We start from the raw sequence: 134,648 nt of genomic DNA, 5'->3' as shown, positions 1-134,648 counted from the left end.
TTCTGCTCAGTTTTTCTTCCATTAGAATCTTAGTTGCGAGAACATTTCAATCAGACTTCCCCTCTATAAAAACCACAACATGCTGTGTTACAGGAAAAGTGTTAATCTTCGCAATGAATACTATACAACAATAAATGTAAAGGAATGAATACTATACATTAATATATTTAAGTCTTTTTACCTTTTGCTGAGGCCACTCCAAAACATACCGCGCTTCTCTGCTGTCGAAACCTGAAAATGGATTTTATCTTGTCAGAATAAATTTTAAAAAATGCATAGCAACGAATTTTCATGTTACCTTTAGGTTTTTGAACTTTAGGATGACATTTTCTCGCAATGTCTCTGGCTTGGGGTCCATAGTTACGGCCATTATCCTGGAGTTGACATACCTATGAAGAAATTGTATTCGGATATGGATCAGAAACAAGGAAGAAAAATTACATACTTTTGGTAGATTCAAGCCAATTTTTCATGAAGGTGGAACGGCCAGAGACAAGCAGGCTGTCTTCCAACCTCATTTAGGGTGTTTGGAAAGTTTCTGAGTTCAGTTTAGCTGAACATAGATCTTATGTGTTTCCGTGTTATGTGTCTTTGGGGGTAAACGACATGGAGTAATATGAAAATAACGTCACCTTTGGTTGTACGTTTCACTCCTGATGGCTTGATCTATCAGAAGTAGGTTATGCAGATCCTTGTACACAAACACAACTAGCAATGTTCCTTAAAACCCCCAAGAATCAACAAAAAAAGTTATCAAACAACAACATTAACAAAAAACCACAAAATTGAAATTTTTTACAGGCTCTGAGGTGTGTGTGAATGATTAAAAAATATAGACTATGTAAACTAAGGAAGCCCATTTACCTGAGGCTTTATTTCAATTCATAAATTTCGATTGGAACCAAAATTTGAAGAAAACAGGGGTTTATTAATTTCCGGAGTGTTTTTTAATTTCCAGAGAGCGAATTTTACGATTATTTGGCTTAAAAGTCCTTTAAGTAAGACTATTAATCGCAAGTGGCATTTCTTGCGATTAATAGTCTGAAAGCGTCTTCTACCAAGATTAATAATCGTGGTAAGTACGAATATTAATCGCGTACAAACTCATTAATAGTCGTGTTTGACTGGCTTTTAGACTTAATAGTCGTACATCGCACGGTTAATAATCGCATCTGACAGCAAATGTCCTTATTTATCGCGAGGAAACGTACTCTTCTCCAAAGAAAGTTCAAGCTCAACCTTTTTTTGAACGGCCGCCATTACGACCAAAAATTCAGAATTCAGTATTTCTTCGCACATGGCTTTTTAGGCAATAAATGTCACATATTTGAAGTTTTCTCGGGTTCAAGTTCTCAGTGAACTTCATTTCTGTTCAAAAAATGCGTTAACCAACAAAGTTTTCTTTGTTTTTCACTCTTCCACGAAGTACAGCTCGGGCTGACTGTGTTGTAAGAAACGCAATTAGCATTTCTTCTCAATGATAATGTACACAAATACGTTAATTTTCGACAGGTTCGAATAAATTGAAGTTTAACCGAGAAAAAAATACAAACAAACAGCCAAGTAAGTCAAAGTACGTCAAATTCTTCCCAATAACAGCTTTTTGTGAAGCTGGACGTAAGTTCACGAGCAAGCGACAGATGAAAACGGCGGCGGTGAAGGGTGCCAAAGGTGGAATATGATAAAATTCTTTCATGGTTTGATAACTTGCATCCCCTTGCACTAGTAGTCTTGGATATGCAGAATTGGAAATTGTCAGGCTTAACCCTTTTAAAGAAAAAAAGAAGCAATGTGTCACAGATATCCTTTCCCCATTTTGCTTTGGAGATACGTAATCCAAACAAAAAAACGCGTTGCAGTTAGTTGAGCGAAACAGACAGAGAAATATTTGAGTCGCGGCTAAATTTCTCCACGCTGCCGGACTCTTTCCAAAACTAGTGTGTTTCCGAAGTGGGTTTTTCGAGGGCAATAGGAGTGCAAAAACCTTTTTCGATTTTTTTTGTGAAAACGTATTTTAGAGTTTGCAATGTCACGCCGACTCGGTAAGATGTTTATTTGGTGATGGCGTTATTTATTTAACAGCAAAATGTAATCGTTTTTACCCGAAACCGATTGCAGGCAACAACAAAAAACGGCTTCTCTTCATTTCTTTAAAAAAATAGCTGCTACACTCTTTCATTCAAAAAATTTCAAACCTGATAAAAACATCTGACGACAGTGCGTGACTGTCGACTCATTTCATCGATGCTTTGTTTTGATACGAATTATTTAGATCTAAGCACATAATGGGTTTTCATGATTTCCGAAACTTCTTTCGTTCGATTAGTATATTCCTGAGAGGTAAACTAAAGGAATGTACAAGAACAAATATGGGTTCTCATTGAAAGTGTTTCTGATCCGCGGTCAAAATTCAATATGCAGGAATTCGAAGCCTACGTCACGCACCACTCCGATAAAAAAAAATCTGTTGGGAATATAAATAAAAAGTTTTCTCTCTCTTTCAGCCTTAACATTTTTCACAGAGATTTTGAGAGTATTCTTTTATTTATTTGCCATGGCCTAAAAAAGAAAACTCTTCGACTTCCTCTTTCCTACCGCGGAAATCCGATTTTCGCGGGAAAAAAGCTTTTCAGCTGGCAATTGTTTGCGAAGACAAGCTTTCTTTTTAAGGTCGATTTCTTATTATCATCTGTAACTTTGCACACCGCTTGAAGTGATGTGATTATTATTCTACAGTGCATTTTAGAAACCATCATTCATCGTGGCTCTTTCATTTAATAATTTTTTGTAGCTCTCTCAGTTTCAGAGGAGTTTGAGTCTGGCTGCAATTACTGGAAAACAGACTAAGTGGAATTATCCCTACTAGTTATATCATATAGTTTCGTACCTTTGTTTTACAGTGGTCTCTCATGGAGCGGTTATGAGCACTACAGGTAGATTTTACCAGCAATCTCGCGCAACGCTTCTTCTTCCGATTTTTGTCAAACAAACCCACTTTCAGTTAATAGCCTCAGTAATAACCAGTAATCTGCCAACTGATGAATCGCCAAGATCCCATTTCTATGTTTAAATTGTCCTTCGTGCACACTTTTACGCCCCTACAATCCTGCGTCCTCTGCAATCGTTAGTGTGGATGGGAGACCTTGCAGATCGAACACGTCGCCAGAACAGAGAGCGTCCATGGTGACCAATAGCAATGCTTGCTGTCAAAGCTTGACCAATCACAGAAAAGTAAGCAAAACTTTTCAAAGACCAACAAAAATACTTCTAAAGACATGTAGGGGAAAGTTGGAATGAAATTGTTTAACAGTTCAACCCTTTAAAGACAAAGCTGATTATATTACAGTAACCCAATTAAAATATTCGGCATCGTCTATGGTCAGAATACTGATCGACACTTACTTCCATACACCAATCCACTACATGTCACGTGGAGTGACTTACGGGTAATAAGCGTGAACGAAGAGTATCGTCCATCGCCCCTCATATTTTAGACACGATTAAGGTAGGAAGCAAAATGCACTCTGTGATTGGTCAAGGTTTGACAGCAAGTTTTTCAATTAATCACCATAGAAGCTCTTTCTTTTGACAATGTGTTCGATCTCTAAGGTGTCTTTACCACATTCATGATTATGGAGACAGTAGGGACGTAAAATTGTGGTCGAAGATAATTGAAATGGTGATGGGGATACATGAGTTGACGGATTGCTGATTTTTATCGAGGCGATCGACGGAAAACGGAAGGGGCGTTGCAGATTTAATTCGCGAGATAGCTGGTGAAATCTACACGTGGTTGTTCATAAGTACTGCTCCAGAGACTAGTGAAAAACAAAGGTACGAAGTTATACAATAATATTAAAGATAAATCTGACCCTTACAGACAATTGTCAGCTGAAAAGCTTTTTAACTTTTTCCCGCGAAAACATGATTTTCGCGCGGTTAGGAAAGAGCCAACTTGAAGAGTCAATTTGGTTATTGCGATGAACTGAAAGAATACTCTCAAAATCTCTGTGACTGTTTCTAGTATGTGTAGTCTCAAACTTATCAATTAACGAAGTTTCGAAAACATGATAACCCATGCGACATTATGTGCTCTAATCTAAATAATTCGAATCTAAATAATTCGTATCTAAACAATCGTAGCGATGAATTGAGTCGATGGTCACGCACTATTGTCAGATATTTTTATTAATTTTTAACTTTATTGAATGAAAGAGTAAAGCTATTTTTTTAAAGAAATGAAGGAAAGCCGTTCTTGTTGTTGCCTGCAATCAGTTGCGGGTAAAAAACGACTATATTTTGCCGTTAAATAAATATCGCCATCACAAAACAAACATCTTACCGAATGGGCGTGACATTGCAAACTCTAAAATACGTTTTCACAAAAAAAATCGCGAATGGTTTTTCCATTCCGTTAGATTATTCTCCCTATTGCCCTTGAAGAATCCATTTCGGAAACGCACTAGTCTTGGAAAGAGTCTGGCAGCGTGGAGAAATTTGGCCGCGACTCAAAAATTTCTCTCTCCTTCGCCAACATAAATGCAATGCATTTTTTTCTAGGATTACGTATCTTCAAAACAAAACGGGGAAAGGATATCAATTAAACATTGGCTTTTTCTTCCTTTCAAAGGATTAAGCCTAGCAATTTCCAATTCTGCTTTTCCAAGACTACTAGTGCAAGGGAATGCAAGTTATCAAAGCATGAAAAAATTTTACCATATTCCATCTTTGGCACTCTTCACCGCTGCCGTTTTCATCTGTCGCTCGCTCGCAAACTTACGTCCAGCTTCACAAGAAGCTGTAATTGGGAAGAATTTGACGTACTTCGACTTACTTGGCTGTTTGTTTGTATTTTTTCTCGGTTAAACTTCAATTTATTCGAACCTGTCGAAAATTAACGTATTTGTGTACATTATCGTCGAGAAGAAATGCTAATTACGTCTCTCACAACACCGTAAGCCCGCGCTGTACTTCGTGGAAGAGTGAAAAACAAAGAAAACTTTGTTGGTTAACGCATTTTTTGAACAGAAATGAAGTTCACTGAGAACTTGAACCCGAGAAAACTTCAAATATGTGACATTTATTGCCTAAAAAGCCATGTGCGAAGAAATACTGAATTCTGAATTTTTGGTCGTAATGGCGGCCGTTCAAAAAAAGGTTGAGCTTGAACTTTCTTTGGAGAAGAGTACGTTTCCTCGCGATAAATAAGGACATTTGCTGTCAGATGCGATTATTAACCGTGCGATGTACGACTATTAAGTCTAAAAGCCAGTCAAACACGACTATTAATGAGTTTGTACGCGATTAATAGTCGTACTTACCACGATTATTATTCGTGATAGAAGACGCTTTCAGACTATTAATCGCTAGAAATGCCATTTGCGATTAATAGTCTTACTTTAAGGACTTTTGAGCTAAATAATCGTAAAATTCGCACTCCGGAAATTAAAAAACACTCCGGAAATTAATAAACCCCTGTTAGAAGCGTTTTGTGGTGTACACAAATATTTCATAATCTTATTGGATGGACGTGTATTGTTTGTATCTTATTTGCCTTCAACGACTACTCGACGACTTCAAACATTTTACAACGTTTTTTCAATGTAAAACTGATGAGAAAGCGAGTAGTATTAGACGGACTAAAAATTTTCAAAACTCAATTCGTTCCTGGAGAACTATAGAGTTCTTTAGGGAGTTTTTAAGAGTACGGTTAAAAATCTTGCATTTATATGCATCGCAGACGATCGGCCAACTTTTAGCTCAGTGTATAGTATGAAGTAAGCGGAGAGTATTTGTAGGATTCGACAGTTTCAGTTAGTAAAGTGTTACTCACGAATCTGTTATTCAAGAAAAGTTTCAATAAACAGAGCAAGACTAAGGGTTTTACAATTTTGAAGGAATCTTTTTTTCTCTTGTTGATTGTTCAAGAACTACTTTTATTACCTTCTCCATCGCGAAAAATCAAAGTATCAAACAAATTAAAATAACAGATGAAGCGATGACATCAACAATAACGTTTCTAAATAGTTGAGTTCTACCTGAGTTCTTACAATATCTAGGAAATTAGACAACTCACTCGGTCAGTCAGCAAATCAGTAAGTAACAGAGGAATAGACTTTGAAAATAAACAGGATTCAAGGCCACAAGCTCACCCATTTTTGAGGAAAAAATCCTTTTTGAAGGTTTCATTCCACTCAGGTATCGTTTGCTATTATTAAGAGCAAATTTCTCGACGGCCTCTGCCACCTTAAAGATGGATTTTTTCAGAGTTTTAACCTCTTCTATATCGGCCTTGTTTTTTGTGACGTTCTTGATTTTGAAGGTGAAATCTTCAAACAACAGCTACCGCTTCCCACAATCACATAAAATATTTCCAGGGCATCAACCAGCCAGTCTCATATATACAATTTATAGTAAAAATGCGGGAAAAGACTAGCAGGAGGCCTCCAATTGTGTCCAGGGTATTCATTGGCTAAAGAACTCTTTAGAGAGCCTGGATTATTTTTTAAGCCTTAGCATTTTCACCTCATATGACCTAATGGTGGTTTTTCCTTAAAGGTCAGATATTTACTTTTTATGGTTTAAAGACATATATCTAAATTAAAAAGCCTTCAAGTGCTGAAATTAAATACCTGTATGGAACTCTTTCTTGTATTATTTATTCCGCCAAATTTTGAAACATACTCCTTTGCCTGGAACAAAAAATAATGTATGTCACATTTGTAAACAGAGAAGATCCTGAAAAGCGACATGCATAAAAACGGTAAATGACTATTTTCGAAAACATACCAGTTGCTGAACTGGCGATGGAAACGGCGGTGGGGATGGCGATGGCGAGGTTTAGGCGAACCTAATAAGCACGTGATGAATCTTTAAAGAAAAATGTTGATCAAGACCACATCATACAAAAAAATTGCCTTAGCATTACACTGTAAGGGGAAAAATGCGGACGGAGAGCGGAGTAACAAAATGGCAGCCACGATTGATCAAAACTCTTAAATGTACTCGATGATCTTTTATTGGCTATACAGAACACTCTTTTTGTTTTCTCTGCATTATTTTCGTCTTTCGCACACGTCTTGTATGATCAATGCTCTGATAGGGATGTAAGACGTAAATACTAGTAAATGAAATAACAATGCAATAACACGATACTGGTACACATTTTGCCCACTTTTTGTTTTTTCAACTCGACCCTACGGGGCTTGGAAAATGCCACGCAAATCGCAAAATATCCGCGCGTATTTATTGTTAAATCACTGAATAAGACCTATTCATCGCTTATTTTATCTTGAACTGTTTCCGGTGAATTTCCGGCCTCATTTAAGATTTTTGGTTTAACCTTGATCGTCTTGCTGGAAAAAGGTTTAATTCAGCGCTTTTATTTGAATAATTTGATGGATTTGATAATTAAGGCATAGCTAGAGAAAATGATTACGAGGTTCCTTGTCCAGGCCTTGAAATATGTCAATTTCGAGAGTATGTTTTGAAAAGGCAGCATCCATCTGGTCTTCTGATGTAATGACCACTAACAATTTCTTCGCATGAATTAAAGTTTATAGTTTAAAAAAGAAGGGGTTCATGTTTTCACTCAATCAAAACAAAACGCATAACGCAAAGCGAAACTTGAATCGTTTAGCAATTATAACAACCTTAGTGGAAAGTGAGTGAAAACGTGACTCCAGCCTTCTAGCATAATTAGTTTTCGTGTAACAACGGGTTTTTTTCTCGCCGGAACACTCTCTGGATGTTTGATATATAAGGAATGGGTCACACTTGGGAAAATTTTTCCAAATTGTCTTTACTTTGCGGTTGAAACCTGCCGTCGAGGGACATTTCTAAGTACGACCCTAACTTTTTTTAATTGAAAAAAGCTTAATTGCTAATTGTCGAAAATATCAAAAGTATTGCAGTGCCTGGGTGGGGCAGGCAGATCTTAAAGAAGAGTCTCGTTGAACAAGAGAAATCACAGTGGTGACTGTCAACGCTTGTAAGTGAACCTTGGAAATACGCGGGAACTTTCTGGATCTTCGCACTTAAGATATGAATGGGCGGTCAATAATAAGCGGGGAGGAGGGGGGGGGGGGGTTTACGGGAGTGAAGACTATGCCTGTCCGATGACATTTTTATTTTGCAAAACTCCGGTTACAGCTCCAGCTGTCAACCACAAGCCAAATGTGTCATTTCACATGTTGTTCTTACGGAAAAATGCGAAAACTGACAAACTCTGTAAATGATAAGTTATTAATTTTCATTCCGCTTTCGAAGAAGCACTCGTGTCTTAAGGAATTTAAGAGCGACGGTCAGGAAATATCGACCATTGAGTGGCAAGAGTTGAAAAATGAATTTCGCTTATTTTCTGACTATAAAAAGCTACTAAGAATAGAAGAAATTCAATGCATTTCTTTTTCTTCCGGAGTGCTTTAATTCTGAGAAAACTGAGAAAAACTAATTTGACCCGCGACGATCCCGAAAGGTCCCGCAAGCGAGTGTGAAATTGATATTTTAAACTGACTTTTGGTCTTCAAGGAAAAACGATTCAAAGGATCATGACACCGAATTTTGATAGAGTGAGTGCCGTACTTTCCCAGAAACTATATGACTTATCTTTATTGTTGTTCATAAATAGCAAACAACGCGCAGGAAAGTGTTGTATTTTCAAACGTGAAAAATCCCGCAAATACCTCCTTAATTCAAATGTTTTTTTCACTATGTGATATAATTCAGATTTTCCTTTTAACTATGTCATTAGAGGGATTTAAGGTTTTCCTAGATAATATGTTGGAATCAGCATGGGTTTTCTTTACAGCGCCTCACGCGAAGGTTTTGAAATGACAGTAATTCATTCAATTTTTTTACAACGGCTGAGTAAACAATTCTTGTTGCGTGACCGTAACGTCAAGCGGAGCTTTTACACAGCAGGCCGGAATATACACGAAAGCGTACTGAAAACGATTCTGGTGTGAGCTTTTCGTCCTTTTTTATTGAAAAAAAAAGCTAATCGGCCAAAGAGAGGTTATTTTTTCTCATTGTTAAGGTGGAAGTTTTCCTTTTCAGTGTAAGATGTTTTCCCTGATAAATATCAGGATGTAATTTGATTAGCTCTCGGCTAACCTGTTTAAGTCTTCCTTGTCAATAACTGACGTAGAAACCGAAATCGAACTTATTTTGGGAAGAGTATCTACATCCTTTTCTTCGGAGTTAGACCTTTCGGAATTAACGATTTGTCCCCGGCACCGCTCATCCCTTGGTATTGGGTGGCGTCGAGGATCGAATCTGTGCTGAGTTCCTCCGCCAATCTCGAAGCACGGCGGACAAGCCCAAAAAACGCAAAGGCGGAAAGAGGACTTGGCAAAAGTGCTTGTTATTTGATATGGAGAAACTGGGAATTTTTATTCCAGTTGGTTCAGGTATGTATACATCATTTTTCATCTTTTTCAACCAAACAGACCAGCTCTAAAATGGCGGTCCAATCTGACACTTCAATTAAAGCACTTTGTAGGCACTTTTCTTTTTTTTGTTGTTTTGACTTTTTCAATAATTAAGTAGCCGTGACGGTCGCAAATTCAATAGCCTTTGTTTATTTACGTGTTTCTTTTCCTTTCATTATTCTAACATTTTATATTAGTGATTGTAGCAGCAAAAAGGTAAATTTAGAAGCCTTCACCAGACTCCTAAAATTACAGCTTTTTAAAGCAGATTCCCCGATGGCTTATAGATAGTTACAGGGAGACTCAGCCCCTAAAGGGTACCTTTATCAGGCTTCAGGTATATCAAAGGGTAGGGAATTGAAGAGTTGAAGTATAGGAAAGGGCAGGAAAATCTATCATTTAAGTGTTTTAAAACAGGTTCCCTTACTTGTGTAAATTAAGACCGTAGTTGTTCAGACTAGTGATTATATCGTATCAGCAAAAACCTGCATTTTCCATCGATTCACTCAACAGGTATTTGTCGCAACTGCCGGGTTAATCTTGACATGCAGAAAGTAGGGGAGCTGCCCACAAAGCTTCCGGAGACCAAGAACCTTTCCTACGAGGAAACTGAGACCATTGAGACTTCTGTAAGTTCTGAACTGGGACTCAATGGAAATAGTGTTATTAACAGTGGCACCAAACAAGGCCCGCGAGGCAAAAAAGATAAAAAAAAAAAAAAATGGATAGGGACCTTATCATCACAAAATCTGCATGAGCGGGCCCCGTTTCCTTACTGCCTTTCCTTGAAATGTAACGAATAGGGATAGAGAGCACAAATTAACCGATTTCGTAGACCTCACGCTGTGTGCTGGTATCCAAGAAAACAATGCCATATGCTTATTTTGTGCCTTCTACGTCAGTTTTTCCTGAGTTCCGCAGATAATGAAGAGGTTTAATAACCCGTGCATTTTATGTCGCCCTTGCGTCTGCACACAGTTGAAATTTATTTAGCAGATTTTCTATTTTTATTCTCACCAAAATCTGAGAACTTGAAGCAGTGGCAACAAGTTAAAGACCACGTAGTCCGCGATGGTAAGCTGAGGCCAAATTGTTCTTTTAAGAATAAAGGGTTCATTTAAAAGAAACTGCATTTTTGCTTCCACTTGCCCCCACCTACACACATGCATCCCTCCACCTTATACCGCCAGGGATACGAGTTCATGTGATTTTCTCAAGGTTAAGGATACGGTGAATAACGCCCAGAAAAACGTTTCGGGTTTCCAATATACCACTCCGGGTTCCTTTACTACTCGCTTTAAAGTTCGTACTTATTTGTCATAATGAAAGGTATTTTATGTAATAAATTAGGCACTTTTTATCATAAATGAAGGCAGCAAAAAAGGTTTTATTTTTAGTCCATAATAAAGGCAACAAATATCAGGAGGGATTATTGATCTTTGTCTAAGTTTTGGTTAACTTTGATAATTATGTACCCAATTAATTTTTTTTAATACAGTTTACGTTATATTTATTTTGCGTCCTTGTCTAGGGCGTGATGTGTAACCTTCCAATTGCTGCAAGTACTCCTTCTTCGGTGGTAGCACATGACTTACTAGAGCAAGAAACGTCATTATATTTACTATCAACCCTCTTAGAAGAAACCGAGACAAGCACTACAGGAATGAAGTCAGAAGAACCTATTGACCACCTTAGCGCAAAGCCAAGCAAGCGGTTTCAGCTGTTCTTGGTGAAATAGCGCCTAACGACCTAGATCTTCTCTGGGAATCTATTATGTCCTCAAAACAAAATGAAACTGGAAATCACACTTGTTCTAGTGGTTTGGATAAAGAATTGATGTACACGCTGGCAAACTGCTACAAAAATGCAAACGAAAGGGATTCTCGCAGGCAGATATTGTCCATAATGGCTGATAAGGTTAGCTTGGCAACAATTCAACAGTGAATCCCAGGCCTGACAAGTTATCGGTTTAAGGTCACCAGGCAGCATGATGCAGTCCATGGCAGTGGAAAACTGGTGCCTACCAATGCACAAACGAAGTTATTCATACCTGAAGCAAAATTAGTGCATTTCCTAGACTTTATCACAAGCTCCCATGTAATTCAAGATCTTCCATTCGGAGTCAAGACAATAACATTGTCAACTAACGAGGTCGTCCAAGTTCCAAATGTGGTACGGAACATGATACCGGAACGAATCGTTTGCCAGTACCAAAAATATTCTGCCGAGCATGATTTCACACCCATGAGTCGCAGTACACTGCTAAGAATTGTGCATGTTTGTTCCACTTCGACTCGCAAGTCATTGCAAGGGTTAGATTACGTAAGCTGTTCTGGTGTGCAGGCATTTGAAGATCTTGTGAACGTTGTGCATCAGCTCGGGGAAAACGGAATGGGTCTTACATGGGCAAAAACACAAAAGGAAGCTTTAAAGGAGGCAAAGCGGTACCTCAAGACTGATTTCAAGGTAAAGTAAGAAAGTGAAAAAGGGAAATAACTTTGTTGCGCGCCTGGCGTAGGTGTATTATGAATGTTACTCGACTGCCTACTACATGAGAGTGCTCTCTAATTGGTTACTGCTCGCGTCTAGGTAGGTGAATAAGGGTGGATTCCCACTGTCGCGTAAATTTCACGTGCATACACACGTAGCTTTTAGGCGCGTAATTTAAATAGATAGATATTTAAATGTTTGAAAGGTCGCACGTAAACGTAAAAGTTGAGCGAGGTTTAGCTTTTACGTTTACTCGTGGCATTCCATACGTTCTTCTATTTTATTCACACCCTTAACCCTATTTAGACCGGGAAAGGTTAGAAGCCCCCTTTGCTTAAAAGTTGATTAATTTCGAAACCACTCAAGCTTTGAGCACCAAACCCAGCGACTTTTCCTAAAAATCATCTGGGGACATTTTAAAGTCGTCGTGACTTGTACGTCAGCATTGACGTTACCATGGCAACCGAGTTTTGAGAGCCATATTTTCCAAAACTTGCTGTTTTACTCATTCAATTATACCCTTACACCGTTCTCGTACGCCGTCAAGAAATGCATTGTTAATATTGTGATTCCGTGACTGATCGACTCCCCAATATCACGTTTAGTCACGAAACAAAGAGTTTGGCGTTTCAAAATGGCCAAAACTCACCCAGTTTGCCTTTTCTATCTCACTCTTTAAGTAGAAACGCAACTTTGCAACTGTAAAACCTACAAGGATTAAGAAAAATGAGTATTTGGGGATCAAATATCCACTTTCATGGATTTCGAAACTGGAAGTGTTTACACAATTACTGCCGACCCACCATGAAAATCCCTTAACTTCGATACCGCCTTATAGAGATTTCCTTCAATAACCCAAGCTAATTCCCAGGTATGTTTTAGATGTATGTCTAAATGTGGGATTTAACTAGAATGAAGTCAATTTGGAGTTATACCACATGTGCAACATTGCCGTCGAAAATCAATAACAAAACGGAGTTTTTGTTATCCATAAAACCTATTCCTCATTTTTGAATAATTTCTGCTCGGTGAGAGTCGCTTTTGCTCTAAAAGAATCTTCTAGTAAAAGAAGCACAGTGATTCTGTTGAAATAAAGTGTCCAAATTCCTTCGTGCGACTTTGTTTGCGAACGAGAGGCAAGTTGATGTATGCAAATTTCACGTAAATAATTAGCCAATTTTGTGACTCCGACCACAAAAACCGATATTCTAATTTTTCTAAAAAATAAAAAGCTTTTGGCGGGAACAATCCACATCAGGTATCTTATCTACCTAAAAGCTACTTATGGACAAAAAACGAAAGAAAGCGATTTTTCAACTCTTGCCACGAAATTAAGATTTTGGTCGATATTTCCTGACCGTCGCTCTTAACATGTCTCGCGCATTAAAATCGGAACAAAGAGAAGCAATTTTTACACTGGTTCTGGAAAAAATGAGGAACGGCAGTAGGCGTAGTCTCTTTGGTCTCGTCACGCAACACGCTCTCTCTCTAACGGGGAATAGTGGGCGTCGTGAGACGAGACTAAACAACAGCTGCGACAACAGTGGGCGTGGCACGGATACATTTTATTTCTGCTTAGGGGTTTTTAGTCAATAGAGACAATAGACCAAAAAATACCTGTGTGAGTTCAGATAAATTAGTTTTTTTTCCTTTCTCTTAAGGTGAAGTAATGCGATATTTTCGTTACTTCAGAAGTTATGCTCTTTTTCTGTTACAAAACTGATAGTGTTAGGAACAAAAAGTTTACAATCTTAACCCTCCCAGCCAAAATAATGACTCTTGCATGCTACGCATGCCTATGTTTATCTTCTTGGTAAGCAGAATATCAATCAATTCCAACTCATTATTGACCATTTTTTCAAACAAGAAAAAGTATCTACGACCCCTGGTGACATATGAGAACTGAGGTAACCCTTACTAACCTCGTTACAGAGTAATGGTTGCTAGGTCGATCGAAATGCCCGCCATATCCGAATTAGATACAAGATGGTCAGTTTATTATGTTCACTGCACATTCTGCATTGCACTGAAATTAGCCCCTACAACTTTACAGTTCAAACGATCGGATATTAAAATAGAATATAATAAACATAAAATTGATTTCCATATGCGAAGAACAAACAAGTCTTTTATATTTGTTTTAGAATATAAGAAAACTAATTACCCTAGTTTGCTTTCCATGTCAATTAGGTTTCATCAATCACTTTGATAAAGTACTTCTACTGTAGTATAACACCTTAACCCTTTAACTCCTTAGATCTCATTAGTAATTCTCCTTACTGTCTACCATACAGTTCTTATGATGTTATTTTGGAGAATTTGGTATTGGATTAACATATAATCCCTTAATTGATAGTTTTCTTTATTCTCATCACTTGTCTGCTTGATATTTTATTGATATTGTAAGGAGAAATTCTGTCTTGGTCACTCATGGGAGTTAAAGGGAACAAACATCAATATCCATACTCTCTAGACTCTTCACTATGAAATTCCTGTGGTACTGATGAGGAGAATTCATGTTGTAATCAGAGCCTCTTGAGTTGGGAATCTTTTCTTTTATTCCCATGTTGTCAATGAATGATTCAGCAATATTACTGGAGAGAGAACTTACATGCTGACTACCCTTGGGGCTGATAGGGTTAATTGAGCAGAGAGAACCAAATTGGTCTTTTGTTTCACATGTAAGCCATGCTGTGTTCCCCATTTACCAGGACATTTGTACAAAACATGGTCCAAAATTAACATAAACATCACTTATTTCAAAGCCAAGAGTAGTATTCCATATTAGCGTAATAATTCAATTAAGTATTGGCATTTTAGAGTTCTGAGAACTGTACTTGATAATTAAAAAACAAACTCACAGTCTGATTAAATTGGTTTTCATAAACAAAGTAATAGCTGGCCCACCTGGTTGTAACATAAAGAAAACCCAGAGAAAACCCAACCAGTCTGTTGTCAGTTGTCAGACAGGCAAAAAATGGGTAGAACAGGATCCTGTGTACAAGAACAGTGACAATATTCTGAAAAATTAATAAAAACAGAGGAATTTTTTTTCTGCTTGCTCACATTGAGTGCTGGACTGCTGTGCAGGTAAAGGGGGTAAGTTTCTCAAGAAACTGTGGTGCTGCATCAATGGGAGAGTATGACAGGGTAATTTAGTATTGTTGACTGAGTTAATAATGTAAATTGGCCACTGTGTATAGTTTAAAAGCTGACGTTTTAACCGCAATAGCCCTTCATCAAAGCAATTGGAGGAATTGCGGTTTGTGTGTGTATTTATATGCAGAAAATGGAGCTATGCTATTGGTGGGAATATGGTGACAAGAAAACAAGAATAAATTAGTTAAATGAAAAGCATTTGTTGATACCGTGGGGCTTAAGAGTACCTATTTGAAAGATAATTTTTGTTCTGGAGTTTTGTAGCCCTCCAAACTGCCTAGATGTAGAGAAAGGCCCCAAGGTGCCATATGCTGCCCAGAATGATTAGAGAGATTAAAGTATCTAGCCACTGGTTTGGATGTGTCCTTGTCATTTCTTCTTACGTCACGAAGGTGTTACAGCTGTGTTGGTAGTTGAGGGTTCAAGCCCCAGACCACAACAACAATTAGGGTCTTAAAATAAATGAGGAGAATGTGCTGCCTTAGATACAACATCTGCAAATGGTTAGACGTTCTAGTATTTTGGCCAAGGATGATAAACCACAGGCCCCATACTCTCCTACATCTTCTCTGTACTGGTTATAAGCAGGGGACATTAACCCTTTAACTCCCAGAAACGATTAAAATGTAACTTCTCCCAATAATATCCTTACATTATCCAACAAACAGGCAATGAAAATACTCAAACTAATCAGGTAGAGGATGTTTTCTTGATCTAACAGAAAAGTTCTCATAACTGATGAATATGCAAATGTGCAGCAGCAAGAAGGGAGAATTAATTTATAATCAGATCTTGAGAGTTAAAGAATAAAAGAATTCACAGACTTCAACAAAGAGTAATAAATGTGGCTCCCAGTGTGGTCATCTGGCCTTGTTATCATTTATAGAGGCCCACATTTCAACCTGCTTTTAAAAGCCCAAGTGAGCCAGCCTGTCTAAATATTCCAAATAAATAAATAAATAACTCAATATCAAGTTCGCACCCATCTCACAAATGGAGGCTAGGTGCCCAAGGGGCCCATGAGCTGCACCTACAGTCACACCCCAAGGTGCTAGAACACCCAACTGGCCTACCCAATGCTAAAGTGGCAGCTTGCAGAAATAGACCCCACAAAAGAAACCCTGCAGTTAGGTTTGAGGGGAGGAAAGACCAAGAAATGCTATCTTCAAGGACAAGAATCCCATGCTATAGAACAGCAAACACAACACAGGCACATGGTGGAACAATGCGTGCACTGATAAGGTATACCACTAAATGAGGATGGCCCCGGGGCCCTAACATCCACAGCAGTACTGCTGCAAACTCTGCAGAATGCAACAAATGCTACACGGATACTAACAACTGCCTAAGACACAAACCAAATGCCTGAAAACACTGCTAACCATACATGTATTTGCTCCTAGTCATTTAAACTGTACTTTAAATTCCATATAACTTTGTTAAAATTTGTTCATAAACTAATACTGGCCCATGGCAACTGATTTGACCTATAGCTACTAGAGTCTCTAATTAAAAATGATTTTAACAGTGAGAGAAAAAAAGCAAAAAAAATCAAATAAACACTCAATTTGTTCAAAATCAGGTTGGCATGGTATAACCACTTACCCTGCACCTATCCAGCTGGGTCAGGCATTTGAAAAATTCCATTTTTTGGTTGTAAAAACATATTCAGGCATGTGCTGGAAGTGGCTCCAAACATAACAGCAACGATGAATCTGTTGCCAAAACCCCTTACAAAATCAAATGGTCTGAAAGGAAACCACACATACATTGGTAAAACAGTAGCACCCAAATAGCTCACTGAAAAATACACTCCCATTAAACCCATTCAATAAAGGAATGTCTCATATTATTGTACTGTGTTTACATTCTGACTGAAATGGCACAATTTCCTGATAGATCAGGGGTGGGGGAGTTTTTAGGTCAATTTTTGCTGCGTATATATACCGCTGGCCTCTCAGAAAACCTGCCCCATCATAGTCTACCCTGTGGCCAATTATACACCTCATCTGCTAAGTGAGTCACTTTACGGGAAGTGTTATATTTGTGATCCCATCTACCCATGTGTTTCTGGCCTCTCAGAATACCTGCCCCATTATAGTCTACCCTGTGGCCAATTATACACCTCATCTGCTAAGTGAGTCACTTTACGGGAAGTGTTATATTTGTGATCCCATCTACCCATGTGTTGCTGGCCTCTCAGAATACCTGCCCCATCATAGTCTATTCTGTGGCCAACTATATACACCATCTGCTGAGTCACTTTACCAGAAATGTAATTTTTGTGGTCCCAACTTAGTCAATTTCTGTTTATAGATACATGTATCTAGCTACTACCAAGTCTTTTAAGTAGATCATGATCCTAAAATGAAGTGACACATTTGTTTACGTGAATTAAGAACACTTTACTTTTCACCTTCAGTGCATTAACATTCTGGTACATTTCAATCTAATTTGAACCTTCCTATTTGTAAATCCTTACTTTGATGTATGAAAATTCTCCAAATCATGAAAATGTGTTAGTCTCCACTTTAGTAACTCTATTGAAAATGAAACCCCATTATAGCAGAGCAAGTCATGAACATGCCACCCAAACTAGCAGTATTTACTAGCAGTATTTACAGTATTACAAGAAGCAACTTTTTCGAAAAAAAGTACATGTAGCTTGGTGTCACTTAAACTTAGGTACAACTACTTAAAAGTACACATTATGATCAGACTATATGTTGCTGACCTTCAATATAAGCCTTGACCTTTTTGCTCAATTAATCAATTCTTTACTCGCATCAGCAAACCAGGATATCCATCGCAGTTTTGAAGTCCAGATTTTACCCTTTGCTTGACAGAGGCCAGTGTAAAAATGATGAAAAGCTTAAAAATAGCAATACATGTAACAATTATTATCAGTCATGCAAGCATGAAATTACAGATGAAGTTTTAGCAAAACAGTATCACCTTTCAAACTTTCTGACTTAAAACAGGAGGGAGAGTGGCACTTATTCCAGAAGGGGTGCTATTGGAAGGAGGGCGCTAAATCAAATAATTGCGACATGTAAACAATTTTGTCATCATTATTTGATGAAAGTTACTCCGATATTTCACTTATAGCTGGAGGAAGACAGCCAAGATCAAACAGACTCTCTTTGATAAATGTGGGGCACCCAAATTGATAATTTTCGAGATTGAAAATGCATTAACATGGCTCAAAAAACAAAATTACAAAGACATCTTTGGATGAAAATAAATTAGTTATATTATTAGTGTTCAAGAAGAAAAAAAGGTGTTACAGAACATTAAAAATTCATGCTGGAATGGAAAATTAAAAAGTTAATACATGATAATGCAGACAAAGGCAGGATCAAGCTGTCTGACACAGACACCCCAGCTTTCAGCCTACATTCCTCTCACTTTCAGTCCCAAACTCAAGTGTGATGTGAGAAAGACAACAGCGTTTTATTTCCAGAAAAATTAAAAAGAAAATAAAAAATAAAAAATTAAAAGAATTCCTCACAAATTTAGAGGAAATAACTAAACAAGACCTACTGTAATTTAAGATACGGAACAGAACGAAAAGGAAGATCTGTATATTTAGAAAGAGAGATTTTCGATTTGCAAAGCAAGAATCCGTGTAGAACTCCATTGTACGGAAGGATAAGAGGGTCTATTAGAAACCTCAAAGCCGTTTGCAAAAATTATCCACAACCGCAAAACCTCCAAAAAAAATTCGACCAGAACCGACAACCGCATGCAAAACAGTCAAAACCGATAATTGTTCACATCACAGTTCGCAAAACCCTAATCGATCCGATACGGTGTTGACATGTGGAGCATACGGAGGTTTCGCGGCTATTCGAGATCAGTGGGGGCGCATAATGGCCACTTGGATCGAAGAGAAAACGGAATCCAAATAGGACAGTCCGAAAACTTCATTGAAAACCAAATCCGAAGCCCATTAGACAGGTATTTTAGTCAAAAACCGAAAACCACATGCTAAAGAACGGAAAATCCGCAAACTGCAACGAACACCCAATCCGAAAAACCGACATTCTTTAGCACAAAAACCAATCTTAAAAAGATATAGAAAATCCCAATGTCCCTTTAAAGATGAACCAGTCAGTTCAGTCCACAAATCCCACAAATGATAACAGAACAACCATTATTATTACTGAAACCTCAAAGAAAACCTTTTTGTATTATTATCTTCCAATCAGAAACATGCTGCAAAGCAACTTTAGTAAGGAGATATTTTTCAGGAAAGGTACGTCATGTCACGCAATCGAATTAATATTTATCGACTACGAACATGGATGCTTAGCATCTTGTAAATTGCACAATAACTTTTTGCAAATTTCATGCTGCGAATTTGAATATTTTTCAATGAACAAACCATATACCTCGAGGAGACGACAGCGCAACGAAAGAACCAAATCGCAGAACGAGCTTGCATGAATCTACAGCGCATTCATGAAAATATCGACACCACAACAGAGTACGTACCCCTGAGAAGTGTTCTCCGAGGATCTATTTGCCATTTTCCAAGCAATCCATTGAGGCAATTGCACGTGGTTCAACCTCCCTCGACTGAAAGCTCCTTTCATATGAGGAACTCTATTTGGTTCCGTGAATTTGAATTAGATTATGGTTATCTTATTAATGTCTGTCTCAGAAAATTAGCGGAAGAGAAATAGCAGGAGTCTGGAAGCTAGCTAGGTTGGTGACCGCTGACTGAAGTATCGAGGATTTTCAAAGATGGCGGAGAAATGTAGGAGAGTAATGTGAACGTGTCACTATACTAAAATGGTTCGTGAGTCCTTTTAGTTCTCAGCGGCAGTCTTTTAACCGGTGTTTTAATTGTAATTACATATTTTTTACAGGATACTCGATCGTTCTTTAGCTCTGCTGGAAAGACAGCGAAACAAGGCGCTTCGAAAGTAGAAAATAAGCGCGGCAAAGTTTCTACTGCCAAGTCATTATCGAAACATGATGTAGGAAAGAGCCGAACGAAAAGCAAGGTAAGTAATGGATTATGTAGCATTTGAGAGAGAAATTTATTTGTGTCATCAGGGAATTCGACTTCAGAGGTGACGGAGAAAAGATCTGCCCATATCACAGCCCCTGTCTGACTGAATCGATCATCATGTGTATCTATGTACTCTGCGATTCACATTCCTATCTATCTTCTCCTGGGGATGGGGGGGGGGGGGGGGGACACCTTATTTCGCTAAAATTGGTATTTATTGCCATGCATGGTAGAATTTCCTTTGTCATGAATCTTTAATTTTGCACATGGTAGATAATTTTACAACATGTTTTAACTAAGAGTTTCATCCCACTACATATATCTAACCCAAGGTATCTTTCTGGACTGGAATGTGAGAAATGGTGTGTTAATGTGTGTTAACTAACTTTGTAGGTATAATTTTCAATGGTCTGTCAGAGTATGTCAGGGTAGCTGAGTGAGGCTGATAAGTTACTATGTTTTGCCTTTTTTTTTTTTCCCTAAACAGGGTTGTAACAGGGTTGCCTGAAAACAAAAACCAAAAGAAAATCAGAAGAGGAAGAAGAAAGGAAAAAACATTATTGACTCAGGTAATGTTTAGGATGAACACAAACAGTTTCAAAAGGAACAGATGTTGAGACTCTACACAAACTATTACACCTCTGTTTTTGTTTTAATGGTGTACTGTGCTGTACAGTGTCCTTGTCAATTCTGAATGTAATTTGCATTATTACAGAAACAGCCTCCTGGTGAGCTCAATTGGTTAGAGCACTGGACTATTGTGCAGGAGGTCGAGGGTTCAAGCCCAGACTGGACCAACACTCAAGGTCTTAAAATAACTGAGGAGAATGTGCTACCTTTCTATAATGTCAAGGAATGGAGAGACATTCTAGTCTTCTTGGATAAGGATGAATAAACCGTAGGTCCCGTCTCCTGCTTCTATTAATTAGTTAATTTGGTTAGGCAGGGGATGTTAAAGAACCCACTCACAAGATTACTGTGATGTAGTCTGGCCTGTTTACTGGGAATTGAGGGGGGGGGGGGGGGTCTGGCCTTGTCATTGTTAATGTGGGATCCACTGTAATTGGCTAAATCTGTGGTGGTCTCCCTGCCTGAGATAATTAGGGGAAGCTAAATAAATAAATTAGGGTGTAAAAAGATTCACATATTTACATGTATACATACAACATCTCAATGATGTCCTGACCCTATTTCTAAATTAATCTTACATCTCTGTTAGATTCTGATGAAGATCCTCTTCCTCCAAAAATCAGTTATGTGATTTTTTTCTTGAATTTTGTTCCCTTTCATACAGCTGTAGTTAATCCTTTAACTCCCAGAAGTGATTAACATGAAACCTCTCTTTATGATGTCTACACATTCAGCAAACAGGTAATGAAAATATTTAAACTTATCAAATGAAGTAGAAGCTGCTATCTTGATCTAGTGCCAAGTTCTCATGACTAATTTAGAAGGAGACGTATAGCAGCTAGAGGGGAGAAATAACAATCAGATCTTAGGAGTTAAAGGGTTAAACTTTTGGACCCTAATATCACCACTGAATCAAGAGTCAAGGAAATGATCACTAACTATAAAAGCTCTTGCTTATTTTAAAAAATTCTCCTTGTAATTGCCTCAGAAAATGCTTAGGGAACAGTATGGAGAATATACATACTGATGTCAGGGTGTATTCAGAACCTGGTTCTCTTTTATTCATGTCTCTTTTAGAAAAGCCACATCAGTAAAGAAGGAGGAGAGTTCAAAAGCTATGAAAAGTAGAATATTGACCAATCAGCTTGGACTCAGGTAAAGAAATTATGTCTAATTATTGAGGGTACCTATACTTTTTACGAGAAGTAAATATTTTTTGTTTGCAGGGGAATCATTATTTCAATTTTTTTTCATGAATTTTGATTAAAGATGACATAATCCTTCCATTTCCATCTGAACAGTTTTTTCTTTATTCAAACGTGACCCATGGATGAAGAATTATATGAATTAAATGTGATTGACAAACCATTTTGTTTCCCTGATGAATTTCAGGTTATTTGAAAGAGCCAAACTTGTAGGATTAACAGCTTTATAAACAGGAATTTCATGTGAATGTGAAAGAATTTTGGATATTTTTCATGATGCATGAAAAGACAATATATTTTTACATGACTGAGTTCTACAAAAGAGTTTAGGGGGACTCTCCTTATTGATGGAGTGGGAGGGCTGAATAGGGAAAATAATTTATTTAGTGTCAGGTGAGCTTGAGGTAAAATGAGGTCAGGTTTTTTTACATCACCTGACCTTTAACCTTGCCTATGTATTAGCTTGCCAAAGAAAAAAAACCATCCACTTGATCCAGGGTTGAGCACACTTACCATTAGATCACTGTGCCTTAAATAAAATTTTGATATTATGATGCTTTAATTGTATTTTGATGTGGTTTCTACAGATGAGGAAGAAGTTGTGTCTTAGAAATTAAAAAAGTCTCTTGAACAAACAGAAAAGCCAGCTTCCAAAGAGGTCCAGCAAGTTAATGAGAGGTAACATGCATCGCTCTTTATTATTATATTTGATATTTCGGTACCAAACCATGGTGTTATTTTAGAATGTAAGATATTGCTCTGGAGAAGCATCTGGCTTCTTAAAAATTGTCCAGGTTAATGTTGTTTGTCTGTTTGTTTGTCTATCCTCTCTCCCATCAAGCATTGAGATTGTTAGATCTGTCATGGGAAACTGCCCTTATGCTGATACATTTAACCCTTTGACCCATAAGAGTGACTAGCATCTAATTTCTCCTTGCATGTGTATGGTATGTGTCTTTAAGCACTTGAATAAGGTACTTGAAGATGAAACATTAACATTTTATGACTAAATTTGGCTTTGTGTAAGATCCAAAAGCTTACTCAAACTTGAAAAACTGGTGGCACATGTCAGTTGTATATGTAAACTTGTCCTCCTATGAAATTAGATGGTTTTTACTCAGATGCACGTTGCTAACAATACTTGCAACAAAACATTACTTTCAATACTATAACCACTCAAAATACAACCAGTACTGTATGTAGAATTTACACTAAACAGTAACTGTGATGACAAAACCTTAGGTACATTCTTAGTGATTTTAACTTTGACAATCCAGGAAGATGCTGCCACTTTGTCTCCATTTTTCAAAGCAGCAGTGTCTTTCACCATCAACATTCCTATTTGGGACAACTCTTGCCTTGTGAGGACAACTCTTTTCTGTTAGTATGTTTGATATACATGTAACTTTTATTCACTTCAAATTTTATCCATGAACTTTTCTGGAAGTACCAAAGACATTTCTTTTTAGCAAACTGGCTGGCAAAGCTGCTACAGTTCCAGAAACTCCAGTTGGAGACTCAAAACCAAGTCCAAAGAAAACTGTTACTCCAAGAAAGGAAAAAAAGATCTCAGTTAGGAAACTCCAACCCAAGGAACACCAAAAGGTGTCAAAATCAGAGGAAGTGGTTGAAGTTCCACCCTCATTGGAAAAGAAAAAATTCGGCTACCATGGTTTTATGGCAAGAGATAATCCTAGGACACTTGGTTCAAAGGAAATCCCTCAGGTAGGTTTCAGAGACCAAGCTCTTTATGGTTTGTTTTCCATCCTTTCAAATTTTAATGAGAGATGCAAGACATTTAGGAAAATGAAGATTATTAGAATTAAGGCTTATTTGGAAAATCTGCAGATACAGTTTACATGAAAAAATTGTAAAATGCATGCTTTGATTAACCCTTTTACTTCCAAGATGTCAATAGTAATTCTCCTTACTGTCTGTCATACAATTCTTGTAATGTTAGTTTGGAGAATTTGGTCTTGGATCAACTAATAATCCCCTGCTTGATTATTTATTCTCATCACTTGTCTGCATGATATTGTATTGATATTGTAAGGAGAAGTTCTGTCTTGGTCACTCATGGGAGTTAAAGGGTTAAACAAAAAAATGTATTTTATCCTTTTACTCTCAGTTGTTGTTCAAATGTTGGTTCAATGTCAGTATCTGTGAAACTGCCCACCTACCCCTCCCCTAATCCAAATAGATGAAGACGCTCTGTTTGAGCTTGTCAGAACAAAACCAGGCAATAAGACCAGCTATGAACCACCAAGTGAGGAGAAGAAGACAAACTAGAAGGAGAAAGCTGAACCAGTGGAGTCCCTCAGCCAAGGAAGAGATCAGTTTGAAGGTGATTTGTCACAACTGAGTGAAAGATCTGTGTCATCTCCAACAACACAAACACTATCATCATCACCTGTTCTGAAAGGTGGGTGTTTCAAACCTTTCCAACAATTAGCACAAGAGCATGACTTCACAGTAAATTTAATTCACACTTCAGCTGTATGCCTTAAATTTCCTCACTAGTGAGCATCCTACATGTATTGTACATATATCTATGCTTTCGGTATGTGTGTTTCTTTTGTGGTGTAAAACACCTAAGTAACACACGAGGTCTCGTTAGTTTTGGTTATATAATAAGTGAATAACTCACATCTCTTACTCACCCGAGTTCCACGTGCGTACTGTAAGTTCAGGAGCGAGTTTTTTTGTTTTTGTTTTTTTTCCGCTTTGATTCGCGGCGCAAGCGCAAAACCTATAGTTAACTGGTCACGGTTTCTAATAGGGACTCATAGACAATGGAACTATGCTCATTCTCCCCAGTCCTTTCAGCGCCCTTCGATCAACCTAAGCAGGCGATGATTTAACAACCATCACATCATGAAAAAAGACAAAATAAAAAAGTAGAATGCTTATGTCATTGTGCTACACTCCGGATTAATGAAAATAAAAAGTTAAAAAATGTAATAGCGTATAATGTATGTAATGGCGTATAAATAGTGAAACAGCATAGCTACAAAATGGAATCACGGATCATGAAATAAACAATGATACACGATTTTCTGTTTCGAGTCCGATGAGCTCATATTCAGCTTCAATACTGCTGGTGTTACCAAGTGCACCGTTTTGTTACACACTTGTGGGGCAAATCACATTTTCACAGGAGTTAAGGTGAGGACAGAATAAGTTAATAGCGACCTAATGCAGTGAATGAGATAAACGGGTATTGACTAAAGATACAAATAGAAATAATTTGAGACATGAGACAAAAGAATGAAAGAAATATCAATCTTGTTTACTCGTCACGAACGCAAGATCAAATCTTAGACCATCAGATTTTACGATCTGAAGTTCACTCACGTAGCTATATATTTCTCGTTACTGAGCCATGACATACAGTGGATACATAGAGGATTAGCCTGCATACTGCTTAGATCATCAATGTCGAAAGTTTCATGTCTTAAAATACATGATTGAGAGGAAATTTTAAGCTCTTTCGTGACAAAGGAAAAAATCATTTGTAACCGACAACCGAAAAAAAACCCTATCCGTCAGGTCATGTTAAACGACAGATTAAATATCAATGCTGACATGTCGATAAACATACCAGACCTTGAGGTAGCTTATTTATCCTCCCATGAGGGATTTACGAAGCTGCGGCATTTCTGATTCCAGTATCATGTGTGTCACTTGTCTGTATGAACTATTATACATTTATTTATGACCTGGCTTACTGCACCAAACTCAGCAGACAATTCTGGAGCTCAAAGAGACAGAGAGCTAGGGCCTCAGATTTCTCCTCCAACTTAAAGACAACTGGTTCAGTGACAGTTTATTCATAAAATTCCTGTAAGATACACCGAGGGTTTCTGTACACAAAGATGCATGGAGTACATAGATTTAAAAAATTTTGAATATCTTCCTTGGATATTTCTTTAAGTAGAGTACTTATGGTATTCGCTTCAATTCCTTACAAGACGCGAAACGATTTAAATATAAAACGAGAAGTCAAGTATTTTTCTTGCAAAGAACTTTCGGGAGTTAAATTTATTGCAAGCATTCTTGAGGTGAGGAAAGCTAATGAAGAAATATGTAGCATATTATAATCGAACGACGAGAAAATTGGAAAACATAGGAGTACATAGGAGTACATAGTATTGATGTGATTTCTTTAGCTTTGTATCTCCCTCTGGTGATTTCACTGGACTGAAACTGCTCTTGACTGCAAAAATATTTAGTGCAGAATTGGCGGGAGTTATTTACAAGAAAAAAGCTTACCGTTATTATTTTTAGAAACTTTATGAAGTTGTCACGCTTAGAGCGGAAAACGAAAATTTGAGAGAACTGTAACGCTAATGGGAAGATGACCAGAAACAAATGTGTATCATATCACGAGGGATATATCGAGTTGATCACTTGAAGAGAGACTGCATCGGTACAAAATAACTCACGGTGTGAATTCATCTTTATCGATTCAGTTAGGGCAGGGTGTAACATGTCCTGCTTTGAGAAGAAAAGGGGTTTTGCGAATTGCGAGTGTTTTGTACTAAAAGAAAAAGAGCTGAATTTCAATCACAGAATTAATTAATCGCCATGGAGAAACATGTAAACAAGTAATAATCATAAAAAGAATTAAAAAAAAACAAACAAACAAAAAAACAAGCACAATAACTTTCTTAAAGAAGAACAGCAATTTTGATCACGAAACTGGGCATTAGATGAGGTTAGATCTTTCAAACTCGTGAATATTTTACCTTCATTTTTTCATCGAAGTTGTTGTAAAGCAAAATATTCTTGATATTTTCATTTTGATATGTGGCAGAAGCGAGTGATGAGCATGTGACAAAGCTAGATAACGTGCTGTATACAATTATAGCTCTCGTCAATATCAAACGAACTTTGAAACAAAGCTCGAGGTTGCAAAAAAATACACAATCCCTACGTTTTTTTTGATATCGTAACATTCGCCATATATAGTAATGATAACGGTTATATGGTTGTCGGTGAAATATCAGTATTTTTTCAGTGTCCAAAACGCACCGCACGCTGTAAATGTACCATTTATATCATCATATAAAGGTATCAAGGTCGTTATTAGAACCGAATTTATCAACACGACAGTTATACTTTTCATGTGGGCTGTTTTTTTTTTAATTTTTTAATTTTTTTTTTTTACCTGAAGCTGAATTCAATTCTTTTTTAAGGGAAATAGTTCTTGTAATGAGAAATTGTTGTATTACAATGTCCGAAATTGAATAGGTTTTCCGGCGAGCTGAGTTTCGGTGTAGCGGATCTCTGTATTCAATGCTCCTCTTTAAAAAATTGTATTTGATTCAAATTTTCAACCAATATCTTTTGATTAAAAAGGATGATACATTGCGGCCTATGGATACGAATTTATCTGTTTGAATTGAATTATCTCTTTGAAGGAGTAAAAGATGTCATGAACACTCGATGGTAAAATTCGTATCGACGCGCTTATCTAGTACCCCATATATGCGTGTGCATTACTGAACAAGTGTGAGCTTAGAAGGCTGTACATCGGCCAATTTCTCTCACTACATTTTTTTCCTTCTGTCAGGAATCAAAGTGGGAATCGAAAGAAAACAAATTTTGCACCGTTGGGTAGCCGATCAGAGCACAGCTTTCCTGTTCACTCACGGGTCCCACCTTAACGTATAAATAGCAGAGGAATTGGGAAAACGTGTCAACAAAAGTGAAAAATTTTAACCCCAGAACCACGATGACTACGATTTCTTGATAACTTATGAAAACGAAACCTCGTCAACGACACGATTAATTATTCTGGTTATTTTAAATGCCTTGGAACATCAACCACCTCCTCGCGAAACTTGACCCGGTAATCGTCGACGGTGAATAAATTTTTGTCTTCAAATGTTCGAATTACGTATCTACAAGGTGGTTAATAGTATTATTTCAAACTGGTTATCTCTCAGAGTTCGGTTTTATTAGATGTACCTTTTCCGTCATCATTTAGTCTGTCATCGTGCGGCGCACGATGACAGACTAAATAAGCACAATGTTTTCGTGTTTACATCGTGCGCTGGAAGATGAAACTGTGGGCTCAGTAAATGCTGATATTGGAGCAGAATCCTGTTCTGTAGGGCAAGAACACCTCAGCAGCTTCCTGGAGATTTCCTAAATTTCCCATTCACTATAATATTGCAAAAGATTCTTTTTTGATCAGCAATTCGTTCACAAATAATTTCTAGTCCAGCAATTTTCGATAGCTTTGAGAGAAATTTTACTTGCGCTTTGAAGAAGAGCAGAACTTACACGCTTTCACGAGTCCATAACGTGATTCTTTATGCAATGGGCTCTCAGGGTGCTGGTACAATTCGTGACGATTACGCAAACCCTCGAAGGTGCTTCTGGTTTGAATAACCCTAAGTATTTTGATAAGGGACAGCCTTGAACGGCAAACAAACAACCAAACAAACAAATCAAAAACGAACATGACTAAACAGCGGAACTTGACTGGAGCTGTCACGCAATCACAATAGCGTGACGGAGGAAGCTCATTCTTCCTGTATGATAAAGTATATGACGTTTTCTTTGGGTTACTTTCACCTGAGTCTCCTCTACTCATTTTTAACCATGTAGCGCGGTAAAATCGATTCTATTTTATTTCTAGCTATGGCAGAAAGCAACCTCCCAACAACGGGATAGCGTGGAATAGCGATAGCGTGACGGATAGCGTAGTGATAGCGTGTCAATAGCGTGACGGAGGAAGCTTTGAGATTCTCATTCTTCCTGCATGATAAAGTATATAAAGTTTTCTTTAGGTTACTTTCACCTGAGTCTCCTCTATTCATTTTTAAACATGTAGCGCGGTAAAATCGATTCTATTTTATTTCTAGCTATGGCAGAAAGCAACCTCCCAACAACGGGAGAAGAAGTGGAGGTGAAAAATGAGTTTCCAGCCACAGGTGAGAAAAAGCAACAGGGAAAGACTTAGTTATGGTGATTTTGTGCTTTTTGTTAATTAAGTATATCTTAATTATGATGCACAATTGTAATTGCACATAGTTGTGATCACGAACAAAGTTGAAATATCTTCTCTGTAATTTCAGCAACAGAGGAAAGTCAAGTTACGTCAAGTGACGCTAAATTGGATGTACACAATGACCCTTTAGGAGGTAAGAACACCAGGTGAAACAAGATTTTTTGAAAGACGCCCCAGTGAAGTTTTTGTCACATATACATCAAAATTTGCGAATGTTCTGCGGATAAGTTTTTGAAGAAGCAGAAGATTGTTTCTTTAAATTTCAAACTTTTTTACAAGAAAATAGAAAAAAAAAAAAACGAAGGAAGGAACAATATATTGCTCATTCCGATGGAGCAGAAAGCGTAGACATCATAAATTTTTTTTATAGGCAATAAAGCGGCAAATTTGGACGCGACTTTGCTTTGAAGAGCCCTAACTTAAAGAAGAATGGGCAAAAATTGAATTTTGAGTTCTGGAAGAGCTTACTTGTAAATCAACGTACAATGTTTTGGAGATTATCGATGTACCTACGATTTGCACCTAAAATGAACGATATTTGCGCGGTAAAAGTATTTTCCTTTTGCACTTGAAATGGTACTTTCCCGATCAAATTTTTTCCAGTTAGCCTCCTCGATAGACAATTACATGTATTGGAAAAACCAAGTGGTAATTAAAAAAAAAAAGACGCACTTCTCTGAAGGATGGGCAACTACGAACCCTTGTCACTCTCAGCACGACGTTTTCGGTCCTGGCTTTGCTTTGCTTTATGCATTTCTCCTCAGTAACTCATGCGGTTTCATATTCTGACTTGATCTTTTGGAAAACGTAACCAAGGTGTAAAAGGGTTTTTGGAGAGTCTCTCGACCTAAATGTGAACCGAGCAGACTTTATCTGGTTAGAGCCAAGCTGCAGCTAAAACTCCCAAAAGCTTGTATATTTTAAAACAAACAAAATGCACATATCAATTCTCCAGAGGGGCGATTATAAACAAAGATGATTTCAAATAGGATCTCCCAGAGAAACTTGTGATGTTTTGGAAGAAGTAAGTCAGGTGTAAAAGGGGTTTGGAAAGCCTCTCGACCTAAATGGAAACCGAGAAACTTGAACTGGTAATAGCCAAGCAACAGCCCAGACTCCCAACAGCTCGCACATTTTACTTAAACAAAACGTACAAATATTAAACTTTTCTAATTTTTTTTTTTCATAGCTCTAAGCTCCTTTAGCTTAAATTTCGTTTGAAAGTATAAAGTTGGAATCATCCGTGGAGGGTCGTATAACTCATTAACACTAAAACGGTTTGTTTTCAGGGATAGCGGAAGTATGTCTGGAGAAAGGTAACAAAGAGTACAGACAAGGAGAAACAAATAACGCGATAAGCTCTTACACGGAAGGACTTCAAGTCAACTGCAAAGATAATCGACTGAACGCCAAGCTTTACAGCAACAGGGCAGCAGCTCATTTCCGTTTGGGTAAAAATTTTATTTCTAAATATATAAACCTCTCATGCAGCGTTACAAGATAACGGAATACACCATCTGCATCAAGAAAAGGAAAACATTAGAGCAACTGCAGAAAATAAGCATAGACTAGAGATATCACCCTTAGCAGATCAAAATTAAGCAGAGAAATGACCTCGTAAATGGACTGCAACTTATGCAATTGTAATTTTTTAGGCGTCCTTGGTGCAATTGCATGTGATGACCACCTTTTTAAACCTTATTTCTTGAATTTCGCAGCAAACTACGTGGAATGTCTGGATGATGCAACAATCGCTGTTCAATTGGAACCCACTTTAATCAAAGCTATTGAGAAAGGTGGGTTTTCAATCATAATCGTTTAACACTCTTTTCTCTGATTTCGTCAGAAGGGGTTTGTGTTTGGTTGTGGCACGTGACTGCACCCCAAGTGTGAATTGTATCTGGTGTGTTAATGTCTGTTATGTGATGAAAAGCATAACAAAATTTCGATAAGCTCTCAAATACCGCCGCCTGGTTAGTTCGTATTTTAAAGCGCCGGAGGTGAAGGGTTCAAGCCCTAGACTGGGCCAACACTCAGAGTCTTAAAATGTATGAGGAGAATGTGTTGCCACCTAAGCTATGACATCTGCAAATGGTTGGAAGTTCTTATTCCAGATATGGACGAAAAACCGTAAGCCCCGTTTCCTGCATCTTCCCGATCACTCTTAGCAGGGGACATTACTAAACCCGGCCAGGAGGCACCTGAAAAATTGCCTTTCAAAAATTGTAAACTGCTCAATGCAGTCTGCCTGAAAATTTCCTCGAAAAGTGTTGAAAAGCGCATAAGAGTACATTCAAATAAAGAATACGTTATTTAAATTCATTGTTATCATCATCATATTGAAGCTTAATTGGTAGCCGCTTTGCGCTAGCTTCTTATGGTTCCTTTTCAGTTTTTCCACGAGTTCAGATTTCCTTATTAAATTTTTGTTTCAGCTAAATGACAAATTAAGTCCATTTAATCAATACTTTTATACGTTAACAGTAATTAATTACCTCGCACCACCAATCGTTCTCTCCTTTTCAGGAGCCAGAGCTTGTGTCGAACTTTGCTGGTATAAAGAAGCGAGGGGTTGGTTGCATATGGGATTGGCCGTATCCTTTAACGAATGTTTCAAACGTGATATGAGATGCAATGCGAGTAACATTTCAAAGCAATTCAATACGTTCCAGACAGATTCTTTTACACATAATGCAAGTGATATTCTCTTATACTGCACTGAGCAGTTTAAAAAGCTAAACTATTCTTAAAGAGTTCTTTCGATTATTTTACGAAACTCAACTTAAAGAAAAGGCTATGTTAACTAATTCCTAGAGTTTGTGCCGAATGCTCCTCATTTTTCTGAGCATCACCATTACGACCGAATCTAAACTAATAGAGCATTCTCGAACAACTTGAAACCAAATCTCTACAAGAAACCCACACACAAATCCGCTCATGATTTATCTACCCTTGACACATTTTAAGATTGAAAACAACAACAAAAGTCTGCTTCAATTACTAAGGAAAACTAATGCTGAACTAAAAGTCACAGCAGGCAGTTATTGCAATCTCGGCAACACTTATCAAGGCCTGGGACAGTTCAAAACAGCCATCACCTACCATCAACATCATCTAGAAATTGCTAAAGAAATGGGAGACAAGGCCGGAGAAAGAATCAGTTATAGCAATCTCGGCAATGCTTATCAAGGTCTAGAAGACTTCAAAACATCTATCACGTACCACCAACGTGATCTAGAAATTGCTAAAGAAGTGGGAGACAAGGCCGGAGAGGGAAACAGTTATTGCCGTCTCGGCAACGCTTATCGTCGTCTAGGAGAGTTCAAAACAGCCATCAAGTACCACCAACGTCATCTAGAAATTGCTAAAGAAGTGGGAGACAAGGCTGGAGAGGGAAGAAGTTATAATGATCTCGGCAACGCTTATGACAGTCTAGGAGAGTTCAAAACAGCCATCAAGTACCACCAACGTCATCTAGAAATTGCTAAAGAGGTAGGAGACAAGGCCGGAGAGGGAAGAAGTTATTGCAGTCTCGGCGTTGCTTATGACAGTCTAGGAGAGTTCAAAACAGCCATCAAGTACCACCAACGTCACCTAGAAATTGCTCAAGATGCGGGAGACAAGGCCAGAGAGGGAAGAAGTTATTTCAATCTTGGCATTACTCATTACAATCTAGGAGAGTTCAAAACAGCCATCAAATACCATCAACATGGTCTAGAATTTGCTAAAGAGGTAGGAGACAAGGCCGGAGAGGGAGACAGTTATGGCAATCTCGGCGTTGCTTATGACAGACTAGGAGAGTTCAAAACAGCCATCAAGTACCACCAACGTCATCTAGAAATTGCTAAAGAAGTGGGAGACAAGGCCAGAGAGGGAAGAAGTTATTTCAATCTTGGCATTACTTATTACAATCTAGGAGAGTTCAAAACAGCCATCAAGTACCATCAACGTGGTCTACAAATTGCTAAAGAAGTGGGAGACAAGGCCGGAGAAGGAAACAGTTGTGGCAATCTCGGCAACGCTTATCGACATCTAGGAGAGTTCAAAACAGCCATCAAGTACCACCAATGTCATCTAGAAATTGCTAAAGAAGTGGGAGACAAGGCCGGAGAGGGAGGAAGTTATGGCAATCTCGGCAATGCTTATGACAGTCTAGGAGACTTCAAAACAGCCATCAAGTACCATCAACGTGGTCTAGAAATTGCTAAAGAAGTGGGAGACAAGGCCGGAGAGGGAAGAAATTATTGCAATCTCGGCATTGCTTATGACAGTTTGGGAGAGTTCAAAACAGCTATCAAGTACCACCAACGTTCTCTAGAAATTGCTAAAGAAGTAGGAGACAAGGCCGGACAGGGAAGAAGTTATTGCAATCTCGGCATTGCTTATGACAGTCTAGGAGACTTCAAAACAGCCATCAAGTACCATCAACGTCATCTAGAAATTGCTAAAGAAGTGGGAGACAAGGCCGGAAAAAGAATCAGTTATAGCAATCTCGGCAACGCTTATCAAGGTCTAGAAGACTTCAAAACAGCTATCACGTATTATCAACGTGATCTAGAAATTGCTAAAGAGGTGGGAGACAAGGCCGGAGAAAGAATCAGCTATAGCAATCTCGGCAACGCTTATCGACATCTAGGAGAGTTCAAAACAGCCATCAAGTACCACCAACGTCATCTAGAAATTGCTAAAGAAGTGGGAGACAAGGCCGGAGAGGGAGGAAGTTATGGCAATCTCGGCAACGCTTATGACAGTCTAGGAGACTTCACAACAGCCATCAAGTACCATCAACGTCATCTAGAGATTGCTAAAGAAGTGGGAGACAAGGCAGGAGAGGGAAACAGTTATTGCCGTCTCGGCAACGCTTATCGTCGTCTAGGAGAGTTCAAAACAGCCATCAAGTACCACCAACGTCATCTAGAAATTGCTAAAGAAGTGGGAGACGAGGCAACAGAGGGAAGAAGTTATTTCAATCTTGGCATTACTTATTCCAATCTAGGAGAGTTCAAAACAGCCATCAAGTACCACCAACGTCATCTAGAAATTGCTAAAGAAGTGGGAGACAAGGCCGGAGAAAGAATCAGTTATAGCAATCTCGGCAACGCTTATGAAGGTCTAGAAGACTTCAAAACAGCTATCACGTACCACCAACGTGATCTAGAAATTGCTAAAGACGTTGGAGACAAGGCTGGAGAGGGAAATAGTTATTGCCGTCTTGGCAACGCTTATCGTTGTCTAGGAGAGTTCAAAACAGCCATCAAGTACCACCAACGTCATCTAAAAATTGCTAAAGAGGTGGGAGATAAGGCCAGAGAGAGAAGAAGTTATTTCAATCTTGGCGTTACTTATTACAATTTAGGAGAGTTCAAAACAGCCATCAAGTACCACCAACGTCTTCTAGAAATTGCTAAAGAAGTGGGAGACAAGGTTGGAGAAAGAATTAGTTATAGCAATCTCGGCAATGCTTATCAAGGTCTAGAAGACTTAAAAACATCTATCACGTACCACCAACGTGATCTAGAAATTGCTAAAGAAGTGGGAGACAAGGCCGGAGAGGGAAACAGTTATTGCCGTCTCGGCAATGCTTATCGTCGTCTAGGAGAGTTCAAAACAGCCATCAAGTACCACCAACGTCATTTAGAAATTACTAAAGACGTGGGAGACAAGACCAGAGAAAGAATCAGTTATAGCAATCTCGGCAACGCTTATCAAAGTCTAGAAGACTTCAAAACATCTATCACGTACCACCAACGTCATCTAGAAATTGCTAAAGAAGTGGGAGACGAGGCCGGAGAGGCAAGAAGTTATTTCAATCTTGGCATTACCTATTACAATCTAGGAGAGTTCAAAACAGCCATCAAGTACCATCAACGTGGTCTACAAATTGCTAAAGAAGTGGGAGACAAGGCCAGAGAGGGTAACAGTTGTGGCAATCTCGGCAACGCTTATCGACATCTAGGAGAGTTCAAAACAGCCATCAAGTACCACCAACGTCATTTAGAAATTACTAAAGACGTGGGAGACAAGGCCGGAGAGGGAATCGGTTATTTCAATCTAGGCGTTGCTTATGACAGTCTAGGAGAGTTCAAAACAGCCATCAAGTACCATCAACGTGGTCTAGAAATTGCTAAAGAAGTAGGAAACAAGGCCGTTGAGGGAAACAGTTATGACAATCTCGGCAACGCTTATCGACATCTAGGAGAGTTCAAAACAGCCATCAAGTACCACCAACGTCATCTAGAAATTGCGAAAGAAGTGGGAGACAAGGCCGGAGAGGGAAGAAGTTATTGCAATCTCGGCATTGCTTATAACTATCTAGGACAGTTGAAAACAGCCATCAAGTACCATCAACGTGGTCTAGAAATTGCTAAAGAAGTAGGAGACAAGGCCACAGAGGGAAACAGTTATGGCAATCTTGGCAATGCTTATCGAGATCTCGGAGAGTTCAAAACAGCCATCAAGTACCACCAACGTCATCTAGAAATTGCCAAAGAAGTGGGAGACAAGGCCGGAGAGGGAAACAGTTATTGCAATCTCGGCATTGCTTATAACAGTCTAGGTGAGTTGAAAACAGCCATCAAGTACCACCAACGTCATCTAGAAATTGTTAAAGACGTGGGAGACAAGGCCGGAGAGGGAAGAAGTTATTGCAATCTCGGCCTTGCTTATGACAGTCTAGGAGAGTTCAAAACAGCTATCAAGTACCACCAGCGTCATCTAGAAATTGCTAAAGAAGTGGGAGACAAGGCCGGAGAGGGAAGCAGTTACTGCAATCTTGGCAACGCTTATCACAGTCTAGGAGAGTTCAAAAGAGCCATCAAGTACCACCAACGTCATCTAGAAATTGCTAAAGAAGTGGGAGACATGGCCGGAGAGGGAAAATGTTATTGCAACCTCGGCAACGCTTATAAAAGTCTAGGACAATTGAAAACAGCCATCAAGTACCATCAACGTGGTCTAGAAATTGCTAAAGAAGTAGGAGACAAGGCCGTAGAGGGAAAAAGCTATGGGAATATCGGCAACGCTTATCGACATCTAGGAGAGTTCAAAACAGCCATCAAGTACCACCAACTTGATCTAGAAATTGCTAAAGAGGTGGGAGACAAGGCCGGAGAGGGAAGAAGTTATTGCAATCTTGGCAACGTTTATGTTAGTCTAGGAGAGTTCAAAACAGCCATCAAGTACCAACAACGTCATCTAGAAATTGTTAAAGAAGTGGGAGACATAGCCGGAGAAGGAAAAAGCTATTGCAATCTCGGTGTTGCTTATTACAGACTAGGAGAGTTCAAAACAGCCATCAAGTACCACCAACGTCATTTAGAAATTGCTAAAGAAGTGGGAGACAAGGCCGGAGAGGGAGGAAGTTATGGCAATCTCGGCACCGTTTATGACAGTCTAGGAGAGTTGAAAACAGCTATCAAGTACCACCAACGTCATCTAGAAATTGCTAAAGACGTGGGTGACAAGGCTGGAGAGGGAAGAAGTTTTGGCAGTCTCGGCGTTGCTTATCACCGTCTAGGAGAGTTCAAAACAGCCATCGAGTACCATCAACGTGATTTAGAAATTGCTAAAGAAGTGGGAGACAAGGCCAGAGAGGGAACAAGTTATGGCAATCTCGGCATAGCTTATGACCGTCTAAGAAAGTTCAAAATAGCAATCGAGTACCATCAACGTGATCTAGAAATTGCTAAAGAAGTGGGAGACAAGGCCGGAGAGGGAAGAAGTTATGGCCATCTTGGCAACGCTTACAACGGACTTAAACAGTTCAAAACAGCAGAGGAGTACTATCAACGTGATCTAGAAATTGCTAAAGAACTGGGAGACAAGACCGGAGAGGGAATCAGTTATTGCCGTCTCGGAATGAATCATCTCTGTCAAAGAGATTTGAAAACGGCAATCGAGTGTTGTCAACGTCGCGTAGTAATATCAAAAGAAGTGGGAGACAAAACTGGAGAGGCGTGCTCACTCTGTTCTCTTGGAAGCAGTTTTGAGTGCCTAGGAAATCTTGTGATGGCCTTTGACCATTATCACTCGAGTGTGCAGTTGCATGATGGTATCAGGGCCAGTCTTCAACTCAACGATCAGTGGAAGATTTCTTATCGTAATCAGCACCAAAGTGCATACAGAGGTTTGTGGCGTATAAACCTCAAACAAGGTCAAGTTGTAAAAGCGCTTCTTGCTGCAGAGAATGGACGTGCTCAAGCTCTGAGAGATCTCATGGCCACAAATTATCAGCCTGGAGATTCTTTAGCGCCCAGCGCATCCCGTATTTTTCTGAAGTGGGTTACAGTGAGCACAGTTTTCATAGCTATTAATGGACCATGCGTTTACTTCTGGGTTTGCCTCAGTGAAGACAACATCCAGATGAGAATTGTACACGTCAACAATTATAAGTTTGAGAATGAATTGGAAAGTTTCATCCTGCTTCTGAACAAAACTGCTCTGAAGGAGATCGGTGTAAGAGATACTGTTACAATCGAAAATCCTCCTTGTGATTCGCCGACAGGAGAGGAAGTGGCCAATAATGTGATCCAAGTTGATATGAGGCACTCCCAATCAAGTGCTTTAAAGAAGCTGCATGACATTGTCATTACTCCTATTGCTGATCTGATCGAAGCCAACGAACTAACATTTGTTCCTGAGGGGCCATTTTGCCTTGTTCCATACGCAGCGTTGCAGGACTCCAACTCATCATATCTAAGTGATTCTTTCAGAATTCGTGTGCTTCCCTCTCTGACGACGTTGCAACTAATTCATGATTGTCCAGCTGACTTTCACTTGAAGACTGGTGCATTGCTTGTCGGCGACCCATGTTTCAAACACATCATCTATGAGGGAACACTTTTGGTGCAACTTCTAGGAGCAAGGAAAGAAGTGGAGATGATCGGACGTATCCTAAATGTTTCCCCCCTCACTGGAGAAATGGCAACAAAACACGAAGTGTTAAAACGAATATCATCAGTGGCGCTAGTTCACATTGCAGCGCACGGTAAAATGGAAACTGGAGAAGTTATCCTGGCACCGAACACCACAAGAGAAAACCCTCAGCCGCAAGAGGAAGACTATCTACTGACTATGAAAGATGTCATAGAAGCTGGGTTGCGAGCACGTCTGGTTGTACTTAGCTGCTGTCACACTGCTCGTGGGGAGGTCATGGCCGAGGGTGTGGTCGGCATGGCGCGTGCACTTTTGGCTGCCGGTGCTAGATCTGTTGTGGTAACCTTGTGGGCGATTGGCGACGAGGGAACCCTAGAGTTCATGAGTTTCTTTTACGATGCACTTTCCAAAGGCAAGAAGGCAAGTGAAGCTCTCAATCAGGCCATGAAGTGTATGAGAGAAATTGAAAAGTTCAAGGAGGTGATTTACTGGGCACCATTTGTACTCATTGGTGATGACGTCAACCTGGATTTCAAGGATATTAGAAGCCGAAACAAGTAAATATTCTGTTTATACATTATATTCAATACAAAGTTACCTTAAATCATAATTATAGCTCATGTACGAGCAGTAATACTTGCGTATTATTTTCCTTTCAGTTGGGTTACGAATTTAGTTTTTACTCCGGCAAATTGAGATGCAGTACAGTCATGTGGACATGTTTACGATGATGACATCTTTGTTAGGAAACATGATAGGAGTAAAAATGCAAATTTCTTTTAAAACACTCCTGTTGTGCAATGTATCGTTTCATGTGCTGGGAAATATTTTATGGAAACTCAACCATCCTCACTAAACTTTTTTTTATTCTTCAGTTAAGGCAGTGAGCAGCATTGGAATCCCAGGGTGTTTTCGGATACCTGCAAACGCTGACATTTGGACCAGAAACCAGTAAGCTACTTATGAAATCTTTTTCAAGAGTCTTCTTTTCAAAGCAGGAAGAACCAAAAGACGGCCAAAGTCAAGTTGAACAAGAGAACGGATTTCCTTTGATTCAAAAGTTGACTTTTTGCTTGTCTGAACTGCTCTTAAGAGATTGATCTGTGATGTTCTGCTAAAACTACTGTTTTTTTTTGTTTTTTTTTTTGTTTTTTTTGTTTTTTTTCACATGATGTCTTGAAATTATCATGACTAGCTCTGTAAAAAGTTATTTTTTATCTGTTTCACCTACTAAGCGGATTTGGGAGTTGCATTGACGTCGAAGTTGAAACGTCTTGAAAACGTTTCCAGAGTTTTTTTTAGACTTTTTCTCATTCGATTTTTTCTCGTGAGTGATGCAACGCTGTTGCAGCCATGTGCGTGTGCGGAGAATTTCCATGGAAATTGGAAAATAATCAGTTGTCCGATTGTTCGATTATCTTAGTTTATGTCAGATCGGAATTGTGATTAACTTTTCGAGGATTTGTACCCAGTCATTGGTACTTAAAGCTAGTTTCTGCCGATCAGAATTTGGTTTGTCTGGACTTAAAATGACAGATTTTGGTCGTAATGGCCAGGATTTAGTCTTGATATTAGTTAACTTTCTGAGATTTCTCCTTTAATTTTGAATGCGATAGATTGTGTTATTTTTTCCAAGTAGAAAGATGCATTTTAAGTATATTGTTTAAACTAATCGCCCAAAGGCAAAACGAGAAGTTTTATTTTATAATTTTAGTTACTGGCCGACAAAGCATTGAAGGAAGCTCAGAACGAGCTGGAAAGTTGGAGCCAAACGATTTTATTTAGTTTCTCCGATTAGATTGTTTACTTACTAGTACAATAAACTAACATTTGAATGTCAAACAATGAAACAAGTCGCTTGGCATTTTGTTAGAATGGAAGAGGAAATCAATAACAAAGGGAAGAAAATTTCTGCATCAACCTACACAAGCCATATCTTGTCGTTTGAAGTAGTGAGCGGGCCTAAGTCTTATTCGCTTAATAACTTTTGCCCATTTCTTTGTTTAGGTTTATTGAATGAGAGATAAACTTCGATATATTCTGACACTATAACTGCTAGTATTGATCACTGAGAGCCGTTTCTTAGGGTGTCACGCGACGCACATCTTTGAAAAAAATCAACGAAAAAGCAACAACAAAAACAACACCCACATACAGACTATATCATACTTTAGTAAGTAATGAGCGAACTCCCTTCATTTTGTGATCTTTACCCCAAACTATAGCAGATCTTCGCCGGTAAAAGTGAACCATATAGATTGAACGATGTTCTTCCTTCTGAGTCAGTCTCAAAGTTTTACATTGGAACGTCAAAGTTGACGCTTCTAAGAGTCACAACAGACGCCGAGAGATGGCGGCCTTGGCGGCGGAACTTGACAAGAGATGGGTTGCGTAGGAGAGTGACGGCCAGGAACCAGCGGTTGGCAGCCTTTTGAGACATGCGCGGCTGACGGGGCTCCCGACTAAAGCCTGAAATACAAAGAGACAAAGAGATTTCAAATCCCATCATTAACTATTTCTTAGTACATCTGTCTCATGTTCAAACAAGGTCAATGTCAGTATCTAAGAAATTGCGCTCCTACCCCTCCCCTAACCCAACATTAACCCTAACTTGTTATCAGTTGACTGTTGTTGGGTTAGGGGAGGAGTAGGTGGCAATTGTTCAGATACCGATATCGATCAATCAAACAAACAAAGGGACAAACAGACGAAAATGGATTTGTTGTTTCAGGATCCATCCTGACTAGGACGACTAGCCAAGCAGTTTAAGAAAATCACAACGACAACGGGAACAACACGAAACAAAACGTTTCAACTTACGCTTATTAAACCCAATCCGATGTAATCCCAAGAGGAAGTCTAGAAGTCTATGACTAATTATTATGATAATCGATCAGATATTATCCTCTTTTTTCTCCAGTTCATTTTAAGGTGCATAAATGTTAAAATCGGAATTACACCGCCTCACCTGTTCCTGGCATTTCCATCAACAAATGAAGGATGGCTGTAGAAGATAAAATGAGCTAATAAATTGATTATTATCTCAAGAATAACATTTGAAACAATGAAAAAGTTTATTGCATCTCGAGTTAGACGAGTACTACATGCCCTTTAGCATCTACCCATGACTTTTATTACCTTCCCTAGGAAGCAGACGGAGAAATTAAAAAAAAATGCAGTATCTCCACAATTTACCAACCAGCTGAACAAAACTTCACAAGTGGACAACAGTTTTAAGGATACGGTAGACCTTCGCGAATGTCCTTCGAAAACTTTTTTTACACGGGCTATTCGGAGTGCAACCAAACTATATAACAATGAAAAGGATGTAAAATGTGCTATTCCAAAAAAAAATGTCTCGTTTTAGTTCGCAACAATTTGAAACGGACGATGCTTTATTAACCGAATTAATCAGGTATCAAGTCTGACCGCTCAAATCAAACATATGCACTATTTCAATCTTAAGGGGTTGGTCTCCAGAACTTAGTGAAGATTTTTCCATATTCTTGGGTGTTACTAAACTATGGATCAGCAGAACGCGGAACCTCCACCATATATTTTTTATAAAAGAAGAGCAATGAGATAATTATAACGTTTACTTTTGGGTACGAAGAAGAAATATTTAAAAGAGAAATTTGGGTACTGCGATATCTGAATAACGCCTCATTCGAGGCATTTAGGCTGGAATTCATTGTACATGACTGGAATGAGGAACACGAGGCGTGAGGTAACATCATCCTATCATCATTTCGGTGTGATCCATTGAACATGACTAATAAGAGGACTTTATTAAAAGCCAAGGAAATAATTTTTTAACGATGCTTAACTCAAAAAAAGCTCCATGTGGTTGTAAGGAGTTCCGTGCTGAATTTTAATACGTAAAAATAATTAATTTTAAGGGTCACACGGCAACCAGGTGGACAATCAGACATAGTTTGACGCTACTCTGGTTTGCAGATTCAATGAATGTAACCGAGGAAGTTACGATTCATAGACCCAACGTTTCGACACTCTTGTCTAGTGCCTTCATCAGGGGTGATCTAAACGCTGCAACAAGAGGTCCTTTTATATGATCACTAATTAGCAGCCTTTTTTCCGACGAGGTGAAGATATGCCCCTTCACCAAACCTAAGGATCCTGTCACGAAAGAACAACGAACCGATGCCATTTATTCTATTCCTTGCAATGACTGTGACAACGAATACATCGGACAGACCAAACGTCAGTTTGGTACACGATTAAAAGAGCACCAAAAAGCGGTTTTTCTTTGCAAAAAGGAAAATTCAGCTTTATCAGAGCATGCATGCTTAACCAAACATACAATTGGGTGGGATAATTCTAAAATTATCACCACTAATCGGCGTTACCATCAGCGCCTTTGTTTGGAGGCTTGGCATATTAACTCCGCCCACGCTCCTTTAAATCGTGACGATGGCGGTTTGCTTCTTGACGCCTATTTACACCTCGTCAGAAAAAAGGCCGCTAATTAGTGATCATATAAAAGGACCTCTTGTTGCAGCGTTTAGATCACCCCTGATGAAGGCACTAGACAGGAGTGTCGAAACGTTGGGTCTATGAATCGTAACTTCTTCGGTTACATTCATTAAATCTGCAAACCAGAGTAGCGTCAAACTATGTCTAATTTTAAGGGTTTTTTAAATTGTTTTTTCTGTGAGTGCACGTCACTTTAACCCCTTAGCTTATTTAGAAAATCAGTTATCGAAATTCATGAATACTTTGTTTTACTTTGTGACGAGAAAGGAAAAAGTACACCAATTCAACCATTTTTCCAAATCCCGGATCGAATGTTAAACTTGCATCTGTCTAACCTAATGCCATTTTAAGCGGACCCTAATGATTAAGTTCGATCTCTTGTCTATGCACGTCGATCGTTCAGCAGCTATCTAAAGGGGAGACGTTTTTCCCTTTTTACATCTTGTCATGTTGGCATAAAACGAGAGCAACTAAGCTATTGTGTTCCTGTTATCCCAAATATGGCTACCAAAGCTGTTGTGCAGACAACCATGACGCAAACAACATGACCACAGCATGAATGTCTCGCCTGTGCTTTTTGATCTTTAATAGCTTTGTACTATATGGAATCTAAAAGGCTTCAGGAACCCAAATTGTAAGAGATCCTTTTCTGATTATGAACTAAGAGTTCAATGCGGGCATCTTTAGAATCTGGTTTGTTTTGTTTGAATCAACAGCACCAAATAACCGCCAACTGACATTTTTTTTTCGGTTTTGTTTGGCCAAATTACACAGGACGTTCAAAAATAGATATAAATGTTTCGCAAAAGGAAAGTCAAGATATAATTAGATGGTTACTAAACTAGCGCACAACTTTTAAAAAAAAGTTTTGCTCTCTTCGTCGGATTCAGTTTTACTCATCACACGCAATTTGATAGCTGCCGCACAACAACCAGGAACAACTAGCGTCGTACTTAGCACACAACATGTCAATATAAAAAATTTTGCTGGATTCAGTTCCTTTCATCACCCAATTCATCATGGCCAAGATATGCAAAGGTTGCTGGTAAAAGGTATCGTTACACTAATATTTGATTCACCCCTCTTGAGAGTTGCGGATATACGGCATCCTTATAAACCCTTTCGCACGAGTTAGAATTTAATGCAAATTATGATCTCTGATAGCTTGTTCATGGCGTTTGTCTCCATTTTTTCCGGTCAAAGACGGACCAATTGATAAAAAGCAGCTTGCACCACATGTGGAGTATTGTTTTTCTTAATATAATCGAAAAACTTCAGGTCTTTAAATACTTTTTATAATTTCAATTTTATAAAGAAGCAGCTCAAAAATAATTTATGTTAAGAGTGGTTATTTCTTTCGATATTTCTTTATTAGCTCCGCTAAATGAAAGTTGTTTTAAATCAGCTTCTGTTTTATCAACCGGCAGCTAAAGCTAGCATGCCGTCTGTTCGTATGCATAAACGGAAATGATTATTGTTTATGCGGTCGTTTCAGTTGGTGGGTGTAATTATTTCGTTGGCCTTTAACTTTAATGGACTAACTAACCCATGTGTCGATAACATGTATTATTATTTTTACAGCACGGCAAACTCTGAGTCAAAGGATTCCTTCTTGGTTTTCTTAGATCGTGAGTTCGATGTGAGTTTACCTAAAGTTGATCGTTAATTGATCAGAAAACCAACGGAGGCCGACGGCCATAGTTTAGTGTTCAGCCTACAAACAACTCTTCCATGCAAAAGTGTCATGCAGACCATTACTTCTGTGTCCAGATGTTTGAATTCCAACATTTTAGAAGCAGCAGTGGGGTCCAAAGGCCTGAGTGAAGACGTTCCTGGGTCATAGTGATGTGCCCTGTGGGCCAGACATCGTACTCTCAAGTATCTTTCTGTGCTCATGGAATAATTGATTATTTATTCTGGAATATCCAATAGTCTTAGCTGCAATAAAGTTAGTCAATCGAAGCTTGAAACGTTTTTACATATCGCATTTGGGCGGTGTAGAGAGAAATGTACTTGTACATTCCAGGACGTTCTTTTTAAATTACTTATTCCGCCTAAATCGTACGCTTCTCCATCCATGCTGATTTATAAATAGGTATGACGAAGTCTAGCCTGTTGTAAACCGAGTTGGGCACATCTACATGATCAACTCCTTCTTTCGCTGATTGAAATTCCTCTGCAATGCTAGCCTCTCCGTTGTAGTGATATTTGAAAGCCAGGCCCCTGGAAATATTCCGCATTTCTATCGCTAAGCTTTTTTCCTTTAAACTGTTTACTCTGCGTAAAGTTCTTTAATCGCTGTTTGATGAAGTTTGCGCAAGAGATTATAATTTCTTGGTTTATGCCATCTCCGGCTAGCGTCGCCCCTATTGAATTCCAAATTATTCGATGTATTTTCGATTCAAAATGGTACTCCTTATCTTAGGGATGCGAAAAAAAAAAAACTGGGAAATGTAACTGATCAAAAACGACCCAATCATAAGGGTTCTTCTGTCCTTTGCTGTTTATTTATTCAACCATTTGCGTATTCATCTATTTGTCCATTAAGCAACAACTTTGAATGTCAACTTAATTTTTAAATTTTTTTTAAATTTAATAAACATTTATTGCAGAAACATTTGTACAAAACTAAACTTACATTACATTACTCTACTCACATTACTCGACATCACTCTACTTATTACAATACTGTACTTATTGGATTAGTCACTAGTACTTATTTCTTACTTATATTAACAGTCACTTAGTAACAGTCACTTACAGCGTAATGTTACTTACATTACATTAGTAAACAGAACATGACTTACAATACATTACAATACAAAATTCGCAATTCGCTCATTAAATTCACTTGCCTACTTAATATTACTTTAGTACGTTACGAAACTGCACCTTAATTACCTTCTACGAACACTAAAAAATAAATTTAGAGACAGTGATGGTAGAAGAAAAGATAAGATTTTGGGCTTTGATTTAGTGTGTCTGTACAGATCTGCAAATGATCCCAGGACCGCAAATGATCCCGGACCGCAAACGGATCCCAGACCGCAAATGATCCCCAAATTGGACCGCAATTGATCCCGGACCAGTAATGATCCCTGATGGGGACCGCAAATGATCCCGACCAAAAAATAAGGAATGGCTTGGATGTGGGAATGGTGAGGATAGGGAACTGGCGTGAATAACAATTATTTTTATTAACTCATCTTAAATTATGGCTTACAACTGGCTTCTTTTTGTTACTTTTTTCATGCTACGATGCTATGAATAGCACCTTCATAAACGAAGCTAGAATTCTCTTTACTATATATCTTAAAATTCTGAGCGAGATTCTTTTCGACTACACAATAAACGCTACATATTCTTGCTTAACTAGCTACACATTGGCATGCCGGCGTGGTATAGCGTTCTATCTTTGAATCAGATTGTATCAGTCCATTGACGTCACCCGGCTGGCAACAACAGAAACGATGTCAGTAAAAACAACAACAACAACAACAACGTAGTGTTTTAGACTAATAAGTTTCCACCCAACTGCGGCACTTGTTTTTGTTGTACCTAACTCCAAACTAAAATTCGTCCATTAAGCAACTGTTACAGAAGACGCTGTCGTCTGAGTAGTACTGCAACACTCCACCGCTCTCAAAAACACCTTGTGAGTAGCACTGGAATTTTTGTCCACATTTTGGACAAATTTCTTCTGTGATTTTTCCTTGGCCATACTTTTACTTTATTTGATCATTTGCGGTCCAATTTGGGGATCATTTGTGGTCCGGGATCATTTGCGGTCCTGGGATCATTTGTGGACCCGTACATGTCTGTTTAAATTGGCTAGTTAAATCAGGAAAAAAGGATTCGCGGGAAAATCTGTGAATTAGGGAAGAGTGCATTTCTCTATTTGCCATTGTATTATAGCTTTTCTTTAAATTCCTGCATGTTTGGTTTCTTGTCTAAACATTTTCAAGCGTAAATGTATTATTTAAGAATAATAACGAAAAGGTATAGTCTGCGTCTTGGGAAATCGGCCACGTGGGTTAAACGGGGTGTGTCGTTAAAAGTGATTTGTTTATTTGAAAGTGTAATGTCGGTGTCATTTTCCTGGTTGAACCATGATATGGCTTTGAACGTCAACTTTAGCTGCTACTACTATTAGCATTTTTTTGTCACGGTACAATTTAACCGACAGAAAGAACACTATTAAACAACTTTAATATTGTTACTAAGGAGCGACTCTTAAAGGAAGCACATTTTTTATGCTAAATAAACTTATTTAAGCCCACTACAAATTACATCTTAGCTCACCACTGACACAATCTCACAGTTGTCTGCCAAGTTCCTCGAAATTAAAAATCTTCCACAGTCGCTCTCCTTTTATCAAAACTTTCTGAAAAATCAGTCACTCCCGACAAAAACAAGTACTACTGCTGCACGACAGAGTCCTTTTGCACAAAGTGTTCCAGAAGCTTACAACAACCATTTGGGTGGTGCTACCCCATAGCTACGCAACCTTAGAAAATTTTGCAGAAAAGTTCCTTTGTATGCATGTCACCATCATGACAGGACGGAAAACGCGTGCACTGTAAGTACCTCCCGCTGTCCCATACAAAGCCTTAGAAAACTTTTCTAAGGCTTTGTATGGGACAACGGGAGGTACTTACAGTGCACGCATTATCCGTCCTGTCATGTTAGGTATTCTAGAAATTTCTAGAAACTAATAGTTTCAGAGACTATCCATAGCTTGTAGTTAAAATTAATAACAGTGATAAGAAGTTTGTAGTCTAAGTAAGTGAAACACTGCAGTCATCAACATACGGAGCCATTAGAAATTTAAACTTATAGATTGGTGTATTTCGATGATTCTTGCCTGCAAATATACGATCAACTACAAAATAATCTTATTATCATAAAAATGATGGGTTACAAAATAATACAACCAGTTGAATGCTTAAACAATAATGAAGACAAAGAACTCTTTTACCAGCAGATCGTAACTCAGACCGATCGTAACTGACTTATTGCTGTTAACTAAGTGATTGTTCTAAGTATTTGGTTGTTATTTCCGGTTGGCTGAATCCAGTTATTTAAGTTAAGTACTATTTCGATGCAAATTCAGCACAAGACTGCAATTAAACTGTCCACACATTCCCAACCTCATTTGAATTGACCTGTGAGCTCTTTCTTGTGGAGTTGTCCTTTATAGAAGACGGAAAAACGATGTTCATCTTTCTCTTGAATCGCTCTCTGTTCTGCAGATAGACGAGCAACACGAAATACGGTTCTTAGCACTCGGATATTTATCGAAATACTAAAACTTGATGATATGCAGTTAATTATCAGTTTGATGTTTTATCTCACCAGAGTGTTACGCATGCAGTGTAGAGGGAAAATCAGGAAACCCTGCAGCATGAAAATGATTTCAAGATCATTAATTTTATAATATGCAAACAAATTAGTCCAATATTTATTAAGATTTTCAAGAAGGAAAGAAAATTGCATATCTTATAACTGAAGAAGTCTGTCTTCTCTTGCATAGTTAACACCTTTTTGTTTTGAAAGTAAAAAATAAATATATCATCTGACCATCCTAATGGTGTCTCACTTGGGTAGGAGGTGAAATAAATAATAGACTTAATGACTTTTTACAGTTACCATCGAACACTGACCTGAGTAGAGTTAAGTATGGTCAAGATGTAAGCGAAAGCTTTATGTACAGGCGAGAGGAGACCGAATAGCCACGTGACACCCAGCAGGGGAATTATCACCACGCATGCTTTGATGCCAAGACTAGGAGTTAGAATAAAAAAACATTCTTTTAATTTCAATTAACAATGAATTTTCATTGTTAGATATGTTGGTGCCTTACTGATTAAGGAATGAGGAAGCTAGGCAAATATAGCCCCACAGGAGGTTATGGCAATGTCTTCCACTATTTGGTTTTAGTTTATGTTGTGATTCTCACCGTATTTGTTGAAAATGGTGGTCTGCCCCTGTTTGCTGCAACAAATTAGTCATCTCCCTTACTACTCGTAAGAGTATCAAAATGTTGAGCTAAAATATACAACAAAAAAATAAAAAATAAAAAAAAAATAAAGCGATTATTTAGATATGGATGTCGAATAGCCAAAGCAGGAGAGGGTATCTTTGCCAAGGAAGTTACTAATTCGGTAACAAGCGTGGGATGAAGAGTCATTTACAGCGAATAGAACTCTCAACTGGGGGACCTTGATTATGAGTTTCGATCATCTACCAACGAGCAAAAGAAATCGCGCACAAAAGTGTCTAAACTGAAAGAACCACGCCAAGTAAAGCCTCATGCTAAATTATACAAATTCGATATATCCTACTTTTCCTTCTCCTTTTATCTTTTTAATTTTTTTTTTTCATGTGTTATTTTTGCGTGGAGGGAAGGGATAGATTTTTATTCATTTATTTATTTTTTCATACTATGAAGTAAAAGCCAGAGAATTTATGAAGCCATCTTATGCCTGTGAGGACATTGCCTCCACAGGTTTTTCTCGCTATTGAAGACCATCATTAGGTTAAAGTTGACCAGCATCTCCGAAAACAGCGGCTACGTCCAAAGTTTTTTGTGAGTAAATAGGAAAAATAAAATGGTAAATATTGTGTGGGGTCATATCATAAATACTTAATTCGTTTTAAAGAGCTGAGGAAAAAATGTTTAGCAGCAAGTAGTCCAGGTATACCAATTACAATCACCAACACTAATCATGAACTCACAACTTCAATATAATGAAAGCCACAAAGGCGACGAATATCCAGATCAGGTTGATGGTCGTGGAAATCCAGCAACTAAACACGAAGAAATGAAACACTAGAAATAAATACAAGTTGTCAGCAAATGAAATGATGCCTATCACAAAATATATATAAAAAAAAAATTAAATGAAACGAATTAAAAGGAGAAGAGCAAGAAGAAAGCGTTAAATTTTTTTTTTTTACTGTTTATTACTCGTATAGCTTTGTAACCCTTCTTCTCCAGCAGCGGTGCCAAGTGGAATGGCCACCATGATCACTGTAAGACCTACCCTTAGAGAAAGGAAGGAGATCGAAACACTTTACTGGACGAAAACACCAGATTTGGCGATCCAAGTTTTAAATTAATGAACTTACCCCATGAGATAACGTGAGACATGTACATCTTAGTGTTGATGTTGTAAACTTTCATAACGAAGAGGTAGAGATAAATTCCCTCGATCAGCATCCAACAGAAAGCGGCCATCAAGAAATACTGCATCAGAGCTGTTATTGTAACACAGGCAGCCTGTGAAAGGAAAGAGTTTTCGTATTCTTATCGTGCTCCTTTCGACAAGATATTTTCGGTGCAAAGTGTTAATTCATTCTATGGATAGACGGAGAGGACACTAACTTTGTTTTCTGTGGCGTTTATTCCGGCGAGGAAGATGATCTGTCCAGCTCCAAGGGATATAGAAACACATCAGTCGAATTTGAGAGAGAGGCTGACGGACATCTCTAGTGAAATAACAATAAATTAAAAAGAATGAACGAGACAAAAGTAACAACAACAAAAACAACAACACACTGAAGACAGTAAGCACAGCCAAACACAATAAAACTGAATTAAAAGACAGCAAAATATGACAAAAAAATCAACTAAATCTTGACAGCAAAGGAAAGAAAAAATCAGTAAATAGCTCCAGAGAGGACCAAAAGGAAAATATCTAAACCCTAAAAAATTCATAAACTGTGAGACCATGAGCTGTTCAAGCACTCTTGATGAGGCATGAAATGTAGCTTGAATTTGTGAATTATCCTACTTGTACGTTCTTATTTGTGTGGAGATTTGCATTGAGATCTCTTTTCTTACCAGCCTTGGTGAGGGGAGTTAAGTATTTACCTAGTTATTATTCAGGTACATTACTTACGTGAGGCACGAATAAAGTATTACTGTTAAAAGTATCCCGAAGATGGAAAGGCTCATTCCCACGTAGGTAATAATTTTCAGAATTGCTTTGTCCTTCTCGGTGAGCTGTTACAAAAAAAAAACAAACAACAGCAATAACAACAACAACAAAAATGAAGGAAAACATTAATTTAGTTAATTGAGCCCATAAAATTATTGAGTAAGGCAATAATTAATTGATTACCTTTGTGCTACCGTTGTAGTTCATTAAGACGGCAAAAATGCGTCAAATGATTGCAGCTGCAAACTGTTTCTTCTGAGTTGCTTTTTGATGTAACTGCATGGCATCCTTCCTCTGAAAATCCCTCAGACCTGAAAAAAAGTAAAGTTAACAAAAGGCATAAAATGATCCATTGTTTGGGGAAGAGGTGATGTTTGACAATTTTGCGCGAGAACATTTCAGTCAAACTTCCCCTCTCTAAAGAAGACAACATGTAGGCTTCCAGGAAAGTGTTAATCTGCACAAAAACATCTGAGAAATTTCGTTCATTCTCCTTTACACTTAATGTAATATAAGAAGGAATAAATACCATACAACAATATATTGTAGTTCTTTTTTACCTTTTGCTAAAGCTACTCCAAAACATACAGCGCTTCTCTGCTGTCAAGACCTGAAAATAAAGTTTATCTCGTCAGAATGAATCAAAACAACGCATAGCAACTAATTTTAATGTTACCTTTACGTCTTTGAACTTTAGGATAACATTTTCTCGCAATTTCTCTGGCTTGGGGTCCATAGTTACGACCATGATTCTAGAGTTGATATACCTTTGAAGGAAATTGCATTTGAAAATACAACATTATATCATATTGGTAGATTCAAGCGAATTTTTCATGGAGGTGGAATGGTCAGAGACAAGTTGGTAGTCTTCCAACCTTAGTCGGCATTTTTGGAAAGTTTCTAAGTTCAGCTCAGTTGAACTTAAATCCTATGTGCTTGCGTGTTGTGTTTTTGGGGATAAACAACATGGACTGATATTAAAAGAACGTCACCTTTGGTTGTCTGTTCCACTCCTGATGGCTTGATCTGTTAGCAGTAGGTCATGCAGATCCTTGTACACAAACGCAACTACCAATGATCCTTAAACCCCCCAAGAATCAACAAAAAAAGTTATCAAACAACAACAAAAAGCCCAAAAAATTCAAATTTTTATCAGGCTCTAAGGTATGCGACATTAGAAGGAAGGCGAATGGTTAAAGAAAATAGACTATGTAAACTAATGAAGCGCATTTATATGAGGCTTTATTTCAATACAGAAACTTCGTTCGGAGAAACCAAGGAAATTAAAAGTTATAATGTGAACAGGCTGGTTAATACGAACCATTTTCCTTAAAATTTGAAGATGCGATATCGATTCTCGTTCGCCATCCCTTTTCCTCAAAGTGGAAGCCACTCGTATTCAGGCGATGGGCTTTTTGAATGACCAAAACTGTGGGAAAAAACAAAGTAAACTTAATGACGTACACATAAAAGCACTTACTGTGAAGTTTACAATAGCACATATAAACAAACATAACGTGCTTTTTGTAATATGTTTGTTCTTTAGTGATGTTCCAGCGAATTAAACTATTTTTAAACCGTTTTTTCAAAGTTAAACTGATTAAAAGTGAGTGGTACTGCACGGACTAAAATTGTGAATACTCATCTCATTCCCCGGCACGTTTCGGTGCGTTTAGAAGGAGTTCATTAGGGAATTTTTACGGGTACGGTTAAAAAGTTTGCATTTATATGCATCGCAGGCGATATGTCAATTTTGAGTTCAGTGCATAGGATGAAGCAAGCGGAAAGTATTTCGGAGATTTGAGAATTCCAGTTAGTTGCTCACCAAACTAATATTTACGGAAAGTTTCAACAAATAGAGCGAGAAGATGAAAATTTTGAAGCATTCCTTTTTCTTTCCTTAATTGTTCACCGCAAAATATAAAAATATTGAACAAATTAAAAAAACCGATGAGTCGATGAAATTCAGCAATGACGTTTCTGATAGGTTGGGTTGATAACTGAGTTCTTACATCTTCTAGGAAACTAGACAACTCAGTCGATCAGTTAGTCAGTAAGTAACAGAGGAATAGACTTTAAAACTAAACAGGATTGAAGGCCGCAACCTCACCCATTTTTCGGAAAACAAAACTTTTTGAAGGCCTCATTCCACTCAGGTGTCGCTTGCTATAATTAAGAGCAAATTTCTCGACGGCCTCTGCCACCTCAAAGATAGATTTTTGTGGCGTTTTAATGTCTCCCATGGCGTCCCTTGTGACGTTCTTGATTTTTATGGTAAAATCTTCGAACACAGTTACAGCTTCCTACAAGTACATAAAATACGACCAGCCAATCTCAAATATACAATTTATAAATTAAGAATGCGGAAAAGTCTAGCAGCAGGCCCTCAATGCTGTCCTGGGTATTTATTGGCTCAAGAACTCTTTTAGGAACCTGGATTATTTCTAAACCTCGCTACTTTCACCTCATGTGGCTTGAATGGTGGTTTATCCTTAAAGGTCAGATATTTAGTTTTCATGGTTTTAGAAACATATATCAAAGTTAAAAGCCTTTAAGTTATGTAAATTAAATACCTGTATGGAACTCTTTCTGGTAATATTTATTCCGTCAAATTTTGAAACATACTCATCTGCAGTTCGTGTAGTGTGATCGTCCGGGTGAGTGTAGTTCTGAAAAGAACTGTTTAACTAAACAGACCAATCACGTTCAACAGACCAGACTTTATAACATCATCGACTGACAACTACTACTCACTTGACTCTGAAGATGACTATCGCACAGATAGTCGAAACGTCAGTCACCAACAACAGTTCTTTTCAGAACTACTGATACTCCTGGGTTCAAATCATTTACTTTAATACTCATCTGCCTAGAATAAAAAATAATGTCTATCACAATTGCAAATAAGGAGGATCCTCAAAAGCGGCTTGCAAAAATACGGTAAATGACTATTTAGAAAACATACCAGCTGCTCAACCGGAGATGACGACGGCGACGGCGACGGCGACGGCGATGGCGATCGCGACGGCGAGGTGGATAGCGAGGTTGCAAGTGCTATTTCACGTGATGGTAAAGGCGACGAAGTTACTGTAGACATTGAGGAATCTTTAAAGAAAAATGTAGATCAAGACCGCGTTATGTCATTTCAAATCGCCCCTGTGGTGCCTGGAAAATACCACGCAAATCGCAAAATATGCGCGTGTATTAATTGTTAAACCGCTGAATATGACGTTTTCATTTCTTACTTTATCTTGAACTATTTCCGATGAATTTACGGCCTCTTCTTGGTTTTTTTAGTTTAACCTTGATCGTCTTGCTGTAAAAAGGTTTAATTCAGCGCTTTTTTTTGAAGAATTTGATGAATTTGTTAATTAAGACATAACGAGATAAAATGAATTGGAGGCTCCTTGTCCAGGCCTTGAAATATGTCAATTTCGCGGGTAGATTTTCTTTGACATTCACATTAAAGCCAGGATCTATCTAATCTTTTGATGTAATGACTACTAGAAATTTCTTCGCGTGACTCAAAGTTTCCAATTTGAAAAAGGCGGGTCATATTTTCTCTCAAGCAAAAAAAAACGCATAGCGCAAAGCGAAACTTGAATTTTTCTTATGAAACATAACAACTAGAGCGAAAAGTTAGTAAAAACGTGAATCTAGCCTTCTAGAAATTTATTTTTCGTGTTACAACGGTTTCGTGCTCTTAATGAGCTTTATTTTTCCTTCTCAACCCATACTCACGCAACCTTCTCTTTAGAGTCCTACAAAAGTTCATACAAATATCATGGTATTTTTCAAAAAGAAAATGAGCAATAGTATCATAACGAAATCCTCTTTCAAAGTAATGTTCAATGGTAGATCTCTCATCTGACGAACTGTGTAACACATTTTCCTGTTTTGGTCTCTTTATTCTTGGTTTTCACCCACATGACTTTCGTCTTGACGACGGTTGCTATCCGCCATGTTGGTGCCCAAACAAATAGTTACAAATGCGCTTATAGTAAGGTGAACGTGAGATAGTAGAAATGGTTCTTTGTGTAGTTTTCGGCTGTGGCAGTAGAAGCGATCGGGAGAAAGGGATTGGATTTTATCGAATACCATCAGTTATCAATAATAAGTCTACCTTCGAAGAAGAATTGACAACAGAGAGGAGAGAAAAGTGGATACAAGCGATAAGTCGGGGCGACACAAAAGCAAAAGACGTTCTCAAAAGCGAACGAGTATGCGGCAAGCATTTTGTCTCTGGAAAGCCATCTCCTTACTGGGACAAGCACAATGTAGATTGGGTGCCAACTTCAGAGCTCGGAAAGAAAAGTTATGGCCGTGAGATAGACTATGAAGCGAGAGCAAAGAGGCAAGAAAGAGCGAAGAAAAGAGAGAAACACGCCATCGAGCAACAAGAACGCGAAGCGGCAGAGAAGCGTCAGAAACTCATCGAAAGCAGTCTTCCTGTGGCCCAGATCGACTTTAATCAGCCAAGCACCTCCACAGAAGAAGAAAAAACTGGAAACGAAGATGCCTTTTCCGGTGACTTTACGGCATGTGATGAAGGCAGTGAGTCTGATGAAATCAGAACGCAAATTATGAGAGATGCCGAGTGCCAAGCAGACACAGAGCTAAAGGATTCGGAATGCCAAACCACCGAATTAGAATACATGTTTCAAAAAAGCACGTATCGGGCACCGGATAAAGAGTTCTTTGACTCTGACGAGAAGGTTCGCTTCTATACTGGTCTACCTTCCTTGGAAGTGCTAATGGTTGTGTTTGACCATGTAGCTTCACATGTAAAAAGGCAAACTCAGTCACTCGATAGGTTCCAAGAGTTTATTATTGTACTCATGAAACTTAGGCTTAATGTACCGTTACAGGACCTTGCCTACCGTTTTGTTGTATCGCTTTCAACTATTTCAAGAATATTTTTCCATTGGATTGTGGTAATGGACAAGAGACTGTTTCCCTTTTACTGGCCAGACAGGCATCAACTTTGGAAGACAATGCCCCAGTGTTTCCAGTATGCCTTTGGCAGGAAAACAACTGTTGTTATCGACTGTTTTGAGGTGTTTATTGAAAGACCATCAAACTTGCTTGCCAGAGCACAGACATTTTCCAGTTATAAACACCACAACACTATCAAGATTCTTGTTGGTATAACCCCCCAAGGAACGATTTCTTTTGTTTCAGAAGCCTGGGGAGGTCGTGTCTCTGATAAATTTGCAACCGAGAACTGTGGTTTTCTGGACAAGCTTCTTCCGGGAGATATGGTGATGGCTGACCGAGGATTTACCGTTAGTGAAAGCATTGGTCTCAAGCAAGCAAGACTGGTAATCCCAGCTTTTACAAAGGGAAAATCTCAGCTGGACCCAGTGGATGTGGAGCAGACTAGAGGAATTGCAAATGTAAGGATCCATGTTGAACGTGTGATTGGATTACTCAGACGAAAATTTACGATTCTAGAAGGTACCCAGCCAACTGACTATCTTATATCTAATCATGAAAACTCTGATCGCCACACTCCACTGGTGGATCACATGATAAGAGTTTGTGCAGCTCTTGTTAACTTCTGTCCTCCTATTGTACCTTTTGATTAGGCAAACCTCCCATTTCAAATAGTTATGTTGCGTATGATTGAAGATAAATTTAGAAACAAAGACACATGGAACTCTCCAGAAATGTGGATATTCCAATAAATATTCTTAATGTACTTTACCATTTGTTTAATTTGTAAACCTTGGATGTTACAGTGCAATTCAGAAAATGGTGAACAACTGAAATATGCCTGAATTGTTACTGTGAACATTGTTTATTACTTTTTCATCAAACTGTGTTCTATCCAGAATACCCCAATCAGGTTTGTGCTACTTGACTAATACCCACAACTTATTTTGGTGTTCACATTTTTTTTTTAGTTGTACTGTAAATAGTGAAATAATATTGTATCTGATGATCGAGGAATTCTCCATGAGGGTGTCAACAATATACTTCAAACCCTTGATCATTCTTTAAAAAAAAATTTAAAGCCTTGGAAAGAGAAACCAAACCCCTGTTTATGTCCCCTTTTAATTAGATATTGCTTGTTGATTCCTTCCTTTGAAACTGGAGGGTTGTTTGACATTGTCTTTATGTGGGTGTGCCATTGTCGAAATGAGAGGAAAAGAAATGAAACATTGATTTGACTTAATGTTGGCATGCAGATTGGATGAAGAATGCATCCAGCCCTGTCATCTTTAATTTATAATTATTTTAAAACAGTAGACATTTTAGCATTCAATTACCATTGGCTGTTGTGTGTCTTAGTAGGGAAAGCAAAGAATACCATGAAAATTACAACTGAGGTACAAACAACTTTGACTGGCAAGTGTGATTAAAAAAATTGCCCTGCAAAACTTAGTTTTCTTTTATGAACAAAGTAAATGATCTTCTCATGCATGTAATGTACATAGATTGAGAACTGAAATTGATTAAAAACAAAATTACATGGATTTTATCCTTCACTTCAGACTGTATGCATAATCGGTGTACTTAGAATGTAGGGAACAAAGTAAATTTGCCATTACTTAGACATGATGCTAAGTGAGTTCTCATACTTTGAGTATCAAAATTTATGAATGTGGGATCTTCTCCAAAGACCAGGCAGGTGGAAAATGCAATTGCAAAAACCCCACAGTCACTTCCATTTGTTTGCTGCTGCACTGGCATAGGGTTAAGAGCAACCAAACAGCCCCCTGACAAGTCATTCGTTTGTTCTTCAACCTCTTGGGTTAAAACAGAGTCATGATACAGGCTGTCATAAAGATTAACATGTCCCAGCTCACATCCAATAATTGAGCTTACACACACCCAGTGACTGTGACCAGTGTGCAAAATTTGTATGAATTCACCACTGACAACATCAAAATTTCTAACTGGGCCAAGTGTTGGTCGCTGAAAGCCTTCTATGCTTGAATTCTCACCACGCAGCAAAACTTGAGCTTGGTGAATAATGTCATAGTCTAGCCATCCAGTGGGACTAAGAATTAAATCAAAATGTGAGTCAGTTAGGTTTCCCAGAGGACTAGACTTGCCACTGCTGCCATGAGTGACTTTAATGATAGAAATATCACTTTCCTCTTCACCACTTGAGGAATCTGATGAAGAACAATACTTGGCAAGGGTGGTGGCTGAATGGACAGTGGCAACTTTATTGCATTCATAACATTTCCAGGTTGTTTGATAATTGTTGGGCATTCTGTTGAAACCGAGGCAGGAAAGGTGGAAAAATTTTCCATTTTCACAGTTGTCTCCATGGCATTCTACAACCTTCTCTGTTGTACTAGGCTTAGTCTTGCAGATGCAGATGCTGTCCAATTTCATAGCTGCCCGAATAGATGCTGTAGGGGGTTGTGCTGATGTCCTGGTACCACCTCTTCTCTTGAACTGGGGAAGTCGAGAGCAGCGAGGGCAATACCAAGTCTTTGGCTTTCTCATGGCAGTGAGCGAAAGACAGGAAGGGTGAAACCTTTTGTAAGGGCAATTTTTGTTACTGCATGAAATGGTTTCCTCATGCCTGATTTTCCTGCAACAACAAATACCATCCTTATCTGGTAATTTAGGAGGCACTGTACATTTTCTGGTATACCATCGCCCTAGAATTTCTGGAAGAATACATATTCTCCAAAATGTTTCCAATTTGGGCAGTACAGAGTTCCAATGCTGCACATCTGGATATATGCGCAGCACTATTAAATTCATGCTCTTTTTCTCATCAATGGCACAAACCACAAACTCACAATACTTGATTCCAAGCACAGAGAAAAGCTGCTGCTGCACCTGATAGTAGTAGCTGTGATTTTTTCTAAGCTGTAAATGTCCATTCACTTTTTCTAAGCAGGAATTCTTCTGCTGAGCAAAGTTCTCAAAGTTGCCATCTTCGATTATAATCGGGCACTTCACTTCACCGCATCCAGTGCCACAACAGTCACATGAAACTAAGAAATCAGGAGTGGCATGGAGAAATTCATGTTCTTTGTTAATAAACAAGCCACACTTCTTAACAGTTAAGTTCACATGACCAGTTTTTACAGCAGCTTCGTATGCATTTACAGCATCACTTTCATGCCTCTTACCATGCCTGGTAGCTTTAGTGTTAACTATGTAGAGGCTTGGGTAACAAATTGTTTTAATCAGAGACTGAGAGGGCTGTGCAATGTTTGTGTGAAATGCTGCGTGACTTTCAGACGCACCAATTCTGCCAGCACGATGTCTAAAAAATCCCGACCCACTGGCTTGATCTCTTTCTTGTGTTGAGTTCCACTTTGTTTACGTGCTCATCAGAAATATCCAATGTCACTTCAACACATTTTCTTAGTAGTTCTGGATAAGCAAGATCAACATTTCCCGTTTCAAATAGATTGGGAATAATCGACAGGGAGCGGCTCTCATCGATAAACTGGTCAGCTTAGGGATCGATGAAGCTGAGAACAGCAGCTTTAATTTTGCAAGCATTAGCTTCGCATACACAGCCTGCATTTCTTCTCCTGATAGAGACGCGGTGGGCGAACTTAGATCGTCCTTCTCCGCTGAGTTTTTCTGTTGTTCCCCGAAATTTGGGTGCAGGGAGTCGATTCTTTGGTCCAGTGTCTTTTTAAGCTTTTTCGCGGACGAAAAGTCGATATCCCGCACCTTCGAGTACGGCACTTCTCTAACATACGTTGGCAGAATCCACGTGCACTTAGTTTGAGTACATGCGAGTTTCCCTTGGATTCTTGTCACTGCTTCGATATAGAAAAGGACACTTGCTACGTGCGAGCAGGATTCAGCAAGGCCTGCCTTGCAGCCTAAGCAATGAGCTGAAAGAATGGTACCATCACTTTCTGCGATGATCCAAATGTCTATCAGAGGATCGTTCATCCGTTGCGAATGTTTCACCTTCGCCACAACAACAATCTTGTTGAGAATCTCTGCTCCTTGAACCGAGTTTACGAAGCCAGACACCACTTGCTTGTACGCTTCAAGACTTTTGAAAGCTTTAAACTGCTTATTTGTATAGTAACTTGTCTCGAGAACTAAATAGGAAAGAAGGTCCGAGACTTCAATCGGGGGCAAACATTCTGAGTGGAACTGCTCCTTTGGAATGGCTGCTGGATCGACACCGACCACAGAAATTTTCTTTAAATATCGCTCTCGAACATGGCTTTCTAGGCCCTCCGCATAGCTCGAAAGCACGGGTATCCTGAGAAGAATATTCTCTTGCGATTCTGGATTTTTTTCGCTTGAAGTATCCATAGAACAAAGTATTTGAAAGAGGGCACTATAGAGATGGCACTATATTTGCATGAAATTTCACACCTGAGATGAGCACCAACATGGCGGACGATTAATTTGCATAAATGTATGACGTCAGCTGCAAACCAGTAATTGTTCCACAGTAACGGCAGAATAACTCATTGCTCACAAATTATTTTCCACATTTGTGGCAGAACATCGCAATACACTTGGTACAGTTTATTCCGTTCGTGTAGTGACTCCAAGTCAACCTAGTGCAACCTAATGCGACACGATGTGCTGTATCGTTACAAAGTGCTGACTACTCGCGCAAGTGTCACGTAACAAAATATTTTTCTCGATTTGCGTAAATTTTTTTGAAAAGATGTTTGGATTATAAACTATTTTCTATTTCTATGAAAGTTATTCATGGATCTTAGAGTTTTCAAGACAATATTTCCATAGCCTGTTCCGGGTTTTCAGTTGGTAAAAGGGAGCATGATGGTAGAAGTCGGGAAAGAAGCGGTCAAACGAAAAATTTGTGTCAGCTTGCGTATCGAACACGTTCGTTATGCGACCGGATCCTGACCTCCCTCTTTTTTCGCCCTGCCGCTACTATTGCGTCGTCAACTATCGCACTCCGGCCGTTTCACGAAATAAACGTCTAGACAGTCTTATGTTTCAAAAAATGTAAAAAGAGGTACGAATTGCTGAGCAGCAATACGATGAAATACAACAATTACTCAACCACATCATAACAATTTCAAAACAATTAAAAATTTGATACTCATGCAACCCAAAAAGCCGCCGAACAATTTTTCTCAACATTATTAGTGCATGCAACAAGAAAGTTGAAGAAGGGTTCCTCGATGCTAACTCGCCAACACAGTTCATTTTGGAGCTCGAGTTGGTTCAATTTTTTTTTTAACAATTTGAAGAACTGATTGAAAGAGGGAGTTTTTTTATACCTTTGTCCATCAGTTAACTAAAGTGAGTTTCCTTCAAGTTTGTGAAACGTAAGAAACATTGTGGCACATGCCCATGCGCAGTTAACAGTTACACTTGGACATAGCTGTGTACTCTGTGGCGTGGTGACACTTTTCTTATGCGAGGTTCTTTTTACAATGTAGTATACAAATGTAATGTGTTCTTACCTTTGGGCATTTCACAAATATATGAAGTGTCTTCTCCGCAATGGAATTAATTTGCAAAGTGGCTCTTTTGGTTCTTCTTGACTAACACGGCCTTACTTCTGCACCCACTTAGTTAGTCTCTCCATGTAAAAATAGTCATTAGTGTTCCACTAAACCAGGTCCAACTCCCGTTCTCTCTTACCAAACCGATGTGCCATCTTTGTTCATTGGTGTCTTTAATCTCATTGACGATAAGGCCCAATTCTTCTTCGGTTTCAATGGACACTAAATCCCCACCGTCGGCCCTGCAAAAGCTTCTCCCCTCGTTTCATGTTTTTCCTAACGTACAAAACTTGTAGTAGGAACTTTTAAAACAAGCAGTTCGGCTCTCCATAGATTACAGTAAAAAACAAAAAATAGCATTTGAAAACGAACTCTTGAAGACATGAAATTAACGTACTTACTTACTTGTATATAAAGAGCAGAACGTAAAGACAATTAACTAAGTTTCTGTGTCTCGTATATCTGTTATGAACCTTTCCCTAGTTCAAAATAAGCTCGATATCCCGTCATAATGTATAACTTCAAACCTTTTTCACTGTAGTCACCCTCGTTAACCTCAGCTTAATAGTGGTGGTTCTATGGTGTAAGCTGCAGCTTTGTTTCTTCAAATTCAACGACTTGTAAAAGTAACAGAATCATACCCTCCCCTTCTTTGGGCCAAAGGCTATTTGAAGTGACACATATATACCAAAGAAAAATCGCAGCCCTACCTCCTCTCACGGATTGCATCATGAAAGTCTGGATAGCTGAGGTACGAATATGAGAAATAAATCCAGTTTATTATTTTCATGGAAATATGCTTTTCATATTATCAGATTCACCAGTTTGCATTGCAATTGCCTATGTTTGAGGGGGTATAAGTCTGCTATTTTTGGTTATGTAAGGAAATTCACAGAAAAGTACTACAATAAACTAACTACAATTTATAGTCAAGTGTTTCTCTCCACCTCTTGAGTGCACTAACTTCTTCTTACGTCCTTCATAACAGAACAGAGCACATTCAAGGTTTCTCTATTTGTTTTTTAATAAAGAGTTCGCTATATTCCCCATTCATTACAGTCAATTTTCACTAAAGGCAATTTCCAACAAAGGGAATAACAGTGTCTTCAGCATGCTCTATACTCCTATAAAACGCGCTATAATAAGCCAATCAGAATCCTTCCTAAAATAATCTGACTGGTTGAACAAATTTAAAGCTTTTAAAAATTTCAAACCATCAACGTTCACAATCTGCAATAGTTCGCAAACTGAAATACTTCGGCAGGTCAAATTTGACATTTGCCTGAAATGTTTCAGTCTCCATGCAGAATCTGAAGGTGAAATATTCAGTGAAATCCAGCCGAGTTGTGACTCACAAAAACACACAAGTTTTTACACATGACAATTAAAAAAGGAACTGCTCAAGGGATGTGAATGAACGACAGCCGAATTTACAGGAACATGAAGATTGCTCGGGATGACAGCGCCGTAAAACTCGACTGATGAGACTTTCACTAAATCTGATACCGTCATGATTTGTATGAATTTTGACAGATATACCATTCATTATTTATGTTTTATTATGTTTTGTTTTTGAACACGAAACCATATGGCGCTCGGCATGTTCACAGACCTTTGCTTGGTTCTTGTGTTACTAGTTGCCGGCTCGCTTGTTCCGAAATTTCACTTCAATTAACGAAAGAGAGCTACAGAGAAGTCTGGGAAATGAGCGGACACAGTTCAAGTTGGTATATGCAGTGAAAGCCTTAACTCTTTGCTTTGTACTCTGATAAAGAATTCTCTTTTAACCAAAGAGAACGCGCGTTATAATCAAACATTATTGAAAATTTGCTATTTTTTTCATACAAATTGACAAAATGCATTTTCATGCTATTTTGAATTCATAATCTGCTCCATATGACAGGAGGGCATAATTCATTTATAACCAATTTTAATTCATTGAATTCGGTGTCAAACAAAAGATATCACTGTGGCGGATACCTATTAAAGGAGGCTCGGAATGTTATGCAGAAATTTGACTGTGAGAGGAGGTGTGTGTCATTGGATATGAATGAATATGAATGCTGTTTTTAATTGTTTTAATTATGTAATTTAATACATCTTAAATGCTTGTTACTTTCTCATCGGTTTTTTTTTTGGTTTTTGGTATTTTTAACTGTCGTATTTATATGTTAATTTTTGTAATTAACAACCTCTTAAAAAAAGACTTCGGAGAGATCGGACCGCCGTTCCTTTTACAGTCCGGGCCATAACCATTTCTGGATACTTGATGACGTCACCAACATGGATGTCGTAGTGGGACATCGAGGAAACTCACTCATTACTTTATTCGAGCCCTAGCGACTTAGTTCCCTACCCATATCCCATGAAACCTTGCAAAATTACAGAAGACAAGCAATTACACACAACAAGCAAAGAACTGATGGTGGTCGCGATGACGAGAAGGAAAAATTCAGATGAAAAGTCGGGTGGAGGTCCATGTTGCGAAGGGCTCGATCGAGGAATAACCTCTCTTTAGTTGAGGTTTTCAGGTATGCAACATTTTTTTTAGATTCCTAAAAAAAATCTTTTAAAAAACTAGAGTAAATTTGCTTCCAATTTGTCAAAATTCCAATCGAGTGCACGAGGTTTTTGCTCGAGTGCACGAATGTTGAAGGTCTGTTAGTGTGCAAACTACCAGACGGATTCCTTTGTTCAGATCCATCGGAGTATCGTGTAAACTATAAATTTTAACCATACGTTGTGGCCGGCCAATTTAAAGTAAAAGGACAATTATTTATCGGACCTTTATAAGCCTACATTGTGAATTTCAGATCAAGCCAACAGCATAGATGAACACATTCAGTATCTCGAGACACTTTGTCGTCTTTGTGGCACAAATCTGCCACGGACCTGGGTCAGTGCTACAAACAAAGAATCTTTTAAATCGGAGCTCTGGATGAAATTTCGAATCAATGTCGATCTTGACATCAGAGAGATTCATTCAGCCAAGGCGAATGCACACTAAAAAATAATTTCAGGAAACCACGGATCTAACACATAAATGTGATTATCCAGCGAGTAAGTTCTCCTTCGGGCAAACATAAAACAAATAGTTATTCGTTCACTGAGCTCTCACATCTTCAGGTATCGTATCCGGAAATGTGCGATAAGAGCGGCATGAAGATGAAAATAAAGAAATCACATTGGTGGAAAGCCTTGCCGAAGTGTCTCTATTACAGCATTCCGGAAACAAAGGTTGGAGTTTAACTACACGAACTGATGAGAGTGAAATTTTCGTCTAAAACCACAAGGGACTTGTCTGTAATTGTGAAACTCGTTTAGAAACACCGCTCGTGCTTTCACATTTTGCAGTGATTACCTAAACAAACTTTCTATACAGGGTGTTCAAATCAAAGGGTAATTGTAAAGGACATATTATTGCTGACTAAAAGCTGTAGGACCGAATTTGTAGTGTTCTGAGACCTAGATTCTCCCGCGAATCGATCAATAGCGCACAAAATACCTTGTATGATTCTCTTGCATTGAATTCGATCATGTGTATTGGTCTTAATATAGATTGTGACTACTTGATTTTATTTTATCCCACTCATGTATTTATTGGCGTTTATTTTCCAGGTATTATAATTTCAAGATCAAAGCTCCACGTGGAACACCGCTTGTTATTCAAAGTGAAGACGACAACACGTATGACTCGCATGCACTGGCTTATCCTCTTCCACGAGAAATGGAACGCATTCCAGAGGCTCTACGAGATGTCCAGATTTTCAGCAAATCGCAGAGAAAGACATACACTTTAGGAGATGTCAAAGGGCAGCAGATCGGCACGGTTCAGCACTTTCTAAACATACAGCTGCATGCTTTGCTTCGATGTGGCAAAATAACCAGGAGTTGAAGGGTAAGTTACTGTTTTCTTACTTTACTGTTACTTTTTCGTAAAGGCTTGATGGACTGAAATTGATAATGTCTATTTAAAAATCGGAGAGAAGCAAGATATTGTCTTTCCTCGACCTATACTGGAGGGAAATTAAATTGTCCCGATTCCGCGATCTCACACCTCACTCGTCCCAATTGTTATCACTGCGCGTTATTTGATTCAATCTTATTTGACTGGTTTTCTTGTAACCCAAAATAGAGAAATCAACAGAGAACGGACAGTAACATCGAGGCCAAGCTCTACCCAGAAGTTCTCCAGATACAAACAGGCTGGCGGAGGAGCTTTAATTCCTGTGACGCTCTTGGTGGAAGGACCACAGCGTTACAAAGAATTTGCGCTAAAAAGAATCCGCTTTACTCTTTCAGAATGCGAGAATGTCGAGGACATGCATGTTGAATGTTTGAAATAAACGAATATTTTTGATGGTATCTTATGTCCAGTCCTTATTAGCGAATTTTGTTTCAGCTTTCTACCGCATTACAACATGGCCGCCACAAAAAAAAAACTCCAAAAAATCAGCTTCTTCTTGTTTATAGCACCTCTCGGCCAAATTTGCTTTGTTTTGGTTTTGATCTCACCCAATCACAAAGCTCGAAACCGATATCCAGAAATGGTTATGGCCCGAACTGTTTTAATTTTTTGTTACAAAATCTACATCAAAAAATCTATGTCATCGTTTATCGATCTAGGTAGCTGGAAATGATGTTTCAGCGTTAGGAAAGAATGGAAGCAGTCCACTAAGTTATGAATTGACTCAAAGTCACAATAAAAACATAGGTAAGATATTTGAGGTGGGATGGTGGATAAAACATCTACTACTCTAATTTTCTCCAAACCCTGCGTCAAACTGTCGATTAACTTTGCATCTGTTTAACCTTTTAGGAATTCAAGTTGAACCAATTTATAACATTCGCACGCTAGGAAAAAAAATTATAAAAAAAATTTGAAAGAGAACGTTTTCATAGACCGTTTTGCGCAAAGGATAGCAACAGAAATATTTTGTCTTTTAATCCTAATTGAAGCTGCTTAAAGCTGTTTGACACACCGCCATGACGGTGTAAATTACAGTGACTGCCGCATGAATGTGCCATTCTCGCTCACTTTTTCCCAATTATTTTGCATCGTACGGAAAGTGGATAAACACCTGAAAACTATTGCTAAAAACATGTGATAATCTGGAAGCCTATAGCATATATCTGTAGAGCTTGGAACGTTTTGTTTTTAGAATGCCTAATAAACACAACATGAAATAAATTTAAAGGTTGGATTTGCTGGCGTGTCGCGGGAAGTTCTAAAGTCGATATGAATTTTTCGCAAATGGATGGTCAATTCCTTGTGTTTCATAGCTTCAGATACACTAACAGAAATGTTAACGGTAATACTTACCGAGCGCCCAACGTATGAAAAGGGTTTTTGCCATTTTGCAGGATTCAGTTTCACTCTTCATCGAGCCCCAGATATGTATAAGTTGCTGCGAGCATCTGTCGGCAGACGAAAGTTATTGTAAAAGGCGATTTCTTCAAGTATTTAAAACTCTTTAGTAGGAGCTAGAATAAATGCAAATTATAAATCTCGGTCGACAGTTCATGACATGAGTCATCATTTTTTTTTCACTTTTTTCAACAGTTAGACTAGTATACTGAAAGAAACTTGTACCAGGTGTAAAGCATTGGTTTTCTTCATAAGATCGAGAACTTCACGAGACAAAAATATTTTTATTATTTTCAAATTTTATGAAAATGCAGTAAGAAAAAAGTCATTTATGAAAAATGAAGTTATGAGCTCCACTTAACGATAGTTGTCTTGAACAGATTTCTGTATTATTCACCAGTGGCTAACGTGGGTGTCCTATCTGTTCGTGCATGTACAAATAAACGAAAATAATGTCTTTGTTTTCAACTCGCAGATGAAATGCCGCCGTATTAGTCGATGGGTCAAACCTCGTATCTCATTAATTCTTCGCACATGTATTAACATGTATTGTCTACTGTGGAAAACCCCGAGTCAGAGGATGTCTTCTTAAAGCGTGAGTTAAATATAACTTTAATAGGGCTGATCGTCATTTGGACAGAAAACCACACGCAGGTATCGTAATAGCAAACTGGTCAAGGGATGAGGGAGCCGGGGGAACGTTGCCGTACGTACAGCTTGTTAAGGAAATTTGTTTTCATTATTTTGAATAATTTTGTGTTGTGAATCCTACCGTATTTGCTGAATATGGTCGTCTTCACCTGTTGGCTGCACCAAATTGGTCATCTCCTTTATGACTCGTACGAGTATCAAGATGTTGACCTATTAAAAATGCCATTAAAATCACTGAATTAAGTTTCTATACTTGGTAGTCGAGAAGCCAAGAGAATCTTAGTATAGAAGTTATTTGTTTAGTTTAGGTCGAACAAAGAAACATAGTGAGTTCAATAGAAAAATAGTGAGTAACTAGTTCGGTAAACCAAGCAGTGTAAAATAAATTAATCATAAACTCACAACTTCGATGAACGTTACAAAGGAGATGAATATCCAGATCAGATTGTTGGTCGAAGACAGCCAACAACTAATAAAATTGAAAGACAAGAATGAAAGTCATCACAATGAATTAAAAAAAAAAAAACCCAAGGAAAAACGGAACAAGAAAAATAAAACGAGCTTAACTTGACAGTGCGCGAGAGAGAGAAGAAAGGTAAAAAGTAACCTATTGATGTGTTTCTTACTATTTATCACTGATATAGCTTTGAATTCCTTCTTTCGCAACAGCAATGCCAAGTGAAATGGCCATCATGATCATAGGGAAACCTACCCATAAATACAAAAAAATAAATTCAAAGCACTTGACTTGATGACAACACCAAATTTGAGAGCACGGTACTACCTGCAATACATGTTGTAATAAAATAAGTCATGGAAATACCCCATGAGATGACGTGATACATGTGCATCTTGGTGTTGATGTTGTAAACTTTCACAACAAACAGGTAGAGGTAGATTCCCTCGACCAGCATCCAGCAAAAGGCAGCCATCAGGAAACACTCCATCAGAGCTGCTACTGCGATACAAGCAGCCTGCAAAAGGAAATATGTTTTTTTTTTGTTTTTTGTTTTTTTTTTGTTTTGGGAGAAAGATTTGATTAATTAAATGAAAAGATCGGAAAAGCCTCTCACCGTGTGTTCTGTGGCGTTTACTCCTGCGAGAAAAATTAGCTGTCCAACTCCGAGTGACACAGAAAGACTCAATCGAATTTGAGACAGAGGTTGACGGACATCTCTGGTAAAATGAAAGATGACGAAAAAGGAAGGAAAAACAAAAACCAGACATGAGTTAAAAAAACAAACATAATCAAAACAAAAATAATTCAAATGAAAAGTTAAGCAAAAAAAGAAAAACCAACCAGAACAAAACAAACACCAAAAAAAATAAAGTCAATCAAAAGTTTCAGAATCAAAAGGCAAATAAAAAGCCAAGTTAGTATAGAATAAGAAAACATTAAGGACTGAGGAAAGAGACCATGCATTGTTAATGCTCTTCTAATTGAACATGAAATGTAAAGTAAATTGGTTATTTAATCGACTTACTTTACGTTAATTTCGGAGAGATTAAAAGGAACATTTTGGATAACTTAAAGTTACATTTATTCCTTTGTTTTTTTTTTCCTTTGTTGAGAAATTACAATTGATAGTAATTAGAAGAAGACTTGAGAATGTGTTCTTCATCCATTATTTAGCCACCATGCTTACGTAAAGAAAAATTACAAGGCTGATGTTACAAGGATCCCGATGATCGACAAGCTTAATCCTACGTAGGTAATTATCTTCAACACAGTCTCCTCCTGTTTGGAAAGCTGCGTCACATAGCATAAAAAAAGAAAATAGAGACACGTGAATTAGCTCAATTAATTTACATGTATTACCAGTGCTGGAATAAGAACATACATATAATTGGTTACCTTTGTACCATCGTTGTAATCTAATAATACAGCAAAATGAGTCAAATGATTGCAGCTACAAACTGTTTCTTCTGAATTGCTCCTCGACGTAACTTCATGGCATCCTTCGTCTGAAAATCCGTCGGAGCTGCAAAGGAAGCATGACCTCAGCAGGCAAGACGTATTGTAGGAAATAGCCTTCCATGGTACCAAAAGAGTGAATTTCATCAAAACTCTTTTGATTTCATAATATCGATTACATTATTGGCAGTTCATTGTTAGTTTTAATAAGTCAAGGCGGAAACTATTTACAATACTTCCTTGTTAGGTATAGATTCAAACTTTGATTGCGTGTATTACAAATTTTTAGACAGAAGTTGTCGTAGATAGAAGGATTATAGCTTGGAAAAATGATTTCAATAGAGAAAATCATCTTATCAGGACAAATTTTAAGGGAAAATTAATGTCAAATTAAGGGAAAAATAATGAAACATAACAATTCTAGGTAAAAGTGTCTCCCGTGATAACCGGAATATAAGAGGACATTCGCAAATACAGCCAACAAGCAACTGGACAACGAAATTCACGGAAAATATTGGCGGGAACATAGAGGCAAACGGACGACCAAACGAACAAGAAAATTCTGAGAAAAGTAAATGATGTATTGCAATTTTTTACCTTTCGCTGAAGCCTCTCCAAAACATGCAATTCTTCACCCTTTCTTCTATCTGAAAATAAAATCATCGTGGTGAGATGAAATAAAACAGCGCATTCCAAATAATCTTTCTTTACTTTCATGTTATTTAATCTTGCTTACCTTTATGTTTTTGAACTTCAAGACGACATTTTCTAGCAATGTTTTTGGTTTAGGTTCCATTGCTGCCATTATTATTCTGCTACTCAAATATCTGTGTACACAATGATTTGAAAATGAACCAGAATGTGACAAAAATATGGTGGTTTAAAAGAGTGGTAGCGGTGGTGACGATACCAAACTATTTGCATATCTTAGCCGATATTCTCTACGTAGGGAATATAACGCCAGTCGACGCTATCCAGTAGATAAGTGTTAACAAAATGTTTTGCTCTATCTTCTGGATAGCGGATTATTCAGTGGATAACTTTAATCACCCTTCGAACAACCAGGGCCAGGTGTTTTGAGCACAAAGAAGACAATATTTTTACCTTGTGCTTCCTGTTCCATTCCTGTTGGGTTGACTTTTCGGCAGTATGTCTTGCAGATTCTTATATACACACCCGACGACCACTGATCCTAGAAAAGGTAAATCTATGTATTTCCTTCAGGCTATAAAACAAATAAACCCGATAAATGCAGGTTTTGGAAGCAAAGCCTGAAAAACTTGTGAACTGTCCTCGGTGAGAAATTACGTCAACGCTGTTTAATTGTAATCTGGTGTCGATACCTGTAACAATATTTCCAGACGATGAAACCTCTGCCTAACTGAAAAACTCTACATTATTAAAGCCGACAAAGCAAGCAACCTTAACAAAACAGCTGAATTAATTTCTAAATGCTGCCATGAGAACAAATACTCCCTAGTGAACATCGACATCAGAGTACAACAGACTTACTAATTAAAAAATAACGTTATTTAAAAGTTCCTTCTGTTAGTGTCATATGCAACACAAACTTTCTTTTCGGAACAGAAACTATTCAAACAGCACGGAACTATTGAAGCAGATCTGGACACTCAAAGACAACAACACCAATTTTGCAATTAACTGGAGTATTTTAGCGACCGCCCCGGCCTACAGCAACAAAAGCAAGCGCCACTTGTGCCTCACAGAAAAACTTTACTTAGTTAGAGCTAAGAAGCCGTTTTTATTAAACAAAAAAACAGATCTCATTTCTAAATGCCGCCACGAGAATAAGTTTTACTTAGCAAATTTCACAAGCCACCAGCAATAGCTCTATAGAATCTTTTTTTTCACACATAGATCAGATCATCACAATAGTGAATTAATTAGCTACTTATCTAATTTGTATATAAGGAGGCATTCATTCATTGAATAAAGTTCTGTCTGACGAACGCTTAGGCTCGAAACCCAGAGTCACAGAGAATCGATGCGTCCTCTTTAATTCTTTAACTTATGTATACTTAGCTCTGCTACCACAGCATCGAACACTTTATGCAAAGGTAGACACTACCCTCATATTTATATATATATATATTTTTTTTTTCAGACTGAAGACAACAGGTAATACAAACCGTTATCTGCAAAATTTGAAGAGGCAATATTGATGTTCGTTTGCCATTCGTGATCGTCGAGGTAAAAGTCACTTGCATTTTGGCGGTAGGCCATTTGGACTTCCAGCACTGAAGGACAAAAAAATACACTTCCCGCATATGGATGAATACGATTAAAAATTGAAGAATTAAGAGACAGACTAGATCCAACATGAGCGTTTGTAAATTACTCAGGACCCACTCAGCTGTTCTGATGCCAATTGGCGCTCACCTTAAGTTAAATTCTGATCCGGGTTTCTTTATTCCTTCGTTCAAAAGCCATTTTGAGATAATTTTCTTCACTCTTTTTGAAGAGTCAAACAATCATCAAGATTATAGTCAATCAGACTTCACATGAATCCTCGACTATCTAAACTTAGCTCAGAACAACCCAGCCCAGTTGTAAAAGTCATTATCCTATTTAGGAGATAAAGTGTCAGTCACTCAGACCGTGAATAAGCATCGACGAAGAATTTTATTCACAAATCTGATAAGTGGTGGTGTTTTTACTCACCCATTTTGTGGCTTACAATCTTTATTGGAAGGTGATGCTTGCCATAATTAAGAGCAAATTTCTCGAAGGCGACAGCCACATTAAAGATGGATTCTCTTCCTTTTTGAAACTCGTCTATGGTAAACTGGCCTTCATGAAGTTTTGTCATATTTTCAAAGCTGACGATGAAGTTTTCAAACACGTTTACAGCCTCCTGAAATCACGTAAAACAATTTTATCCATGTGATTTTCAATAATATTATAGGGATCTATGTCAAACGTGTGGTTCTAATTACTTATAACGTTGTTTTGTTACAAGTAGATACCCTTTTGCCATGCATCTGTTTAATAACAGTTGAAATTCTTATAGATCATTAACGACGCCAAAATGTGGTAATAACAAAGAAACTGATCATTGATTTGGTCAATACTCCTGAAGTTTTCTGTTATCCATAACCAAACAGACGCGCGGCAACTTGGAATCTACTTTATTTGATAAGCAGTGCAAACATTAAAAAAGGAACGACGAAGATGAGAGTTTTGGTGTTAAAGAAGCGTGGAAAATGTGTCTAGTATTAATTCTGTTCCGGTCCTAGAACGATATAAGTATACAGAGTGTTGTTTAAAAGCTGTGTTTTCCTTGGCTCAGGTAGCCCCATCAAATTTCTTTCCCGCCCTCTGTCACTGTCTCTCTTTACATATAAAAGTATATATATGTAAATATGTACTCGTTCTCAAAGTGTCGCTATTTGAATATATATATATATATATATATGATACATACACCTTTCCTTCTTCCATTAGCTTCCGATAGAATAAATTAAAGGGAAAGTTCTTCAAAAGGAAAATACAATAGCTGCTGTCAGTCTCAGTTACTCCATGTAACTCATGAGTTACAGGGAATCACGCATGTTTCATTTTAGTTATTTTGAACTTTATTTCGCTCTACACTCACGTGTATTGAGCACTTTCCAACAGCATTTGCTACAATTTCCCACAATTATATATACACATATATTTACATATTTGTTGGATATATTCTGTACGATAATATACTAGTTATTGGTAGAGTTAGATACCTGCAAAGAGGTCTTTTTGTTGCTATCAAGTCCGCGAAGTTTGGAAACATATTCATTTGCCTAAGATAGTGAAAGTGTCAGTTATTGGTATGAGCTAATTACATTCTGAAACTTAACATGTACAAGGATGGTAAATAATCACAAAACTCACCAGCTTCTGAACTGAATTTGAAGGCGACGGCGATGAAGATGATATTATCAAAGATGACGATGGCCACAGCAAAGACGAAAACGGAGACAGCGATGGTGAGGGCGAGGGCAATCGAAACAGAGACAGCGATGGTGATGCCAACAGTGAGGGAGACGTTGCTAAAGAGATCGATAGCGATAACAACGCTACTGCCTTTGCCGATTCTGATGGCCATACCGTCACAGATGACAATGGTGGCCCTGCTAATTTCGATGAGTTTTCAGGGAAAAAAATAAAAGTAAGGATATACCTAAGCTGATTTCTGTATTCTTTCTCGTACACAGTGCTATTACTAAACGTAGTTCATCCTCAGTAGATCTAATGCCATTAAAATTTACACATTCCCTTTCCATGATATTCAGCATCACAAAATGTCGTTGGCGTTGCGAAATATGGCGTGTTTCTAGAAGAAATCTCTCTAGTCTCGTTTATAGGCAAACCATGCTGGACGAACTGATTAGTCCACCATAATTGCATCGATCTCAATTCTTTTAATTTCCGGCTCTGAAACCTTAAGTCTGACTATTTTGTGTTGTTCGATATCAAAGTGGCTGGAATGGGTAGATGGAGTATTATGGTCTCCATTTTCGACTGCAAGTCATCTATAATGAATAGTTCACACACGTTTGCGAAGTGGAAAGGAAACGTGACGCGCAAAGCCGAGATCAATATATTCATGACAGTGTGGTCCATGGTGATATTTCTGTCTCACTAAGGGCTTAGACACGCGCTTCTCTATTTACTGTGCGCTAAGCAGGCGCAAATTTGTCTTACCTTTGGGCATCTCACAAATGAAAGCTTTGGGATCTGTCCCCGCTGGATCAGTAGATATGCCCTGTTCACTCGAATCAGACTCCCTGATTATAAATGCCACTTTATTGTTATTGCTTGGCTGGTTTGCTCTCCATTTACTGATGGTCAGTGGCCTTTCACTCACCCAAGTCCAATTTCTTTCCTTTTTTTCCAACCCGATGTACCACTCCGCAGTATAGCGATTTCGAATCTCGCCATCAATAAAGAACCATTCCTTTTCGGTTTCAATGGAAACTAGGTCAACTCCACAGTCTCGACAATAATCTCTGTTAAACATCCATGTAAATCCAGAGGCCATAAACACGTAGCAGGAGTCTTTAAAACAATCTTCAAAATAAGAAAATGAGTCTTCAAAATAATATCCATTCGGAGATTTATCGAAGGTAGACAATATTTCTTTAAAACGTGGGTCTCCTTCCATTTACTCACGAGGGTAAAGCTTAAATACGTTCATTATCACGATGTTCTATGACACCGTTGCAGCAATATTTCATTCATTATTGTGAGAAGCTCGAAAATTTTAGCGATGATCGACACGAATTATCAGGCGTAGGTAGATCAAGAGTAATGGCCATTTTAAAACTAAAATGAAAAAATTGGTCTGAAGCTTCCTCACAGTAAGGGAAATAAAGGTGCAAGGTTGTATCATTTTATCAAGGTCTGGTAGCACTTTTTATACGCTTAGGGGCCTTGAGCACACCCCTAGTTTACTCAATTGTGTTGCGTCTTACCTTTGGTAATTTCACAAATTGAGGCATAAGGCTGATCCCCGTGGGTCACTTGAAATAGGCCCACTTTACTATCATTGAAAGACGTCTTGACTATTATTGCCACATCTCCGTCGTCACTTGGCTGGTTTTTATCCCATTTGCAAATGGTCAGTGGTTTTCCACTCACCCAAGTCCAGTTGCCGGCTTCTTTTTTCAAACCAATCATCCACTTATTATATTTCGATTGGGGTTTTTGAATCAAGTCATTTAAAAAGTTCCATTCTTTTACGGTTTCAATGGAAACTAAGTCAGCCCCCTGCTTTTGACATAATATTCTGTTATCGTTCCAATTCGGTCCTTGGTTTTGCAACATGTAACACGAATCTTCAAAACATGAAATTTGGCATTCTGGGAAAAAAATAAAAAAATAATAAAATGGGAATAACTAAACACAAAAAAACATGGATAGCTTGTTGGCAAAGACCATCCACAGCTTTCATAATGCTATTGTTATTTGTTTTAATTCGTAAATGGTAGTTCTGGGATCAGAGTGAGAGCAAATTAACAATATTTATTCTGAGGCCTGAGGCATACTGTGGTTTGTAAGTGCACTTCGAAAATGATTAGCTAAGTAATCATTTTGATCCTGATAAATCTCTCAGAGTTTTACGATGTTTCCCTTGAAATCTCGGGAAAGTAAATACATGCTTGTTAAAGTCTTAAATTAGCACTTCTCACCTGATCCATATAACTGCTTTGTCAAAGTCAGCATTACTGTAGAGGGAAATTAAAAATTTTGTTTTTACATGTGTTGGCGCTGAAAAGTTACTTGTCTGACCGGTTTGCGTGGCAATAGATGAATTCACAGGTGGTGTACCGAAATGATGCGGTATGTTTTTCATTACAAATAGGGAATTTTAAAATAAGATATTACTACCTAAAAGACATCTAAAAAAAAAATTAAAGAGTTGTATTGACAAATGTCTTTGGCTACTCAAAAATTAGGAGGCAAAGTTTATTAAGCGCTGCTCACGGTTATAAATATCCCAAGAAAGGTTCACTCGCGTATGCAGACTTACTGTAGTTGCAGTAACTATGTAATCTCCAGATTTTATGATTAAAATTCTTTCAATTGCAAGGCGTCAACTCCCTCCCCTTAAAAAAAACTTGAAATAGGAAAAGGATGAAATACTTAATTTGTGGGAAAATCTCTATACTTGATGCACCGTGATCTGTGTAATCTTAAATCACAAATCCACAAATCCAAAGGAACGCGCCCTAAGTTTTTAGAAGACACGACATATTTGTGATAGTCACGCGCAGCCGACTTCTTCAATAGCACGTGTACCAACGAGGCGCCAAGATTCCGACAAGACATGATTCCGCGGGTAAGAAATAAATTTTCGATAACTTATGGTATGCATGTGCTGCATCCCTAACTTTGTTTCCGATCGAGAAGCTACAACACCAGACCGTTATTGCGCAAAATTTCAACATTTTTTAATTCCAAATCTGCTACGCTTTAAAAGGTCCATTCATGTAGTTGTTTCTTTTCAGAAATGTGCGACATAGCGACCATCCCTCCGTGTTTAATGTAAGAGAGCAAATATTTTCCGGTCAAAATGCCTGCCACCGGACAGAAAATGATCAACGCTTTGAGATTTTGGCCTTTGTACGCTACGGAAGAGTAGACTTCAATCTTTAAACAACGCTAACGAGCTGTATGCGGGCTCTCCAAAACAAACGCAGTTTTTAAGTCACATTTGTGTTGCTGACTAAAATAATTTCGACGCGTCCTCTGTGCTAAGCGCTGAAGAGAATTCTCAGAAGGTTAGGATAATTCTCGAAAGTTATGCAATTCCTCGATAGCCTCTTGCAAAATACCTTTCTCCCAATCCAACTTTCTCTTGTGTTTGAACAAGTCTATGTCAACGCAAGAAAACCTCTCTATCTTTCAGACATTTCTGTTTAGTTTTCCAAAATTTATCGACACTATCCCGAGTGAATATGCCAAAATATGCCAAAACTTGATTTATGATATAAAAACATATATTTCGATGAATTTAATACGATAAGAATAGCAATTTTCCTTTCCTTGCTAAAAGGTAGCGACAAGGTTTTCAAACATGGTTTGCTCTTCCGTTAGATAAACGATAGTAATTAATATTATGATGTCATAAAGACTAATTAATTGGCATTAAGCTTTAGGTATCAGATCACAAATAGATCACAGTGGTTGAGGTTAAGTTAAGCCTAGAAATCATCATTAAAATGGAGACAGAACTGGATAAAACCTCCATCACTAGGAAATATCGATTCGGCCCGGCTCGAACGGTGAGACATCTGTCAAACCTAATGTCAACTTCAATCAGCTCAAGTGCCCGTATTCGGCCAGTTAATTAAAAACCATCGATCATTCTGAGAGGCCACTTTACAGGTGAAAGACGAGAGCACTATCACAGCCAAGCGACTGCGTTCATATGATCCTAAACATCATTGCTAGAAATAAAACTGTTGTACAAACCGTCATAACCCAACAACCATGGTTTAAAATGGTCGCTACATCTTTAAAAATATTAGATTTTGTCATTCTAGCTGATTGTTTTCAAATATTTAAGTCTGCATCGTACCGAAATAAAGAAACGCAAAATAAGTCTTACCAACGAGCCTGATTCTTTTTCCAAAATTATTTTCATGATTTTGTGAAACCACTTTTCTACAGCATTCTGATATAAGAGATATAATTTAGCTGGTACTTACTCAGCGTGCACCTTATAAAAAGCGCGTTGAACATATGTATTTTTCTGGCTTTGATTCCACCCATTTTCCAAATTCATCAATACAAACTATGTATATGTTGCTGTCAATTGTTTTCATGAGATTGATGTAAGTTTCTCTCGAAGGCTGCGCATGTGCAACATATCTTTCAAACTCTTTCGAACTCTCTTGCACTATGTAATTTTGCATATCATAGGCTTTGATCGCTTATTCTTTTTGTGTACCTTAGTAAACCAGCCAAGTAAACCGCGGAGTATTTGCTCCAGATGCGGAGCATTATTTTATTGAAGAGAAATAAGAACTTCATGACAGCAAAACAATCTTTTCCGTTCTAGTTTTATGGAAGTGCATATCGTAATGGTGTAAAATGTTTTCATTTCTTTGGTTGTCGTCGGTTCATTTACCAAAGCGCATATGCAGTGTTTTTTAACGCGTTTTGAACTCTATGTTCGAGTTTCTTTTGATGCACGCACGGTGCTAAGTACGTCGTAACTCTCGATGGGACGCTGTCTTCTCGACGTGGCATAAGTCATAACTTGGTTCTTCTTAAATTGAACGACTAATTAAAATGAAGGCTCTAGGCAATAGATGATAAGTATTGTTTTGCTTCGTAAAAACAAGAATTAATAAACCGCATCAACAAAGCTAATATTAAAACGTTTCAAGAAATGGTATTTTCTAATGTACTAGTAAAATAAAACTGCAATCATTAAAATCTGGTCAAGCAGTCTCCGACTCTAAACGATAGGCGGTTGTCCAAGTAATTACATATTTTGTCTGTTGCTAAAAATTGCGTGAGATTTCACTTGTTATACGTGATCAATTTTTTTGCAGTTGTCTTCCGCTCATTAACATTCCCTTATGGTTTATTTCAACACGCTATTGTTATTTCTACTTTTGTCAAGTAATTCAATGGTTTCTAGCTCGTTGAATTATTATTTTTGTTTTAGCAGGCATAAGATATCGAAGAATTTTTTCCAATCGCCGGGTCATTAATTTCTGCATCTGCCTAACCTAATACCTGTTAAATCAACAAATAAAAAAGCCTAGACTGTGCTCTGTTCTGTCTCCAAGCACGCAGGAAGCGCCTAGAGCGCGAAAATCTTCCCCTACTTGCAAAGAGAGTTTCTAGGATTGCTTCTAAATCGCTCGACTTCCGTCGCTTAATGAAAAACTTCTAATGTTTCCGGCTGCCATCTGATGCATAAACGGGGAGCGATAATGTACGTGATTCTCTTTTCAAATCTTGTCGCAACAGCTTTGAAGGATGTCAATTAAGCTATAATTGTGTTTCTTTTATTCTACATGTGGCTCCTTACACAGATTGCCGCAGCGAAAACAACATGAATAACGATGACTTTTCCATTGTTTTTCAATCGTTTGGCATTGTATGGAAACTGAAAAACATTATGACACTAGCTAAGAGAAGAATCGCCATCGTTTTCTTTGATAATTGCCACCTGACAAATCTCTTGTCTCAGTTTTTTTGCCTGAGTGTCACAGGAAGTTCCCAAAATCGATAAAAACTATTCGCAAGTAGAAAGTCAAGTCTATAGATCTCATTTCTACATTATACCTGAAGGAAATAAGAGAGGTGGTACTTACCCAGAGCACAACTTCTCAAAAAGGTTTTGAACATTTTTCTGGATTCAGTTTCACTTATCATCCAACTCGTCAAGGCCACTATGTACACAGATAGTTATCAGTAGCTGTCGTTACGTTACATTGTATTTGGGAGCAGCGCATGAACGGTATTTCCCTCAAGCATTTCAAACTCTTTAGTATTAGCTAGATTTAGATGCAAATCATAATACTCGGTAGAACGTTCGGAACGTGAGTCACCATTTTTTTTTTCCTTGGTCGAACCTAAAGACTGAAAGTAATTTGCAGCCGGCGCGTAGTACTGTTCGTCTTCATAAAAGTTAGAAATTCACGACATAAAAGGACTTTTTACAATAGGTTGATTTCTACCATCAACCTTTCGCCGTTAACTAAACGATCGTATTGCAATCGACTGCCATTTCCAGTTGGTTGAGTTTACTTTTTTAAGTTAATCATGAATTCCATTTCGGTTCAAATTCATTGCAATACTGTACTGTCATTCAACCGTCCATACATCCCCGACACCTCTTCGATTGATCTGTAAGTTTTACTTTGCGGAAATTCACCTTCCTAGACGACAGAAAGACAACTTTTATCTTTTTATCTGCGGCTTTGATCCGCAGATTGACAGGCGGAATGTTATTAGTTTTGTTAATATTCAGTATTTTATTCATGCCTGAAAACTTCATTCTATGCACTGTGTACATTCGCAGTTTTAATGCTTTTCCTACGTGCAGGTGTAGAGAAAAAAAATCAGGACACCCTGTAGCACATACGGGATATTAAGTATACCTTTTCTGTTTTAGTAACCTATCCACGTGAACAGTAGCGGAGGTTTGTCTGAGCTATCCAGATGCACGAGACTTTAAATAACATACTCAATAAGTTCTCATAAGATTGCAGTTAATACAAAAAGAAAAATTGGAAGGAAGAAAAATAATAGATCTTTTGAATCAAGAAGAACATTTTTCACCTCTTTCTTTCTTTCCTTTTTTTTTTTTTTTTTGCAAATTCTTCTGTAAAAAAATGGCATGTGACCATATAGAAGGGGAAAACAGTGAAAGAAGAGGGTAAGATTTTTATTTATTTTTAGCGAGCGTGGTAAAGACCAACATTTCTTGTAGTAACTAAACTCTTGGTTCACTTAGATGATGACTTCGAAGTGAGTCTAATAGAGTCGATTTTTAATTGACCAGTTATTCTTCAGGCTTCCCGGCAAAACCACTTTCTCTTTATTATGTAGCAGCCATAATTTGTGTATGAGAGTCGTGATGAACTGAAAGGATTTCACAATTTTTTAGTGGAAAAATAAAATGGTCTCGTATGAGTAAAAACATTACATTACGGATCGCCGTTTAAATATTTGCTGCTTTGAATTAATCAATATACTGTACGCTTACGAGCTCGCTGAAAAGGCGTGAGTCTGGTTCGTGGCTGGTCAAAACATGGTTGAAACGGCCAATTAAGGAACTCGCAGTTAATCGCGTAGGGATCTTTGCGGCCTAGTATTACTCGCTATTTTTTTAGGCACCGGGACATGCGCATTTAGAGATATACACCCTGCGGAAAGAATAACAAAAAAAGATGACTTTACATAATTTTTGGATATTCTGAAGCACATTCAAGGATATATCGCTGAGTTCTCTGGCAATCAAGGTCCTGTCGTCAAATATTTAAAGGAAAAATTAAATTCTTATTATCACCTATAACTTTACTGGTACATCCCACTTTACTTGATTTCTGCCGAAGAAATCGATTTACGTTCAAATTGAGACCAGAATTTTATCGCTCATAAAGTTGCAAAATATGAACCCATGACCTCTGCGATACCGATGCAGCGCTCTAACAATTGAGCTAACATGCCAACTGGGAGCTGGTCTTTATGTTGGGCCTAAATAAACTATCCAAGTGATGAATAATGATTGTGGATATATAGTATATATCAAGAACTATTCCTTGCGCCGTGAACCTCTGCGCTTTTCAAGATTCTGAGAAAGCATTCCTTGATACACGCTTAAAGCCATGAAACAATTTTTAACTTAGGAAGAATACCATTAATTTCTTGGGGTACGTAATATATTAGTTAATGAACGATCTCAGGAGTAGGATAAAAAAATGATAATCTAATTAGAAGTGTTTGCAATCAGTGCTTGAACAGGTCAAGATAAAACGCAGACTGTAAACCGCGCAGACCGCGCAGACTAAGAAATTGTTTTGTTTTTTGTTTTTCTTTTTTATCTGACGAAACTTGACGAGGTTATTTCGAGCGTGTGTGAAATAAAAGTTTATTGAACAATTTCCAAGTGACCAGCAGATGGGACTCGAGGTTTCATTGGTATTTTGTTTTATTTATTTATTTTGCCAAAAATAAAAAATATGGGAAAACATATGTCACTGTTGGTGTGCATTTATTGCTCTTTAGAACTGAAGTCTGACGGAATAATTTGGTACAGTTGAAAGGTCGACGCCGGCTACGATGAATTCCCATCAGATGGAAAATAAACAAAAAAATTTGAGTACACACCTCTTAAGCGTATTATTTGATCAAGAATCGAGGCAAAACACTATTCCTAAATTAAAATGTTTTTTACAGTATTTGAAGTTTGTAGTTGATACACACCAGTGACTCTCCCATATTTGTGGAATGTTCTGCCGGAAAGTGATTAAAGTTTTATTTCTTTTATTTCTAGCCGTCATGGAAGCATTTAGTTTTGTTTAAAACTGTAGAAGCGAAACGGAGTACTTTAATCTGGCTCAAGATTGAGTTGAAGTAGTTGAATCACAGTTCAGGAGAAATGTGTTAAACATGGCACGCAACCCATTATGCACAAGAAATGCACCGGCATTCAAAAGGCGTTCGTTTGTTGTTCATCACTACTTATCATTAAGTCACTAACCAGTTCCCAAAAAAGATTTTTTTGCCTTCCATTTTAGGTCAACCTAGGCGTAGAATAAAAATTTTTAAGTGAGAAAACGTAATTTGGTTTCTAAGAATGAAAAAAAAATAATACTGGTGAAATTGGGTACCTATCGAAGTCGAGTGCGTGATAGGTCATGAATGAATTTGTTAGTGTCTCGCAAGCTGTAACAGCTGAAATTCAATAGCGAGCAAAGTGCTGACTGCTCGGTCTGCATTCCGCGTCTTATCATGACCGGTTTTGAACCACAGTGGGCTGCCACGGGAAGTTGCTGCATCGTATAGTAATTTTGAAACAGCTTGCGTGCTTCGAATTTCTTTGCGTTGCTAGTTAGGAGAGATTTTCGTAGTTTGGCGTTGATTTCGGTTTGGAGTGGTTTGGAGTGGAGGCGGTTTTAGCTTGCGGCCCTTGTCTCCCTTTCTTCTCTTAACGGCCTCCGGCCAAAAATGATTTCTTAAAAAGACGTTTCAAACGGCCATGAAGGGTGCAAAATATCACAAATACGTTGATTAATATTTCACTTAACTTTATTGAGATATTCAGACCGAGATGTTATTTAGATATGCAAATGTCAGAGCTTTCTTCATATTTATAACTCTCATATATTTTGTTCGTCGTATGTCAACAATTATTTAAGTACAACCACGAACACATATTGTGGTCTGCCAGACATGACCAAGGTATTCAAGAAATTGGCCTCGCCGATCACCTCTCAGAGACTGTTGGGTGACACTGGTGTTGGTATATCTTAAGTCTTTCTCCTTATCGTCTCTAGAGTTTTGGAGTCTTTTCCGTTCCCCTACAGCCATTTGCCTTAAAGTAAACAGCTCCATCTTAGAGGTCAGCCGCATCAATTTGGTGGGGAAATGATCAGTCCACCAATACTGTACATTCGGAGAAGAGAACAATGTCTCGAAAGCAAGGTTCGTCGAAAACTGTTCGCTTTGAGAAATCAATGCTGTCCAAGAGCGGTAACCAAGGAATATTTTCGAGCCATATAGAGGCTGCCGAAATTATAATCCTTCAATTTTTCGAGGCACACGGAAAAAATCTCTCAGAAACAGCTTAACGTCAAAAACCTTTAAGGCTGGTTTTCATTTGCGACAGAGTCGGAGTTTCAATTAGAAACACAAAACGATACAATCTTGTGACGGAAAACCATGCCAACGGAACCAGAAGAAAAATATAGATGCCAACCCCGTTTCCTATCATCCATTGAAAACTGGATTAGAGCCGTCGTACGTCATCGAGAACTGACAATGTGATTGATTTGTTTTTTCCGCTTCCGCTTTGTCTCTGCGAAATACATCAATTTGTGTTGGTCACCCTGTTGTTGAAAAATTTTGATTGCGTTACACTGTTACACTGTGCGTCTTCATACGCCACTGTTATGGCATTTTGCCTGCTCTTCTTTAGATCAAATCGTTTAATCCTCATAAAAAAAAATAGAAAGGTGATAAAAATATTGGAAATTCGTGAAGCAAATATCATTGCTTCAAAATGAATAGATATGTTAGTTTTGAAGCGGAACATTTCGTAAGCATCCTTCTAATTTGCATAATTGCATATAACATGACATGCTCGGTTTGAACGGTTCAAAGTCAAATTTTTCCCGGAATACGAGCTCTCGAAAATCATGGATGACTATCAAAGCATCGCTTCGAAAGGACAACGTCTTGCCTTTGCTCACATTCTCGTTGGGTTTGCCCTGATTGTTGCCGGCATTGTGGACAGATTACAGCTGGAGTCTTATCTTGGTTATTCATATTTTGGGATTTGGGTCGGCATTTGGGTAAGATGGAATGTGGCAATGCAATATTTTAGTGAATGTTGCACTAAAGTCATCGCGAGAGTATTCCGGGCGTTAAGATAAAATTAGAACATTTTGAAAGTCGCTGAAAGATGTAGCTTCGGAGACTTTATTCGATAGATTGCCTAATGTCTCACTCGCTCGAATCGTCCATACAAGTTGGTATTTGAAACTGTGTAAAAGTGTTGTGGTTTGAGTTATGCTGATTAGCAAGTATACATTATCTGTCTACCTTCATTCACACGAGACTAAGACTAAAAATTGGGCAGTTTGACAGCTTTCATTAGCCACAATAAAACAAGCGAGTTAAGTTACAGAATAGACGTGAATGGCTTTGATTTGAATGGACAAACAGAAAATAAAATGTTCCGGCTAGACTGTAAGTTGTTTCTCATTACCCAAGATTACGCGATTAAAACAAGCACTCAAAATAAACTGAACAACTATTTCCAACTAATGTCCCTTTTCTTTCAATCGAAGTTTGAAGGCAATTTACATTTATTATGACTCTTTTCTGTGCAACCGGAAGTCATTTGACCTTTGACCAAGTATGTGTGAAAAAGCAAGTATCGACACGAGCTGCCTTACACGTACATAATCATGTTTATACAAAAATAAATCTGCAATTAAATAAATCGCTTGTACGCGTTTCATGTTGCAGAAGCTCTACAAGATGAAATCATCAAGTTAATTTTATTTTATTCGATTGACTTATACTCATTTATAATTTATATTTACGTTAGGTCGCTAAATTTCCGTTGAAAATGAAAAAAAACAAAGCGTGAGTATTTAAGAAGAGTCGCAAAAGTCTAACTTTGTGCTCTACTGCTCATATGACTTATTACGCAACACTGAATGTTAAGGCCTCTTCTACACTTATGTGTAGCTCGATTCTCAAACGTTGGCTCGCTCGACGAGGAGGGAAGGGGACAAAGCGATATTATCATCATTTTTAAAAATACCATTATGCTAATCTAAAGCTTTAATCGTAGATGTGTATCACAGGAGGCCTCGGTATCTCTGCTACTAAGATGTTCAGAACGTCAACAACCAACATCTATGTAAGTACATGTACATCTAAGATTTTGTATAGCGCAATTCCGACAACCGCTTGGGAACTTGCTATTTTAAAAGCAAGTTCTAGAAACGTTTGAGCTCGCTGATTGGCCAGCGTGGAGTTGAACATTGCTAAGTAATATTTACTTCCGAGTTGCCAAACGCACGTCAGGAGTTTAGTTTCCGATCATTTTTCGATACAAGGACTGAAATAAACTGTATTTTTTTCTTGTTCAGTAAAAACAATTATTAATCTCAGAGTTGGATGGAAATTTACCTCCGATTCGGTGATTCGATATCATTCAATATTTTATTGTGAATACATAAACAATGCTGCTACTACTTAAAAGACTGCGAGCGTATACCAGGCATTGTTATATTCTGGAGTCTGTGTAAATACTCGTATTACAATGCTAAAACAAATTACGCTATTTATCATCTCACTAGCAATTGTACAAAATCATTCAAATCCTCTTTGTTATTCGTCGTAAAGATTTTGAATAATTCAATTGTTAAATGTCGAATATTGACTACAGACAGACCAAGAGAGAACCTTTCATTTTATCTCTTTAAGGCGGCCCTGTTTATGGCATTTTCCATTGTATCGTCTATTAGTGGCCTACTTATCAGCTCCTTATACGGAGCGACAGAATTGAGAGCTTTCAGTATAACCATGGTAATCCTTGGTGCTCTTGAGTTTGGCATTGGAATTGCAGCGTCTGTATGCTGCTGCTTGATGAAGCCTTGTACATGCTGTTGTTGTGTCTCCCAAGATGAGGTATTGTTTGTAAAATAATTCAAAGAAACGTTGAATTTGTGTTTGTTTGGGTGATCATGACAAATATCTAGCCTGCTTAGCCTGTCCTTCTGCCCTACCCTCATCACTCTTATTTACCTACTTACCTTCCTTCCTTCTAGCTTGTCTACCTATCAACCTTCCCAACCACTGACTTATTTACCAACCCACCCACTCACCCACCAGCCTGCCTGCCCACTTACTGCCCTACTTCCTTGCTGACCCATCTACCTACCTACTGTTTTAACTAATTACCCACAAACGTTCCTACCAATTTACTTTTTCACCAACTCACCCACCCACCTACTTACTTACTTACCTCCCTATCTACCCACCAACCTGCCTACCTACTTCCTGACCTACCTCCTTACCCACCCACCCATTTACCTCAATCCCTGTCCATCTACCAACCTGCCTACCTACTTGCAAAAGTACCTACATAAACATTTCCTATTTAGCTACATATGTCCTCAACTACCTAACTGTTCGACTAGCTACCTGCCCAACTTCTCACCCAACCCACCAAACTACCTACCTACCTACCTACCTATTAATCTGCCTATGAACCCAAGTAACTGCCTACCTACCTACCTACCTACCCTCTTGCTTACTCATCAACCCGCCTCCCATCCTACCTACCCAGCTACCTACGTTGCTTACCTACCCACCCACCCCACTAACCTGCCTTTGTGCTCGCCTAACCACCCATCTCTTTACCCTTCTACTTACCCACCTCCACCTTACCTACCCACCTTCGTTGCTTACCCACGTGTTTACCTTCTTGTCTGTTTTCATATCCAGCCATTATTAACCCACCTGGTTATCTATTTACTTCCTTGCCTATCTAACTGCCCATCAACCACCTCTTTTCCTGCGTCAAGTCCTATTCAAAAATCTGTGGGAAAGATCTATGTAAACAACAGCCTCTATTTGGCGCTAAAATATGAGCAGATATTTGTGAGCGGATATCATCTGTTCCAAGATGCAAACAGTTTTCCGTGAGCGGATCTGGAGGAAAACTAAGAACTTCCAAGAACAGATAATGTCCAAGGACAAAATATCAGTTCATATTTCCAAGCAATATAGAGGCTACTGTTTTCACTATCCTTCAAAGATTTTGCAGCGCGCGTAAAAAAATGTTTACGAACTGCTTACCATATGCAGGGTGGGTTCTTTTAAGTGATTGCCGGTACGACTTTTGGAAAAAAAAATTCCCTTTTTCTGTAACAACCACAAAACCCTATACAATCTTGAATAAAATTTGAAACTAAGACTTATCGTAATAGATATAATGTTTAAAAATTTGAGAATACCGCTTGAGTAATAGTCTCAGATATGACCCAGTTTTAGCTGGAGTATCTTCGCTCTCGCGTTGCGTTTAGATCAATCGCGGGCGAGCAAAAATGTTTGATGGATCGTAAGTACATATACACACACCCTTTATAGTCATATTACATAAAACAAAATGTACCTTCCTAACGTATCCCACCCACATATTTACCAATATACATATTTGCAGAGCACTATTTCCTTTTCAATGTCATAATTTCCTTTCTTTTCTCATCTAAAATTTTTAGAGACGACCTTTGGTGCATCCTCCAAGTGTTCAGCCCATATTGGTTGACAGACGAACTAACTATGTTGCCGTCGTAGTCCCTCCGTGAAAAAATCGCATTCAAGGAAAGTGAAATTACGTGATTCCCTAGATCATCAATCCAAAATTTTCAATAAAATTCTTATAATTTTTTCTTGTCATTCGTGAGTTGACTACTTGAGTGACTAAAAAAAAAACCTAATAGAAAAGTGATATCACATTTTAATAAACAGGCGTGGATTCGTCTCGTAGTTTCATTCTTAATGATAAAGGCATTAAAATATTTACTTTCTTTGATGATTTTTTTTTATCGGAAATAAAACTAGTCTTATCCTACTTTTTTTAACTGAAAGTCTTATTTTTGCTTTTTGGACGTTCTTTTTTGTTTTGTTTTGCTTTTTGTGTTATTTCTTTTTTTTTCCTAAAATATGTTTTTTTTTTTGTTTCACTTTTATTTTGCAGATTATGTAAGACTTGCTTTATGTTAGAATTGCGTTTTTTTGTTTAGTGTTACCTTAGAGTTTTACGTCAGTTTAATCCCGAGTTTTTCCTATAAAATTCCTAATGAAGACGAAATTGAGAATCAAAAAGTTAGTAATCATTAAGTTGATTCTTTAATATTTGAAGTAAACCTTCTCAAAAAGTGTCTTATGGAGATATCGTAAAGCCTTCTCAAAAAGAGTCTTCTGGAGATAATGTCTATGATAAACTTGGGAAGAGACTACAACGACATTTTTTGGGTGGAAAAAAATTCGTCTGAGCTCCATGACACTTCGCTGGCACTCATTGATATCCCTGAGTGGAGAGAGGGACTATGGAGAGAGGGACGAGTGGGTGGAGAGAGGCACTCGTTCTATATGTGAGTCTATTCAAAGTGTCTTTCCAAAGACCTAGCCATGGCTCGAGCCCAGACCTCTTAGTTCAGCGCGGCAATTGGTCGTGCCATGTGCCATGAGGCAGAATACAACCTGCTAAACATTTAAAGCGCTTAGTAACTGAGACAGTTCTTGAGCTCCTGTAAAACGCCTATTTCGATCACAACTCAAGAAATCTAGTGAACCTTTACTGATTTTAATTCATTTTATTTTGACAATCCATATTATGCCAACACTATCAAATGTATTTGCAGATTTTATGTTTATTTTTTCTCAGAGGCCACGGTAACGTATCCTGCAATCTGATTGGTTCTTAGAGCGGTCTGGGTTTTCCTTATATTTGCCCACGGACACAGGAACGCTTTCGTGAGTCGCTGAGTACAACTCTAACTTCCTTGCCATTTTCCATCAATAAATTTTGTTTTGCCGGCTGGGCATTATTTTTAAGCAAAGCATTTTTACCAAATCAAGCCAATTAATAACTTATTAATCGTCTGGTTACCGACAGAAAATTTTTTTCGAAATTAGTTTGTAGAAGCATATTTGTGATTAAATGAGTTGACTCGCGGCCTATAAATAGTTTTCCGTCTACTTTAATTCTTCACAAATGTAACTCAGAAAGTTAAAACTGAGATATTTATTGATAACTGAATTAATCGATAAAACTTTCATTCATTTAATGTCTGAATTCACTCAAACTATTTTTTCGTTGTCGCGAAGTTTTCAGTCCTACTTCAAATACGCTTTCGGTAAGTCTTTTCGAGTCGACCTGTTCAATTTACCATTTGCACCGTAAATTTCACTGCCAAAACCATATGACTTCAACAGGCTAAAGCTGCGTTAACTTCCCCTTGGGTCTACTTAAAGTATCTCATTTGTCTCGAGTTATATGGCAGAAGAAGACAATAATTTACACGCTCCGTGGTTTCAGAGTTTGATTAGAGACCTTTTAAATCACCTTTATCGATACGCAAATGAAGATATTTCGATGAAGTCTATCTGTTTAACTTGCATTATCTCTGTTTTAACAACCATTTACTCGCTCAGAAATAGTTCAGTTTAATGAGGATCTTGCCGTTATTACAGCCCTAGATCATTCGGGTTATTTAGGCCGGAATTTTATGAAGTTTTAGAAAAAAAATAAAATAAAAATTTTATCCACCAGCTTAGGTCGGTCCGTATTAGGAAAAACTATGCCCTCTGTTTATAAGGTACAGTTTTTCCCAGCATAGACCTCCCAGCTGGCGAATAACATAGATGGCTCCACCTAGACACATGAGGTTAGTTATATCGACGCTCTAATGAAGTTTGACTTAGATTTTATGAAACGGCATTGTATTTTTTCACTTTTTTTCTGCCTATTTACTCCCTATTCAGAGTTGACTAATTTGTTTATGAATGTATAATACCTCAATCAAGCACAAGGGGGGTGAGAGACAGACACTTCAAGAAGTTTCTGTTTCCTGTTGTGTTTATTTCTGTTCGTTTGACGTTAATTATTTTTTTTTTGTCCATAGAGTTCAACCTGATTATGAAACGCGCATAATTCATGGTGAATCATTGTAGATGATTTTTGTGGTCAAGATCATTATAAGTACGCCCTTGATTCATTTTTCAGAAATTTTGCTTTTTGACTTTAACTATAAATTGAGCCAATAAATTTACTTCGTTAATTGGCAGTTTGAAGGGCACAGATATGTTTAACACTCCACCAAATATTAGGAAATTTTACGGACAGAAACGCAATAAATCCCATTCGAAACATTTCGATTCTTATTCCAAAAAACTCAGAGTGACTCACTGGCTTTAAGCTTAATTTCGTCATCGTGACTCTTTTAGACGCTGAGGAGATTAAGCATGGTGCGGAAGCACAATGCAATACCGATAAATTCTGGTCAAGAGAAACACTTTTATGGGTACAATGATAAGTTACATGTAAAATTGTTTTCGGGGCCTAATCAGATGGTACAATTTACACTCACGTCCTCCTAATGGACACAGTCGTGGTCTCCCCATTCATTCCGTCTACAGTGAGATAACCAATCTTCCGTCCCTAGGCATATGACTTATTCCATCCAGATCGGACCAGATCCCTGACCGCGTCTAGAACAGCCGTGAGCCTGACATCCATCAGAAAAGCCAAGCTGACGACACACGACGTTGGCCTCGTTGATTGTCCAGTGATCATCACACACTGAGAAAAATTAAGAGTGCCGATTTTTCCTAGAGTTTTACATCCTGTTGAACTACATGCATGCCTTGATGTAGGGAAAATTAAATTAGCGTAACTCCATTTTCTACATATAAACAAAAATGTACAAACTAAAATCCCTTCATTTGCTCTGACGAGGGGCAAACGCCAAAGATAAAAGTATAAAGAGCTTTTCTGAACGGCTTCAAGCGTTCTTCGGGAACCATAACAAACTTTAGTATATAAGTAGACACTCTGATTGGCTACTAAAACTCCAAATGTCCGTTGCTATTCACCTCTTACTAATTTGCTTGGGATTTGCGCCCGAAAATAGTATAAACATGGTAGGAATAAATTAGCTAAAAACTGATATCTTGCCATTTTAGTATACACTAAAACAACTGCTCACCTCAATGTCGGTGGCTAGCAATGGATATTTACCTTGCCACTTCGCTACCACCAGCCATTTCCACTCAGGTGAGTAGTTCTTAAGTATTATTTCGAACTAAATCTACAAGAGATACTTAATTGCACTGTCCTTTATAGCACTTATTAGAAATAATACATGATTTATACATAATTCTTTCTAGATAAAAATACAAAAAATATGCCTTCAGCTCTAATCCAGTGCTAAAAGCCAAAGAATTAGCATTGATAAGTGATGGTTTGTACATTCGTTCCGTGGTATACGTAACTCGCTGCTTTCACCAGATCCCTCACATGTTCTTAACACGTTGAGTCATTTAGTTCACAGTGGTGTGCTTCCGCTCCATTTTGTCTAAAATAAAGTTCACACTGACACAGTTATGGTTCAGCCGGGTAACAACGATATTCACTCGTGTCCCTGTCAATCACTCTGATGTTTGCTATTAGACGTTCCCTCACGAAGAACAAAAAAAAAAAATTTAAGGAAACATCCAATTATTCTAGTTCTATCCCTCTGAGAGTTTAAGACATTGCTTAGCATGTTATTTAGAGATGACAATACGAATATCAATGATTCCGGCATTTTTCTGGATCCTCTATGGCAATAACAAAATACTGAGGTTTAACGGGTATTGGAAACAGCGTTTGCATGCGATATCAATCGGTTTTTCGATTCGGTTACCTCGGTAGAATATTTGATCTCCAAAAGCCATCAAAATCTTTTCAATATAAATGTAAATTTTAAAAAGAAGTAAATTCTTTACATAGCGGGCGATCGACAAGTTATTTAAAATTCATAATTTATAAAGATTTAGTAGTTGCAGTAGTTTACGGACAGAGGTAAAGTAGAAACTCTTAAAGCCCAAACCTGAGGGGTATTAAAACTTGATAACCGCTCCTACTTAGCATTTAACAATTTTAAAGGAAAAAATCTTGAAGATGAAATCACCACTGGTGTATACCTTGCTTTTAAACCCAAATTGACCTTACCTATTTGAAAGGTTGTTAACTGTTTGGTGCTGAACTATACCAAACATATTTTGTATTTTTATTTAATCAGTTTGTTTGTTAGGAACACACAGTTTCAATAAGGATATTACAAAGAGCCCTAGAAACCCTCTTAAAGTTTAAGATCTTTCTTAAAAATTAAAAGATGAAATTGAATATCAACTTGAGGATCAGTAATATTACAATAATAATCGCGAAACATCTTACCTACTCGTCGACTAGGAAGATTTCGTGTCCCCTCTGCTTATTTAGTATCATGTTTATTTCATACTTGAAGTTATTTCTTTATCCACGCTGGAAAAATCTTTTGCGATGGAAATTTGGTTAAATAACAAATGCAAAGTTATTTCCACTGATTATGTAAGATTGTATTATTTCTTCATTATGTCTAGACTAAAGAAATATTAATGGATCTTATAATGTGAAACTCATGTCTTTTGAAGGACATTGCGAGAACTCTGTTGGACTTTTTTTTTTTAATCGAAAATTTGGTAAACTGAGTCACTGCAGTGACGATCGTGGTACCCTCATCTCCAGAAATGTCTCAGAGGGACAAAAAAAGTGAATAAAGGGAGAATTTTTGCTCATAGATAATAACAAAACAAAGGACTAAAAAATGACAACAGTTTTACCTTCAATTTTCAGTCTCTGAAATGATGCATTTCGAGGTTTGTTTTAAATAACAGCCAAAGTCTCTGTCTCATGTCTTCAAAACTCGGCCAAAAAGGAACCTTTATGATATTAGAGAAATATCTGACAACAATCCGCCGAATAAAATTGCGCTGCTTAGTTAAAAGAGGGATATGTTTACTTCTCGTCTCAAGGACATGGATAGTACATTGTTTTGCTGCATACTTAAAATAACTTATAATTTTTTTCCTGTCTTCTTCCATCTGCTATCTCTATCTTTTGACTCCACTTTCCCACATGTATTATTCCCTCAATCTCAGTTATTTTTTCTTAATAACCGTCATTCCTTTTGTTCTCGTGTTCTTTTTATTTACCATAATTCAAATTCTGATAGATTTTTTCCGCGGAATTTTTTTCTTGTTGTTTTTAAAAGCTTCGAAGGAGAGCGTTCCAAAATTTGGCTTACATTTTATTTTTCCTAGATACGCTGAGAGGGTACGTCTAAAAGCAATCAACACCAAAGGTATCAGTTCATTGTTGCTTCGAAATTATTAAAGAAATCGCCTGTCGCGAGAGCCGCTTACAAAAACATTCTTAAGTGTGAGGAATTCAGTTCCCTAGGTTACGAGGCACAGTGTCTCACGGCCACTTAAAAGCACTTTCTGTGTCAACTTGATCTCCAAGAGTCTTTTTTTTTAATTGTTATTTTCCAAGTAAACTAACTTCAAATTCCATGGTTGACTTAGTTGTGCGTAGATTAACTTACAAATGTGCAAATAAGACTGTAACTATTTATCCCCTTAGAGGCGTTAAACGATTTTTATTCTATCCCAATCAAATTTACCCAATCCTCGCTCAAGGCTCAGTAATTTTCCAATGACCTATCACCATTCATTAGAAGTTAATTCCCAGTCAATTTTCTGTAGCCCTCCCCTTATACTGTGTTGGTGACAACTGACATCCCCTTCCGTTCCCCCTGAAAACCACCTGATCTCCCCAATTCCACCCCCTTCCCCCTAAGTGATATTTGATGACTGGCTCCATGGTAATCGTTAATGAAGCAACAAATACAAAATCATGAATATGGGTAAAACTAAGTGACAGAGTTACATTGTTCCTTCTCTATAATATAACATAATGAATATGGGTAAATTAAGTAACAACGAGCTTGTCGCCTCTCTATAATATAACATAGTGGATATGGGTAAAACTGAGTAAGAAAACAACATTGTTGCCTCTCTATAATATGACATAATGAATATCAGTAAAATTGAGTAACGGAACGAGCTTGTCGCCTCTCTATAATTTAACAACGGATATGGGTAAAATTGAGTAACAGAACAACACTGTTGCCTCTCTACAATATAACATAATGAATATGGGTTAAATTGAATAACAACGAGCTTGTCGCCTCTCTATAATATAATATAATGGATATGGGTAAAATCGAGTAACAGAACGACATCGTTGCTTCTCTATAATATAACATAGTGGATATGGGTAAAACTGAGTAAGAGAACGACATTGTTGCCTCTCTTTAATATAATGGATATGGGAAAAAGTGAGTAACAGAACGACATAGTTGCCGTTCTATGGTATAACATAATGAATATGGGTGTAATTGAGTAACAAAACGAGCTTGTCGCCTCTCTATGGTATAGCATATTGGATATGGGTAAAATTGAGTAACCGAGCGACATAGTTGGCTCTCTATAATATAACATAATGGTATGGGTAAAATTGAGTAGCAGAACGACATGTTGCCTCTATAATATATCATAATGAATATGAGTAAAGTTGAGTGACAGAACAACATTGTTGCCTCTCTATAATATAACATAATGGATATGAGTAAAAATTGAGTAACAGAACGACACAGTTGCCTCTCTATGGTATAAAATATTGGATATGGGTAAAACTGAGTAACGGAACGACATAGTTGCCTCTCTATAATATGTTTTTCTGACACCTGTTGTTTGTTCTATTATAATATTCAGGAATATCCAGCTTTACTTTCTAAATGTCGGTAAAGTTTACACACCTTAGGTCTATCTAGTTCATTTTTGGCTTTGACATTTGAAAATCCCCAAAATGGTTGTCAAACAAACATCCTTTTGAGAAAACGACAGCAGTCTTCATAGAAACAAACACTACCTAAGCAGTAGTGAAAGTGATGCCTGAAAAATTCAGGCCTGCGCGGGATTTGAACCCATGACCTCCGAGATACCGGTGTAGTGCTTTACGAACTGAGTCAACTAGCAAATTAGAGAAGGACAACCAACATAATGACATATTGTTACTGAAATGCTCGATCAAGAGAAAATGAGGAGATCGAGCTGAAGCTTAAGATATGCTAGTTGTTCTAATGTTACTATGAAATAGTCTCTTAGGCAAAAGTCAACACTTCCCTACGAAATCAACCTCGACCTAATGTCTAAGTTAAAGAAATATAACGTCCAACGCCCTGATTCACTATCTCAGTCTGTAATTTTTGTTTGTAGTTTGGTAGCTTATGGTTGGTTTGCTCTACTGTAATATTATCGTCACCTGACCATGACCTACAGAGCTGTAACAACAATCATTATGTTGATTGTTTCCAGCATTGAACGACCCACCTCCACCGCCACAGGAATTACCTAGGTCTTTACCACTACCTCCCCCAGAGTACCCTCCTCCTCCTCCTCCCCCCCCCCGACCATCCCCAAGCACCACCTCCTCCCCCAAACCCACCAGTGACATCGTTGTAACGGGCTCTCCCATCCACCCCTCCCTGAAGAAATCCCTTACCACCCTCTCCACCCTCTCCCACGGTTCCATTGAAATACGCTCCACTTCTTCCACTTGAACAAAAGCCGCCACCACCTCCACCTGAGAAAAAAAAACGATACATGGAAATTGATCTAAGGATACGGTAGACCTTCGAGGGCCAATATTTTGGGAATTGTCTTGGAATTTTTTTTCCATGTAAAACTGAACATTGTTATTTGACATAAAGTTTCCGAGAAACATTTATGTAAAGTATTGAAATACACCCGAGTTATTGGAAAAAGAAAAAAAATATATTTCTGAACTTAATTCGTCAGCAGGCCAAACTGTGAATAGCCAATTATAACATGTAAACATAAATGACTCCCCAAGGGTTTCTTGATCCTTGAATTTCGTAAACATCTCATTGTTTCGGTTGCACGTTGAGATCTTTGCTATATGTCTGCGTTAAAAACTAGAATGGGAAAAGAAGTCTGGCTGTCTGCGTAAGAAGTAAAGAAATTAAGCACGGTATGGCGAAATGCATAAGGACTTGTGGTTTAAGCAATCTTCGTTACTCGCACTCGGCCAGTGACTATTAAGTTTTGCCACGGCGTGCCCAAGCCGCTTTTAAGTTAAAAATTATTTTAAAAAAGATTTGAAATCGAAATTGCCATTCAGCTGAATTGAACTAAAGGTCTGTTACGGGTAACTAATGGATAGAAACTTACAGAATATGTTGAATATGTTTCTGAGAGTCTCTACAGGACGCCTCCATGTTTCTGTTGGCCGTCGGAATTCTGAGTTTTTTCGATATTGATATAACTTGACATGTGGTCATCCAAACGCGTGAATTTTCGGAAAAGCAAAAAAGCCTAATTCTTTTTTTTTTTTTTTTTTGCGAGCGTGCCTTCTTTGAACGAATTAATAAGGCATGTAAACTTCACCATGGTTGCCATAACATTTGGTCCAAAGACTCCCAAGATAACAACTCAGGCTATTTGATAATTTAATATATAATAATGTTCAATTCTGTGGTTGAGGCAGAATTTCATAATTTCTTCTGGGTTTTTAAAATGTTGAAATATCAGAGGAAGTGATACTCTAAAGAATGTAAAGGTAAAGATGCCTAGAAGGACACTGAGTGAAAACTGTGATCTATCTTTTCATGCTCAGTCAGAAACTAGATTGATAATGACATTGCCACGTTATCAGCACTAGTCTTGCATAGAGACCAGGAACGTACAACCTGATTAAGTTGCTGCTAAGGCCATGAAGAGTAAGAAAACATCACAATATATTTTTACCTGAAACGCCATCACCAGCCGTCTGTGCACCATGTCCGTTGCTTCCCCCTGACCATGATTGGTATCCAGGATTCCCTGTTGTTTGTGTGCTGGCGTCACATCCTCCATGTCTTGAATTAACACTTTGCAAACCTCCCCCGCCTCCAGCTATAATCAAAGGTGCATTGGCTCCTCTCACTACAAATGTACCTCCACCACCTCCAGAGGACCACCTCAGCTTGTTTATTCCTCCTTCTTGACCAACAATTATTTGTATGACTTCACCCTTGTTTAGGCGAAATTTTCCGATCATAATTGCTCCTCTTCCTCGGTACTGAGCACTGTTGGGAGTTGGATCGTATCCTCCTGCTGCTCCGATGGCTTCTATTCTGTAGTCACCAGTGTACGGCACAGTCCATTGTTGAATACCGCTGGACAGTGTAACTTGCCCGTCATGGTCCTGACCTGTGTAGTGACTGCCCAGCGTCGTTGGACCATATCTTCCAGTGGCATTGATATTTGTGAAAACGGCTTGGAATTCTGAGGGATAAAAAAAGTTTACTTGAACAATTTTTTGATATCACACGTTCTTTCATTCAATTGAGAAAAATAAAGAAAATTGATGTGATCCATCATTGGTTTTTGTTTGATTGCCTGTTCCTTTTCTTTTTTATTATTATTATTTAATTTTTTTTACTCTAAAACTCTTTAAGAGCGTAGTAGTAGTGGTAGTAATTGAAAACTTGGCAGAACTTTTACATTTGGAAATTTGGTTAAACATATTCATGAAAATCTAGCTTTTTCCAAATGGATATGATGCAAGCTATTTCAAATTATGGTTTGATCAACTTATACGCGAATTATGGTTATGAACCGGTGGTGTTGGTTGATGAGAATCTCATCAGATTCCATATAATTACTGTAAAGACGTTGCACTGATTAACAATCAAAACATCTGTCATACTAACTGCAACTAAATCCTGGCTTGCATTTGCATGTGTAAGAGCCAATTGTGTTGTTGCAACTTGCATTATAATGACAACCGTGGGTATCACTGATGCACTCATTTATATCTGAAAAAAACAAACAAACAGAACAAAATAGTGATTGATGTTACAGCATAATTATCTTCGAATGATAGACAACGCTGAAGTGGAAATAACTCTCTTGAATTCCAATGGGGCATTCGAACAACTCATATTATCACAGAGGACCAGGTATAGAAACTGGGTAATGTGGAAAGACACAAAGTCTGGCCCATTCCAAGGTTACGAGATTTTCGTACTGTAGTCCACTGCTTTCTAGGGCTTTAAAAAAATCGTTCTAGCGGAGAAGAATGCATCCATGGAGTAAGAGGGTTTTTTTGTTTTGTTTTGTTTGTTTTTTCTTTTTACATAATTGGTGCACTTGTTTATTTTAACAATTTTAATGAAGAAAAAAATTATATATCAAAAGCTTCTTTTTAAAAAAAAGATTCATGGAGCACCGGAGCTGTTACAAAAATGAGACACACTCATTTATACACGTTATAGAAGCAATTACAAAAAAAATAAATACAAATAAACAAGTTTATGGAAAGTGAGTTCTCCTAATAAAACTGATTGTGTGAATTTATTGATTTTTTTCCCTGAACGTACACAAGAAGAGAAGACCAAAAAAATTCAGAATAAACTGAAATACCGAAACACAAAGTTCTTTTTTTACCTTGTTCACATCTTTCTCCCATGAAACCAACTTTACACACTAAGCAAATGTATCTCTTGTTGGTAAACCCATTGACGCAGGTCATATTTTGAGGACAAGGCTTGCTGGAGCACGTATTCTACATGGACAGATTTATTTTTAGTAACATTTTTATCAAGAAAAATAAATAAATAAACATCATCGGGTAAAATCCATTTTTTCCGCACCTTTGAAGCCCAATACATATATCCTTCTTGGGGTTTTAGGTCATCAGGATGTTGGGTGTGATCAGAATCACTCAGTTGACAGACCCGTAGGCCATTCTTGTCAGGTGGACCAATGTTCACCGACACACAGGAGTTTTCCATGAGGCACCTATTTTTGCAGTCACTATAAGGCTCAATTCCCATGGTTAAATAAATTTCTTTAAAAACGTGGCGTTGAAAAGCTTGTCCTTCAAAGGATTTCAGAAACATAAGACGTCGGCAACCACGGTCTGCAAGGGATTTGCAAGATAAATGATAACAAGTGTCATTAACTTTTTGTAACAGTAAATTCTTTAAAACTAGTGACATAAATTTCGAGCCTATATAAACAAAACGCCCAAATCACAGACGAAATTAAAAGAATCTGAATGGTACATAACGATACTGATGCTTGAGTAGCTAGCTATTGAGAAATTTCTTTGGTAACCAAGAATTGAGACGATTTGTCTTTCTCGATGAGTATAAAAATTTATGCAGGAAGAGGGAGTTTTTGAATTAAGCAAAACAAGCTACTTATTTCCACTAAATATATGAAATACATGTCTGTTAAATAGACCCCTAAGTGATTGAAAATTCGTTTCAAAAAGTGAAGTAAATATCGCTCTTTGGTTGGCATCATTTTTTCTTTAAAACTAACAAAATATTCAATACCTCTCTGACAAAGAAATTTGGAACAAGAGCGTAATGAAAACATCAACAACAAATTGTCATTGCGTTTTTTTTGCCTTATTTCGAGCAACTGAAAATTAATCGAGTTTCGTAACTTTTCCTAAAATCATTGACTGGGGTGAATTTTTATTAATATTCCTACTTCTTTTAGTTGAATAGCTAAGTTGCAGGCGATCTTACAAGAGATACAATTAGAACTTCAAAAATAGAAAATAAGTAAAAATTCCAAATTAATTTAGTCCTAAAATTTGTCAGTGTAAGGTTAGCATTGAAATAAAAGTCAAACACAGAGATGAATGCTCAAAAAGTACGTAGTCTTTCCCCTTAAGGAAATCTGATATAACATTTCTTTAAACAGGTAAGAATTTTATGTCTACCCTATGCCAAGAGATAATTTAGTGCAATACTGAATCAAATTTGGCTAAGATTTAAAGAACAGAAAAAAGTGTAACTTCCTACCTTTATTTCCTTCCGTGGAGCAGTGAAGCCATGCTCGTAACGGAGCACACAATAACAACAGAGATAAAAATAGAAAATTGTTCCTTTCCATTGGTCGCTTAGTGACAAGTTTTGGATCTCACATCCAAAGGCAAGCACGAAATTCCATGCATTATCAATGTTTCCCAACTCTTAGAAATATCCAGCACTGAAAAATTGGACTTCCAGGCCGTCGACCGAATATTTTCACAGTTTTGTTTAACCAGAGAATGATAATGTTAATTTTTAACCTGCGACAGATCCGTAAAGAAGATCAGCGGAGCTGGGCTTCGGGTGAGAAAACTGCTGCTTGCCATGCATTCAGACACCTATTTATTGCATGATTTAACTTAATTCTTACATTTGACCAATAGCAAAACGTCTTCTAAAACTTGTCATAACACGCGAAAATTCAAACAGTTTGATGACAAACGCAAAGCAAACGCAAATGTTGAGGTATTCCTGCAGAAAGGCCCGAAATAACAACAAATATCTGAGTTTTAAGTCAGAGTTTTTAATAAAGATTATAGTTTCGAGAAATAACTGCCGCTTACACTTGAAATGAATGCTGAGTTGCATTAAAATCATATATTTTTGACTAAGCAGCAGTCCCTGTCTAACGGAAACAAAACAATTCTGAAAAATTTGAATTAAAACAGAAGCTCACTCAGCACGCTTTACTTCCAGTCTTTGAATGGATTATGTAATCTCATTTTGCAGGAAACCTTTGGGAAGTACATAAGGTTTTAAAATGAATACATCATTTGCAATGGTATTTCCAATAAATCTTTTGTTTCTGTGACTTCCGTGTTTTCTTAGGTCCCTACTATTTAATGAAACAGCAGTCGCTATCACTCGCTTAACTGATGAACTTTCATGAGGTGTTATCTATTTTGCGCGCGTGTTCTGTTTACTTCATCTTTCATTAAGTATCTCTTTCGAGGTACTTCAAGGAGACGACTGGCATTCAACTGTCTTTAACCAATGAAAAAATTCCGCGGAAAGACCCGAAATAACAACAAATATCTGAGTTTTATGTCAGAGTTTTTAATAGAGATTATAGTTGCGAGAAATAACTGCCGATTACACTTGAAATGAATGCTGAGTTGCTTTAAAATCATACATTTTTGATTAAGCAGCAGTCCCTGTCTAACGGAAACAAAACAATTCTGAAACATTTGAATTAAGACAGAAGCTCACTCAGCATGCTTTATTTCCAGTCTTTGAATTGATTATGTAATCTCATTTTGCAGGAAACCTTTGGAAAATACACAAGGTTTTAAAATGAATACATCATTTGCAATAGTATTTCCAATAGATTTTTTGTTTCCGTGACTTCCGTGTTTTCTCAAGTCCCTACTATTTAATTAAAACAGCAATCGCTATCACGCGCTTGAACAACTTTCATATGGTGTTATATATTTTGCGCGCGTGTTCTGTTTACTTCATCTTTCATCAAGTATCCCTTTCGAAGTACTTCAAGAAGACGATTGGCATTCAATTGTCTTAAACCAATGTGAAAATTCCGCGGAGAAAGCTCAAAAAAACAATGGCGTTCTTCCACTATAGCCGTTTCAGGTGTCCTACGGCTTCGGCCCACAACGTTACAAGCTCACATCCATAATGCAGTTAGCTAAATTAAGGCCAATTCTGTTTAAAATCCTGTAGTTTTTATTGATTGAGTTAAAATCTCTGTGAATGGTTTCCCTCTGGGCCTAATTTTTAGCTTTGTGGGTTTCCTTAAAACACCTGCCACACAGGAACACAGACATTCCGTGCATAGGCATACAAACATTTTGGATGAAGTAAGAGTCTTTTGTACGTATTAGCTAAAGTTATTGTGGATTTATAACGGAGCCGGATTGTTATGTTATTTCACTTCTCCTGAAATAATTCTAACTTTTAACTTTTGCGCTTTATCGGTCTTTAAATTTGTGTTGTTACTAGAAGTGGATCAATATCAGTATCTGGGCCGAAGGCGCTATGTATCAGAGCTATATAATTTTACGATAAAACGGCTTATGTACCAGTAAACAACTCTTATGTAATCAAGGTCAAATAAATGGGATTATGTAATAGATGTGGCTCTCCCATAAGCCCGGTTCCTGGGTCTAGCTATAACCGCTGTAAATAATTTTTTTTGTATTGTGTATATAAGGCAAATAAAAGATGAGGAATGTTCTTAAAATGTGCCACCTTAAATCTGTCCTAAAACGCGAATGTTAAATGTTCTTAAAATACGACTTTTAAATGTTCGTAAAAGCGACCGTTTAATTTTCGTAAAGGCGACCATTTGATTTTCGTAAAATGCGACTATTAAATGTTCGCAAAATGCGACTGTTAAATGTTCGTAAAATGTGACTGTTAGATGTTCGTAAAATGCGACTATTGAATGTTCGTAAAAAGCGACTGTTAAATGTTCGTAAAAATGCGACCGTTAAATGTTCGTAAAAATGCGACCGTTAAATGTATATGTTTTTCTTAAACAGCGTTGACGTAATTTCTCACGGAGGACAGCTCACAAGTTTTCGCAGGCTTTGCTTCCAAAACCTGCACTCATTGGGTTTATTTGTTTTATAGCCTGAAGGAAATACATAGACTTATCTTTTTTAGGATCAGTTGTGGCTGGGTGTGTATATAAGAATCTGCAAGACATACTGCCGAAAAGTCAACCCAACAGGAATGGAACAAGAAGCACAAGGTAACAATATTGTCTTCTTTGTGTTCAAAACACCTGGCCCTGGTTGTTCGAAGGGTGATTAACGTTATCCACTGAATAATTCGCTATCCAGCAGATAGGAGCAAAAAATTTTGTGAACACTTATCTGCTGGATAGCATCGACTGGCGTTATCTTCCCTACGTAGAGAATATCGGCTAGAATGTGCAAATAGTTTGGTATCGTCACCACCGCTACCATTCTTTTAAACCACCATATTTGTGTCACCTTCTGGTTCATTTTCAAAATCATTTTGTATACAGATATTTGGGTAACAAAATAATAATGGTAGCAATGGAACCTAAACCAAAAAAATTGCTGGAAAATGTCGTCTTAAAGTTCAAAAACATAAAGGTAAGCAAGATTAAGCAACATGAAAGTAAGGAAAGATTATTTGGAATGTGCTGTTTTTATTTCATCTCACCGCGATGATTTCATTTTCAGATAGAAGAAAGGGTGAAGAATTGCATGTTTTGGAGAGGCTTCAGCGAAAGGTAAAAATTGCAATACATTATATACTTTTCTCAGAATTTTCTTGTTCGTTTGGTCGTCCGTTTGCTCCATGCTCCCGCCAATATTTTCCGTGAATTTTCTTTTCGAGTTGCTGGTTGGCTGTATTTGTGAATGTCCTCTTATTTTCTGGTTGTTAAAACAAAGGAGTAGAGCTATGTATATATTTTGGAAGGAAAAAGACAAATACTCGAAACTACAAGTTCATCCCTACAAGCCTGTTACGTGGTTGCCCACTGATGAGTAAATCCCCTGATTAGTGAGCAACCACCAAACAGGCTTTTAGGGATGAACTTGTAGTTTATTTGTCTTTTTCCTCCCACAAAAACGTTCGTAAAATGCGACTGTTATATGTTCGTAGTAAGCGACTATTAAATGTTCGTAGCAAGCGACCGCTAAATGTTCGTAAAATGCGACTATTGAATGTTCGTAAAAAGAGATTGTCAAATGTTCGTAAAATGCGACCGTTAAATATATGTATAATACGCTCGTTAAATGTTAATAAAATACGACTGTTAAATGTTGGTAAAATGCCACAGTTAAATGTTGGTAAAATGCGACTGTTTAATGTCCGTAAAATGCGACCGTTATATGTTCGTAACAAGCGACCGTTAAATGTTCGTAAAATGCGACTATTGAATGTTCGTAAAATTCGACTGTTAAATGTTCGTAAAAATGCGACCGTTAGATGTTCGTAAAATGCTACCGTATTTTTTTCAAGAACTGTAAACATTAAAAAAATGGCCAATTTAGCAGTAAACACTAAAAAATATGGGCAAATAACACTAAACCCCATTTAGACCCTCTGATATTGATCCAAGATATGTATAATACGCTCGTTAATGTTCATAGAAGGGGACTGTCAAATGTTTGTAAAATGCGACTGTTCCATGTTCGTAAAACACAACTATCAAATGTTTGTGAAATGCAACTGTTAATTGTTCCCATTCAATATAAAAAAAGCATATCGATTAAAATCCTCGCTTGTTGGCGATTTTAGTAGACCTTACAAGGTGCACGCAAATATTTTTTGGTAAATAAAACTTGTAACGATCTCTAAGAACCGTTCAATTTGATCATCAGATATTTACTTTAGGTTCATATATATTTTCATTAAGCTCAAATACTTTATTGGAAGTTTTGGTGTGAAGAATCGCTGAATATATACAAAGAATATAAATATTGATGGATATACAGCATTAACTTCGTATTTTCCAACCACTGGCGATAACCTCACAGTCAGTAACGGAGGGATTGGTTGAAAGAGCGTGCTCTATCAGAGTTTGAAACATAAAGCCGAGCTAAAGCTGTCACGTCGTCTGCGAAAGTGTTCTATGTTGGACCTCTTGCTTTTTTTCCTAGGAGAAATTTCGGAACAACTCAGTCGGAAAGTAACCACAGAAGAACCAAATGAAGGTTTATAAATATGGTAAGCGTCGTAATTTACATTACTATACCCTGAGCAGAGACAAAAATCCCCATTTGTGCTGTAGCCGCTTCCTTGGTGCGTTGCAACAGAACAGAGCCTAGTAAAGGCTTCTCTGTTTGTTAAATAGATACCGAGCCAGACGCTGTTTTGATCACATGAATATGTACTATGCTTGTTGGCCTCTTGCAATAATTTGCTTTGCATTGATCGTCAGGCAAACTTTTTACAATTAAAAAGACCTACAAGCATTTTATTATAAGAGAGTAATTATAAAGTCTTCTTTTTTATGAACTCTATTAACAATTTCTTCAACCTGCGTAGACTTACAGGATGCATCCAATGTTTCTTTCTTACTTCATTCATTTTATAATCTTTTAAACGTTACATTAATAAAAAGAAAATTAATGCAAGCCAAAATGCAGCATTTTTGTTTTCAATTAATGGCGAGAACCTGACTCTTAAACTCCAAATAATTTAAAAAAAAACTTTTATGTCGAAGATAATTAGCATGACGCCTCTAGTCACGAGTTTCGGAGCAAATACGAAACTTTCGCGCATTTTCAATGTTTGCGAACTCTGTGAAATATCCAGCACTGAAAGATTAGACTTCTAGGCCATCGACCGAATGTTTTCACCGTTTTATTTAACCAGGGAATGATAATGTTAATTCCTAGATTGCGACAGAGCCGTAAAGACGATCAGCGGGGCTAAGCTTCGGATGAAAAACTGCCAACTGGAGTATGATGCGTGTCATACATTCAGGCACCCACTTATTGTTTATTTTACCTAATTAATTTATTACTTCGACCAATAACAAAACGTCTCCTAATAAATTGCCATTACCACGCGAAATTTTAAGTTAGAGTTTTTGATACAGACTATAGTTTTGAGTAATTACTGATACACCTGAATGATGCAGAGCTGCATTAAAATCTTACATTTTTGATTAAATGGTGGTCCCTGTCTAACAAAAACAAAGCAATCCGATCAGCTTGATGAATATCAACAAGTGCAAATGGTCAAGATGGCCAAATTTATAAAAACTTGGAAGGAAAAACTGAAGCTCATTAAGTTACAAAGCTTTATTTCCAGTCTTTGATAGGATCATGTATTCTTATTTTGCAGTTAACTTCTTGGAAAGTACACAAGGTTTTAAAACACATACATCGTTCGTAATGCTCTTTCCATTAAATATTTTATTTCCATGACGATTGTGTTTCTCAAGTCCCCACTATTTAATGAAACAATAATCAGTTCAATCTTTTTTTCACACTCGTTTAATTAACTTTCTCATGGTGTTAACTAATTGCGCGCAGATTCTTTCAATTTCATCATTCCTTAAGTATCCCTTTAAAAGAGCCACAGGTAGACGATATGCATACGATAGTTTTTAACCAATGTAAGCCTTTCAGGGAGAAATCTCAAAAAACATTTGGTGTTTTTCCATGATATCTGTTTCAGGTGTCCCGCGGCTTCGGCACCAAACGTTAGAAGCTCGTGATCACATTCATTATGTAATTAGCCACGCAGTCTAAATTAGGCCAAATTCGTTTAAATTTGTTTAAAATCGTGTGGTGTTCATTAATTGGGTTAAATTATCTATGGATCGAATTCCTTCAGGCCTAATCTATAGCTCTGTGGGATTCCTTAAAACACCTACTTCACGGGAACACAGATATTCCGTTCACTAGTATACCTGAAGAACTGCAAGGTGTCATAGGCAGTCATCTTGGAAAAGGTTGCATACTTCTGAATGCTCAGTTGGTTTTTTTTTTTTTTAATTTTTTTTCTAATGGTTGGAAAAGACTATTCGTCTGTGCTTGTTTCGATCCTTTAAAAAATCAATTAAAAATGACGAGAAGCTGAGAACCCAGTCAAAAACTTAAAAAAAACAAGCGGACAAACAAATCGGTCCTTGTATCTGTACAGTTGTTTACTTGCTTAAAGTTTAGAATTTGAAATTTGAAGTAAATTTCTCAGAGATACGTACATGATAAGTTAGTCGCGTTTGAATAGTTGTACGTACATCATAACTATCCTATAAGTACAATTTACATGATAACCAGCTCCCATCTTGGTTGAGGACTTTACTGCTTTTAGTACTTCAATGAAACCATGTGGTGATTGTTTGAAATTAGGTTAAGCCTGATTTTCCTAGTCTAGCATTTAAGCAACCATTTTGTGAATGAAGCGTTATAGCGGAGCCCGATATTAAAAAAAAACATTTTAAAGCAGAGAAAGTTTCTTAAAGGCGGCATCCTATATGTATGACTGAAGTTCATCATTCCATCCCTTTTAACTTGAATGCAATAGTGTTCTTGGTCCCTGTTCACTCCATACTTTTTTGTTAAGTACAACTCATATTAAAAGTTTCTAGAACTACGAATACGTTTTAAAAATTGTCTTCGTGTAGAACATCGCCTCGACAGCTAAAGGACTGGCAGATCACTCCATTAACTTCATTAATCTCTGCCACCAGTCTCTTCCACCTATGATTATTGATGCCGTATATAGATGAGATATGGTGCGATGCTGGCATTCCTTTGGTTCTTCACTTTTATAAACTTGAGATTGCTCAATTTGAAGCTGGGAATATAGCGTTAAACTTTCTATTCAAACGCTCTTTAATCTGCAAAAAGGAAAAGATATCATGAAGTTTTAGTCTCAGCCTGGAAACAGATGTCTGAAAATTACTCGTTATGATATTCCAAAGAGTAGCCTAAGGGTCACACTTCAACAGGGCTCTCAAGTGATAGAAAAAGCGAAAAGGACCTACGTTATGACTTCTTTAAACGGCCAGGCTGCTTATCAAGATTGAAAATTTCGGGGTCAGCGGGTGACTTGCGCATTTGAAGGCAATTCTAAGAATGCTAATATGGTCTCTGACAGTGTAAAATGCGATCATTACCATAATTTTACGTCTAATCTTTAGCCGCAATAACGACCACGGTAAGATTTTTCCATCATGCATTACCTTCAGGCGGTAACTGTGTTAAGATAATGAGTCTTTTTATGGCTTGGAGTTTGAATAAAATCATCGACAATAATTGCAATCAAAATCAAGCTCAAAGATTAATTTAAACAATGAATAAAACTACTTGTACTTACCTGACTGTTTCGCACACAATGCAATAGAAAAATGAGAAATCGCTGTAAAAAGAATAAGATGCACCTCTAAATGATACGAGTACCTAAAATATGACGAGGCTGTTAATTTTGAGGTTTGCTTATTTAATGAGCTCACTAATTGTGACTAGTAAATCATAATAATGGCTTACCTGAGTTGAGTTGAAGATGGTAAAGATGTAGGCAAAAGCTTTGTGAAACGTCGAAAAGATACCAAATAACCACGTGACACCCAGTAAGGGAATCATTACTACACATGTCTTGATGCAAAGTCTGTAAAATAAAAGAAAGAACAGTAAAACAAACAGTAACAAAAAAAAGAAATAACAAAAAAGGAACAAAAAAAAAAACAATAAAAAAGCGATGCAAAACAAAATGAGAGGAATTAACGAACAAGCCGTTTTTTGTTGTTGTCTTTATTGTTGTTAATGTTAGTGTTATCATTTTCCAGTCCCTGACGTTTATGTTTACTCTTACCGTATCTGATGATTTTCTGGAGCTGACTGTCTTCCGGACATTTCTTTTACAACTCTGGCCATAATTAGCAAGTTAAGCTACAAAGTAGTAATATTTAAAATACCCTAAACATGGATATGACTGAGATGGTAGAAAGCCAACGAGGCGCCTAGCCCTGAGTTGGCTATAACCTATTTCTTATCCAACGAGTGCTAATGCAATCATTGTTGTAATGCATTACCATATAAGGTGACTCGCAATATCAGCTAATAACTGGAGTTCATTGAACCCATCAGAACACCAGAGTGCAATATTCAAGTTGAAATTTTATTCAATATTAAGCAGATTGATATTTCAGTTTAGGAAAATTGTTTGGCAATTTGATTGGAAGTCGTCATCTGATTCGAGCTGAGTGTTGTCTACAAGTCAGTAGGCCCTTTTCCCGAAAGCCCTTGCAATCAACGGTCTTGGAGAGCTATTGTGTTCGTGTGCTTCTTTCCTAATTTATGATTGAGATATCAACGTTAGATTCAGACAAATAAAGAAAATGCATTTTTTTAGTTGAGACCGCACAGCAAACAGGCCTTTTTTAGACTATCATATAGAATAGCTTTGGCCCACTGGTATTGATTCAAGAGCCTCCTCCTAAGAATAATTGGATTGTGCAAATGTTAGGGAGACTATCAGTTATGATTAAAAACTGTGATCTACTTACAATTTCCACTGTCACAACAAAAACAGCAAATATCCAGATAGAATGGTTTGCGTTGGAGAGCCAGCAGCTTATTCACAACACAAATTACATAATTATATTAGTCTTGAAGTTGAATCAAGCCATCACACAAAGGTGTAAATGGCGAGTTGAAGTAGGAGAGAAGAGGGAGAGGAGAATGTGTCGCCTTTGCTATGACATCCGCGAATGGTTAGACATTCTATTGTTCTCGAATAAGGACGATAAACTGTAGGCCCCGTCTCCTGCATCTTCTCTGTGCTGGTTAGCAGGGCACGTTACAGAACCCACTCATTTCTTGCAGGGAGTAGAGAACGTGGCTCCTGGTGTTGTGGTGTGGTCGTGTTATCTTATAAATAGTTCCCAAATGAACCAGCTTTAAAGCTGAAGTGGGCTGAATTGTCTCCAAAAAAAAAAAATAATGCAACTTAAATAAATAGATAGGGATACTTACTATTCTTCGCTGACAAAACTACTGATTTCGTCCCTCGCTGAAGAAATTATCAGCGAAATACTGACCATAACAGCTGGAAAAGCTACAATCAACGAAAAGCAAAGTTTTAAAGACAGTGAAATCACCACGTATCAATATCATTTTGATAACGAAAACTTGATATTGCCTTTAGTAATTGTTGCAATAGTGAAAGAGCTTACCCCAAGAACAAGCATAGTACATGGCCATCTTCTCATTTATATTATAAACTTTGACGACAAATAGGTAAAGATAAATTCCTTCAACAAGCATCCAGCAAAAGGCTGACATGAGAAAGTACTGCATCAGGGCTGCCACTGCGACACAAACACCCTGCAAATCAAAAGTAGACTGAGCTTTTAAGAACAGTAACTGTTCTATTTCTATTTCTATTAGGATTCCTTTTAAAAATGTTTTTTAATAGCTTTCGATATTTTCTATCAAATGTAGCCTTTATTTTCCCCACTAGTTAAATTTTTATTTAGTAGGTCTTGATCATGCCAACATGAATCTGTTACTTCATAAATACCTGTTTCCTATGACAATTTCTCAACCCCCCTCCTCCCCCCTTTCTGTCGAGCTGTGATCAATACTAATCACAAGAAACATAAATCTGTTCAAATCCTCAAAAATGCGACTAGAGCTAAGACTCCTCCTATGAATTCACTGCCAGATAGTTAAAAAAGTTTTTACTGACTTTGTTTTAAGTTGTACTTTTTTAAAAACAAAAAAAAATCAATTATCAAAAACAATTAAAAAAACAATACAAAAAACAATACAAAAAACAATACAAAAATCAAAACAAAAACCAAAACCAAGCGTTTACTTTATCCTGTGTGGCATTTATCCCAGCAAGAAACATTATCTGGCCAAGTCCCAGTGAGGCAACGAGACTTAACCTCACTTGAGACAGCGGCTGATTCACATCGCTGGTGATAAAGAAAAGAAATACAGGTTGCATTGATAGACATAAAGAGGAAAGTGGATATATATTATTTATATTAAGTAAGAAACTATACAACAGTATCACAAACGAAAAGGAAATGAACTAAGATAAGAGAAATCAAGCTAAAACTAAACAGGTCATAGTTGGAGAATACCAAGTGTAGTAAAATAATTCCATAACAGAAAAAAAAAAAAACGTTTTACTTACGTGAGGAGAGCATAGGAAGCTAAAGTAAGAATTATTCCAATGAGCGACAAGATCAGTCCCACGTAGGTGAGAATCGTCAAGATCTTCTCATCTTTCTCTGTCGTCTATTTTGTCATCGTAACAACGGGCAAAAGAAAAGCAAAATGATAGTGATGACGAAATTGATATCATCCGAAAGAAATGTTTCAATTTTTTTTATTTGTTACTTATATTTCCATTTTAAAGTAGCATAACAGCCCCGTTCATAAAAATGACTTATCTTCCCGCCTTTAAGTAAATATGGCCACAGTGAAACATCATCACTCATGTTACCAGATGAACAGACAAACATCATTACCTCTGCTGAAGCGCTGCCAAAGACGAAAAGAACTGCAAAGTGAGTCAGATGGTTGCAGCTGCACTCTGTGTAGTCTGGTTTTCTTTTAGATACCTGACATCCCTCAACTGACCACCCGTCAATACTAAAAACAAGCGACATGTTAGCTTTATGCATGAAACGACGAATATGTGAGACATTTTCCCTTAACTATTTATTAAGAGTATGTTCTGCTGCCTGGAGTCATCTAAGTTAATCAGCCTGTCTTTTCAGTCGCCCATTTGCTGGTGTTTAAACAAGGAAGGAATCGTGTGGCGCATTTCGGTTCCTGCTACGACTCAGCCATTTGAAATCACTCATCTTTTGAAAGATAGCGTCCAATTCATTATACGAGATTAGGAAGATGAGCCAATGGAACGCAGGGGCAATGGATGAGAAGGTTAAGTACTTCGGCTTACTCAAAGCATAACATTATCTAACATGGCCACCAAGACATCCGTTATATCAAAGTCTTTCAGAATAATCCAAAAAGAGGGAAATTAAATGGGAAAACTAGGCAATAAAAATTAGACTAACAGTAAAAAATTCAAGAACAGCTAATCATTAAAAGTATAGTTTTCTCTCAATGTACCTTTTTTTCGTATTTTCATTCGTTGAAATATTTCATCATGTATTTCATATTATTTCAATTCTAAGTAGATTTTTTTACCTTTTGATTTCTAAACCTCATGACGACATTTCGTATCAAACGTCTTGGCTTCGGATCCATTGCGACTGCCATTACCAAGCTGTTAAGACGCCTGAATGTTAAAGAAATAAAACCATCGAGTAGGGTTCGCTTTAGGAAATAATCCAATAGGCCCAATATGATTATCTCTATTGAGCCAATAAAACAAAATATCAGGGTAGACGCTAGCCAGTGCAGAAGAAGGAATACTGCCTTTAACGGCTTTTTCGCTCCCGAGTGGTGTTATTGGTTTAGTACCAGTCTTCCTCAGGTGCAATTCATGGAAGGGCTAAAACTTATCATTTTGTTTATCTGACCACCACTATCATTGAAAAATAATTGTCAGTGGGTCTTTTTTCTTCCTTCTGCCATCGCCTCTTTCATCGTAGTTGTCATCTAGATGCTGTACCATGAATAAGAAAGGTGCGAGGCAGAATATAATTCCTAAACGCGAAACACTCTCATTCCTCTAATTCAACTGTATTTTATTCAATAATCAAGATGATATATTTAGCGTAAAATAACCGTAAAGAGTTATTTTACTTTTACTCACGAGAGTAGATTTACGGCATGATTGGAAATTCCTTACAGTAGTGACGCTATGTGACATTATGTAACGCATTACACTACACTACACCCAGGAAGTCACAGATTTTATGGACAGTTTCTGAATCAATAGTTTCTAATCGTAATGAACATAAACGTACAGAAAATATTACCTCCTTTTCTTCAAGTCAGCGTTATTTAATTCCCTCCTTCTTAACAGTTCATGTAGGTCTTTGTATATGATGACGACAATCACTGAACCTTTAAGCAAAAACATAGAAGCAGTTCAAAATGTATCCGTGAGCTGAATGGACTGCGAGTAAATCGTACTCCATGTGCAGGTAGAGGTGGCAATGAAAACAACTTAAAAGATACTCTTCTGTGAGAAAATTGATGACTTTTTCGAAAGTTTCAAAGCATTCTGCAGTACATGGCCCATTGTTATTTTCCTTGTATTTATCAGAAGAGTTTCTCTTTAGAAAATGTCACTTCCTACATTGGTGGGATAGAGTTTTATTTTCAGTGGGTGGTTGAACTTACTGCATATTTATATTCTGAGATGTTTTGCCTCCCTCCAGCTCCACTCACTGATAGAAAAAGCTATCGGAAGCTTCGTAGATCTAAATATAATATTCATGGAACCTGTTTGCCTGGAAACGCTACAACAACAAAAAAAAAACAAAAACAAAAAGAAAATCTCCTCGCTAAGCTCAAAATCAGAGTCAAGTTGCTTCTCGTCTCATCATGGTCAGTTACCTACCGTTTCTTTTAAAGTTTTCAGATGGGATGTTAACAGTTTCACTTGATGATTCACCGAGGTGAAAGTCGTCAAAATCTCGTCTTAGACGTTTCCGAATACGAACTGTTATAAAGGAGGAATGATGAGGTTTAAAAATAGATACTAACAGAAATATCATAAAATATCATGAGAATATTATTGAATAAATATTTGTAATATTCAATGCGCAATATAAGTACGATACAAGATCGAGTTCATCCCTGAACTTCCACATGCATCCCGCCTCTAGTGCTATGGGATTAGTTATGTATGCCTATGATGAGTCTGTAGTACTTACACCAGTAGATACTTAAAACAGATTGTGTTATGAATAAGTAACCAAAAATTTGAAAGAGGTATTAGTAGCTTAAACAAACAAAAAAAGGTTAGGCTTCACCTTGGTATGACTTCATTTTTGTATGTCATCCAAGATTTCCATCATACGCTATCAAGCCCATCCTTGAATCTCAACGTGTATTCCGCCTCTAGTGTTATAGGATCATTTTTTTAATATATCCTAGTTTGACTTTATTTTTGTTTGTCATTTAGGATGTTCAGTTTCTTCTCCTTTACAAAACATAACAAACAGACGAACAAACTTCAGCATACCACGGATTCTCTCATATTTCCTCCTTAACACTGGCGTTGATTCGTTGAGGTGGTACCAGCCATACTTCAGAGCAAAGGTTTGAAAGGCATCTGCCGTTGTGTATATCAACTCTATCCGTTTCCGCTCGGTTATAACATTATTTTGAACTTCTGTAAAGGATATATCTTTATACTTGGCCAGAGTATCTTGCAACAAATCGAGAACGTTCTGCAAAGGGATGGATTGAAATTCAATGAGCAAAGTGTTTTTTCGTTGTAATTACCACAAGATTAATGCTTATGATTACTTTTCTCTTATTACAATTTTTTTGGGCATATTCTGTCGCGTGACGCGTTTAGACCAATTCCGTGCGAGCAGGAATACCAGATAGATTATAACAGTAGGTACAGTGAACGATGATGATGGAGTAAAGTTGAAAATTAAAAATGTTTTTCTTAGAAATATAATAAATAGAATGTAAAACTTCAACATACCTGCAAAGAGCTATCTTGTTGAATATATGTTTTATTCAATGCCAGGGTAAAATTATTTGTCTGTAGCAAGATGACATATCAAATTAGTGCGAAAGAGTATGAAACAGATACCAAATGCTCGTTCATTAAAGTTATCTCGACACTTCTAACTCACTGTTTTAAAATTCTTGAAATAATATGCAAAAAAGCAAACAAAAATAACAAATGAAACAAAAAACAAAACAATAGACAAGAACCAAACAATCCAACGGAAAAAAAAACAGAAAGAAAACCAAATAATACAGAGCAAAATCATCTCTAAGCAATAATAATAGTGATAAAAATAAAATACTAGAAAACATAATTATAAAAAAGATAGCGATCATGACAATGATGTTGATGATCCTTATGATAAATTAAAGATGACATATTGTAAAATTATCATACTTGAAAATGAGCTGCATGTTACAGTAACTAGTGCGATATTGTCTATGCATGTCACTAGGGTATATGCATGTTTCAGCAATACCTACCAATTCTTCTGTTTTTGAAGTCTGTTTTGATTTTGTACGAAGTTGTGGTGAACTAGTTGCTCTTTGTACTTGAAATATAGCTGGAAAATAAGCTCAGCATAGAGTTGAATCATTTTTATATCTCCGTATCGTTATAAGGTCAAAACTTTGCTTTGAAGAAGTGATCAGCCGGTGTCTTCTCCTGAAAACCACATTACACTATTTGCTCTAAGAAGAGAGGACACCCGTCTTTGCATTATCTACTCACTTGATAAAACCAAACTGTCTTGCAGTACTCTCAACCAAAGCAGCAACTCAGTTTCTTTAGAAATCTACTCCCTTCATTCACTGTTCGATTATCCGGTATGTATCAGAGTTGCATGTTTGTGTGCAATCATTTCCATTGCATACCAGATTACATTTGTAGTAACCACAGTTACAAATCTACATTCACTGCGCTGCGTTATTACATGTGCAAATTACTTCACACAATCTTTAAGGTTTTCAAAGCAAAATGTTCATTAAGTAGTTTGCCTGACAGATGCAACCGTTTTGCGCGGAAGTTGTCTCGCGCAAATATATTTATGCCCTGACTCATTATATATTTTTGGGTAGAATTTTTCAGAATGTCTGAAATAAACAAATTGGTCTGCCAAAATTTACTCTAGAAACTCACATTTTTAAACCGATCAGAGCGCATTTAAAACGGTTTCGGTTTTTCTTAGGTCAGTGAGCAGATGGTTGAGAAAAAATTGAATAAATACGCGAGTAACTTGGGAGAAACATAGAAAGGAAACGCTGAAAAAAAAATAACTAATCGACTTTTAGCCAAACTTTTCCGGTAGTTTAAGGTACTAATTCTTATCCGCAATGTTTTGCTACGTCCAATTGACTGGGATATGTAGATACAAAGAATATGAAAGTAAAAAGAGTCCTTGACCCCTATTGCAAGATCAAATTCGCGAAAAGAAAGAGTAATAATCTTCACAACAGAATCCACACTCACCTAATGAAGAGACCAGCAATAGAGTTGCGGTAAATTTATGGAAATCACCCATTTGTTTTGAGGTTAATTTGTTGCCCCTTCGCCTTCAGTCAGACCAATTAACGTGTTGAGATCAGCGAGTTATCTAAAAGCAACCGAAATATTACTTCCGTGTTGTGCTTATATATTATAAATATCTTTGAGATCAGTGCAAGATTGCTGTTAGTTAATTCTGAAAAGAGCTCTCTCCTGTAAAAGAATGAATTTAGCTTGCCTTGTTGTTTTTACGTCTACAGTGAGGCTTTTATAGGGCTTTTATTATGTTTATGGCTTGAAGCGCAAAATTGACTGTCATGCAAATTAAAGATATCTGAACGTTTATGTTGCATTTTAACAGAAGCGTCCCTTCATCAAGGAAATTTGAATATTAAAATGGCAAAATAATTTAAGTGAATATTTAGGAACACTTTTCTAGAAGTCTTTAAACACCCATAAATTGAAATATTATCCTTTCAGCAACCAACTTTTCTTTCGTTCAAGCCGACTGCACTGAAACCTTACCAACGCATTCAAGGAATTCGTTCCATGATGTTTTGATATATTTGTTGTACGTGTTCATTAAGAAACGGAGTAGTTCTCAACTGTCTCACAATTACTCGCCCTCATCAAAATTCACGCAGTCCTGGCTTAAAATGTGCGCGTACCCGTTTTTAACCACCTGCTTTCTATTTTACTTGTAAGTTCCTTTCTATACTACAAATGCATAAATACTGAAGTCAGAATTAAGAAAACGGGAGCAAAAATACATATCTAGATGTAAGAAGAATAGAAATTGTCTTGCTTCAAAGGCACGACTTCTTCAACGTATGCAATATACACGCCTTTTTTTTCATTTACATCTCACAATTGAGAAGATAACACAGTCGTCTTGGTAACCAGATATGACAGCTACACTGGTCATCTTTTTCAAGAAACGTGACGAAGTTAAATTATTTCATACGGTGCAATCTTTTCGTTCAAAAAATCAGCAAAATAATTTGGGGAAACAATTATTAAATGGTTGATCATTTTGTCTCACGATTTAGAGTCGGTTTATCAGTTGCAGTTGGTCGCAAGATAAACGATTAAACCTTCATTTATCCATATAGCCAAGATGAACAACACCATCTGTATGAAATGAGAAAAGCTGAAATACCTCTGACTTTTAATTTGAAGATTTCGTCGTTCATCTTTTGGAGTAAAATTCAAACTGACTTACAAGAAAATATATTTCTCTGTACCTTGGATAATAAGTGTAGATCCCGACACAGAGCACTTCTCTGGAAATAGGAAAAAGCTGTTATTAAAAAAAAAAATGTCTAGTTCATAGTTATTGGTTGGATTGCTCTTAAAAGCAGGTGAAGCTTTCAGGACCTTAATTTATTCCTGAGAAAGGCAAATAACCTTTTTTCATAAAACAGTTGAACCATTTTAAATGTCAATCTGCTAAAAATACACTTGTGTAAACTATGATTACGGTCCACGTTCAGTCTCTAAGTGCCATCAAAAAAAGTAAAATAAAAAAAAGTAATAATAATTCATTTCCCAGCTATACGTGGGAGGAATGGAGGCTTCCTTCATTATAAAAAGCTCCATAGTAAGCAGAGTTTCTTTGCGGATGAAAAATGTCAAAAGGGGGTAAGTTTCTAAAGAAACTGTGATGCTGCGTCGGTAGAAGAGTATAACAGGGTAATTTAGTGTTATCAACGGTGTTGGATTCCAATCCCTCTGACGAAAGGGTTAACGCTCGACACGTCAGCCTTTTAAATCCTCACGGTGGTCAGTTGACGTCATCAACTCAGTTGATAACACTAAATTACCTTGAAAATGTCACATTGCTTGAGGCTAAGAAGAAGTTTAAAAATCGAGCTGCTTTGGATTTTTATATTGCCACGTGCGCAATACAAGAATTTTTTTCGCAAAATAATTCGAAACCAGAGGAAAGTCAAATATTTGAAGGCCTAAGTGTTCTTTTTAAGGTCCTGGAATGCACATCTGCAGTGATATTACCCTCATCTTACAAATGATTTTCTAGCGAACGGAATAGAATATTTAACATTCATAGTGATGCGCTGAATCTGATATACTGACTCAGCGACATTCATTCTGAAATATGATTCGAACCAGTTTTTATTATAAGTCTTCCTTATGCGTTTTCTCAGATGAATTTGAAGAGCTTGTCAAAATAAATCTGTTCAAAACAGTTCTATACGTTTTAATCCGGCATGGAATCGGATGACTCCATTGATTTTGTAGATTCCGAGGCAGTAAACGCTTATGGATCGGTTGTTGCTAAAGAGGAACTTGCAAGTATTTCAAATAAGGTTAAAATGTTGATCATCCATTCATCAAGTTTGCCATCCTTGTTAAATAGGACCAAGGGTCAGTTGAAGTTTCCTGCCCATAGAGAGGAGCTTTTGCTCGAAAGAGTGGTCGTGGTTGTTGCCCATGCAAAGCAGCAAAAAAGAATTGTGACGCAAACTGTCAATGTCGCTGACGTTCCTGTTATGAAGTGACTAAACTTAAAATAATTAAACGTCCGGCAGTTCGATATTTTTCCATATTTCTCTTCGAGATCCAAAACATATTAATACGAAAATGTTCTACCTTTAATTACAATCCTCAAGCGCTTCCCGGCAGCCTAAAAAGTTTCGAACTTGATGTTTTTCACTAACCCTGTCTACAGAGTGCGAAGCCATCCAAACGCTTGGCATTCAAAAACTGTTCAATGACACGGCTGGACACGGTCCTCAAATAACTCCATATTTCTCTCTGAAATATACCAATTTTTCGTTGGAAAATATTCTATCTTCATTTACAATCCTGAAGCGCTTCTACAAAGTGAAAAAATTCTAACGTTGTCCGTTTCGCTGACCTTGTACACAGAGTGAGAAGAGATCCAACCGTGACACTAAGAAAATTTGCACCGGACACGGTTTCCGAATAACTAAGCGTCCAACATTCTGATATTTTTCCATATTTGTCTTTGAAAAATACCAATTTCTATTTGAAAAAGTTTATCTTCATTTAGAATACTCAAGCGCTTCTAGAAAGTGAAAAAAATTGAACGTTGTCCTTTTCGCTGACTCTGAAAGATCCAAGCGTGACACTTCGGATTCTTCCGGACAAAATTTAAAAAAGTGTGAGGAAACTGTAAAATGACGAACGGCGAATGTATTTACCGTAAAACAGTTGACTATATGTCCAGGATGGTTCTTGAGAAAGACGATTTTAGAAGGTTTTCAGTGATCTGGGAATTTCGTGTTACAGGAAATTGGGTCGCGGCGCGCACTTGTCGTTACCTCTTGGCTCAGAATCACGCCATTTCAAAATATTTAGTTGTTTTCCACTCTCCCAGGTCCAAATTCCGGCTCTCTTCCCTAAACCAATATGCCATGCACTAGTATTCCAAGCAATACGCTTTTGAATCTCATGACTGATAAACTGCCATTCTTCTTCAGTTTCGATAGAGACTAAGTAACCTCCCTGGTACCAGCAGACATACCAGTTGAAATTCCATCTTGTTCCGCTTTTCGAAAATACATAAGAGGAGTTTTTGGAACAGGTTTCTTGGCACTGTACGAGAAAAATTAAAGGAATGAATAAATAAACGAAAAAATGTATACTGATGATAAGAATTGTGATAACGATAATGATGGAGACGAGAAAGTATTTTTGACACCATTAATTTTAGCAAACAATGGAAATCAAAACCCTCTACATCACTGAAGCAGAAGGCTTTAAAAGTGGAAAAAAGGAGATCAGGTAGCACCGTTATTCTACGACTTCTTTGTTTTGCCTTTCAACTTACGTTTTGAATCACAATCCGATGTAATAATAATATAATAAGTCTATGACTAATCATTATGATAATCAATCAGATATTATCTTTTTTTTTCCCCAGTTCATTTTAAGGTGCATAAATGTTAAAAGTGGAATTACACTGCTTCACCTGTCAGGGGTGATGAAGGCACTAGACAGGAGTGTCGAAACGTTGGGTCTATGAATTGTAACTTCTTCGGTTACATTCATTAAATCTGCAAACCAGTGTAGCATCAAACTATGTCTGATTGTCCACCTGGTTGCCGTGTGAACTTTAATATATCCTTCTCTGATCTTTATAAACTAAGAGTTTAATGCGGAAATCTTTAGAATCTGGTTTGTTTTGATTTAACCAACAGTGACAAATAACCGCCAACTGACATTTTTTTTTTTTTCGGTTTTGTTTGGCCAAATTTCACAGGACGTTCAAAAATCGATATAAATATTTCGCAAAAGAAAAATCAAGATATAATTAGGTGGTTACTAAAGAAGCGCACAACTTTTAAAAAATGTTTTGCTCTCTTTGTCAGACTCAGTTGAACTCATCAGGCAATTTGATGGCTACCGCCCAACAAACACGAATAACTAGCGTGGTACTTACCCAGCACAAAATATGTTAATAGAGTTTTGAAAATTTTGCCGGATTCAGTTCCTTGCATTATCCACTTCATCATGGCCAAGATATGCAAAGGTTGCTGTTAAAAGGTATCGTTACACTAATATTTGATTCTCCATGCTTGAGAGTTGCGGATATACGGCATCTTTATAAAACACTTTTGCACGAATTAGAATTTAATGCAAATTATGATCTCTGATAGCTTGTTCATGGCGTTTGCCTCCATTTTTTTTCCCGTCAGAGACGGACCAATAGATAAAAAGCAGCTTGCACCAGATGTGAAGCATTGTTTTTCTTAATATAATAGGAAAACTTCACGGTTTTAAAAATACTTTTTACAATTCCAATTTTATAGAGAAGCAGCTCAAAAATATGGTGGGTTAACTCATTCATGTGTTAATAACATGTATAATTATTTTTACAGCACGGCAAGCTCCGAGTCAAAGGACTCCTTCTCGGTTTTCTTAGATCGTGATTTCGATGCGAGTTTACGTGAAGTTGATCGTTAATTGATCAAAAAAACTAACGGAGGCCAACGGCCATAGTTTAGCGTTCAGCCTACAAAACAACTCTTCCATGCAAAAGCGTCATGCAGATCATTACTTTTGTGTCCAGATGTTTGACGTCCAACATTTTTGAAGGAGCGGTGGGGTCAAAATATCAAGTAGCCTTAGCTGCAATAAAGTTAGCCAATCGAAGCTTGAAACGTTTTGAGATATCACTTCTTCCGCCTAAATCGTACGCTTCTTCATCCATGCTGATTTATAAAGAGGTGCAACGTAGTCTAGGTTGTTGTAAACCGAGAAATTCCTCTTCAAATGCTAGCCTCTCTGCTGTAGCAATATTTAAAAGCCAGGCCCATGGGAAATTTTCCGCATTACTATCGCTGAGCTTTTTTCCTTTAAATTGTCTACTCTGTGCAAAAGTTCTTTAATCGCTGTTTAATGAAGTTTGCGCAAGAGTTTACAATCTCTTGGTTTATGCCATTTCCGGCTAGCGTCGCCCCTATTTTCGATTCAAAATGCCACTTCTTATCTTAGGGACGCGAAAAAAAAAAGGAGAAAAACTGGCAAATATAACAGATCAAAGACGATCCAATCATAAGGATTTTTCTGTCCTTTTTAAATTATCTGTTTATCTATTCAACCATTTGCGTATTCATCTATTTGTTCATTAAGGAACAACTGGATGTAAACTTAATTTTTAAATTTTTTTTAAAATTTAATAAACATTTATTGAAAAAAAATTTTTTACGAAACTAAACTTAAATTACATCACTCTACTTACACTACTCGACATCACTCTACTTATTACATTACTGTACTTATTGGATTAGTCACTTTTACTTATTCTTACTTATTCTAAGAGTCACTTAGTAACACTCACTTACAGCGTAATGTTATTTACATAACGCTACTAAACAGAACATGACTTAAAATACATTACAATACAAAACTCGCAATTCGCTAATTAAGCTCACTTGCCTACTTATAATTACTTGAGTACTTTACGAAACGGCACCTTAATTACCTTCTACGAACACTACGAAGTAAATTCAGAGACAGCGCTGGTAGAAAACTAAAAAGATAAGATTTGGGCTTTGATTTAGTGTGCCTGTTTAAATTGGCTGGTTAAATCAGGAAAAAAAGGCTTCCCGGGAAAATCTGTGAATTAGGGATGACCTTCTTTAAATTCCTGCATATTTAGTTTCTTGTCTAAACATTTTCAAGGGTAAATGTATAATTTTAGAATAATAACGAAAAGGTGTAGTCTGTGTCTCGGGAAATCGGTTTGGAGAGTTAAACGGGGGATGTCGTTAAAAGTTATTTGTTTATTTGAAAGTGTAATGTCGGTGTCATTTTCCTGGTTGAACCATAATATAGTTTTGAACGTCAACTTTAGCTGCTGCTACTATAGGCATTTTTTTGTTACGGTATAATTTAACCGACAGAAAGAACGCTATTAAACAACTTTAATATTCTTACTAAGGAGCGACTCTTAAAGGAAGTACACTTTTTATGCTAAATAAGCTTATTTAAGCCCACTAAAAATTACATCTTAGCTCACCACTGACGCAATCTCACAGCTGTCTCCCAAGTTCCTCAAAATTAACAATCTTCCAAAGTGGCTCACTCTCATTATAACTCTCTGAAAAATCAGTCACTCCCGACAAAAACAAGTACTACTGCTGCACGATTGAGTCCTTTTGTACAAAGTGTTCCAGATAATTCCAGAAGCTTACAACAACCATTTTGGTGGCTACGAAACCTAATAAAATTTTGCAGAAAGTTCCTTTGTATGTATGTCAGCATGACTACGTATTCTAGGAATTTCTAGAAACTGATAATTTCAGTGACTATCCATAGCTTATAGTTAAAATTAATAACAGTGTTTGATAAGAAGTTTATAAACTAAGTAAGTGAAACAAAGCAGTCATCAGCATACGGAGCCATCAGGAATTTAAATTTATAGATTGGTTTATTTCGATGATTCTTCCCTTCCCTACGATCGCCTAGAAAATAAACTTATTATCGTAAAAATGATAGGTTACAAAGACAACTAGTTGAATGCTCAAACAATAATGCAGACACAGACCTCTTTTTATTTGCAGATCGTAACTCAGACCGATCGTAAGCGACTTATTGCTGTTAACTAAGTGATTGTTCTAAGTATTTGGTTGTTATTTCCGGTTGGCTGAATCAAGTTATTTAACTTAAGTATAATTTCGATTCAAATTCAGCACATGACTGCAATTAAATTGCCCATACATTCTCAACCTCATTTGGATTGACCTGTGGGCTCTTCCTTGTGGAGTTTCCTTTTATAGAAGATGGAAAAACGATGTTCATCTTTCTTTTAAATCGCTCTCTGATCTGCAGATAGACAAGCAACACGAAATATGGTTCTTAGCACTCGGATATTTATTGAAACACTAAAACTTGACGATATAAAGTTAATAATCAGTTCAATGTTTTTTCTTACCTGAGTGTTTCGCACACAGTGTAAAGCGAAAATCAGGAAACCCTGCAGCACAAAAATAATTTCAAGATCATTAATTTTTACAATATGGAAACAAATTAGTCAAATATCTATTCAGATTTCCAAGAAGGAAGGAAAATTGCATATCTTATAATTGAAAAAGAAGTCTGTCTTCTCTTGCATAGTTGACACCTTTTTGTTTTAAAAATTCCAAAACAACATAATCTGACCACCCTAATGATGTCTCACTTGGTCAGAAAGTAAAATAAATAATAGAGATTAATGACTTTTTACAGTTACCATCGAACACTGACCTGAGTAGAGTTAAGTATGGTGAAGATGTAAGCGAAAACTTTATGTACAGGCGAGAGGAGACCGAATAGCCACGTGACACCCAGCTGGGGAATCACCACCGCGCATGTTTTGATGCCAAGACTAGGAGTTAGAAAAAAACATTCTTTTACTTTCCTTTGACAATGAAGTTTCATTGTTAGATATGTTGATGCCTTACTGATTAAGGAATGAGAAAGCTAGGCAAATATAGCCCCACAGGAGGGCATGACAATGTCTTCCACTACCTCTTTTAGTTTTAGGCTGTGATTCTCACCGTACTTGCTGAAAATGGTGGTCTGCCCCTGTTGGCTGCAACAAATTGCTCATCTCCCTTATTACTCGTAGGAGTATCAAAATGTTGAGCTAAAATATGGAAAAAAAAAAAAAAAGGTGACTATTTAGACATGGATGTCGAATAGCCAAAGCAGGGGAGGCTCTTTGCCAAGGAAGTTACTGATTCGGTAACAAGCGTGAGATGAAGAGTAATTTACAGGGAATAGAGCCCCTAACCGGGGTACCAAGATTAGGAGCTTCGATCCTCTGCCAATGAGCAAAGGAAATCGCGCACAAAAGTCCCTAAACTGAAAGAACCACGCCAAGTATAGCCTCATGTTAAATTATATAAATTCAATAAATCCTACTCTTCCTGCTCCTATCATATTTTTCATATTTTTTTGTTTTGTTTTTTTTTCATGAGTTATTTTTGCGTTGAACGAAGGGGGAGAATTTTTTTTCATACTATGTGGTAAAAGTTGGAGAATTTCTGAAGCTATCTTTTTCCTGTGGGGATATTGTCTCCACAGGTTTTCCCCGCTAACTTTAAGCAGTTTCTACCGCGAACATTTCTTCTTGTCATGCAGCTGGAAGTTCAAGATCAACGAGTGTTATCGACGACGCTGAACAATATCGAAACTACGGATAAATGGTCTTTGGTATTACTGCTTTTTTCCTCAGAAACTTTACAGATTTCTAGTTTAAGCAATCCTCTTTGAAAGTGATGGTATATTGTAAAGTGGCACCCGAGTTTATAGAGCAGTATCCAAAAATTTCATTTTATTCTCGTATCGTAACCAAGTGTTGATATCTCTGACCATGTTCAAGCCATTTGCATTAATCTCAGACATGCCTCAATCGTCTTTGGACGTCATTTAATGACTGAGTAACATTAGCTGGCTAATTAGTGGTTGACTTAAAAATTAAAACAAGACATGTCAGAAATATCATATGATCATTACATTATAGTGAGCCTGGGAGAGAAATCAACTGCCCTTAGCAAAGCAACCCAGATGTGTAACTATAGCGCGTGAGTGCATCAAAAATAGGGGGGAAGGGGAGAGGCGGGGATGAAGCACTAGAAAGAATATCACCCCTTTCTTTGCCAGAGTGATTAAAGTAACAATTTTTGAAATGAAAAAAATCTACTCCAGACACTTTGAAGTAGGACCCTCCCCTCTCCTGTTAAGGAATTCTGCTAGCAGTCCTTTGTCGAAACAAAAAGCGAACAAGTCGTCAACACTTAATATATTTTGAGCTTTAAGGAAAGGAAATTAGTTGCTTTTCGGACGCCATCAAGAAAAGAAAAATATCCTTTTCAATTAGTATTTAACGCATTAAATGTCACAGACATCTAACGTGAACTATATTGAGTAACATTAAGGATGAAAATGCAATAAAGTGAAATTTTCTTAATTATTTTTTTCCGTTGATTCATGCAGTTCTAACTTTTTTTGTTGATTTGGTATGTTTTTGATACTTTGAGAGAACATTCGATGCCCACCAAAATATTGAAACCCGCATCGTAAATCGTTTCTTCCCGTTCCAAAGAGCCAAAAAACATATATGGAAATGAGTTAATTAAAACAAATCTGGCCAATTATTTCCATAGGGAATGGGCAAGCTTGGATGACCACCACTAGTCGTGTATGAGAAACATTATATTATTTGCCGCTGAGGGGTGTTGTGGGGAATAGATGGTTTTCAGGGGGAACGGAAGAAGGATCAGTCGTCGCTAATAAAGTATATAACTGGACTTAATAATATTGGCTGCAAATTTCCTGCAAATGAAGGGGTTGGCCTGCTTTTGTGGATTAGTTAACTTCACATCAGCTAAGATTATGATTGTAAGGTTATTTGTGAATTCATGTAATTTTGGTAATCGAGTTTTTGAGTAGTACTTAGTTCCTCGTTGAGCTTACACCTCCCCGAATCCGTCCCATATTCTTCCTCCTCTATCTAATCAGACTTAAAAAACGTAAAATTAAATGTGAATGTAGGCTCCCATAAATGTGCAACTGGAGATACGCATTTAACCGTATACAGTTGTTACGGGCAAAGAGCAAAACTTTAAAGTGCACGCGACAATCTCAAAAGATTATCTGGGTAACGATAATCAATAGGGACATAAAATTTAAAGATAAATTAATTAGGATTAGCTCATGCAGTTTAGAATTTAAAGTCAGTCTTGCAATTAAATTAGGTTGTTTAAACCCGTGATGCCTCCTCCTTAAAGTAACATTTCCTAGATGTCCCTGAATTCCTGAGGTCAAGTCTAACCTTGACCTAAAGGCTACCAGCAATACCTCTCAGGTTGTCGCTTACACTTCCGACACGCTTTTTTCCGATAACCTTTCTCAAAAGAACTGCATTTATCTTTTTTTTTTTTTTCTCAGAGGGCACGGTAACGAATCCTGGAATCTTATTGGTACTTAATGCGGTCCGGGTTTTCCTATCTCTGCCTACGGGCACGGTATCGCTTGAGCGAGCCGCCGATTACATCTCCTGCTTTGTTACCATTTTTTATAAATTTATTTCGTTTTACCGGCTGCACAGTATATTTAAGCGAATCGTTTTGGAGCAAATCAAGCCGATTGATAATTTATTAATTCTTTCTTTCTCTCTCTTAGATCACTTTGTTTGCCTGTAAGAAATAATTGGTTTTGAGAGGAAAATTGGTAGCAAATATGTCAAATATGGGTTAACGCACGGCCTAAAAGCCGCTTGTAATTAATCTAAACCTTACTAGAAGCAACTCAGACAGTTAAAACATGGTAATTTCATTCATTATGTATCTGAATTCTCTCAAATAATTTTTTCCTTGGAGAACAGTGAGCGTGGTCTTCTATACTTCAAATACGCTTTCGGTAAGTCTTTGCAGGTCCGTTCAAATTGGACATTAGTACTATAAATTTCGCAACAGTAAACAAAGGAATTCAACGAGAAAAAGCTGCTTTAAAATTCCCCTTTTGATGAAAGACCAGTTCCACGAGCAAACTCCCACAACTTCAAAACATAGATTTCAATCTACTTAAAATTACTTTCCAGTTCAGTTTATTTGCCAAACCAACGCCGTTGTTGTTGTTCATTTGTTTTAAAGGGGACAAGCGCTTTTTTCTTACACGCTCTCTAATTGATAGGGGTCAAATTGTGAAAGATAATTGTTAAAAATTGTTTCAAAGTTTGTTTGAAGGCCTCTTAAATTACCGTTTTCATTACCCAAATAAAAATATTCGGTGAGGCCTCTTTTTAATTTACATTACCTCAATCTGTTTCAACCACCATTTACTCGCTCAAATTTGTTCAGGGAAGGTCTTGCCGCACTTACAGCCCTAACTCATTAGGGCTCTTAAGGAAAAAATTTCGTTAATTTCAAGGAAAAAAGAAATTGTTATTCACCAACCTAGGTCGGTCCGTATTAGGAAAAACTATGCAATTTATCTGAACTACCGGTGCTCAAGACCTTCCAGCCGGTGAATAACATATTTATCACTGACTTGTATAAGAAACACAAACTCGGACACACAAAAATAAAAGTACTGCGATGTGTTATGTTCAAAACAACAAGGATACACGAAACATTTCATGGGCAGTGTGTTCAACTACTTATGCGCGTCTAAAAGTTCATTCATCGCTCACACGTACAAGTTAGGTGAGCTGAGTATATTCTGTGAACAATGTTTTTTACTTTTAAGAAGCAGAGCAATTTTCATGACACACGTGCAAGACTGCTAATGTTTCAGCACATTATATACTTTATGGTTGGAATATGATCTTACCTCCGGGCATCTCGCAAATGTAGGCATCTCCTTTATCGTTCCGAGGGATACCATTAAAGAGGCCTCTGTTCATGGATATTTCCGCCCTTTCGTCGTTCACATTTGGCTCAGAATCTCGCCATTTCGAAATATTCAGCTGTTCTCCACTCTTCCATATCCAAACCCCGTCTTTCTTCTCCAAACCAATGAGCCACGCATTAGTAGTCGAAGTATTCCAAGTACCACGCTTCTGAATCTCATGATTGATAAACTGCCATTCTTCCTCAGTCTCGATGGAGACTAAATAACCTCCTAAGATGGAGCAGACTTCATTGTAAGGAAACCTGAAAATTTTGCTTTTCGAAAATATGTAAGAGGAGTTTTTGAAACAGGTTGGTTGGCACTCTATAAGAAGAAAATAAATGAGTAAATAAATAAACGAAAAAATGTATACTGATGATAACAACAGTGACAGCGATAATGATAAAGACGAGAAAGTATTTTTTATATTGTTAATTTTAATAACAGACGATGGGCATCAAAACCCTCTACATCCCTGAAGCAGAGATCAGGGTAATAGCAACGTTATTCTTTGACTTTTTGTTTTGCTTTCCAACTTAAGTTTTGAATCGCAATCCAATGTAATTTTAAAAGGAAAGTCTATAACTCATTAATATGATAATTGGTCAGGTATTATCTTTTTTTCCCGTCTATTTAAAGGAACTTGAATATTAAATCGGAATGAAGCTGCCTCACCTGTCCCTGGCAATTTCATCAAGAAACGAAGGATGACTGTAGAAGAGAAAATGGACAAATAAATTGATTGTTATCTCAAGAGTAACATTTGAAACAGTAAAAAAGTTTATTAGATTTCGAGTAAGACGAGTACTAATGCATTTTATTTGCTACATGCCCTTTAACATCCATTCATGAATTCTATTACCTTCCTAGGGAGCTGACGGAGAAATTATTAAGAAAATGCAGCATCTCCGCAATTCACCAACTAGCTGAACAAAACTTGTCACATGTGGAAACATTTTTAAGGATACGATAGACCCTCAGGAAAATTTTTTTTTAACGGACAATTCGGAGCGCAACCGAACTATAAATGAATAAAAAGGATGTAAACTTATCATGTGCTATCAAGAGAAAACAATTTTTCGTTTGAGCTTGCATTTCAAGTGAATGAATCGGGTATCAAATCTGACCGCTCAAATAAAACTTCTGCACAATTTGAATCTTGAGTGGTTGGTCTCCAAAATTTTGTGAGGATTTTTCCATATATCCTTGGGAGTTACAAAACTATGGCTCGGCAGGAAACGGAACCTCCAGAGCCCGTATATTTTTTTTTAAAAGGAGAGGAATGTGTTGAGTGTGAAGTTTGCTTTCGGGCATAAAGAAGAATAATTTAGAAGAAAAATATGTTTTAATTAACCATGACATCCACTTTGGCATGCAGTTAGCAGTCATCTACTCTGAGTGTTAATAACAGAACAACAATTTGAGAGCTCTAAAAATTTGGGTGCTGCGATATCTGAATAACGCCTCATCCGAACGCTCTAAGGAAACCTACGGTGCACCAGATGCAATCTAAAAGGCTTCAGTAATCCAGTTTATAAGAGATTCACTTCTGATTAAGAACTGAAAGTTTAATGCGGACTTCGTTAAATCTGTTTTGTTTTGGTTTAATTAACAGTGCCAAATATCCGCCAGCTGACATTTCTTCTCTGTTTGGTTTGGTAAATTGGTGAACACAGGACGTTCTAAAATGGATATAAATGTGTCACAAATGGAAAGTCAAGATATAATTAAAGTGGTACTAACTTAGCGTACAACTTATACGAATGTGTCATTACGGGTGATTATTTTTCATTTATTTTGTATTTTATGGAAAGAGAAAATATTGAGAAACTAATAATAACGATAATGATAATAATTAGCTTGAATAATTAGACAGCAACTAGAGAGGACATGTTAAGAGTCCGGCATGTTTCGTTATTAGAGTTCCGTAAGTTTAAACATCGGATTAAATATTTTACAAATGGAGAGTCAATTTCGACGGTTTCATAGCTACTGCAGAATAAACAGGAATAACTAGGATCGTACTCACCCAGCATACAACATATCACCGGGTTTTTGAGCATTTTGCCAGATTCACTTATATTTGATTCGCACCGCTTCAGAGTTGCGGATTTGCGGCATCCTCGTAAAAAGCCTTTCGTGCGAGTTAGATTTTAATGCAAATAATGATCTCTGAACACATGTTCATGGCGTTAGTCTCCATTTTTTTTCTGTCATAGACGGACCAATGGACAAAAAGCAGCTTGCACCTGATGTAGAGCATTGTTTTTCTAATAAAATTGGAAACTTCACGGTATTAAAATACTTTTTGTAGTTTAAGTGTTGTAGAAGAAGCAACTAAAAAATATTTGATGGTAAGAACGGTAATTTCTTTATGAGCTCTGTTAAATGAAAGTTGTCCTAAACAAAATTCTGTTTTATCAACGAGCAGCTTAAGCTAGTATGCCATGTGTTCGTTATGCATAAATGGAAATTATTGTTATTTATTCATCTCGCCTATGACATGCTAATTACTTCGTATGCCTTTAAAACAACGGTGGCTAACGGCCAAAGTTTAGTGTTCAGCCTAAAAAACAACTCTCCCCTAGAAAAGCGTCATACAGACTATCACATTTGTGTCCAAATGTTTGAATTCCAACAATTTAGAACGAGCGGCGAGTCAAAAGCTCTTAGTGCGAGACGTTCTTGGGTCGTAGTGATGTGCTCTGTGGGCGAGACATTCTACTCTCCCAGTATCTCTCCACGCTCATGGAATAATTGATTATTTATTCTGGAATATTCGCTCGTCTTAGCTGGGATATATTAGGTCAATCGAAGCTTGAAGCGTTTTTACCTATCGCATTTGAGCAGTGTAGAGAGAAAAGTGCTTGTATATTTCAGAATAATTCTTATTTTAACTTCTTCCGTCTTAATCGCACGCTTCGTCATCCATGTTTATTTATAAATGGGTATGACGTAAACTAGACTATTATAAACTGTTAGACACATCTTCATAATCGACTCCTTCTCTCGCTTGTTGAAATTCCTCTGCAATGCTAACTTTCACTGTAGTGATATTTGAAAACAAGGCCCATCGAAATATTCTGCATTTTTATCGCTAAGCTTTTCCCTTTAAATTGCATACTCTGAGTAACAGTTCTTTAATCGTTGTTTTAATGATGTGCCGAATAGTTTATAATCTCTTGGTTTATGCCATTTCCGCTAACGTTGCCCCAATTTAATTCCAAATTAATCGATGTATTTTCGATTTAAAACGATACTCCTTATTTTAGGAATGCGAAAAAAAGTGGGTAAGTGTAACTGATCCAAAAAAAGATCCAGTCATAAGGGGTTTTTTTTTCTGTTCTTTCTAAATAAGTTGTTTACTTATTCAAACATTTACGTATTGATCTATTTATTCATTAAGCAACAGCTTTGAATGTCAGCGATAGCTAGACTATTAGTATTATTTGTTACGGTACAATTTAACAGACAAAAACAGCATCATTTATCAACAGACCTGATTAATTTATTAAACAAGTTGTAATCTTCTTGCTAAGGAGCGATTCTTAAAGAAGTAGAATAATTATCCTTAAAAAAACTGATTGAAGCCCACCACAAACTACTTCTTTGCTCACCACTGATCAAAGTAACTCAAGATTAACAATCTTCCAAGATTAACAATCTTGCTCTCTCTCGGTATAGCTTTCTGAAAAGTCCGTCCCTCCCGTCAACTAATACTACTGTTGCACGACTGTGTTCTAATGTAAAAAGTATTCTCGAAAATTCCGGATGCTTACAACACAACTATACTGGTAATATAAATTGAAATAAGTAATAATTATCCTTAAATAAACTGATTGAAGCCCACCACAAATTATTTTTTAGCTCACCACTGACACAATCTCATGGTTGTCTCCAAAGTTCCTCGAAATTAACGATCTTCCACAGTAGCTCTCTCTCGGTACAGCTTTCGGAAAAGTCAGTCCCTCCCGACAACAACAAGTACTATTGCTGCGCTGAGTACTTATGTACAAATTATTCCACAAAATTCCGCAAGCTTATAACACAACTATATTGGTGGTGTTACATCATAACTACGTAACCTAGTAAAATTCTCCAGAAGTTCCTTAGTATGAATGTGGGCATGAATAGGCATTCTCGATTTCTGTGGTCTTATTCGAAGGACAGTCATAAAGGTACTAAGCCATTAGAAATTTAAATCTATAGACTGGTTTATTTCGATGAATATTGGCTTCAAATATACGATCGCCCAGAAAATAAACCTATATTCATGAAGAAGATAGGTTACAATCACAACTAGTTGGGTGCTTAAACAATAATGAAGAGAATAAGTTTTTTTTGCCTTCAGATCATGACTCAGACGGATCGCAACCGATTAAGAGCTGCTAACTAAGTGATTATTCTAAGTAATTGACTGTTATTTACGGCTGGTGGGATCCAGTTATTTAAGTTAAGTGCGACTTCCATTTAAATTCAGCTGAAGACTGCAATTCAACTGCCCATACATTCCCAACCTCACTTGGATTGACGTGTGACCTCTTCCTTATGGAGTTGTTCTTTATGGAAGATGGAAAAACGATGTTCCTCTTTCTTTCAAATCGCTCTCTGATCTGCAGATAGACGAGCAACAAGGAACATGGTTCTTAGCACTCGGATATTTATTGAAACACCAACACTTGATGAGATGCAGTCGGTGTAGAATCGGTCTAATGTTTTTTCTTACCTGAGTGTTTCGCAAACCGTGTAAAGCGAAAATCAGGAAACCCTGCAGCATAAACATGATTTCAAGACCATTACCTTTCACAATATACAAATGAATTATTCAAATATTTATCAGGATTTCCAAGAAGGAGAGAAAATTGCATATCTCATAAATGGAGAAGCATCTTTCTTCTCCTTCATAATTGACAGCTTTTTTTTTCTCAGAATTCTAATAAATATAACTAACCATTGTAATGGTGTGTCACTTGGTTAGAAAGTAAAATAATAATAGAGATTGGATGACTTTAGAGAGTTACCATCGAACACTGACCTGAGTAGAGTTAAGTATGGTGAAGATGTAGGCGAAAGCTTTATGTACAGGCGAAAGTAGACCAAATAGCCACGTGACACCCAGCAGGGGCATTATCACCACGCATGCTTTGATGCCAACTCTAGAAGTTGAAAAAAAAATTCCTTTAGTTTCCTTTGACAATTAATTATCATCGTTAGATATTGTGATGCCTTACTCATTAAGGAATGGGAAAGTTAGGCGAATATGCCTCAAAAGCAATCTCTTCTACTAGTTTGTTTTAGTTTTATGTTGGGAATCTTACCGTATTTGCTGAAAATGGTTGTCTTCCGCTGTTGGCTGCACCAAATTAGTCATCTCCTTTATGACTCGTACGAGTATCAAGATGTTAAGCTAAAAAGTACGATAGAGATAAATTAGGTTCTTAGATATGGTAGTTGAATCACCAAAGTAAGAGAGGATCCTTCTCGCAAAAGACGTTACCAGTTCGGTAACAAGGGTCGGGTATAACGTCTTCTACAGGGAATAGAACTTCCAACCGGGGGACCTAGATTATGAGCTTTGATCCTCTACAAAGGAGCTAAAGAAATCGCGAACAAAAGTGTCCACACTGAATGAATTACTCTGGGTGAAGCCTCGCGTTAAATTATATAAATTCAATATCTCCGTCTCTTTCTACTCATTTCCCCTTTTGCAATATTGCTTTATGAGTTATTTTTGCGCTAGAATCATATCTTGATATATCAATGTGAAACAGTGACAAACATTAACAAGGAAGTGGGATAAGTTTTTCCTTTCCATACTATGTAGTAAAAGTTGGAGAATATATGAGGCTATCTTATGCACGTGAAGGCATTGTCTCAACAGGTTTTCCTCGTTATTGAAGGCCATCACTAGGTTAAAATTGACCAGCATGCCCGAAAAAAGCACTACGTACAAAGTTTATTGTGGGTAAATAGGAAAAAGAAAGTGGTAAATATTGTGCGGGGACGCATGGCAAATACTTAATTCCTATTTTTAAGAGAAGAGAAAAAATCTCTGGCGGTAATTAAAGCAGGTATATCAGTCACAATCAACAACACTAATCATAAACTCACAATTTCAATGAAAGCCACAAAGGCGACAAATATCCAGATCAGGTTGTTAGTCGAGGAAAGCCAGCAACTAAACTCAAAGAAGTAAAAGACAATAAAGAAACACAAATTCTCAGCTAATGAAATAATGCCGATTCTAAACTGTATACAAACATATAAAAGAAAAATGCAATGAAACGAATTAAAAGGAGAAAAGCAAAAAGAAACCGCTGAGTATTTTCCTTACTATTTATCACTCGTATAGCTTTGTAACCCTTCTTTTCCAGCAGCGATGCCAAGTGAAATGGCCACCATGATCATTGGAAGACCTATCCATAAAGAAAGGAAGGGAATCGAAACACTTCGCTGGATAACAACACCAGATTTGGCGATCTGAAAGCATGGTTACAGTTACCAGAGGATGTTGTAAAATTATGAACTTACCCCATGAGATGACGTGATACATGTACATCTTGGTGTTAATGTTGTAAACTTTCACAACGAAGAAGTAGAGATAAATTCCCTCGACCAGCATCCAACAGAAAGCGGCCATGAATAAATATTGCATCAGAGCTGATATTGCAACACAAGCAGCCTGTGAAAAGAAAGAGTTTTCGTATAACTCTTAACGTGCTCCTTTCGACAAGATATCTACGGTGCAAAGAGTAAATTCATTCTATGAATAGAAAGAGAAGCCACTGACTTTGTTTTCTGTGGCGTTTATCCCGGCTAGGAAGATGATCTGTCCAACTCCAAGGGACATAGAAACACTCAGTCGAATTTGAGAGAGAGGTTGACAAACATCTCTGATGAAATAATAGTAAAAAAAAAAAAGAATCAATGAGACAGAAGCAACAACAACAATAACAACACATTGAAGACAGCAAGAACAGCAAAACACAGCAAAATTGAATTAAAGACAGAACAATATGGCAAAAATATTATCTAAGTCTTGACAGCAAAAGAAAAGAAAAAGCCAGTAAATATTCAGTAATATTATTATTAAATATACTTGTATTCAGAAAGGACAAAAAGGAAAATATTACGGAAAAATGTCTAAACCTAAACAATTCATAGACTGTGAAACCACGAGTTGTCCGAGCGTTCTTGATGGGGCATGAATTGTGTAATATTCCTCCCTAGGAATTGTTATTCATGAGATGGTAATAAGGTATGGAGAATCGCTCTGGCCGGGAAAGCCCAAGCCAGGCGAAGGGGCGATGGTGAGACGGATCAATCCGACCGGGGGTGGGGTGGGTGGGAAAACGCTTCGATGCGCAGAACACAGCCCAAGGCCTCAAGTGAAGTGACAAGGAGTGATACAAAACAATCTACTATATCCAAAATCCCTAGGGACTAATTACCAATGCTAATTGAGTTAGCATAGTGTAATATTCCTCCCTAGGAATTGTTATTCATGAGATGGTAATAAGGTATGGAGAATCGCTCTGGCCTTCCCTAGCCTACACCCACACTCATATGAAATGAACAATCACACACCCTAAGAAAAGAAACACAAAGAACTCTTTAATCCTCTTTCCAATCCTTACTTAACACATACTATATCTAATCATTAACAATAACCTATACTATAATAGTTCAAAACTTCAATAAAATAAATCCATGAAAAAGCTTGGGAGAATCCCACAAGATGATCCTGATGTTTGTAGTCCTGCCCCGCTTGTAAAGGGAGATCCGCTAGTTTAGCCGCCGCGCCTGCTGGATTCACTACTTGCTTAAGCTTGATATAGTGAAGCGCCGTCTTACTAGATTTCCAGCCAATGTGGTCCATGATTTCACTGAGACTTACGCTTCGCAATGCTAAAGATACAGCCGCCCCACTGCGAAACCCATGAACTGTTAAATGACTACTAGATAACTTCCCAACTAGCGCGGAAACATAAATACTCAATCGCGCTTGAGCCGCCGAAGACTCCAAATGGCTGAAACAAACTCCGCCAGATTTTGAAATAGAGCGAAAAAGGAAACCTGGCGCAAGGTTAATACGTAACAGCTTACACACATCAAAATACATTTCCAAACCCCGGACAGGACAAATCAAAGGATTAGATCCCCGCTTAAAGGCAAACACATTTGCGTCACCTGACCTGAGAGACTTTGTCCAAACATGATTGAACAACAAACCAGAATTATCCGAGAAACGTAAAACATCAGATACTTTTACTTGTAACAAATCAGCTGCTCTATCACCAGCAAAAAATAATGCCTTAAATAAAGCCT

General features: G+C 37.5%; 8 protein-coding genes, 3 long non-coding RNA genes and 2 pseudogenes across 20 annotated transcripts; 4 read left to right on the top strand and 9 right to left on the bottom strand.

Annotated features, from left to right (window-relative positions):
* Positions 1-13,517: 13,517 nt before the first annotated feature.
* On the bottom strand, positions 13,518-19,779 carry LOC149052004 (uncharacterized). 2 transcript variants are annotated; one of them, XR_016188266.1, is made up of 4 exons: positions 19,578-19,779; positions 17,815-17,951; positions 16,686-16,828; positions 13,518-14,915 (listed from the first exon to the last, which is right to left on the bottom strand). It is a non-coding gene; the product is annotated as an uncharacterized LOC149052004 (long non-coding RNA). The 2 variants fall into 2 exon arrangements; XR_016188254.1 differs by lacking the exon at positions 13,518-14,915 and having other exon boundaries at positions 16,045-16,828; positions 19,578-19,774.
* Positions 19,780-19,798: 19 nt separating this feature from the next.
* LOC149052003 (uncharacterized) lies at positions 19,799-40,803 on the top strand. 8 transcript variants are annotated; one of them, XM_089209630.1, is made up of 15 exons: positions 19,799-19,880; positions 19,955-20,092; positions 20,588-20,669; positions 20,816-21,471; positions 21,808-21,885; positions 22,523-22,613; positions 23,405-23,660; positions 24,064-24,357; positions 28,811-28,879; positions 29,024-29,089; positions 30,246-30,407; positions 30,675-30,752; positions 31,483-31,550; positions 31,924-38,387; positions 38,706-40,803. In XM_089209630.1, exons 9-15 carry the CDS (start codon positions 28,813-28,815, stop codon positions 38,707-38,709), a joined length of 6,909 nt encoding a protein of 2,302 aa, XP_089065756.1. In that variant the 5' UTR covers positions 19,799-19,880; positions 19,955-20,092; positions 20,588-20,669; positions 20,816-21,471; positions 21,808-21,885; positions 22,523-22,613; positions 23,405-23,660; positions 24,064-24,357; positions 28,811-28,812; the 3' UTR covers positions 38,710-40,803. The 8 variants fall into 8 exon arrangements, with proteins under 8 accessions (XP_089065756.1, XP_089065650.1, XP_089065914.1 ...); XM_089209524.1 differs by having other exon boundaries at positions 22,523-23,315; XM_089209788.1 differs by having other exon boundaries at positions 21,395-21,471; positions 22,523-23,660.
* Positions 40,804-46,600: 5,797 nt separating this feature from the next.
* On the bottom strand, positions 46,601-49,811 carry LOC149052002 (adhesion G protein-coupled receptor D1-like). Its single transcript, XM_089211053.1, has 7 exons — positions 49,712-49,811; positions 49,456-49,606; positions 49,063-49,134; positions 48,284-48,372; positions 47,988-48,108; positions 47,680-47,721; positions 46,601-47,570 (listed from the first exon to the last, which is right to left on the bottom strand). The coding sequence occupies exons 4-7, from the start codon at positions 48,334-48,336 to the stop codon at positions 47,451-47,453; spliced, it is 336 nt and encodes a 111-aa protein (XP_089067179.1). The 5' UTR covers positions 48,337-48,372; positions 49,063-49,134; positions 49,456-49,606; positions 49,712-49,811; the 3' UTR covers positions 46,601-47,450.
* Positions 49,812-51,573: 1,762 nt separating this feature from the next.
* LOC149051999 (uncharacterized) lies at positions 51,574-60,925 on the bottom strand. The gene is made up of 5 exons (XR_016188203.1): positions 60,662-60,925; positions 53,233-53,372; positions 53,022-53,136; positions 52,378-52,570; positions 51,574-51,696 (listed from the first exon to the last, which is right to left on the bottom strand). It is a non-coding gene; the product is annotated as an uncharacterized LOC149051999 (long non-coding RNA).
* On the top strand, positions 54,181-56,743 carry LOC149052001 (uncharacterized). Its single transcript, XM_089210061.1, has one exon. The coding sequence runs from the start codon at positions 54,293-54,295 to the stop codon at positions 55,853-55,855; it is 1,563 nt and encodes a 520-aa protein (XP_089066187.1). The 5' UTR covers positions 54,181-54,292; the 3' UTR covers positions 55,856-56,743.
* Positions 56,787-59,657, bottom strand: LOC149052000 (uncharacterized; annotated as a pseudogene). The gene has a single exon (XR_016187809.1). The product of XR_016187809.1 is annotated as an uncharacterized LOC149052000 (transcript).
* Positions 60,926-61,162: 237 nt separating the features above from the next.
* Positions 61,163-66,919, bottom strand: LOC149051997 (uncharacterized). The gene is made up of 3 exons (XM_089211117.1): positions 66,844-66,919; positions 66,027-66,121; positions 61,163-61,449 (listed from the first exon to the last, which is right to left on the bottom strand). Exons 1-3 carry the CDS (start codon positions 66,894-66,896, stop codon positions 61,280-61,282), a joined length of 318 nt encoding a protein of 105 aa, XP_089067243.1. The 5' UTR covers positions 66,897-66,919; the 3' UTR covers positions 61,163-61,279.
* On the top strand, positions 62,941-64,601 carry LOC149051998 (uncharacterized). The gene is made up of 3 exons (XR_016188273.1): positions 62,941-63,234; positions 63,830-63,940; positions 64,322-64,601. It is a non-coding gene; the product is annotated as an uncharacterized LOC149051998 (long non-coding RNA).
* An 800-nt stretch (positions 66,920-67,719) lies between the features above and the next one.
* Positions 67,720-69,460, bottom strand: LOC149051996 (adhesion G protein-coupled receptor L4-like). The gene is made up of 3 exons (XM_089211260.1): positions 69,374-69,460; positions 69,235-69,284; positions 67,720-68,704 (listed from the first exon to the last, which is right to left on the bottom strand). Exons 1-3 carry the CDS (start codon positions 69,440-69,442, stop codon positions 68,524-68,526), a joined length of 300 nt encoding a protein of 99 aa, XP_089067386.1. The 5' UTR covers positions 69,443-69,460; the 3' UTR covers positions 67,720-68,523.
* Positions 69,461-69,737: 277 nt separating this feature from the next.
* Positions 69,738-74,906, bottom strand: LOC149051995 (uncharacterized). Its single transcript, XM_089180061.1, has 7 exons — positions 74,112-74,906; positions 73,342-73,707; positions 72,529-72,767; positions 72,378-72,437; positions 71,320-71,512; positions 70,788-70,895; positions 69,738-69,829 (listed from the first exon to the last, which is right to left on the bottom strand). Exons 1-7 carry the CDS (start codon positions 74,461-74,463, stop codon positions 69,738-69,740), a joined length of 1,410 nt encoding a protein of 469 aa, XP_089036187.1. The 5' UTR covers positions 74,464-74,906.
* A 7,849-nt stretch (positions 74,907-82,755) lies between these two features.
* LOC149051994 (uncharacterized) lies at positions 82,756-86,990 on the top strand. The gene is made up of 4 exons (XM_089210395.1): positions 82,756-83,180; positions 84,191-84,259; positions 84,829-85,032; positions 86,628-86,990. The coding sequence occupies exons 1-4, from the start codon at positions 83,025-83,027 to the stop codon at positions 86,712-86,714; spliced, it is 516 nt and encodes a 171-aa protein (XP_089066521.1). The 5' UTR covers positions 82,756-83,024; the 3' UTR covers positions 86,715-86,990.
* Positions 86,991-94,300: 7,310 nt separating this feature from the next.
* LOC149051993 (uncharacterized) lies at positions 94,301-99,042 on the bottom strand (annotated as a pseudogene).
* A 6,525-nt stretch (positions 99,043-105,567) lies between these two features.
* LOC149051992 (adhesion G protein-coupled receptor L2-like) lies at positions 105,568-116,387 on the bottom strand. The gene is made up of 16 exons (XM_089180053.1): positions 115,615-116,387; positions 114,441-114,564; positions 113,456-113,535; positions 112,944-113,003; positions 112,470-112,677; positions 111,843-111,944; positions 111,256-111,343; positions 110,519-110,609; positions 109,494-109,597; positions 109,167-109,269; positions 108,523-108,673; positions 108,323-108,404; positions 107,854-107,920; positions 107,160-107,236; positions 106,835-106,955; positions 105,568-106,185 (listed from the first exon to the last, which is right to left on the bottom strand). Exons 2-16 carry the CDS (start codon positions 114,490-114,492, stop codon positions 106,132-106,134), a joined length of 1,440 nt encoding a protein of 479 aa, XP_089036179.1. The 5' UTR covers positions 114,493-114,564; positions 115,615-116,387; the 3' UTR covers positions 105,568-106,131.
* Positions 116,388-134,648: the final 18,261 nt, after the last annotated feature.

The sequence above is a fragment of the Pocillopora damicornis genome, chromosome 1 (assembly GCF_964200805.1).
Source record: "Pocillopora damicornis chromosome 1, jaPocDami1.2, whole genome shotgun sequence".
NCBI lineage: Eukaryota > Metazoa > Cnidaria > Anthozoa > Scleractinia > Pocilloporidae > Pocillopora > Pocillopora damicornis.
Note: the sequence above shows the minus strand (reverse complement) of the source record. Positions and strands in the feature narration are given on the sequence as shown.

Excerpts from the sequence above, each read along its gene's own strand:
- LOC149051992 (XM_089180053.1), bottom strand. The coding sequence starts at position 114,492 with ATGGGTGATTTCCATAAATTTACCGCAACTCTATTGCTGGTCTCTTCA. Across the intron at positions 111,344-111,842 it reads TGAAAACTTTAAAAGAAACG|GTTCAGTGATTGTCGTCATC; the intron begins GTAGGTAACTGA and ends TTTTGCTTAAAG. Across the intron at positions 106,956-107,159 it reads CCAGAAAATCATCAGATACG|ACTTTGCATCAAGACATGTG; the intron begins GTAAGAGTAAAC and ends TTTATTTTACAG.
- LOC149051994 (XM_089210395.1), top strand. The coding sequence starts at position 83,025 with ATGGATGACTATCAAAGCATCGCTTCGAAAGGACAACGTCTTGCCTTT. Across the intron at positions 84,260-84,828 it reads CGTCAACAACCAACATCTAT|GCGGCCCTGTTTATGGCATT; the intron begins GTAAGTACATGT and ends TATCTCTTTAAG. Across the intron at positions 85,033-86,627 it reads GTTGTGTCTCCCAAGATGAG|AGACGACCTTTGGTGCATCC; the intron begins GTATTGTTTGTA and ends TAAAATTTTTAG.
- LOC149051996 (XM_089211260.1), bottom strand. The coding sequence starts at position 69,442 with ATGGCAGCAATGGAACCTAAACCAAAAACATTGCTAGAAAATGTCGTC. Across the intron at positions 69,285-69,373 it reads TGAAGTTCAAAAACATAAAG|ATAGAAGAAAGGGTGAAGAA; the intron begins GTAAGCAAGATT and ends TTTTATTTTCAG. Across the intron at positions 68,705-69,234 it reads TGGAGAGGCTTCAGCGAAAG|CTCCGACGGATTTTCAGACG; the intron begins GTAAAAAATTGC and ends CTTCCTTTGCAG.
- LOC149052002 (XM_089211053.1), bottom strand. The coding sequence starts at position 48,336 with ATGACTAATTTGTTGCAGCAAACAGGGGCAGACCACCATTTTCAACAA. Across the intron at positions 47,722-47,987 it reads CCATACTTAACTCTACTCAG|GGTTTCCTGATTTTCCCTCT; the intron begins GTCAGTGTTCGA and ends TTCATGCTGCAG. Across the intron at positions 47,571-47,679 it reads ACTGCATGCGTAACACTCTG|AACAGAGAGCGATTCAAGAG; the intron begins GTGAGATAAAAC and ends GTCTATCTGCAG.
- LOC149051995 (XM_089180061.1), bottom strand. The coding sequence starts at position 74,463 with ATGTTGCAAAACCAAGGACCGAATTGGAACGATAACAGAATATTATGT. Across the intron at positions 72,438-72,528 it reads CAAATTCAGTTCAGAAGCTG|GCAAATGAATATGTTTCCAA; the intron begins GTGAGTTTTGTG and ends TCACTATCTTAG. Across the intron at positions 69,830-70,787 it reads TTCAAATTTTGCAGATAACG|GATCAGTGGTCGTCGGGTGT; the intron begins GTTTGTATTACC and ends TACCTTTTCTAG.
- LOC149051997 (XM_089211117.1), bottom strand. The coding sequence starts at position 66,896 with ATGACCAATTTGGTGCAGCCAACAGGTGAAGACGACCATATTCAGCAA. Across the intron at positions 66,122-66,843 it reads GACCATATTCAGCAAATACG|ATGCTCGCAGCAACTTATAC; the intron begins GTAGGATTCACA and ends GTCTGCCGACAG. Across the intron at positions 61,450-66,026 it reads TTTCATACGTTGGGCGCTCG|CTATCCAGACTTTCATGATG; the intron begins GTAAGTATTACC and ends TTCGTACCTCAG.
- LOC149052001 (XM_089210061.1), top strand. The coding sequence starts at position 54,293 with ATGGTTCTTTGTGTAGTTTTCGGCTGTGGCAGTAGAAGCGATCGGGAG.
- LOC149052003 (XM_089209788.1), top strand. The coding sequence starts at position 28,813 with ATGGCAGAAAGCAACCTCCCAACAACGGGAGAAGAAGTGGAGGTGAAA. Across the intron at positions 28,880-29,023 it reads AAATGAGTTTCCAGCCACAG|CAACAGAGGAAAGTCAAGTT; the intron begins GTGAGAAAAAGC and ends CTGTAATTTCAG. Across the intron at positions 30,753-31,482 it reads AATCAAAGCTATTGAGAAAG|GAGCCAGAGCTTGTGTCGAA; the intron begins GTGGGTTTTCAA and ends TCTCCTTTTCAG.